This window comes from Phycodurus eques, chromosome 17 (assembly GCF_024500275.1).
Source record: "Phycodurus eques isolate BA_2022a chromosome 17, UOR_Pequ_1.1, whole genome shotgun sequence".
Lineage (NCBI taxonomy): Eukaryota > Metazoa > Chordata > Actinopteri > Syngnathiformes > Syngnathidae > Phycodurus > Phycodurus eques.
In genome coordinates, this window is record NC_084541.1 from 7,048,487 (window position 1) to 7,192,665 (window position 144,179).

General features: G+C 41.9%; 7 protein-coding genes across 20 annotated transcripts in view; 6 read left to right on the forward strand and 1 right to left on the reverse strand.

The window, feature by feature from the left end:
• The window catches only part of arhgap32b (Rho GTPase activating protein 32b), a 125,138-nt gene extending 96,170 nt beyond the window's left edge, over nt 1-28,968 (forward strand). For 9 of the 10 annotated variants that reach the window (XM_061701947.1, XM_061701949.1, XM_061701950.1 and 6 more), the window contains 12 exons: nt 9,985-10,134; nt 12,723-12,825; nt 17,464-17,608; nt 17,714-17,796; nt 18,213-18,320; nt 18,867-19,012; nt 19,107-19,308; nt 19,568-19,713; nt 19,824-19,898; nt 20,455-21,258; nt 21,450-22,132; nt 25,490-28,968. In XM_061701947.1, the coding sequence (XP_061557931.1) occupies nt 9,985-10,134; nt 12,723-12,825; nt 17,464-17,608; nt 17,714-17,796; nt 18,213-18,320; nt 18,867-19,012; nt 19,107-19,308; nt 19,568-19,713; nt 19,824-19,898; nt 20,455-21,258; nt 21,450-22,132; nt 25,490-27,640 (4,796 nt within the window). In that variant the 3' untranslated portion in view covers nt 27,641-28,968. Of the gene's footprint in view, nt 1-9,984; nt 10,135-12,722; nt 12,826-17,463; nt 17,609-17,713; nt 17,797-18,212; nt 18,321-18,866; nt 19,013-19,106; nt 19,309-19,567; nt 19,714-19,823; nt 19,899-20,454; nt 21,259-21,449; nt 22,133-24,725; nt 24,879-25,489 lie in introns of those variants that run through there. The other variant, XM_061701956.1, reaches the window with a different exon arrangement.
• Nucleotides 28,969-30,889: 1,921 nt separating this feature from the next.
• Nucleotides 30,890-35,133, forward strand: h3f3c (H3 histone, family 3C). The gene is made up of 4 exons (XM_061701957.1): nt 30,890-31,019; nt 32,209-32,352; nt 33,701-33,854; nt 33,940-35,133. Exons 2-4 carry the CDS (start codon nt 32,225-32,227, stop codon nt 34,066-34,068), a joined length of 411 nt encoding a protein of 136 aa, XP_061557941.1. The 5' UTR covers nt 30,890-31,019; nt 32,209-32,224; the 3' UTR covers nt 34,069-35,133.
• Nucleotides 35,134-40,710: 5,577 nt separating this feature from the next.
• crx (cone-rod homeobox) lies at nt 40,711-44,686 on the reverse strand. The gene is made up of 3 exons (XM_061703063.1): nt 44,309-44,686; nt 43,028-43,179; nt 40,711-41,993 (listed from the first exon to the last, which is right to left on the reverse strand). The coding sequence occupies exons 1-3, from the start codon at nt 44,403-44,405 to the stop codon at nt 41,355-41,357; spliced, it is 888 nt and encodes a 295-aa protein (XP_061559047.1). The 5' UTR covers nt 44,406-44,686; the 3' UTR covers nt 40,711-41,354.
• An 11,162-nt stretch (nt 44,687-55,848) lies between these two features.
• Nucleotides 55,849-72,516, forward strand: kptn (kaptin (actin binding protein)). Its single transcript, XM_061703005.1, is given in 13 exon segments — nt 55,849-56,219; nt 62,102-62,184; nt 62,254-62,338; nt 62,413-62,467; nt 62,673-62,751; nt 63,256-63,329; nt 65,439-65,480; nt 65,482-65,546; nt 67,076-67,180; nt 69,064-69,127; nt 69,299-69,434; nt 69,740-69,913; nt 70,884-72,516. Coding segments are annotated over 13 exon segments (1,326 nt in total). The 5' UTR covers nt 55,849-56,017; the 3' UTR covers nt 71,046-72,516.
• A 7,193-nt stretch (nt 72,517-79,709) lies between these two features.
• nova1 (NOVA alternative splicing regulator 1) lies at nt 79,710-110,359 on the forward strand. 5 transcript variants are annotated; one of them, XM_061703436.1, is made up of 6 exons: nt 79,710-79,933; nt 82,086-82,090; nt 87,349-87,378; nt 88,822-88,963; nt 108,442-108,608; nt 109,340-110,359. In XM_061703436.1, the coding sequence occupies exons 1-6, from the start codon at nt 79,732-79,734 to the stop codon at nt 110,357-110,359; spliced, it is 1,566 nt and encodes a 521-aa protein (XP_061559420.1). In that variant the 5' UTR covers nt 79,710-79,731. The 5 variants fall into 5 exon arrangements, with proteins under 5 accessions (XP_061559420.1, XP_061559419.1, XP_061559421.1 ...); XM_061703435.1 differs by lacking the exons at nt 82,086-82,090; nt 87,349-87,378 and having other exon boundaries at nt 79,710-79,903; nt 88,820-88,963; nt 109,268-110,359; XM_061703437.1 differs by lacking the exons at nt 82,086-82,090; nt 87,349-87,378 and having other exon boundaries at nt 79,710-79,903; nt 88,820-88,963.
• Nucleotides 110,360-124,525: 14,166 nt separating this feature from the next.
• On the forward strand, nt 124,526-139,502 carry capns1a (calpain, small subunit 1 a). The gene is made up of 11 exons (XM_061703441.1): nt 124,526-124,678; nt 127,540-127,596; nt 127,680-127,716; nt 127,806-127,898; nt 130,039-130,096; nt 130,301-130,365; nt 131,379-131,451; nt 132,274-132,348; nt 138,199-138,315; nt 138,410-138,468; nt 138,587-139,502. Exons 2-11 carry the CDS (start codon nt 127,550-127,552, stop codon nt 138,611-138,613), a joined length of 651 nt encoding a protein of 216 aa, XP_061559425.1. The 5' UTR covers nt 124,526-124,678; nt 127,540-127,549; the 3' UTR covers nt 138,614-139,502.
• A 102-nt stretch (nt 139,503-139,604) lies between these two features.
• zgc:153990 (uncharacterized protein LOC768125 homolog) overlaps nt 139,605-144,179 on the forward strand; it is a 17,412-nt gene continuing 12,837 nt past the window's right edge. The window contains exon 1 of the mRNA XM_061703440.1: nt 139,605-144,179. This exon is cut by the window's right edge and continues 2,056 nt beyond it. The gene's annotated coding sequence lies outside the window, so the exon portion shown is untranslated.

Sequence of the window (144,179 nt, forward strand, 5' to 3'; positions counted from 1 at the left end):
TGGCCGGGCCTGCACCCATGGTGCCCGGCCGGGCACAGCCCGAAAGGGTAACGTGGGTCCCCCTTCCCATGGGCTCACCACCTGTGGAAGGGGCCATAGGGGTCGGGTGCGGTGGCCGAAGGCGGGGACCTTGGCGATCCGATCCCCGGCTTCAGAAGCTGGCTCTAGGGACGTGGAATGTCACCTCTCTGGCAGGGAAGGAGCCGAGCTGGTGTGTGAGGTCGAGAAGTTCCGACTAGATATAGTCTGACTCGCCTCCACACACAGCTTGGGCTCTGGTACCAGTCCTCTCGAGAGGGGTTGGACTCTCTTTCACTCTGGAGTTGCCCACGGTGAGAGGCGCCGAGCAGGTGTGGGTATACTTATTGCCCCCCGGCTCGGCGCCTGTACGTTGGGGTTCACCCCGGTGGACGAGAGGGTAGCCTCCCTCCGCCTTCGGGTGGGGGGACGGGTCCTGACTGTTGTTTGTGCCTATGCACCAAACAACAGTTCAGAGTACCCACCCTTTTTGGAGTCCTTGGAGGGGGTGCTGGAGAGCGCTCCCGCTGGGGATTCCATTGTTCTGTTGGGGGACTTCAATGCTCACGTGGGCAATGACAGTGAGACCTGGCCCCCCCGATCAGAACCCGAGCGGTGTTCTGTTATTGGACTTCTGTGCTCGTCATGGATTGTCCATAACGAACACCATGTTCAAGCATTAGGGTGTCCACACGTGCACTTGGCACCAGGACACCCTAGGTTGCAGTTCGATGATCGACTTTGTGGTCGTGTCATCGGACTTGCGGCCACATGTCTTGGACACTCGGGTGAAGAGAGGGGCGGAGCTGTCAACTGATCACCACCTGGTGGTGAGTTGGCTTCGATGGTGGGGGAAGATGCCGGTCCGACGTGGCAGGCCCAAACGTATTGTGAGGGTCTGCTGGGAACGTCTGGCAGACTCCCCTGTCAGAAGGAGTTTCAACTCCCACCTCCGACAGAACTTTGCTCATGTTCCGGGGGAGGCGGGGGACATCGAGTCCGAGTGGACCATGTTCCGCGCCTCCATTGCTGAGGCGGCAGACCGGAGCTGTGGCCGTAAGGTGGTCGGTGCCTGTCGTGGCGGCAATCCCCGAACCCGTTGGTGGACACCAATGGTGAGGGATGCCGTCAAGCTGAAGAAGGAGTCCTATTGGGCCTGTGGGACTCCTGAGGCAGCTGATGGGTACCGGCTGGCCAAGTGGAATGCAGTTCTGGTGGTCGCTGAAGCAAAAACTCGGGTATGGGAGGAGTTCGATGAGGCCATGGAGAAAGACCTCCGGACGGCTTCGAGGAAATTCTGGTCCACCATCCGACGTCTCAGGAGAGGAAAGCAGTGCACCACCAACACTGTGTATAGTGGGGATGGGGCGCTGCTGACCTCGACTCGGGACGTTGTGAGTCGGTGGGGAGAATACTTCGAAGACCTCCTCAATTCCACCGACACGCCTTCCCATGAGGAAGCAGAGTGTGGGTTCTCTGAGGCGGGCTCTCCTATCTCTGGGTTTGAGGTCACCGAGGTAGTTAAAAAGCTCCTCGGTGGCAGGGCCCCGGGGGTGGATGAGATTCGCCCGGAGTTCCTAAAGGCTCTGGATGTTGTGGGGCTGTCCTGGTTGACACGCCTCTGCAACATCGCGTGGACATCGGGGATAGTGCCTCTGGATTGGCAGACTGGGGTGGTGGTCCCCCTTTTTAAGAAGGGGTACCGGAGGGTGTGTTCCAACTACAGGGGGATCACACTACTCAGCCTCCCTGGTAAGGTCTATTCAGGGGTGCTGGAGAGGAGGGTCCGTCGGGAAGTCGAATCTCAGATTCAGGAGGAGCAGTGTGGTTTTCGTCCTGGCCGTGGAACAGTGGACCAGCTCTACACCCTCGGCAGGGTCCTCGAGGGTGCATGGGAGTTCGCCCAACCAGTCTACATGTGTTTTGTGGACTTGGAGAAGGCGTTCGACCGTGTCCCTCGGGAAGTCCTGTGGAGGGTGCTTGAGTATGGGGTACCGAACCCACTGATACGGGCTGTTCGGTCCCTGTACGACCGGAGTCAGAGTTTGGTCCGCATATCCGGCAGTAAGTCGGACTCGTTCCCGGTGAGGGTTGGACTCCGCCAAGGCTGCCCTTTGTCGCCGATTCTGTTCATAACTTTTATGGACAGAATTTCTAGGCGCAGCCAAGGCGTAGAGGGGGTCCGGTTTGGTGGCCTCAGTATTGCATCTCTGCTTTTTGCTGATAATGTGGTTCTGTTGGCTTCATCAAACCGTGAGCTCCAACTCTCACTGGAACAGTTCGCAGCTGTGTGTGAAGCGACTGGGATGAGAATCAGCACCTCCAAATCTGAGACCATGGTCCTCAGTCGGAAAAGGGTGGCATGCCCTCTCCAGGTCGGGGATGAGATCCTGCCCCAAGTGGAGGAGTTCAAGTATCTTGGGGTCTTGTTCACGAGTGAGGGAAGAATGGAACGGGAGATCGACAGACGGATCGGTGCAGCGTCTGCAGTGATGCGGACTTTGTATCGGTCCGTTGTGGTAAAGAAGTAGCTAAGCCGAAAGGCGAAGCTCTCAATTTACCGGTCGATCTTCGTTCCTACCCTCACCGATGGTCATGAGCTGCGGGTCGTGACCGAAAGAACGAGATCCCGGATACAAGCGGCCGAAATGAGTTTCCTCCGCAGGGTGTCCGGGCTCTCCCTTAGAGATAGGGTGAGAAGCTCGGTCATCCGGGAGGATCTCAGAGTAGAGCCGCTGCTCCTCCGCATTGAGAGGAGCCAGATGAGGTGGCTGGGGCATCTGATTCGGATGCCTCCCGGACGCCTCCCTGGTGAGGTGTTCCGGGCACGTCCCACCGGGAGGAGGCCCCGGGGACGACCCAGGACACGCTGGAGAGACTACGTCCTTCGGCTGGCCTGGGAACGCCTCAGGATCCCTCCGGAAGAGCTGGATGAAGTGGCTGGGGAGAGGGAAGTCTGGGCGTCCCTGCTAAAGCTACTGCCCCCGCGACCCGACCCGGATAAGCGGTAGAAAATGGATGGATGGATGTGTTTGTGTGTAAGCGCTATTGTTTTTATGGTTTCTGTGGTTGTCATTTTCCATGGCCTTCATTGTGATTGTAATGAAATAAAGCTACTTTGTATATATACATTTGATCTAAAAGATGAACCTAGTATGGACTTCCTTAATTAACTGTGGCAGATTAATTCATTATTAAAATATTATATTTTCCTTTTTTGTTTATTGATACAGTTGCTCTCCTCCCTGACCCGTCACCTTATCATGGTAGAGGGGTTTGTGTTTCCCAATGATCCTAAGAGCCAAATCATCTGGGGCTTTACCCCCCTGGCAGCATCACCAATGACAAACAGATCCTAGGTGCAGGACCAGACAAAGCACGGCTCAAATGACCCACCATGATGAATAACATAAATGGACTTTAGAGGAGGACTGGAGAGGAGGGTTCATCAGGAAGTTGAATCTCAGTTTCAGGAGGAGCAGTGTGGTTTTCATCCTGGCTGTGTAACAGTCGACCAGCTCTACACCATTAGCAGGGTCCTCATGGGTGCATGGGAGTTTGCCCAACCAGTCTACATGCGTTCTATGGACTTGGAGAAGGCGTTCAACTGTGTCCCTCATGGAGTCCTGTGGGGGGTGATGCGGGTCTATGGGGTGCCGGACTCCCTGATATGGGCTGTTCGGTCCCTGTACGACTAGTGTCAGACTTTGGTCTGGATTTACAGCAGTAAATCAGATTCATTTCCAGTGAGGGTTGGACGCCACCAAGACTCCCCTTTGTAACAAATTATGTTCATTACCTTCGTGGACAGAATTTCTAGGTGTAGCGGGGGTGTTGAGTGGGTGTGGTTTAGTGACCGTTAGTGTCACATCGCTGCTTGTTGCAGATGTGGTTCTGACGGTGTCATCAAGCTGTGAGTGAGGAGATCCTGCTCCAATTGAAAGAGTTCAAGTATCTCGTGGTCTTGTTTACGAGAAGAATGTAGTGGGAGATCGACAGACAGATGCATCGTCCGCAGTAATCCGTACTCTGTATCAGAGTGTTGTGGTGAAGATTTACCGGTTGGTCTACGTTCCTCGTCTCACCTATCGTCACACTATGGATCGTGACCGAAAGAACAAAATCATGGATACAAGCGGCCAAAATGAGTTTCCTCTGTAGGGTATCCGGGCTCTCCCTATGAGATAGGGTGAGAAGCTCGATCATCTGGGAGGGGCTCAGAGTCGAGCCACTGCTCCTTCGCATTGAGAGGAGCCAGATGAGGTGGCTCGGACATCTGGTTAGGATGCCTCCCTGGTGAGCTGTTCCGGGCACATCCCACCGGGAGGAGGCCCCGGGGTTGACCCAAGACACGCTGGAGAGACTACGTCTCTCGCCTTGCCTGGGAACGCCTTGAGTTCCTCCCGGAAGAGCTGAACAAAGTGTTTGGGGAAAGGGAAGTCTGGGCTTCCCTGCTTAAACTGCTGACCCTGTGACCCCGACCTCGGCTAAGCGAAGGAAAATAGATGGATGGCTGCAGTTGCCAAGCAACAATAGTGAACATAATGAAGTTGAAGTCAAGAGATTTGTTACAAAAACTGTTGCAGGAGAGCCATTAAAATTTCCCGCTCAAGCACCTACAGTTACTGGGTGTCCAGAGGGGGTTTCGGCCAAAGTGAATAGACTTAGCTCATTTATGAAGATTATGTTGATATTTGTATTCAGGGCAAGGTGGCACACAGTAATTGTATCAGATGACTTAGACTCAAGCCTTTTCTTTGGCTCTATGGTGTCTCTGTCCTGCAATATCACTGCTACGTTGCTATGAAGTTGGAATTTTCCTGCCCAACTGCTTCCTTTGAAAATGTCTCTCTGATTACATTGACAGGGCTGTGGGTTTGGGTTTGAAGCAGGGAAAAGAATGAACATTTGCCATTACGTGGATAATTGTTTTCTGCTGTAATGCTTGGCCGCATATCCTAGTCCCCCCAACCCCCACTCGTCATATCCAAGCCTCAGTGGGGAAAAAGTTTGTCACACATAAAGCTGCAACTTAAACCTGCCAGTGGTCCTTAGGCTACAACTCGTGTTGAGCTGTATCCAGTCTGGATATTATCTGTTTTATATTCAAATGCCAGGGCAGGGCTGCAGGCTCAAATTTCCCCAGCTATCATCATCTGGATCCCCACCCTGCACCAGAATGCCACATGTCAATTTATGACTATGTTAAAAAAAAAAACATCTGATTAGAAACCACTTAACTGTGTTTAAAAATGAATATCAGTTTACTTTTGGGGAGCTTAAGTCTTTGCATGTGCTTGTATTGTTTTCTGTGGTTCTGGGAAAATTGTTTCCAGCTTGAGTACTAGCCATGATATTGTCACATCCCAACATTCTTGGAAATTGCTAATGAACACTGGAATGTCTGTTTTGCGTTTGTGTGTAAAGCTTGAAAGAGGATGACTGCCATCAGACAAGAAGCAGCTAAGAAAATATGCTGTAGCTTTGCACCTTGGAAAATGGAACAGTTTTTAAGTTAAGTCCATTTTGGGGACGGAAGGGTTGAACTGTTCCCATTCCAAAACCTTTTTTAACTGTCGAGGCATTGTAATAAATTAACATTCTTAACAGTCGGTGTAGTGGACAAATAAGTAAACCACTGCTATTTTTTAAATGTAAAAATGTCGAAGATAATGCTACTAACTTTCGTACTTGTTACAAGTCTTAAAAGTCCTTCCATCCATTTTCTACAATTCATTTGGGATCGTGTCATAAAGGCAACAGCTTAAACGTGGAAGCCCAGACTTTTCTCTCCACTAAATTGAGAGCTTCACCTTTCTGCTCACCTCCTCTTGGACTACGATAGACTGATTCAGAGTCTAGATCATTCCCAGGTCAGCATTGCAAATGAGAATCCGTTCTCAATTGCCTTACCCCAATGACATCAAACTCGAGGCCCGGGGGCCTGATCCGTCCTGCCATATCATTTTATGTGGTTCCGAAAGCAAATCATGTGTGTGAACTTCCACGATTCTTGCTCAAATCTGTTGTGTCTATGTAATAACATGAGGAGGCGATTAAACAATTGTATGGTTTTACAGTCAACACAGACCTCTGAGGGAAACTGGAATTACAATGTGGCCCGCAACAAAAAGCAGTTTGACACTCCTGCCCTACCTGGATAAATAAAGGTTGAATAAATGAAATTTAAAAAACTGCAGAAGCTGCATCAATCCAGCTGTCAATCTCTCGCTCCATTATTCCCTCACTTGCGAACAAGACCCCAAGACAGTGTGCTCTTCTGCTAAACCAGAAGAGCACACTTCACCCTTATCTGACTGAAGACCATGGGCCTGGCAGCTTTGGAGGTGCTGATCGTATTCCCAACCGCTTCACACTCAGCTGGGAACTGCTCCAGCAGGAGTTGATGATCAGGTCTTGATGAAGCCACAAGAACCATGCACATCATCTGCAAAAAATTAGGGACATATTACTGAGACCACCAGACTGGACACCCTCGACGGCATGGCTGCACCTAGAAATTCTGTCCATAAAAGTTATGAACATAATTGGTGACAAAAAGCAGCTTTGGCACAGTCCAACTCTCACTCAAAATTAATCCGACTTATTGCCAGCAATGCAGACCAAACTTGACACTGCTCATACAGGGAGCATACACTGAGAAACACAGAGAATGCCATCTCCAAGTCACAAATCACATGTAAACTTCAGTAGTTGGGCAATCTCCCATGCACCCTTCAGGGCCCTGCTGAGGGTGTAGAGCTGGTCCACTGTTCCAAAATCGCATTGCTCCTCTTAAATCTCCAGAACAGCTGAAAGACCTTACCAGTGACGCTGAGGAGTCTGATCCCCCTGTAGTTGGAACACACCCTCTAGTACCCCTTCGTAAAAATGGAGACCACCATTCCGGTCTGCCAGTCCACAGGCAAGGTCGCTGTCGATGGGCTCTAGCTCCCTGCGACCCGCCTTGTGGCCCTGAACAGGATAAGTGGTGCAGAAAATGGACAGATGGGTGTTCAAAAATCACACTGAAATCCTTTAACCAAGTTTTAGTTCAAAACCAAAAATACAATTTTCTTGATAGAAACAATGAAAATGGGTAAATGTTGACTTTTGTACATTAAAAACTCTTTTATAATTTCTAAGCCACTATACTTACGAGAGGTCTGAGCTATAAATGTAAAATGGACAAAATTAAAACATCGCTATCCTTAAATGAAATGTCTTTAACACATCTGGAAGATCAGAAGTGAAGCTACAGCCCCACACGCTGTCATCTATCCTGACATAAAGCAGATGGGGAGTCTCTGTCTGACCTCTGGGGAGACACACTTGCTATTACACTCCCCTTCCTTGAGCCTTCCAGCCAGTCTGGAAAAAATAAAAGCAATGTACCAAATGTGAACCTCCCTTGTGTAAACAAAGTTGCCTCAACAGACTTGTTTGGGTACAGTAAATCCAACATTTAATAATCAAATGTTGAGCAATGACCCACAGTATACCACACAAAGAAATTAGTTTAGCTACTTTTTTCTTGTCCGCGTATTACTTTTGCAGTCATTTTTGTTATCCTTCTAAATTTGCTCTGTGGACTATCAATTAGGTTTCTGCATATAGTATAGCACGAAAGTGTATACCTGTATTTAACATGCAAAACAGGTATTTTAACCTTTAATTAATGGGCTATGGGCAAGAGGGATAATTCACACTAGACACTTTGTTGTTGTATGTAATTATAGCAGCACATTTGTTGGAGGATTGGGATGTATTACTGTATTAAAGTAATCATTGTCACATCGTCGTTTTAGTAGTCACCGATAAGGTGATGATAGTCGATATTTTCAGTTGTCTACTCGCTGTGTGCTCTTTTACCTCCAAGACAAGATATTTAATGTTCAAACTGATCAACTTCATTGTTTTTAGCAAATAATCATTAACTTGGAATTTTATGGCTGAAAGGTGTTTCAAAAAAGCTGGGACAGGTGACCGTCGTCAGTGTGGGACTATTTGGGTGTCTCAGACAGACAACACATAAGTTATTTGCAGTCTGTGCACAACTGAAGTACGTCGTGGGGAACGTCATCTAAATGCTTCAACACAACAAATTTGATCGAGCACCTGAAGAATGTACACGAGGAGCATGCTGCGTTCAAGCAACGCAGCGTGAAAAAAAAAAAAAGGAAAAGATAACTCGGTTGTCGTATTTTACGCTTCATAATGCGCCACACATTTTCAACTGGAGACAGGTCTGGACTGCAAGCAGGCCAGTCTAGTACCCGCACTCTTTTACTACAAAGCCACGCTGTTGTAACACGTGCAGAATCTGGCTTGGCATTGTCTTGCTGAAATAAGCAGAAGCGTTCATGAAAAAGACATTGCTTGGATGGCAGCATATGTTTCTCCAAAACCTGTATGCACCTTTCAGCATTTATGGTACCATCACAGATGCTGGCATTTCAACTTTGCATCCATAACAGTCCGGATGGTTCTTTTCCTCTTTAACCAAGAGGACACGACGTCCACAATTTCCAAAAACAATTTGAGATGTGGACTCGTCGGACCACAGAACAGTTTTCCACTTTGCATTTTTTGCCACCTGTCCCGCTTTTTTGGAACGTGTTTCAGCCATAAAATTCTAAGTTCATGATTATTTGCTAAAAACAATCAAGTTTATCAGTTTGAACATTAAATATCTTGTCTTTGTAGTGTATTCAATTAAATATTGGTTGAACATGATTTGCAAATCAATGTATTCTGTTTTTATTTGTTTAACACAACGTCCCAACTTCATTGGAATTGGGGTTGTAGTTTATGAAATGATTTCATTCTTTGAGCTCTGCCACAGTTAGCTAGGCCGTTCGGACCAGAAACAGAAGCGTTCGAGCCGGCTGAGACCGAAAACGGAAGTGTTCTGTCCAGTCTCGATGTGTCAATTGAGACGCGCAGCTGTTGCGGCGGAGAAGATCCGGTCAATTTTCCAAATAAAACACATTGACACACGAATTGCAATACAACAGAAATTATATAAATTGATCGTTCTTTCTCTGCGGCCCAGTAACAAATGCCTCACGGCCCGGTACCGGTCCGTGGTTTGGGACCACTGGTAGACATATTTGAACAAGACTTACACAAAGTGTTTTTAACTGAAAATTGATTTAGTCAATGATAAGTGTGATTATGGGCATTAACTTCATTGTAAAAGTTAAACTGTGTGGAGCTAAAAATATGATGGCAAATAGTATTAAAAAGACAATTCTGGGTAAAGCCGAGTGAGGACAAGAAGTTGTAGCATATGGTGTTTCATTACACAGGGATATTGTCAGCATACTGTACTTACTAACAGCATTTTTTGTCAACATTTTCCGGTTTCCGTCTTAGAAGGTAAAATAGCATGCAGAAGTTGTGCACTAGACCATCTTCCATAAACTGTGTCTCTCTCAAAGATGAATCACACACACCCCAGTTAGTAAACATCGTGTGGATAACGAATCGTAGAGGCCATTGGTCCACACACGTATCTTGCTATCCACAGCAGCTATCGCACATGATTTGACTGTGATTCCTTATCTACAGTACACTTACATATGAGGACAGTTTGATTCATTTTCAAGCTGTTTTGCATCTCTGAAACTAAATATACAACTCGTATATTATTATCCCAGCTATAATTTTTTAACTGGTAGAGTTTGGATATTTTGTTTGTGTATTTTATGTGACTCTTTTTGGTTTCATATTTTGAGGCAGAGCAGACAATACTGGTTTTGGATTCAGAGTACAGAATTTCATAGAAACCGCCTGAGAGGTTATATTTAAAAACAAAGTTTTCACTTTACTGTGATGACACTTGCCCTAAAGGAAAAGGTTGCATTAGAATGAAGCCAAAATGCACAGAGACAAAACTGAGCTGCTTCTGTGTGCACTTTATGTAGGGTTCTCTTAACTTTACTTCCTACCTTCCATCTTCAGTGTCTAAGAAGCATGGCAAGCTGATCACCTTCTTGCGCTCCTTCATGAAGTCCAGGCCCACCAAGCAGAAGCTGAAGCAGAGAGGCATCCTCCGGGAGAGGGTGTTTGGCTGCGACCTGGGGGAGCACCTCCTCAACTCTGGACATGATGGTGAGAGAGAGTCACACTTAAAAATATATCATTGATTTTAATGTATTCCCCCTCGCTTCTGCAGAAGTATAATGAATCCTGCAATCCAACCAGTTCTACATACATTTTATTAGTAGCACAGCGTCGCACAAGACTCCTCAGCGAGACCACCATTCCGTCTCTCCGCTAGCGATGAGGCAATTTACGCTGAACCAATAAACCGTAATAGGATTTTCAATGGTTAGTATTACCGCTTCGAATTTTAAGCATCTTATTTAGCGTCTCTGACAGTAGTAGCTGTCTTTCAATTTCTCCCATCCAATGCGCGCCACAACAGCAAAGAAAGAAAGAACGAAGACAAACAATAGAAAAAGACGACATCAAGGAAGAACACACCAGATGTATGTTACGGGGCTACGAGATATTTACTTCTTGCATACAATAGTTTGGAGAGGACTATTGGTACTGTTGTGGTTCATAGCTAACATAGTATAATACAATAGTTGCTCTTTACAACAAAAATCCAATTAGTTTGTTTGATGGTTTTTATTCTTCACAAAACCTTTTGGTTTTCTGTGTGTTTGTTTACCTTTTCTTTTTAACAATATAATAGTGATATTATTGGTCACTACACTGTGTTCCCAATTATTAGGTACAACAAGCTCTTTAAGGTATAACAGTGATCGGTATCAGCCGATAATTAGCATTTTATGCTGATCGGCTTTAATGTCATCATTCGCCGTTCCGATCGATGACGTCATTGATCGGCTCCGCAAAAGACATTGACTCTGCGTCGCCATCGTGTACAGTATATTTGTATCCAAAAGCTAGTGTATTTTTAGCCTTGTCGCGTGTCTTTTAACGTGGTACTGTAAATATCTGAGCGCCAATAAAGTTATTTTTTTATTTAAGTTATGAAATACGTATTTAACACCTCACCACTTAATTTCTGAGCTTGTTTGTTGTACTTTCTTTGTATGGATGGATTATTTGGGTTGTTCCCAACATCTGGTGAAATTTTAATTTCAATAGCACCTTTGGAAATATAGTTGCGAAAAATGGTGACGTGTTAAATACTTAATTCAGCCGCTGTATATACGTACATATGTTACACATTATTAATAATTACCATTTAAATGGTAACTGTAACTGTAACTTGCAACACTGCATCCGACCAATCCACCTGTACACATGGGCAATGCATACCATGGCCACGTGCATTTATCCCGTTGGAGCTTTCTGAGGGAAGGCGGTTGTCTATCCATGACCGAAGCTAGCAAAAGCTGAGCCTTAAAAAAAAAAATAAAAAAATAGATGCTTCGCTGCTCTCAGAAATTGAAACTCTCTCAAAAAATTTAAAACAAAGGTAAAGGTAAAAAGTAAAAACGGGGAAAGCGATAGGAGTCCGTCAGACGTGCACTGCCTTCTAATATTTGTGATATTTTCTTGAGTTCCCCAGTTTGGGAATTGAGACACACGACAACTGTAACACATCTGCCTGCAGGCAGCTCGGTGAGGGTTCAATGGCAGGCTTTATGGAGTGTGAAAACATGACAAAAATAAAGACTGAGGGTTTATTGCATGCTCACTACATAAAATGGTCGGGTAAATATACTAAATTTCAGATCAAGACAAGTCAGCGACTCATCATGGTACCACAAGTTATGTGGACACAGATCTGAGTTTGGAGTTTAGTGTTGATACTTGACCCCTGTAAATCAAGTGATAAAACCATTTTGTTGCAATAAATGATTAAATGTGGACACGCTAAAGACAAATTAAAGTACTCGGAATTCCTTTAATATCAATCTGCCTGACTTTCCTCAAACATCTACACAACACAAATGAGCATGTTTTAAGAAATAAAAAAAATAAAAAAATCTTTTCGCATGAAGTTAAAGTAGATTTGTTTATCCTCACTCTCCTCTTTTCTGCTGGAGAATGCCAGCTGGTTTCCTTAAAATATGGCTTCCCCCACCCCTACCCATCCGTCTTGCTATGTGTGGAATTTGTCTGAGCAGCAAGTGCAGACTGTGTTGAGCTGTGGGAGGCCTGGGAACCGTTTTTATACATTATCTCCACTATTTACTGATTCATGGTTTGCAGTACAATTAATTACACTTTTTTTTTTGTCTTCTCCCTCACTCTTGAAGTGCCTTTCAGTTTAGGCTAGTTTTGCAGACTATGGTTTGCAGATGCAGTCAGCTGCCTGAGCCATCACCATTTCTCTCTTATTCATCAAAAAAAAAAAACTGGTTGATGGACCATAAAACTCCACCATAAGTATTTAGGATAGGACAACAACAGCAGAAAAAAAAATACAAGTTACCAATTTAAATGTTTTCATCATTGGCTGGTAAACCACTGTTCCTTCCTAAAAGTACAAGAAAGAAAGCAACAGGACAGGTTAAAAAAAAGAAAGCAATCCCACCATATAGCCTACAGTTTATTTTTTTTGTCAAAAAAGCTCCAAAATTAAGTTCGAACATACAGCCCACACCATCCTTGAACTTGCAGCGTTCAGCAAAAACTAGTCCGGTATTGGCAGAATGTGAGTGTGTGTAATAGCATGGTTTTTTTTTTTTTTTTTTTTTTCTCTCTGTGTGCAGTTCCCCAGGTCCTCAAAAGCTGCACCGAGTTCATCGAGAAGCACGGTGTGGTGGATGGCATCTACCGCCTCTCTGGAATCGCTTCCAATATTCAGAAATTGCGGTAGGAACATCATTGACCCTGCAGCTGACTTATATAAAGCAACACGCGTTTGGGAGTCATGTTTGCTGTGGCGTGTCTCCTCTGTTTACATGGAAATATATATAACATGAGTGGAATGCGCTTGTGTATGTTTGGGATGGATCACTAGCAGGGTGCAACGCGGAAGATATTATGGACTCATAGTCATCTGTCCCTCTTCGAGATGTTTTTGTGCCCAGAACATTGATGACAGTTTTATTTAGATCAGATGAATTTTTTGGGGGGATGGGGGGGAATCTCAGCATATTTCCTCAATTTTTGTGGCAATAAGATATTTTTATATATATTATTAAATGTATTGTCTGTGGTTCTTCCGCATGTATAGAATAATTATTATATACTATATTATATATATAAAATTATTATTAATAACAATCCAAAATGAGCCCAAACGTCAAATTTAAAAATAGCAGTCGCTTGCTGCTGCTGCTTGCTTTTGTCGCCATTTTGTTGTTATTTGGTCAGCATGGCTTCCTTCCATACGCAAATCACTTGTAAAGCACCCCCCTCAACCCCCCACTGACCGGGAAGTGAATCGATTCAGAGGATTGGTTGAGTCGGTATTGAATTGCACCCGCCCGTACTACTCGGTGCACGACAAAATGCAATTTTTGCTGACAAGCAAAATGAAGAGATACTTATGAGAGAGAAAAACATGTACCAAACCATGGGCAAAAACTGAGGTATGGACCGTACCGTGGGTTACCTATACGTCCCACCCTAAATATACACGTGCATATATATACTGTATGTATGTGTGTGCTCCTCCTTGAGCCGTCACCTTGTCGTGGTGGAGGGGTTTGTGTGTCCCAGTGATCCTAGGAGCTAAGTTGTCTGGAGCTTTATGCCCCTGGCAGGGTCAACCATGACAAACAGGTCCTAGGTGAGGGACCAGACAAAGCACGGCTCAAAGACCCCTAATGATGACGACAAACAATGGACTTCGTTTTCCCTAGCCCGGATGCGGGTCACCGGGGCCCCCCACTGGAGCCAGGCCTGGTGGTGGGGCTCGAAGGCGAGCGCCTGGTGGCCGGGCCTGCACCCATGGGGCCCGGCCAAGCACAGCCCGAAAGGGTAACGTGGGTCCCCCTTCCCATGGGCTCACCACCTGTGGGAGGGGCCATAGGGGACGGGTGCAGTGTGAGCTGGGCGGTGGCCGAAGGTGGGGACCTTGGCGATCCGAACCCCGGCTACAGAAGCTGGCTCTAGGGACGTGGAATGTCACCTCTCTGGCAGGGAAGGAGCCCGAGCTGGTGTGTGAGGTCGAGAAGTTCCGACTAGATATAGTCGGACTCGCCTCCACACACAGGTTGGGCTCTGGTACCAGTCCTCTCGAGAGGGGTTGGACTCTCTTCCACTCTGGAGTTGCCCACAGTGAAAGGCGGCAAGCAGGTGTGGGTATACTTATTGCCCCCCGGCTCGGCACCTGTACGTTGGGGTTCACCCCGGTGGACGAGAGGGTAGCCTCCCTCCGCCTTCGGGTGGGGTGACTGGTCCTGACTGTTGTTTGTGCCTGTGCACCAAACAGCAGTTCAGAGTACCCACCCTTATTGGAGTCCTTGGAGGGGGTGCTGGAGAGCGCTCCCGCTGGGTACTCCATTGTTCTGTTGGGGGACTTCAATGCTCACGTGGGCAATGACAGTGAGACCTGGAAGGGCGTGATTGGGAGGAACGGCGCCCCCAATCAGAACCCGAGCGGTGTTCTGTTATTGGACTTCTGTGCTCGTCATGGATTGTCCATAACGAACACCATGTTCAAGCATAAGGATGTCCACACGTGCACTTGGCACCAGGACACCCTAGGTCGCAGTTCGATGATCGACTTTGTGGTCGTGTCATCGGACTTGCGGCCACGTCTTGGACACTCGGGTGAAGAGAGGGGCGGAGCTGTCAACTGATCACCACCTGGTGGTGAGTTGGCTCCGATGGTGGGGGAAGATGCCGGTCCGACGTGGCAGGCCCAAACGTATTGTGAGGGTCTGCTGGGAATGTCTGGCAGAATCCCCTGTCAGAAGGAGTTTCAGCTCCCACCTCCGACAGAACTTTGCTCATGTTCCGGGGGAGGCTGGGGACATCGAGTCCGAGTGGACCATGTTCCACGCCTCCATTGCTGAGGGGGCCGACCGGAGCTGTGGCCATAAGGTGGTCGGTGCCTGTCGTGGCGGCAATCCCCAAACCTGTTGGTGGACACCAACGGTGAGGGATGCCGTCAAGCTGAAGAAAGAGTCCTATTGGGCCTTTTTAGCCTGTGGGACTCCTGAGGCAGCTGATGGGTACCGGCTGGCCAAGCGGAATGCAGCTCTGGTGGTCGCTGAAGCAAAAACTCTGGTATGGGAGGGGTTCGGTGAGGCCATGGAGAAAGACTTCCGGACGGCTTCGAGGAAATTCTGGTCCACCATCCGACGTCTCAGGAGAGGAAAGCAGTGCACCACCAACACTGTCTATAGCGCTGCTGACCTCGACTCGGGACGTTGTGAGTCGGTGGGGAGAATACTTCGAAGACTTCACATGAGGAAGCAGAGTGTGGGTTCTCTGAGGCGGGCTCTCCTATCTCTGGGTTTGAGGTCACCGAGGTAGTTAAAAAGCTCCTCGGTGGCAGGGCCCCAGGGGTGGATGAGATTCACCCGGAGTTCCTAAAGGCTCTGGATGTTGTGGGGCTGTCCTGGTTGACACGCCTCTGCAACATCGGGTGGACATCGGGGACAGTGCCTTTGGATTGGCAGACTGGGGTGGTGGTCCCCCTTTTTAAGAAGGGGGACCGGAGGGTGTGTTCCAACTACAGGGGGATTACCCTGCTCAGCCTCCATGGTAAGGTCTATTCAGGGGTGCTGGAGAGGAGGGTCTGTCGGGAAGTCGAATCTCAGATTCAGGAGGAGCAGTGTGGTTTTCGTCCTGGCCGTGGAACAGTGGACCAGCTCTACACCCTCGGCAGGGTCCTCGAGGGTGCATGGGAGTTCGCCCAACCAGTCTACATGTGTTTTGTGGACTTGGAGAAGGCGTTCGACCGTGTCCCTCGGGAGTCCTGTGGAGGGTGCTTCAGGAGTATGGGGTACCAAACCCCCTGATACGGGCTGTTCGGTCCCTGTACGACCGGAGTCAGAGTTTGGTCCGCATATCCGGCAGTAAGTCGGACTCGTTCCCGGTGAGGTTTGGACTCCGCCAAGGCTGCCCTTTGTCGCCGATTCTGTTCATAACTTTTATGGACAGAATTTCTAGGCGCAGCCAAGGCATAGAGGGGGTCCGGTTTGGTGGCCTCAGTATTGCATCTCTGCTTTTTGCTGATGATGTGGTTCTGTTGGCTTCATCAAGCCGTGAGCTCCAACTCTCACTGGAGCAGTTCGCAGCCGAGTGTGAAGCGGCTGGGATGAGAATCAGCACCTCCAAATCTGAGACCATGGTCCTCAGTCGGAAAAGGGTGGCATGCTCTCTCCAGGTCGGGGATGAGATCCTGCCCCAAGTGGAGGAGTTAAAGTATCTTGGGGTCTTGTTCACGAGTGAGGGAAGAATGGAACGGGAGATCGACAGACGGATCGGTGCAGCGTCTGCAGTGATGCGGACTTTGTATCGGTCCATTGTGGTAAAGAAGGAGCTAACCCGAAAGGCGAAGCTCTCAATTTACCGGTCGATCTTCGTTCCTACCCTCACCTATGGTCACGAGCGGTGGGTCGTGACCGAAAGAACGCGATCCCGGATACAAGCGGCCCGAAATGAGTTTCTTCCGCAGGGTGTCCGGGCTCTCCCCTAGAGATAGGGTGAGAAGCTCGGTCATCCGGGAGGATCTCAGAGTAGAGCCGCTGCTCCTCCGGATTGAGAGGAGCCAGGTGAGGTGGCTGGGGCATCTGATTCGGATGCCTCCCGGACGCCTCCCTGGTGAGGTGTTCCGGGCACGTCCCACCGGGAGGAGACCCCGGGGACGACCCAGGACACGCTGGAGAGACTACGTCCTTCGGCTGGCCTGGGAACGCCTCGGGATCCCCCCGGAAGAGCTGGATGAAGTGGCTGGGGAGAGGGAAGTCTGGGCGTACCTGCTATAGCTACTGCCCCCGCGACCCGACCCGGATAAGCGGTAGAAAATGGATGGATGGATGGATGTATGTATGTGTGTGGCCATGTGTGCATGTCAACATCACGGCATTTATCAAGGTGGAGGTCAGTCCTCTATTTAGCACAGTAGTTGGGATCGTTTTTGATTTCATTAAACCAACAACTTGACGGAAACTAGTTACAAGAAGTTTAAAAACAATCTCCGTTCCAGACCAGCTCTGGTAGGAAGCCGCCATGTTTTCAAGCGCGTAAACGATGACGTCACCACGTATTTGTGTCAAGACAGAGCATGCGTGGACAGAGCGCAGCCCCACATCATGCGAGTCACAGAGGAATTCCCAGCATGCCGAGCGTCATTATAAATTAAGAATGCTGTCTTATGTCAGTTAGCGTTAATAATCCCCTAAATATTGTTCATAGACCTAATGTGTGTTTGTACCCGCCTCTTCCTCGTGTTGTTGTGTGTGAACTGTTGTTTATTTTGTACCGTGAGTGAGTGTCGCATTTTTTTTTTTTTTTAAACCCTCTGTCTTTGTGATCTTTCTCTCTCATTAGGCATGAGTTTGACTCTGAGCAAATCCCCGACCTGACCAAAGATGTTTACGTACAGGACATCCACTGCGTTGGCTCGCTGTGCAAGCTCTACTTCAGAGAACTGCCCAACCCCCTGCTCACCTACCAGCTCTATGAAAAATTTTCTGTAAGTTATTTATGTTATTTATGTTATTATATTGGGGGTTTGATTTACTGATCTGTCACAAGTAACATTGGTCCATTCATCTGTGTCTGTGTGTTCACTCTGCAGGAGGCCGTATCGGCAGCAACCGACGAAGAACGACTTATTAAAATCCATGACGTCATCCAGCAACTTCCTCCTCCACATTACAGGTCAGAACAGAGGCATACTATCTCCCTGTGGCAGACGTAAGGAGTGCATTCAAACAATAGTTCACATTCTGACAAATAAGCATCCAAAAAACTGTCCGAGATGAGTAAGATCACAGTTACTCTTTCTCACAAGAGTACACTGCTCACATTTCAGAAACCAGCTAAACCAACATCTGGAGACAATGCTATAGAAATGAAACTTGTATATAACTTCAGAGTAGTCAATGTATAGCAATGTAAAGTATATCCAAGTTTCATTTCTATAATAGTGTCCCTTAATGAGCTGTATTTCATGGTTGCTGAAATGTGAGGAGAGATTTGATCCACACAGAGAAACTAGAATACATTGTGGCTCAGATTCACTTGGCATATCACTATCTGAACAGTGAAAGTAATTCATATATTTGCTCGTCTAGAACGCTAGAGTTCCTCATGAGACACCTTTCCCGCCTGGCGGCATTCAGCTACATCACCAACATGCACAGTAAGAACTTGGCCATTGTCTGGGCCCCCAACCTGCTGAGGTGAGATATCAGTTGCTGGAAGGATGTATTTTCTTTGTTCCCCATTTGTAAAGCAGTACTGTACTCTTGTGTCCTATGGTTGGTACTGGAAAGAGAAGAGTCACCCCAATGATAAAGATAGAAATACGAGGTGACCGTTTTTACTATCGCAATGCAAGAGGAATACTAACAAACACGGCAAAGCGGCCATGAATATTCTTGTGCATGAGGAAGTGCTCGATGGACAGGCCCACCTCTTACGATCATGCTGCTGCTGGGAACACGTTCCATGCTTGAACGTGGAACGTAGTCGAACATTAAACACTGACTTCAGGTGTCAAGTGTGTCCAAGCATTGCGTGACGGTGATTATTGTTATACTGTAATTTGGCCTATGCGATTGTGGGAATTCTACACAGTCCAATGCTGAAGGAAATGTAAGAATATGTGCAAATTAAATGATTTTAATTGAACAGCATACATAGAATTAGGTGGATTTATCACAAAGCCTATTCGATTGAATTTTGACACTTTAACTGTAGCCAACTGTCTTTGTCTGCTTTGTTAGATCAAAACAGATTGAATCTGCATGCTTCAGTGGCACAGCAGCCTTCATGGAAGTCAGAATCCAGTCGGTTGTCGTTGAGTTCATTCTCAACCATGTGGATGTTCTCTTCAGCACCAAACTTAGCTCACTAATTCGCGAGGGAGCAGGTATAACCAATCAGAATGCCTCCACGCGTCAACGTTCCATGGCTCACTGTTGGCTCTCCTTGCACTGTAATGGATGTACACATCACATCCACAGGTCATAACACATTGTCACGGCCAAAGTCCCTGCTGATTTCATCACCCTCTACCAAACTTCTAAGTTTGGAGGAGGCTCAGGCGAGAACTCAGGCTCAGATCAACTCCCCAGTCACTGAAGATAGCAAGTACATTGAGGTTGGTGAAGGTCCTGCTGCCCTGCAGGGCAAGTTCCACACTGTCATCGAGTTTCCCACTGAAAGGTTTGTCGTTTGGTTCTTTTTCATTAATTTACTATTTGCATTAAATGTGTTTTTGAAGGGCAACACACAAAATTGAAAGCCACAGAAGAATGGTGGTGCAAAGTAATAGGTTCTCAGTATATTGCATGCTGGATTCAGACGCCCCCACGGGCGGATCTTAGAAATTCTACTTTCTGTATATTACCCTGCACGGTTTTTGACAGATCTTCCTAACATTCTGTATCATACCCACTTTTACATTTTTATTTTTTAATCACAGGAAGAGGCCTCCAGTTAAATCAAAGAAGTCTCCTGTGGGTAGTTGGCGTTCTTTCTTCAACCTGGGCAAGTCTTCCTCAATGTCCAAGCGCAAGTTGCAACGCAACCCGAGTGAGCCCAATGAACTTAAGGCCATGGCTCTTGCTGGTGTGTCTTTCCCTTCCTCAGCTGGAATATTTTTGTCATTGTGGAAAGGGTAGCATTTCAGCAAAACGGGCTGAATACACAAATACCTTTTTATGAACTAATTGTTTCAGGAGGTCGGGGAGATACAGCTACATTAAGATCTGCTAAAAGTGAAGAGTCACTGAGTTCTCTTCATAATGTTGAAGGTAAATAATTTTTCAGATTACAACATACCTTATTATCCTGTAAACATCGCCTCTACCAAGGAGATTTTTCATTATGTCTAAGTTAGTTTATGCATTTATGTGCGTGTGTACGTGTGCGTGCATGAGCAGATTTCTGGGTAACGTGTTGGTTGGAATCCAAACATTGAAGTTGTAACAAATGTGTAACTTGTAAAATGTTGCACTGTAAATGAGTGAAATATTATTTTTTTTTAATTCTAAATGAATATTATGCATTATGTTTTTGATTTTAAAACTATTTGCATGACATTATACATTTACGGTAGATGTATGCAGTCAGAAGCTGTAGTATACATGTAGAACCAAAATAATGGAAATTGACTGATATGGTATCAGATTAGATTGGAATTTGTTGAGTTGAGATTTTATTACATTGGTTATTGGAACCTGAAGGAAATGCTTTCAGCTATTAATAGGTGAGATTGTAGCTCTTTTAGCGCATTTTGATTTTGTAGATCGCAGATGCCTTGGCGCAGGTCTGCACTTGTTGTAATTCTTGTCTTCTTTATTTCACCAGGAGAGTCCAAGGTGTACCGTCCACGGAGGCCACGATCAAGCAGCGATGCCCTTTCGGCCTCATTTAATGGTGAGTTGTTGGAGGGTCGACAGCAGCGCAACTGCTACGACAAGCTGGGTGCCACAGAGGACAGCGACGGAGATGACGGGCCCATCTGTGTACCCGCTCTCATCTCGCCTCCACGCTCAGCCGGTGAAGACGTGGACCTCAGCCCACCAGACATCGGCATGGCCTCCTTGGACTTTGACCCGATGTCTTTCCAGTGCAGCCTCCCTGATGCAGCCTACGCATTTCCCCTGGTTGATTCGCATGCTGGAGCGGAAGGCTTGACATTAAAGAGGAGCCCCGGCAGCCTCTGGGGAAAGAGCAATGGCTCTGACCTCATCTCTTCCTCCTTACTTGACAACTTGACATCATCCTTGTTGTCCTCGGACTTTAACCTGGCTGCAGGAGAGAAAGTGGAAAGCCAGAAACTTACCACTTCCTATTCTTACACTGATAAACCTACACAAGCTGTGTCACCCATTAGAAGTGTAAAAACTGCTACTTCTGCCTCTTCAGAGCTATTTTCTGTAGAGATGCATGATCGGACTATCAGTGAAGAGGTGGGTCCTCCTGACCCTTTATCTCCCCCCAGTGCACCAAAGGACTCTCCTCTTTCTGGAAAAGCTGAGCCATCGCTAAGTGAAGCTTTCCAAATGGAGCTGCACTCAAAGCTGGCGAGCCTTGACAGCGTGGATTGTGAGGAGCTAAAGCGAGAGGACAGTGTTCAACAGCTGTCACACGGAAGCCAGGAGCCTCAAAGTAAGAAGATTGGATCTTACGACAAATTTTTCATGCTTCTGTGTCAAGAAGGTTTACATGTACAGTATGTCACCTCTTGTTAAATACTATTGCAGCACCATACTTAACTGTTGTCCCGTTTTACCAATCGTTTTCCTTGCCCGTCTGCAGTCTATTCTACTGCTAATTGTTTTCTCAACCGTCCCTGCTAGGAGGAAGAGTTCCGGATTCAAAGGATCTCACCAAACATTCCCTCAGCGCTTCTGCAACCACTTCCACTGCTCCTCCCCATCCTCCTAAAGATGCTGCCTGCATGTTGGCCCTGGTTCTTGCTGAGTCAGCACAGCAAGTCTCCACGCAGTCCCAGCCTTGGTCCTGCGAGCCCCTGACACCATTGTCCCCTGTGCAGCCACATTTTTCTGACGGGCGGGCCTCATCGGGTGCACATTTCCAGACTTCCGATGAAGAGGGAGCTGTACGAGGAACTTCTGCGTCACAAAATAGCACTGTCTCTGTCGTTACCTCCATCCCGTGTTTTCCCTATTCTTCAAGCCCGTTGAAAGAACAGCAGGTGCTTGAGTTAACCAACATGAAAACCAGGCCGCCAGACAGTGCCAAGGCCACAACAACTCTGTCAGGAAAACCACCAGAAAATGACTCTATACCTTCAGATACGCTTCATAAAGAGGTCACCCCGCAGCCTAAAAGTACAGCCAACCTGAATTCTCTAACCAGGAGTCCAGAAAGGCAGTCCTTTGTTGTACATGACTCAGTCAGTACCAGCATTACCAGTACCAAACCAGTGGCCACTAGTGCACTGACCTTTGAGAGCAGTGGAGCCCTTTCCGGTGTCAGTGGCAAAGACACCACAAGCTCTCGACAACGTCCTGCTGAGGTGAGGGTCTTCGCTTCATCACAATATATCCACCTGTGTCTTGCCGTCTGTCTACCGAGCTCATGTGTGTGAAAGTGCCTGCATGTGGGCTACATCCAGCCTACGGAACCAATTGCTAATTAGTGTGAATGTTAGTGATGGCGTTTTCAATACTGAAGCTTCAACATGTGCTTCAACTCCAATTCCGTAGAACCACTACTTTGGAGCTTGCTTCAAATCACATTTGACGTAAGAAGCAGCAACTGCTTCATTGCCTGAATGGGATCACCTGACTGGTTCGTGGTCCTATCAAGTGATAATAAGGTGACTAGTAGGAGCGTAGAGGTAGTTTTGTAGGAGTAAAAGTTGTTAATTTTGTCCTAAGACAGATATATCCATAATACCCGGCTAGCTCAGTCAGTAAAACATCAGTCCTGTGTTGTTGAGTCTTAGGTTCCATACTCACAAGTCTTGACTTTTTTTGTTACTCATATTGATATCTACCAGGCTCAAAATGAGCTGATTCACAATGCAATTTGCGAGCCAAAATTAGCATTTTGCCCCTCGTAAAAAATTGAAACATTGAAAAGCAAAACAGCTCACCGCAGATGTTAGTTTTTCCGATTATTGAACCGCGGAGACGGTCCCAAAAAGCTTCGCTGGGCTGGACGCATGGGCGTGAATGTGGCACAACGTGTTTACGTCACCTATGCGCGTGAAGTAGGAGTTAGAAGCAGAGCTATTTGGTTGACGGAGCGGGAGGATGGTAAACAAATCAAGGCCCTTATTTTTATCAATGGTTGTACATGATTACAATCTTAAACTGACATAATTTACTCTCTTCTCGAAAATAATACAACGTATTAAATAAATTCTAGTAGGACTTTTTTTCAATGTAGTAGCAGTAACACCATCTATGGGCCTTTATGAGGCCCCAGGTCAGCCCTACCCGTCACTCTCATCTGTTCCACTGAGCAAAACATTGGAAACGCTGTGTCGGAGCTTGTATCAAAACACCACTGAATATGGTGGAAAGCATCTGCATATTTTATTGTCATGACGATATCATCATTATTTGGTATGAATGAACAAAACACTTGAATGACCATACAGACTTTTCAGAACTTTTATTGCTGTCAGTGCCAATGCTTCACTCGTGCTCTTTAGAAGTTGCTATGGCTTCAGTTGTCCACCAGATGTCACAGTCACTGAAGCCTTGAAGCTTTGAATCTTTTTCGGCACAATTGTTAGGAAAGCCTCAGTGCTTCATGAGGCTTCACTTGCCCACCACTAGAACGCCAGCATCATTTGTTCCTTCTGAGTGATTATTTTCCTCATGGGAAGAAGAAAGCAAAAACAGAAAGGGGCTCAAGTCAAAAAGTGTCTAAAAATAATAATAATGTGCCTCATTTGACTGTTCCCCATCCAACGTAACGGCCATAGTTACAGAAGCACCCCCAAACTATGACATTTCTTTCCTGAGAAACGCTCTCATCAATAACAATGCACACATTCGACAAAATCTTGTATTTGTAAATAGAACATGATATTGAGTCGTCGTGTGTGTTTGCATTAGTTTTTTTGTTTTTTTTTAAAGCAAAGATGCACAACCCGAGTGAGCATAAGCAGTTGGGGAAATGGATGGATTCATGGATGTTTTAAATCCACCGCAGCCTTGCTTTTCGTCAGGAGAAGTCACTGTAACTGAAGTTTCAAGAAATGAAGCCATTGGTTCAAGTGCTTCACAAAAGCTTAATTTGCTTATTACCAGTGAAGGTTACCTGCACAGGGAATGTAATAGGGCCGTATGGTGGGTTTGGCACACAGAGAGGAGAAAGTAGGGTGCATTATTTTGATTCTGGAAGGATGAATGAGATGCGTCATGTCTGGAGTTGCACTGATTTCAGCCTCCCTAGAAATTCTGCTCCACAAGTTCCCAGATCAATTTTGGAATGTTTTCACGTTATCACTCTTTAAAATTATATTTAACCATTTATTGCTTTGATAGAAATGCATGTCGGCTCAACATCCTCTGTCGGTGTCTTTGCTGGGTTGTTCACTCTGATTCCGTCTTTGTAATTGTAATTCTCAGTGACCACTGTGTTCTCTCACACCGTTCATACAGTGGGAACGGAAAGTATTCAGACCCCCTTAAAATGTTCACTCTTTTTTATATTACAGCCATTTGCTAAAATCATTGAACTTCATTTTTTTCCACATTAATGTACACACAGCACCCCATATTGACAGGAAAAAAAACAGAATTTTTTGCAGATTTATTACAAAGGAAAAACTGAAATATCACACAGCAATAAGTATTCAGACCCTTTGCTCAGTATTTTGTAGAAGCACCCTTTTGAGCTAATACAGACATGAGTCTTTTTGGGAGTGAAGCAACAAGTTTTTCACACCTGGATTTGGGGATCCTCTCCAGTTCTGTCAGGCTGGAATGGTGAACGTTGATGGGCAGCCATTTTCAGGTCTTTCCAGAGATGCTCAATTGGGTTTAAGTCAGGGCTCTGGCTGGGCCATTCAAAAACAGTCACAGAGGTGTTCTGAAGCCTTCGGTATTTTAGGCTGTGTGCTTAGGGTCATTGTCTTTTTTTTTTTTAAGGTGAACCTTTGGCCCAGTCTGAGGTTCTGAGCATTCTGGAGAACGTTTTCGACCAGGATATCCCTGTACTTGGCCGCCTTCATCTTTTCTTCAATTGCAACCAGTCTCCCTGTTCCTGGAGCTGAAAAACACACCCACACCATTATGCTGCCACCACCACCATGCTTCACTGTTGGGACTGTATTGGACAGGTGATGAGCAGTGCCTGGTTTCCTCCACACGCCACTTAGAATTAAGGCCAACAATTTCTACCTTGGTCTCATCAGACCAGAGAATCTTATTTCTGACCATCTTGGAGTCCTTCAGGTGTTTTGTTTTAGCAAAGTCCATGCGGGCTTTCATGTGTCTTGCACTGAGGAGAGGCTTCCGTCGGGCCACTCTGCCATAAAGCCCCGACTGGTGGAGGGCTGCAGTGACGGTTGACTTTCTAGAACTTTCTCCCATCTCCCGACTCTATATGAGTGTCACAGAAAAGGGTCTGAATACTTATGGCTGTGTGATATTTCAGTTTTTCTTTTTTTTAATAAATCTGAAAAAATTTCAACAATTCCGTTTTTCCTGTCAATATGAGGTGCTGTGTCTACATTGATAAGGAAAATTTAACTTAAATGATTTTAACAAATGGCTGCAATATAACAAAGAGTGATACATTTAAGGGGGTCTGAAAACTTTCCGTACCCACTGTACATTTACAAATGTATTTATTTTTGTTTTTATTATTCGACACTTGTACTCAAACTTTAACAGTCATGTCACTTTCTCAGGTGAGGCCAAAGGAAGACGCAAAGCCCATAAGTGTTCCAAAATCATCATCATCAGAGCAGCAGCCTCCAGCAGCTCCAAAGGCAAAAAAGCCAGTGTTGTCACAACCCCAACATCAAACACAAACTCAGCGGCAGTGCCAAGTTCAGATGCAGCACCGGTCCCACACACAAATTCAACCCCAAACTCAGCCGCTATCGAAGGCCAGTTCAATAGTGGCACCAACCTCCTCTGAGCATGTTGATAAGCCATGGGAGGCCATAAATCCAGCGCAGCCTAGCACAGAGTTTTCTAAGAATGACCCAAATGGATCCACACCGCCAACCCCTCCAGTCCGTACTATGGAGAGCAAACTGGCCACAGCTGCACTCAGTCAGGGGGAAGCTACTTACCATAGTTTAGGTGAGAATTCTGCAGCTGGCCATCTGGAAGATGCCCATCCTCACCATCCCCTTTCGCCTCGTAAATCTTGCACACATCTCTACCATGCTAAAGGGTCAGCAGTCCTCGTTGAGCCCTCAGGAGTTGGATACTACCACCAGAGGCCCGTTTCAATGGGTCCACAGCCCATGCCACACCACTACAGACCAAACACTGTCCCCTCACACCTCTCGTATGTGTCAAAGTCCGAACCTCAAATACCTTACAGTGCCCGGGTAGACAATAGGTACAGCACTTTAGGCCCTAGGTCCTACCACCACTCTATAAAGGCTAGAGAAAACACCCGGAGTGTTTACGGGGCTTCGGGACATCAAGGTTATAGCCATGACCGAAACCATGGTTATCCCACTATTCGCAGAGTACACTCGCTCCATGTTCCCCCCACTATCCACACAGTACCCATCCAAAGGACTGAAGTTCCTCCGGACGACATATTCTATCACCATCGACCTGTGTATCAGTGCAAACCCTACCAGCAGCCCCCGCAGCAATCTTCACAAGCCGACTATCACGTCACTCAACTGCAGCCTTACTTTGAGAATGGACGAGTCCAGTACCGCTACAGTCCATACTCTGGTTCTGTCCCTCTGGAGGCTCCTTGTTATGATATTGACCCTTATGGCACCATCCGTGTCCGCCATGTCCATTCAGCCAGTAGAGATTCAGGGACCATTGTTTGCAGACCCGGTGGAAAGGCTACAGGGTACCACTACCTCGCTCGCAATGTTCTCCCACCTGGAAAGGAGCACAGCTTTGTGAGTAGGGACATGCCACCGAGTCATGGCGCCAAGGAAATTCTTTCTTACCTCTCTTGGGATCCCGAGGAGTCAGAATGTCTGCGCATGCAGTCTATTCGTAGAGAGAGTAGGGCCAGACAGAAGATTAAAGGTCCAGTTCTCTCACAATATGACAATGTAGGCTCATTCACACCAGTTGATATAGCTGGGTATGACACCCTGCACTCGCGCAGTAAATCTGATCCAGGTAAGTCTCTGCCGGGTGCAACTGAGAACAAAGATAGTCTCTATCTCCCCAGACACATGGTCTCAGACCCCAATGTCCTCATATGTATGGAGACTGAGAAGAATGTCCAGGGTGGTTCAATGGGAGACAAGTTGGACGGGCTGGCGAAGCAAAGCAGCTCCAAGAAATGCCAATCATCTCATTCCATTCCTGCGAAGCTGAGCAGTCAACACGAAGCTCAGCATGAGACTTCAAGTGAAAAGCTTGGCGAAAGCACCAGCCAGTCCAAACACTGGCAGCCAGAGAACCTGAACAAGAGGAGCTTCCAGACACGGCATGAGTGCCCTGATGCTGACCACCACCACGGTAAAGGTAAAACACCAAGCACCTATCACGATCCAGAAGATCAGCCATCCGCTCCAAAGGAACAGCTCGCCCACTGCAAACCTGAACGATCACACAGCTTGCGTGAGCAGCATCTCTACAACCACAGCAAAGCTGAACTGGATGGAGACTACTCGTATAACAAATACGGAACCAAACCAGTGCAGTCCCACTACGACAACTTGGACGATTACCACCCAGTACCTCAGCCCCAGTACATTCAAAAACGCAGTGGCTGTAATTCCTATCCAGCCCCGGGATTTGCGCACAACAACGGAGCATATTCCACAGCATTAGGCCAGGGAGCCTTTCTCCAGACTGACCTCGGTATCCAGAGGGCAGAAACAGAGATATGTACGGAATGAAATCTCCGCACCGGGGGAATTGTGAAATTTCCTTTAGAAGAAAGACTATGAGCTATGGTTGATCAGCCTCTGCAGGACAGTGGACTGTTGTACCACCAATATTTTTGCTCTTCTGTATTTTTAAAGAATTGTCAAGGAAAATGTAAGACTTTTTACCGAAAGTCCTGAATGTACCCAAAGTTTTTGTTCAAGAGCTCATTTTTGCTGTGATTGAGTGGGACGCTAGTCGTAAATGATAAGAAAGATGTAAGGTACTTTAAATAGGAACCAGAAAATGTCTAATATGATACAGTATACATTGTCATATATATATATATATATATATATATATATATATATATATAGTAAAAGGGATGTATTTTTTTAGACGTGGCCATTGGGTTTGGGCATAAACGGGGATAAGGTTTGCATTTTAGAAATGCATGCACTCTCTTACAGAACAGTTCTGTATACTTCACTGTTCATTACGTTCTTTCTAAATATTGCGGCACAAGTAATGGGGGAAGATTGATGTTTGCATCATCATATCATCCCTCTACCAATATGCACACAGGTAGGCAGTACACTGTCCATGTTTGTCTTTTGAGAATCCAACCGTGTGAGTTTGACAATAATCTATTTAGGAGTTGCTGTCTGTTCAAATAGTGGATGTCATTGTCTTTTATGTTCTTTGTGACTGTGCCATTTTATATTCATTCGCTAAAACACATTTGAGTTACGTCTAATGGAATGTTTTGGTACTTCATTAAAAGGGGGACCAAGAATGTCGGCGTGGTGCTTGCATATACTGGAGTTAAAAGTTAAAATACAGACGCTAATTTTAGCTGCAGATATGAAAGACATTTTTATTTAGATTTTTATTTTCCCATTACGTTTCCATATTTGTGAGACCTGATCTGTCATGATTAATAAAAGCTGAAATTATTTTCTTCTAAAACAACAAACATGTTGATCCTGCTTTGTAGAAAAACAACTTTTCTTGGATCTAAAATTGTGTTTTACGGGTAATGTAAATCTTGCCCATATTATGCAAATGATTTGTGTAGTTAATAATTGAAATGTGTATTTCAGGCTGAAAACTGATGTGTGGTACACACATTTTGTACTGCATAGTGGAGTTTCAATGATATTAAAAACAATTGTATTGTATTCTATAACTGTTTGACCCAGTGTATCGCTTGCAGATGTTGCTCTTCCTGCCTTACCTAAAGCCTCTTCCTTTTCAGTTGAGGCAGAGATAAGGCACCGTGTACTTCAATGTTAAAATCTTATCTCTAACTAATGGGTGCTTAAAAGTTAGATATAAAATCAATAAAACTGTTCAGGACTAGCACTTAACAATGTGTCCATGATGCTGCATGTTTCCTGTTTCTTGGTTTAACATATCTTACTTTAGCTGACAGTCATTCAGGTAATTGAGACACTATATAGTAGCTCAATTCAAAAAGTGAAACTCATATTCTAGAGATGCACCACACACACTGAAATATTTCATGATTTTTTTTTTTTTTAATTCATGTATAATTTTGATTATAGCTTACAGCAAATGACAACTGCAAATTCACCATCTCTAGAAACATAATGTAACAAACTATTATGAAACAATGGCATTTATTTTCAATGTGGAATTTGTCCTCTGAAAAGTATTTGACTCTGTGTGAGGACTGAAATGAATTTAGTTTTCTACCATATTCAATTTTTTTTTTTTTTTTTTTTTTTAGATGTGCCTGTATATGACTACTATTATTTTGGAAACAGTTACGCACACAGAATACGTTCAAACATCATTTCGTCATTTAAAAAAACTCTATATTTTTGGGTCCTTCATAGTTATTTCGAGGTGCCACAACAACCATCATATTGCAAAGCATCACACATTATGGGGCCTAAGATACAGTTGCCTGTGATTATACACTTGGCCAAGCAGGTGGTTTCGTGTGCACATGAAGCATCAAGAAACGGACCATTACTCGAACCAATGCCCGAAGTGTTACGAAGCTTAATATCAATAGAAAGCTATTATATGCATAGAAATAAAAGCTAAAAAGTGGGGGTTTCCTCTCTACTTTTCCATATAATCTATATTCTCAACGACTGTCCATCGATGAACAACGGCATGTAATCCCAGCCTCGTAAAATTCAGTCGTTTTTTTTTTTTAAATACAGCTTTCTTAACTTCTTCATAATCGGAGAAGTGCTGACCCCAAACTCCTATTTTAAAAGTCCAAAAATGTGACAATCTGATGGTGACCTCCACTTTTTGGCTGTGCTGTAGCCGATTGCATCTTCCCAATAAACATTTTGAGTGGCGGTTCCCCTTCCAAAGCAAGAAATTAAAACCGCTCCCTGCTTCTGACAGGCATCCAAGAATGACCTCATTTCCAAAATGTTTGATAGGAAGAGGACAATTTAAAAAATAAATAAACTTCAAACATGTATTTAAACTACAAACTGAAACCTTTCTGAAGAAGAAGAAACAATTAAATTGGGCTCATTACTTTTTGACAGTCCCTTTAGTATAGATTTTTCAAATAATATGAGTAACAGTGGGAGGAACACACTGCTATTTGTTATTCTACATATTTAGGAATCACTTTTACTACAGCTACATTTTGTCTCAAGGCAACTATAATTTACATAAGTGCATGTTTATGTATTTTGTACATGGATTTTTTTTTTTTTTAATGTAACGTGAATGGCTCCAAATCTGGGCTATCACATATTTGTGTTGTATTCAATTGAATATAGAGCGAAGATTGTCAAATAAACGCAATGCATAATTTTAAAAACATACTTACGTGGAGAAACTCTTAAGGAAACAAGCCATTCACCTGCTTTGTATTTTGTGTCTATCGACAACCCCACTTAGCTTTCAGCTAAACTACATTAAAAACACCATTCTTCTTACAATTCATTTATACTCCGAGATAAAACTAGCAAAAATAAATTAAAAACTTCCCCAAGCATCAACAATAATGTTCTCTCCTGCCACTCCGCGTTTCTTCCAAAACAAATAAATGCTGACATTTTCTGTCATGTTGACATTTAGTACTCAAGTCTTTCGTATAAGCAGACGGAATGGACCACGAGCAAAGAACGTAGCTGCGTATACACAAACTATAATATATATACATTATTATAGTTTTACGTACAATATTCAGCAAGAATAATGGTGTCGTCCGTGTGTGCCTCTGTGAGGTAAATGAAGTCAAACTCCAATGTTGCTTTGCACTCGCCGGCAGTTGCAATGTGGGAGACATGATTGACGCGGCCGCCATTTTGCTGGCCGCGCTTCCATTGTGTGCGAGATCGTAAATATCTGACACTGCAACAACACGCTCGACACCCTGCGATAAAACGCCGCTTTAATTTACCCTGGGTGAGTCTTATCCGATGTTACTTTGTTTACAGCGAGGCGTGCTCAATACTATGTGCGAAATGTGTTGAGTGTGTGTGGAAATGTCGACTAATTTCGACGTTTAAACTGAAGAGGGGGGAAATAAATGTCGCCCCCCCCCCTCGTTAGAAGTGAGGAAAGTGCTCGGTGCTTCTAAACACCGACGCATGTGCTCGTTTCTGGACTATTTCCATCCTGCTGCTTTCCTTCAGCTGTCGCTCCACGTAATTTGACACACATACGTTTTCGACATTTTAATGCTAGTCTTTGTTACTGTGAATCGCTGTGGTAGTCGTGCGTCCGGCTCAGTGTGAATAGTCTTTAACGTTTCATATGCGGCCATAAATCCTGCGGTTAGAGGCCAGCGATAATTCAGTGTCCCCGCCCTCAACGACAGCAACATGACAGCTCATTGGTTCCCATGCACGTTAAAACCAACGCTGATTGGTGGGCGTCACACGTCACAGTATTTTGGGGCTGTTGGAGGAATAAACACTTTGTGGATTGGTTGGCCGCGAACAAACACAACATATCATCGAACGTCTAAATATCACAGTTTATGAAAAGCGACGAAGAAACATAATGAAAGCACACGGATGGGTAACGTCGCAGACAACTTTTGTAATCATACGTTACTTCCATGCGCGTTAACGTTCTTTGTTTTTTTTGCTCATCTCGTTGCCACATTAGGTATGCTTAAGGCATCTCCTACTCAGAATTTATAAAAGTGCATTTGAATGTTTAAAAACACAAGTTGGTGTAACGTTCAACGGTATTGTTTTTTTTTTTTTTTTTTTTTTTTGCCTTGTGATGTCATACAAACTAATGCTATAATTAATATTAAGCAACTTTGTTGTTTGGACTAGCTAGTGTAGTTTAAAGTTGGGGATTTATAACTTATTCACTGTTTGCAGAGTCAATAATTCAATTTCTGTGAGTTGTTGTTTTATTCCAGTTATTGGAGGGAGATGAACTTTGGCCATGCTGTGATCATACACCATCACAGTGCAAACGTGGAGCTTTTCATGAATAATTGATTGCAAATGATTTCAAGCATTGAGATTTAATAAAGTCCGAACAGTTACAGTTGTCAATGCGTTATTGAGCTATATGTGTTCCCCAGTATCTGTGAATCTTAACAAATTTAATCAATGTTTGATACTTCTTTTAGGTGATACTCGGTGGTCATGGCTCGTACCAAGCAAACTGCCCGTAAGTCCACAGGAGGAAAGGCTCCTCGTAAGCAGCTGGCCACCAAGGCCGCTCGCAAGAGCGCCCCCTCAACTGGTGGCGTCAAAAAGCCCCATCGTTACAGGTAACGTTTGCATGTAATGTGGACAACTCTTTGTAATACAGCAATCAAAATAAAGTAACAGTTCAACAATCTTAATTCAACTCAATTTTAACAAAGTGTTGTACATACAACATGAGACAATAATGCTGGGGAACAATTTCAAAAAAATCAATTCTGTTGAGTTCGCTTTTTATGCTGATTAAAACTAAAATTGGTATGCTGATTCCAAAATTGCAGTCAGGTTTTTTTTTCTAGCATGTCAAGTTTACCCCTCAGATGCCCTCCAGATAAGCAAAATTCCACTGATTAGCTGCGGTAAGACTTTCCAGTTGATTACGATTGGACTCATCTACAGCTACGTGGCAACTTGTTCGTCCAGTCACGATTGAGCCAGTGTGGTGAGAGGTGTGTGCGGCTCCCAATAGGTCAGTACTATCAATATCTGCATAGAGAAAGTGAGCATAGTAGGAATTAAGAGGACTTGTGCTGGCTTTTCTCTTAACCTTGTAACCGTGGGCATACTGTTGTAGGTTCTATTTCATTTTATGCTGGTTTTTTTGTTTGTTTTCAAAGCTTGTAACTATTCCGTCTTAGTGTTTTATTTTCATAGATATAAAAATATAGCATACCTCTCTTTACATTGGAATTTTGAATACCGAAGGTGCAAAGGTCTCCGCCCCTCTTGTTGGCACGTTGTTTAAAGCACAGCTGTAAAGTAGATGGGAGAGGAGCAAAAGATTGTCTCCATGGACCAGTATGAGGCTGCCGGGATCAAAGATGTCATGATCACAGCGTGCATGACGGCAACCACATCCACGACAAGCAGAGTTAGACTGTTGGTGAATAAAACATACAGATGGCTGTGTTCAATTCTCCTGTCCCATTTAGTTGTCTCTTTCGCTTGACTTTACTACATTTTAGTGACAGCTCTCCCTCTTTATATCTCCTTCTGAATGCGGTCAGCTCCACGTGGTGGCGGTTCCTCGCAGTCGTGGTGGCATCGTAGACAAGCGGAGCAAGTCTTATAAAGTCCGATATTATCCATTCAATAAAAACGGGACTGTTGTAAACAGGCTGCAAGGTGAGGGTGTGCCGATAGTCTTTGCCAAAGAATCTCACGGCAGAAAACAGTCCATAACGCGTTTACACGAACGCACAGTGAACCTTAAATGACAGTGTGAAAAAGAACAAATTGAGAAAATTAGCGGAGCTGTTTTAACAGTCTGCCGACTCAAAGGCGCCATCTTTGAACTCCTTAACTGATGTACATGTCTCAAAACATAAGTTAACCTTTCTAATAAGACATAATAAATTCCCCTGTACGACATTAAAAGTGGGTATGTACTGTGAGCTTGTCATTCATCTCCAGGCCTGGTACCGTGGCTCTGAGAGAGATTCGTCGGTATCAGAAGTCGACGGAGCTGCTGATCCGCAAGCTGCCCTTTCAGCGCCTGGTCAGGGAGATTGCTCAGGACTTCAAGACTGACTTGCGTTTTCAGAGCGCCGCTATTGGTGCTCTGCAGGTAGGTGTGTGCGTGTGTGTTCATCATGTGACATCGACATCAAATGTGTTACATGAGTATCTTTTGTTTTTGTTTGTGGCTGCAGGAGGCCAGTGAGGCATACCTGGTGGGCCTATTTGAGGACACCAACCTGTGCGCCATCCACGCCAAGCGGGTCACCATCATGCCCAAGGACATCCAGCTGGCCCGCCGAATCCGCGGAGAGCGTGCTTAGAAAGCATTTTTCACCTTTGTCCCTTTTATTTCTTTCTTTGCCTTGCCTCACCCCCTCCCATCTACCCAGCTTCTCTGTAGACTTTTAAGAGGTAGAATTACGTTGATGTTTGGTCTCTGCGGTTTCTTTGTCTTCACCAAATGTTTCAGGCAAACTTTTTTTGTGCACGTACAAGGTGTTGCAGATCAGGCAAACATAGGCACGCACGTTCAACCATGCTGGGTTTGAGAGGGGCGTATCCAGACACCAGTCACACCTTTGGGTCCATGTTGGACTCCTGGGCTGCGGATGGGGTGAGAAGAGGGGCTAGTCTGCTTAAGGGGAGCTGCAACTTCCACAGCAGGGTGCTATTAAAACTAGTCTGACACTTCTGCACCGTCTGACTTGACACACATCTCGTCTGTCGCAACCTCTCCTCTCATTGCGCGCCAGCAGCTAGACGACTCGCTCCACCTTCTCAAAGCACATCTCTGCCTCGGGAGTGTGTGCGGGCAGTCGGTTTGCGTGCATGTGTGAACTCTGATCTTCTCAACCAGCTGTAATCGACAAGCAAAAAAATCTTCATGGGATTATTGTGGAAATGGTGTCTATTTTTGTTTTACTTGTCAAAATCACAAATCAACCCATCCTTTTCCACTTATGGAATTGAAGCATGAAAAAAAATGTTGTTGAAGTCTTTTCTTTTTCTTTTTTTTTTGTAAACAGTAACATGAATTGAAAATCTGAAAGGGCTTCTGTCCAACATTGAGCCGTATTTTTAATTGCAGGCACAAAGGGGTGACATTTTACCAGCAGTCTTTGCCTGTTGGGGAACAAACCTTGTTTTCTTTGGTGTCATTTGGTTTTATTCCGCAACATAATTTAACAGGACATACAGCTGAGGTTGTCATTTCTCACGTCTCTAATTCTCTGTACTTTCTCCAAATTTGTAAGACATACTTTAACCTTATTGCTTTATTTTATATTTTTTTTGGTAAAGGCTCAAGATTTTCAAATGTATGAATAAGCTGATCTTTGTATTTTCCAAATTACGGTTGCATTAAATAGATGTTAAAAAGAAATCAATTAAGATCCAGAAACTTGTGTGTGCCATATGTTTATATACTATATATTTGCAGATATCACATAAGGAATGACTTAAGTGGTTGTACGGTAAAAAAAAAAAAAAAAACATGCCATAAATTTTACAAATCTTTGGTAAAAACAGGAAGTACGACCGTGACTGAGCGTGCACCACGGTAACCTTAGTCGTATACCGGGACCTTTGTAAACCGAGGACCACCTGTAATAGAATTGTGATAGAAACTGATTTCAGTGTACAGTAATGCATAAACCTCTTGCAGCTACCAGTACCCTTGCAATGATGCCCCCTAGCGGATGTCATCTGACTCGCTTTGAGGCAATGCAAAAATCGTAAATAATTTACGCTTATAATTGCCATGGGGGGGGGGGGCGTGAATAAGCGAGGGTTCAGGAAAAAGACGACATAAGCGGGTGGTTCCTAAAAGAATCCGCGAATAATGAACTGCAAATTTGCACTACTCATACGTGGGTGTTTATTTGATTACAGGCCTTTTTGTGTCCTTGATGTAAAATTGTAAGAAAAAAATAGATTGTTTTCAATCACCAGCAGTGGACGTGCCTAGTGTTGGCTAAAATTCCATGTTAATATTAGTATATTCTGACATTTTTTGAGCGGTTTTATGGTGGTATTTTACAGTTTTCACCCTGTCCCTAGCCCAGGGTTTGGTGATATGAAGCTCTATCTTTCTACTATAAAATGGTGTAACTTTTACCATAAATTCCTTAAAATATAATAGAATTAATGATTTTTCATCATATATACAAAACATTTCAAATTATGTCTTTTATTCTTACTAAAATATTCCTTAAAGATACCGCCACATTGACCATTTTCAGATCAATAAAGTTGATTCAAAATCTGATTCTTTAATTCCCTATGTCATTTTGTCTTGTCACTCAAGCACATGCTAGGGCAGAGAGAAGTCAGACATTTTTATAACTGGAAGAGTAAGTTTTTTCCCCTCATTTGTACCCTTAAGTCACATAATATTTTTATTGCATGTCATTACCAAACGACTTGTAGTGTTAATATGTTTGAAGATGTTCCTGTACAAACTTGATAATCATATAAAAATGTTGTACAGGACTAGCTAGCTAAAATAATTAAAAAAATTAAACTAACTCTACCAGTTAGCTAAAAAAAAACGTTGAAACTTTCATTACCATCACGTGTCATCATATAGTGCAGTGTGGTGTTGATGACAGAAACGAAAATCAAAAGTGCCCGAAATCAAATAAACACCCATATAGTGTGTATATAAACAATTTCCTCTTGAAGACGTCAAAATAATTGGTAACATTTTTTAAATTTTTTTTTGCGATGAGATAAGTGCTGCTTTTTGAAAAGCCGATTCAATATTGAGATCTCTGGGGTATGAATGAATGCCACACTTATATCATATTTAAAAAAAAAGCCTCAAATTAAAATGCGTAACTCCAGAAAATAGGTATACAATATCTTATTTAGCATAATTTTACAAATGTGTAGCACAATGTACATTTCTTTTGCGAGATTTAATACGCGTAACATATTGTTGATTGGCCGAGAGAAATCACATGGAGTTAGCAAAAGGGCCAATTGTGACGAACTTCAAAATGACGTGTTGCGGTTAGTTTGAATATTGTTCCACATGGGGAAATACCAGCAGGGGGCAGTGTAAACTCAATTTAGATATGCGAAAAGGAGCAGGGAGATGTTTGCCTTGTCTAGAAATCCCGCTCCCCCTGCATTTAATAGAATAGGAATACAAATAAACAAAATGCTTATGCAACTGAAATATCCTAACCTTTGTTTGAGGTTGATGAGACAGGATAGGTCCTAATTAATACGAAAAAAAAATTATATAAGATACTTTGCTTTATGTTTCTCATATGTTATAGCTTGTCTCCGATAGACTGCAATGCAGAGGTGGAAGTAAGTCACATATGTGCAAGTCACAAGCAAGTCTCAAGTCATAAACTTCAAGTCTCAAGCGAGTCCCAAATCACTGCGGGGGGGGGTTTACAAAAAAAAAATCAAGCAAGTCAAGTTGAGTCGCCACAAAATTTCAAGCAAGTCGCAAGTCAAGTCATACCATCTTGCTCCAGTCGCAACATATATTGGAGTGGTAATACAATATTTTTTCACATTTTCCCCACCATAAATTATAACACTAAAAATAATATTCCCACCCTATAAAAGTTAAAAGAACAACTGAGATTATGTCAATTTATTGCACTGAATAGTTTTAAAGTTGTGTTTCAAATTCCATTTGAACTTTATTTCTAAACAAACTGTGCCATGTACCTTTTGGTGACAGCCTTGTAACTCCAACAGTTGTTAAGAAAACACAATTAAGCAAAAAGCCAAGACTGTTTTCTGTTGGTCAAATATAATTACATTTGTACTGAAGGGGCTAAAGGAAAATGAAAGAGATTCATAGTTAACGGAATAATACATGACATAAAAATGTTGCCATCCTTCAAAAAAAAAAAGTAATGTGAACAAAGAATCTGCATTCCTCCTGTGTCCTCAACTTTAATTAAATCACTCAGTTGGGTTTGTCAATTTATTTAGAAGCAATGACTCGGGACAATTGACAATTGTCATTAGATTAAAGGTTACGTTTCATATGTTGTGGTCTCAATTTTAGTGCAGACAGCTTTATCACAGAGCCAACACAACAAATGACATTTTGATGGTGACACTTCAACAAACACATTCGTTCGTTTTCCGAACCGCTTATCCTCACGAGGGTCCTACCCCAGCTAACTTCGGGCGAGAGGCGGGGTACACCCTGAACTGGTCGCCAGCCAATTGCAGGAAGCAGCAGCAGAGCAGTGACCAGTCCAAACCTCGCCCTCCCAAGAAGAAAGTGCAGGAGCAGTGCAGGAGTCCAGCGCCCCCGATCCCGTTCCAGTCAGGCACCGGTCTGGTCCAGCGCTCCAGTAAAACAGGGAAACACCGCCGTGTCCAGATGAATTTGTGTCATGTTTGTGTGATAAGAAAAGTGCATCATTATTCAAATAAGCATAATCAAGCATATCAATCAGTAGGCCTGCGAGTTCCGACACCAGATATCGGTATCGGGCCGATAGCGACTTTATTTCAAAGTATCGGGTATTCGTGAAGGCTGCCAATACAAACCATCGATACTTAAAGCAAAAAAAAAAAAAAAAAAAAAAAAGATGACTTTGAGTAAATCATCCTCACCAGTAGGCGGGGTATGATTAAAGAAATGTACACTAAATTGACATGAATGGATAACTCCAAAGAGATGTTGGATTTAATCTTCACATGAATAATAAAATCTGATTCTATATGTTGCTTATTTTCATGATGATTTGCTGCTACTACTGTCAATAATCACCTGTAATTGTGTTAATTCAATTTTCAGGTATCAAACGTACTAGTGGCATCGTTGTTGTACATTACTCGTACTGGTCTCGGTCTGGGGGGAAAAAAGTGGTATCGAACATCTTAAACCGTTTATAAATTACTGTGGCGAAAGACGCTAGCCTCTTGTTTTTTTGCAACATATTTGTGCAAACACACACAAATGCATCGTCCTGCTCTGCACCGTGTCCCTCCCCCATTACATCTGCTCCTCCCCAGGATTACAGTACAAGTGTGTGTATATGTGTGTGTGTGTCTTTGGTGGGGGTGATACAGTACAAATGTAATATGCCCTCTCTAAGAGGTTAACCAATCAGGGTGCACAGATGCAGGGATTAACCAATCACACCAAACAGGGAGGGAGGGCGGAAGAGATTACAGTGTGCGCAGAGTGGGATTAGGTCAGTGTGGAGTGCAAAAAAAAAAAAAAAAAAAAAAAGTGCTTTGAAGTGCTGGCCGTCTTCTCATCTTGCAAATCATCGTGAAAATATCGTCACACCACATACAAAGCAACAAATAGAATCTGATTTTATTATACATATGACGATTACATCCAACATCTCTTTGGTGTTATCCATTCATGTCAATTTAGTGTACATTTCTTTAATCCTCTCGCCCGAAGATAGCTGGGATAGGCTCCAGCATACCCGTGACCCTATAATGAGGATAAGCGGTGCAGAAAATAGACGGATGGATGGATGCATTTCTTTAATCAACAATGAATTAATAACTCCTTCACACATCTATACAATAAAATGAAATACAAATCAATGAAGATTTTGAAACATGGCAAATTTAATGCATTAAAGGTCATGGAATATCTACAACTGTAGGATTGGATTGCTGGCATTTGCAACATAACGGCCCAGACATGTAAGAGATGTTGTTGGATATATTCGATGCTTGCGTGGCAGTAATCAGGTCATGTTGGGATTACGAAATTGTCAGAGGAGGAGTGTGGCATGGGATGAAAGAAGAGGGACCACTGAGATTCGTAGTGATATGTGGAAATGTTCGAGCCTCTTTGTAAAAAGGAATTTTGCTTTGTGGATGTGCGTGAATCAAACTGTTATAGAAGCAGTGGCGTGCAAAGTGTGTGTGTGTGTGTGTGTGTGTGTTTGTGTTGGGGGCATCCTAACAAGTCTTTTTGGGCAGCCCACACCCACCCCTCCTCCCATGCAAACAAAAAAGGACACACAAATAAGGAACAAAAAGAAAGATGAACAAGAAGGAGGAAGGGAAAAAGAAAGAGAGCTGTTAGAAAGAAAGAGAGGAGGTGACAAGAGATGGGTGAGAGACAGAAAGAGGAGGATAGGGCAATAATCCCAACTAATTCACTTAGGGCACAGCTGAAGGGAGGCTAAGAGGATTGGGACACTTCCAGAAGCAGATCAACTAAAATAACCAAGACGAACCAAGGAAATGACGAACATGACGCTTTGGGCCTGACCGGAACATGATCACTCAGTGATGTGTTCTTACTGACTTCTAGCTAACTGTGACAAACTATCTCAAAGACTCTGGGAAAAAAAAGATTATCAGTGCACAACAGTGGACAGAACAGACCACTTTAATATGACACGCGACTAAAAACAAGGTCCTAATTTTCATCCGTCAAACTGAATTGGACGATGACACTAAACGCAAACACTGTAGAACTGAACACAAATGCTCGAGAATATATAGATACGAACAAATTACATAGAATGAAAGAAAGAAATCAAAATAAATTGAAAGTCAAGACGTTTGCAGCTCTGCTTACCTAGCGAGTAGTCGTGTAGCGTACAATAGGCTGCCGAGTCGGTCATGTTAATAAAGAAGGGAGCTCTCAGTGTTTTTTTTTCCCCATGTGTAGGTCTTTTTCCTCAAAAGATTTTAAGGTTCGTTTGCATATAATTTGATCAATAATGGAAAATACATGGCCCACTGAATTTGCTTTTGAAAGTCAATTAATTTTACTGATACAAGTATTTGAATTATTGGCAGTTGTTATACACCAAAACTTTAAAAAAAAAAAAAAAGTGTTTTTAAGGGAGGGGGGGGGGGGGAGGAATATTTTTCAAAGCTTTAATGCTGAAACGGCTTTCCAAAATAAAGTTTCATGATTTCAACCTGTTTTCATTTTGGAAAACAAGCTGAAAAGTGGCTTTTCCATAAAAACTACCACAAATGCCTCTTAAGTGTTTTCAGTTCTTTTTTTTTTTTTTTTTTTTTTTTTTTTCCTTTTCCAAACAGTCTTTACCGTTAATGCCACCGGCCAGAGTCTTATTATGTTTTTCCAACACACCCGAGGGATCTGTGAGCTGAAGTGCAAGGATTACGTTGCCATTTTTCATTCATACAATAGCCGACAGCAAAATAAACGGTGTTGTTTCTGAAATATGAATAAATATTTATGAATTTGTAAGTGTCCGCACTGTTGCATGTCTACCGTTATTACGATTGTATAAAAACAAGCGTGAAATGGGTTTAATGAGTAGTTAGGATCATATTTGAAAATAAGTGGGTCTGTTTCAGCAAGAGAGACAATTACCCATATAAAACCAAGACGGCATGAAAACTGGCTAAACTAGATTTTTTTTTTTTTTTTTTACCTGTCTTTACCATTATTGATCAAATGATATGAAAATGAGCCTTAAAAGCTTTTTGATCTGTTGGTTATAATATGTTTGTAGTCTGGCAGTAACAAGAACATCACTGCTGTCCAAATATATTGCGGGGAAAAGCTTCTCGACAACGCTTGCCTGAAAGTGAAATTAAACTCATACAAAAGAACATCAGCAGCACGCTTCACACTAACAAACTGGACGCTGCCCTGTAACGCTTTCTAGAGGACCTGGAACTTCCAGGAGTTTTGGTCCTTATGGTCCAGGCAGTCCATTGTAGTGAATCCTAGTTTCCAGGCCTGCTGGTCCTTGTAGTCCAGGCAGTCCACTGAGGTGAAGCCCAGAGAGGAGGCGGTACTGTAGCCCTGTGAAGACAGCGAGGCGGGCGATTGGCTTAGGGAGCCCCCCATGGAGGGCACGGTGATGGGGCTGAGAGCGCCCCCGGTGCCCGATAGCTGCGAGTGCATGGGGGACAGGTATGCGCTGCAGTCCAAGCCTGTGAAGTAGGAGGTGGTGCTGGCGTAGCCTTGGGCGTAGGCTGACGGCTGGCCGTAGCTCATCGGGTACGGTGAGGGCCGCTGCATGCAGGGAGCTGTGGAGGAGGCCAGGGGGTCGGGGAGGGGGGAGATGGCCGGGCTCCAGATGGAGACGGCGGCGTTTCCGGTACCGGAGCTCTGGAGCAAACCGACGCCCGACTGGGCTGACGAGGGGCTGAACGAGCCGGAAGGGTTTGGGACGGGATCGGGGGCGCTGGGCTCCTGCACTGGGGAGGCCTTCTTCTTGGGGGGGCGTGGTTTGGACTGCCCACTGCTCTGCTGCTGCTGCTGACGGCACTTGGCACGTCGGTTCTTGAACCACACCTGGACACAGACAACAAGAAGTTTCATCAAAGAAAAACTCAGTTTGGCTTCCCATGGGCCCTGAGCGCTTCCGGGGTACGCAAGTCCACTATTGAGCCCTTTTTTACCCTTTAGGGCCACCGCTCTTCAAGAGTGTAATGCAAAAGTCAGCCAATACTAGTCACCAATTTTTCCTGCGCCGTTGCTCAAATGTCAAGCCACAGAGACCCCATACCCTCATGACCAGGCACATGCGCAGAGATTTCAGAAATTAAGGGTACCCACGGAAAAATCTTCTTTCAAAAAATATATATTTCGGCAGATGTGTTCATGGCGAAGTTTTATTGTTTTAGCCCCCCTAAAACAGAGCGTCAGCCCCCCCTCAACAAATATTGGTCGCCATCGACGATTACCTTTGTGGGCAAACAAATTTTCCATCAGCACCCTCTGTCGACAACCATTTCCTGGGGGGGCTGAGCCACCCCAAATGTCAAAACCTAGCGACAAGCCCGCGAGAGGGCGAAGGGAGAGCCGAAGAGCAACTCAAAACTCCATCCATCCATTTTGGATAGCACTTAGCCAGTTCACGGTTGCAAGGACTCGGGAGCCTATTCCAGCTGACTTCAGGGCAGAAGTTGGACTAATCCGCTTTGGTGATGTCCCTCGAAACCCAAACACATTTGGCTGCCAGCCCCGGGTGGGTGCCCGGGGCCACCGCCCCCTCCGCCCACCTCTTTGCGTGCCTCTGGTTGCCAACTAATCACAGTGCACACGGACAAGCATTCACACTCACATTTCCATCAACCGCCGTTTAGATGTACTTTTGTTTGGCGTTGTCTTATTTCCCCATTTCCCCCGTTCCCGTCTTATCTGCTCGCTCGGTTTTCGTCTCCACCTGTTCCCGTCAGCCCTGTTCTTTGTGTCTACCAATCAGCTCTCGTTCAGTTGTTTGTTTGTGTTTCTTTGTTACTTTGATTCCTATTTAGAGGGGACTTTTGTTAGTTTAGTATTTGGACTTTCCTATGAACCTTGTCTTTTGTTGTTATTGTTGTTACCTGCACACGTGACTCTGGAAGGTTGATTTTGAGGGCCACTTCCTCCCTCATGAAGATGTCCGGGTAGCGGGTTTTCGAGAAGAGGGCCTCTAGGATGTCCAGTTGCGTTCTCGTGAAGGTGGTCCGCTCCCTTCGCTGCTTCCTGGGTGTGGCTGCAGATAAGAAGGGAGGGGAGGGTCTCAGCACACAGATGCGCTTCTTGAAGGTTGTGTGACGTCATCGTCGTGCGTGTGTTTGTTTGTTTTAATTTTTTTTGTGTGCCCATTGTTTTCCTGAAGCAGATCGGCGTGACAACAAATAGACAGACAGTTGGGGATCTCCTCCAGTGATCTTGACTTTGCTGCGGGGGAGCGTGACGCGAGTATTTACTCATTATACTGAAATATTCCAGTCCGCGGTGTTTCAGTTTCAACCACCCCCCGCCCACCATCTACCCCCCCCCCCCCCCCCACCACCCCCCACCCCACGAGAGGGAGAAACAAAACTTTTTACTCGCTCGACTTGAGTTTGCGCAGTCAAACGCCTCGAGAGTATTTGTTTCAGAACGAGTTTCAGAACATTTAACGGAATGTCCGCTTCTGGGGGGGGACGGACTGCAGGGGAAACTTGTGCAAAAATAGAAATAGCTTGAATGTTGGTCTCTATCTCGAAATGACAAAAAAAAAACAAAAACATCTAAAATATCTGCACTGCCTCTCCTCACCATCCCAGCTGAATCTGAGCCAGAGGCAATATTGTCATTATTTATTATGATATATTTTTTAATACAATTTAATGGACTGGCTATATATTTGAACCGTAACAATCGCGTTTGATGATGAAACACGCATGCGGCGGGTAATATTATCCCGTGAGCCTACGTTAAGTGACGTCATTTTCGCCTAAAATAGTTTAACAGTTTTTAATCATGTGCAACCTTAAGTGAATTCAAATTACTTTATTATTATTATTATTTTCAAAAACAGAAGTAACGGGACGGATAAAATATAAATAAATAAAATAATGCAACTTGTCAGTCCGCTTGTTTCGCACAATAGCTGTTTTCTTAGTTCTAAATAATAATAATAATAATAAAACAGTAATTTGATACAACATGAAGTAAAAAATATATATATATATTAATACTTATCACGTTTCTTAGCAATGAAATATTTATATTTAGCTAATCAGTAAAGCGCGAGGCAAAAGTTACGTCCACGTACACGAGGGTGGAAATGAAGTACACAAGCACAATTCAAATGAAAGAAAAACATGTTTTTGGTTTTGTTCTGTTTTACTTACACGGATAAGCGACAGTCGTGTGCAGCACGTCCATCCCCGGGCCGGGCAAATTTAAGCCATTCATGGTGTAATGGGGTTGTTTTATGTAGGACATCATCTTGACTTGCAGCCTCTTCGATCGCTCGCTCGCAACGCAACAATTGTCACTAACTCCCCCCCGTGGCTCCAAATTTTAAAGGGTGGCGGTGGGGCGGGGTGGGGTGGGGGGGGGGGAACACTTTTCTTTTTAATGGTCAATCTGGAGTCAGATGGCGCTCACGCGAGTTGTTCTTGTTTTCTTCCCCCACCGCCCCCGCGTCGTCGCGCAGGTGTAGCGGCCCCACGTTCGCCTGCACGACTCGTCGACGGGACGCTCGAGTGTCGTTCTGCCCCGCGCACGCTGCTAATTAGACGCCGCAACTGGCCTCTCGCTAGCCCCGCCCACCGCACGCGCACGCGCAACAAGTGAGACGGGGGGGGGGGGGACCAACTTCCATTTATTGATGGGAATATTCCCACCAGTAATGTATGGCGCAGTAAAAAGAAGGAACGCTTGGAATATTTGGAGCACCGAACAATGAAAACTAAACTGATTCTACATACTCTGGACAAAGTTAAAACATTGAATGGGTATCTTTTGGCAGAGGTGCATAGCAAAAACTATATATATTGTACATCAGGTAGGTGCAAAGACATTTTTTTTGGGGGGGGGGCAGGTGTTCAAGCCCAAATAAAAATGGGCACCTCTCACCAAAAATTATTCATGCGATTAATTAAAAAAAAAGAACATGTCGTATGTTTTTAACGTAATCAACATAGTCAATAATACCACTAAATGACGTGAAGGTAGGCTATAGTGGATATGAAAAGTTAACAGACGTCCTTTATGTGATTTACAAAAATGAGACCAAGATACGATAAATAATTTCAAAACCTTTTTCCACTCTTAGTGGACCTATAAGTTGGAAGGTGTGTGTGTATATATATATATATATATATATATATATATATATATATATATATATATATGTGTATATATAGTGCCACGGAAAAAGTATCACACTCGTCTTAAATTCTTATATTTTTGGATGGGTTCCCCACTTTAATGTTTAAGATCATAAAATAAAATGTAAATATCAGACAAATATAACCCAAGTGAACTTACAATGATGTCTTTAAACGGTGAGTTCATTTATTAAGGGAAAAAAAAACCCTATTCAGGTACCTGTGTGTGTGTGTGAGGGTGTGTGTGTGTGTGTGTGTGTGTGTGTGTGTGTACAAACACACAGTGTAACCTTGGTAGAACAGACTCATAGGGGCGGGAGGTTTTTCCGATATGAAGATTGAAGATGATTGAAGTACTTTTTTTTTTTAGGCCATATGCACTCATATTACTGTATAGTACAAAATTATTGTTCTGTAGGTTATTTTGTAGCCTAAAATGTCCAGTACAGTACAAAGTTATTATAAATAAATAATAATATTTATAATAATAAAAGTTTTTTTTTTAAAAATAATTTTATCCAAATTTACCACACCGATCTGCTTGCTCATGGTCACTCAGCATAGGCAAGTTGCTTTCTTGTGCTTCGAGGAATTAGTGTGCGTCCTAGTTCAAAATCTGTTGCCAACGGTGAGCAGCTTGAAAAATAAAACTGTAACTGTACCAAAAATAGACTCCAAAGACTTGTGTTTTATATTCCTCAGAGCCAGAGCCATTCTCTCTCTGCCATCGTTCTATGCACAATAGACAATAGCTAGAACCATCATAACATGGCCGCCACGTAGGCACGGGAGGCACATCTTTTGGAATCGGATCTAGTCGTATTGTATATCTGTGACACGGAAATACGTCAGCCCCGTTCTCTGCCTGCATTGCGCCACAGCGCCAGTAAACAACAGCGGCCAATTCTGGAACTAACAACGACATTTTAAGTGACAAATGGAAACCTTTTTTGGACGCATTCTTCAGTCCCGACTATCTGTTTTATCAGATATCCGTTATATCGGGATCCGTTTTATCGAGGTTCCCCTGTGTTTGTGTCTGTCTGTCTATCTATCTATCTATCTATCTATCTATCTATCTATCTATCTATCTATCTATCTATCTATCTATCTAGATGCTTGAGCACCATGCAGTAGCTATGTGTGCACGTGCCCACTGTACATAGAAGTGCAGATGTGTAAACAAAAACAAAACAAAAGACACTGGTCAAATTAGAAGTAGTTATTCAACTAATTTACTTCGGAAAAAGTACAAATGTAAAGCCTGAGATGTAACAAAAGTAAAATGTTTTTTTTTTTTTAGTGTATATTATACACACTACCAGTTTTGATAACTTGGCACAAAGGGAGGGAAACCATCTTTGCACACAAAATAAAACACAACTTTGGCTAATTCCAGCAGACAGCGAGTGAACTTTGACGAGCTTCACTCTTCCATTGTTGTCTGAATGCCAAAGGTGGAAGTGCTCGCTGCGTCGAGGACCTTCAGCTTTTTCAAAATATATGTATTATATTTGTTTTAATTTCATGTTTTCGTGTCTTCATGGTGAGGGTGGGGCGGCGCCATAGCACACTCTATAGGCCAGCCGCTGCTGTTTTTCCCCCCCCTTCAAATTATAGCGACGTTCTCTGTAATGTTTTGTGTGTCTGTTCTCTTTTTCTCTCTCCGTCCCCTCTCCAACAAAACTCGTTCTGTCCGACTGAATTTCCAATAAATATCTATCACAACATAATTAACCACAGAGGGAGTTTAGCAAACTTCCTTGTTGCACAGAAAAAAATAATTGTTTCGGGATAAAAAGACATACAGATTCTCTATTCTGAATAATCACGCAGCCGAATCCTTTACGTTATAGTTACAGAACAAGTGATGTTATGATTTAATGCAACGTTCCTAAAATGTGTTTTAATTGTCAGAGCAAAACAAAAAAACCAAAAATAGCTACAATGTATTTAAATCATTGTCAAACATGCATACATTTTTGGGCTAAGAGATATTATTGTTCACGAATTTATATCCGTATATGTTGACTACAGCAAAGCATTTACATGTACGTTTTGAAGTGTCAGATGCCACAATACTTCACGAGCTGCAATAGCTTAATGCTTTTCCCCCCAGTAACATTTTATATTAAAACACCATTTTCAGCAAAGCCATGAAAAATGTATTTCTATACAGACTGTAATAAAACTGTAGACGTCAGATTATATTTCACACACAACAGCTGTGTTCATGTTCTCTCTCTCCATCACGCAGATCCACAAACACCCAGTTGCACAAAACCCACAAAGCTCATTTGATTTATCATAATATGCTTTATCTGAAAAGTCTCTTATCACCCGATAAAGGGAGGAAAGACAGAGCAATCCGTTCAGTTGTGAAGCCGGAATGGGTGCTGAAAGGAACTATTGCCATGCAAAGTGCACGAAGGAGTGAGTTTTGACTGAGACAAGAAAATGCTGGATGGAAGAAGAAGTAAAGGAGAGGACCATGCAGGGACGCTGCTGCACGAGACGGACACATGTTACTGGACAATTTGATCTCAACAAAGACATGGAGGAAGAAAATCATTGGATTGTCACAGTTTTGTAAGGTTTACTAAAAAAAAAAAAAAAAAAAAAAACCTGAAGGAAAACAGACTAAGGCATTTTTTGGGCGATACAGTATGTGTAAATGTATTGTTATGTACAAGGCGCAGTCAAAAAGTAATGAGCCCAATTTTCCTCTATGCACTAACTTTATTGATTGGAATAAAAAGGCAATAGATGCATCGGAATAATCATCGCAGCTTTTTTAAAAGAATCTTCCTTTTGCTCAACAATGACTGTCCCATCGATGAACAAGGGCATGTATGTGAGCCTCGTACAATTCAGTAGCCTGTACTTTTAAAATTTGCTCAACTTTGCTCAAATTGCTCAACTTGTTGGTCATCTTTTAAAGGTCCCAAAAAGGGGATAATCTGATGGCGCCAGATCGGGTGAGTTTGGGGGATGGGTTATGGTTGTCCAGCCAAAGGAACTGATGACTTCACGAGCTCCTTTTCTTGTCACGGAGGTCACTCGAAGCAGGCTGCTGTTCTTCGCCTTCGATCCTGGACACGCACTTTTGGACTGCGCTGCATCATAGTTCAGCTTCCCCAAACACATTTTGCAACCTTTTGAAAATGTTTAGCGGTGGTTCCCCTTCCGAAGCAAGAAATCTCTCAGCTTCAGCAACAATAACGTCATTTCCCAAATGGTTGACGGGAAGAAGGACAGTAATCCTAAATATTCTGAATACGTGTACATGTCTACTTTTATGTATGACCATCATGCACAAGTGGCACAGCCCATTTTGCAGCTACAGCTACAAACAGACAAGAAGACTGAGCTGCTTTAATCCTTGTTGGACTATACCCTCCCCGAAAGATGCACTAAAAGCAACACACGGGCAATGATGCAAGCAAGGGCTTTAATTTATGAACGCTCAAAATATGAAGGCCAACTGCTGCCTTAAATCTTTGGTAGGCACCGTATGAAAACCAGTCTAAGTGTGGAGGAAGAAAGAAGAAGAAACAGGTATCGATAAAAGGATGGGTCAGAATGGAAGGACAGAGAAAAAGCAGGTGAAGGGGCAGAAAGAAGATTGCTGCCGCTTCTTGTCCCCACTGACACACTGCTGCAGTTAATCCAGATTAGAGTGTCTAAAGCAGGTCGGCTAAATCTGCAGGCCAGCCAGCAATACAGAGGCCGCTGTCAGTCCCAATCACTCACTCGGCACAAACACACGCACACTCCGTTAATCTCTACTGTGCAAACCAGGTGCCACCAGCAGCTCAGCATAGTCAGATACCGGTCAGCCACCCAACCCCCTCTTTCCAGTCCAGTTTTAACAAATTAACAAACACGCAGTATCATCATCATTTTTTTTTTTTTTTTTTTTTTTACACCTTTCTGTGGTTTGTAAGTCGCCCACGGGGAGATGGAAACAAGTTGCCTGCAAACGGGAGTAAGTGGTTACCGTCAGCGAGCTTGACCCTTTGCCCTTTGTGCTTTGAAAATCGTCCGGATTCCTTGTAAACAACCAAAGACGGTAAAATAGCAACATGTCGTCACAATGTTCCCAACATTTCAGATCAGTTTCACAAATCACAAATTTGTTTACAATCAAAATGTAAAACTCGTGTACAACCTTTTTAACCCATTTATTTTACACAAACGAGCTTTAAAAATCTTTAAAGGTCACCATAGAGAGCCATTTCATAAATATGTCTTAAATATAAGGTCATATTTTAAAATATAACTATGTAGAAGGCTAATGAAAATATCTTACTGACATATTCAAAATAAAGTTTGAAAAAAGAGTGAGCAACTACAATTTGAAAGGCACAGAAGCCAGAAGATTTAGAGCCAAACGTTATGGAAACAAGTATAGTAGTAAAAGGTGTGAAGTTATGGAATAATTTAAATAATATTTTATTTTAAAAGCTCATAAAATCAAGGGTATTAAATAATTATGAAATGCTTTACTAAGACAGGTATCTGTAGAATAGAGACAAATCATTTAGAAGACTGCTGATTTAATTAAATAGAGAGTCTAAAGGGAAATTTGAAACGTAAGTGTTTTCTTTAAGAATGAGCAGAAAATATAACATTTATTATTCCCACGTTTCCTTTTAGTTTAGCTTTTGTGTTTCCATGTCAATATATGTCTGATTTATTTCTCTCTTATATGTAATTAAATAAAATAAAATTTGAAAACAGCAGACACAAGCAAAGCCTGTCTTCAGGTCCTTTTGCCTCAAAGCTCATATTTAAGCCCATGTTTTTTTTTGTGGTTAGGACATCTGCCTCACAGTTCTGAGGTACGAATCTCAGCTCTGCCCTCCCTGTATGGATTTCGTTCTGCCCGTGCTGAAGTGGGTTGTCTCCGGGTACCCAGGCTTGCTTCGACATTCCAAATTATGCATGTTTGGTTAACCTGATAGGCGCGAATATAAGCGTGAATGATTGTTTGTCTCTATGTGCATCGGGGTCTGACATTAACGGTGGCCTGATAGCCCTGGGCCAGTGTGGCACTGTGTTGGACTACCATCCATCTTCCAGACCAGGCCTGATCCAAATCTATTAAATAAATACACTGAAATCGGCACATTTTGCTTTTTACCCCAAATATTTTTCGGGTTTTTCCACTTAAATCAATCAAGCCATTTCACCGCATTGCACACATTTTTAGCACATCAGGTTAACAATCCTTGATCATCAGACAGAATAGTGATACAGAACGTGGCCCAGTTGGCTGCGTTTTTACTGCATGAAAAAATGTGAGGTGTACATAAGTGAAATTTCATGCAAGACAACACAACAAAATCTTCATCTGCATCGTTAGCACTGGTGTCACCAACATGGTGCCTTGCCATCAGGACAATCAATTTACCATCAGCACCACCCCTCCCCCCCTGTTGTCGATCGACCTTTTGGGGGGGTGGCATCTAGGCCTGTTGCAAAGGGCGTAATTCAAGCCAGCACCGCTACTCCAAATGCTGCATTTCTATATAATGTGCCTCACAGTTCTGAGGTCCCGGGTTCAACATCCGGCCTTCCTGTGTCGACTTTTCATGTTCTCCTCATGCCTGTGTGGGTTGGGTTTTCTCCGGGTACTCCAGTTTCATCCCACATTCCAATAACATGCATGGTAGGTTATTTAAAGTTGATGTCCGTATGTATGAATGTGAGTGCAAATAGTTCTTGTGCCAAGATGTGCCCTGCGATTGGCGGCAACCAGTGTACACCGCTGCTTGCCCAGAGTGAGCTAAGCTAGGGTGGCAGCACACCCGCGACCCTAGTGAAGATAGGCGGTTCGGAAAATGGATGGATGGGGTGAAGTGACCTGAAGTAGTGGGCGCATCGATGTAAGTATCGATAGAATCGATACCAAGTCATTATCAGTATCAGATCGATACCAACGTGATGTGATCGATAGAGTAGTTTCAGTTTTGCTCTTGTATGCACTGCTGAGGTTTTTCAAAGAGGCGACAGCCAGGAGTCTGTCTCAGTGCCAATCAGCCACAATTTGCTCCTCCTACCCCCTCACAGCGCAAAACAAGCAATCAAGCCGCTGGCTCGGGACCACCCGCCCACCAGCACACACACAACTAGGGCTGTAACGATTGAATCAGTTTAGAATCGATTATCCTACATATATTTAATCGAGTACTCGAGTAATCACTGCCACCCGCGCTCCCCCGCCCCCCTTTTTTTTTTAATTAAAATGCCCTTTTTCATTTATGAGGGCTTGACTTCTATGCTTAAACTGCATATAGTGGGCACAGAAATTATTCACAACCCCTTACATTTTTCACTCTCTGTTATATTGCAGGCATTAGCTAAAATCATTTGTTCACATTTTTTTTCCTCATTAATGTACCCGCCCCATATTGACAGAAAAAAAAACAAAAACGGAATTGATGGAATTTTTGCGGATTTATTAAAAAAGAAAAACTGAAATATCACACAGCCGTAAGTATTCAGACCCTTTGCTCAGTATTTAGTAGAAGCGCCCTTTTGACCTAATACAGACACGACTCTTTTTGGGAATGATGCAACAAGTTTTTAACACCTGGATTTGGGGATTCCTCTGCCATTCCTCCTTGCAGACTTGACACAGAGGTAATATTTTGTTTTTCAATTCCCCCAAAATCTGTGCCTTGCCACAATTGTGTCTCTGAGCTCTTCAGGCAGTTCCTTTGACCTCATGATTCTCATTTGCTCTGACATGCACTGTGAGCTGTAAGGTCTTACATAGACAAGGGGTGTGGCTTTCCTAATCAAGTCCAATCAGTACAATCAAACACAGCTGGACTCCAATGAAGGTGTCGAACGATCTTAAGGATGATCAGAAGAAATGGACAGTACCCGAGTTAAATATAAATAAATGTCACAGCAAAGGGTCTGAATACTTACGGCGGTGTGACATTTCAGTTTTTCTTTTTTAATAAATTGCAAAAATGTCAATAATTCTGTTTTGTTCCGTCAATATGGGGTGCTGTGTGTACATTAATGAGGGGGGGAAATGAACTTAAATGATTTTAGCAAATAGCTGCAATGTAACAAAGAGTGAAAAATGTATGGGGGTCTGAATACTTTCCGTACCCACTGTATGTTGGTACTGAGTGGTAAAAACTGTACTGAATTTGAGACAACAAAAATAGCCTTTGTGAAACGGTTAGCATTCAGTAATAACTCCACAAATCTATACAACCGCATGAAAAAATTATACAAAATACCTGCAAAAAAATCTATTTTGATTAGATCTGATTTGGATTTTTGATAGAACACCGCAATTTGTTTTCTTTTTTTAAATTTAAATTCATGCAGTTCAGTGTCTCATTGTACTACTCTGAAAGCACAGAACAAAGAAGCAGTTCAAGTAAGTTACAAAAGATATCATAGAGTCAGTAAATGTTATGATACAGGAAAGCATCTTAATGCCGTTTAAAACATTTTTTTAAAAATTTGATGCTTGGTACAAAACGTTGTTGACATTTTGCATTAAGTAAAAATACTGTATCTTCTGCTCGCTATATTTTATTGACTCTGTACAGTATGCGCATGTGTGTAAGTTTGAGCATAATGAGGCAGGAGTGGCACTGTGAGCTGAGGTGTGTCAGCGGGGAGGATGAGTGATTACAATGGACAGTAATCCTGCAGATGGATTAGCAGGTGGTATTAGGAGAAGTGGGGGTGTCGTCACCTCTGAACTATCACAGACACCCGACGAGAACGAATGAGTGGCATTTTGTTGAGGAGGAGGAACAGGATCCCGAAATGTGAGGACAGATGCACCAAAAGGCCATGAAAGCCACTGTTTTCCTTTCTTCCATTTAATTAGTCATACTTTTTCATTTTCATATCATTTCATCCTTAATGGTCAAGACATGGCCCACTAAATTTCCTTTTGAAAATCAATTACTTTTACTGCTATGCGTATTGAAATCATTGGCAGGTGTTATCCCATTAACAGGTCATCATTGTTCTGAAGGATTTTTCTTTCGTTTAACGATTGAAAACATGTTTTCTGAAGAACGCGATTTACATTTTTGAATATATAGGATTTTTCTCCTCAAATTAAACTAGCTAAACAAATGCACGGAAACTAACGCAAACAAATCTTAGTGTCTTCGGAGTTCTTCTTTGTCACTCAAGCTGTCTTTACCATAACGGACAGCCTAATAAATGGTGTTATTTCCGCGATATGCATAAATTTGTATTCATTTGTAAAAGTGTCGGAACTATTGCATCTTTACTGTTACTACAATTGTATAAAGACAAGTGTGTCAAGGGTTTAATGAGTAGTTAGAATGACACACACACACACACACACACATACATACAGTGCCTTGTAAACCCCTTCAACTTTTCCACATTAACATAACATTGTGACCACAAATATGAATGCACAGTAGATTACTGAGATTCAATTTTTCAAGTGTCACTTAATTGTGAAGTGGAAGGAAAAGTTGTTTTTTGTTGTTGTTTTTTTTTTTGTCGTTTTTTTTTTTTTTTTTTATTCTTCTCTGCCTTTCTCCACATTCCAAAAACATGCATGTATAGCTTAAGTCAAGACTTTATATTCTCCTGACTGTCGGTGTAAATGTGAGTATGAATGTTTTTCCAGGGTGCCCAAGCACTATAGACAATGGATGGCTGGTATTTACAATTTTATGTCATTTCGTTGAAACATTGTTGAGCTGTGCAAATGAAATTGGTCTTCATAAGATTGGTGTAATTTCTCTCGTAAATGTATATTTGATCAATACCCATTGTGATGGTGTATAAAGGCAAAATCATAAAAAGTGACTGTCCTTAACGGTAATGTCCCAAAATGTGGATGGCTGGCCAAGCAAGCAAACTTTAGTACAGATCCAAATTGCAGCCCATGTAAAAGCTGTATTGATAATTGTAAAAACTGCAAACCATGGATCAACAAGGACATGGCTAATTCTCTCTGTTGTTTTGCTACTTGCAAATGTTATTATTTAACTTTGATTTAATAATAAAGTAGATTGTTAAACTTTATTATTTCATGATTATTTCGGATGAAACAATCATTCGATGCACCATTGGATAGAGCGATTCGTCACTGCTTGGTCAACGCTTAAGGTTTTGCCTAAAACAGAACAATAGTGAACAACGCTCACATACATTGTTGTTTCAGAAAGGGACACTTACTGTTTAATCATATGCTAGGCCTTTGTTGTGGCGTAAACAAGTTGATGAGTGAATTGTCACTGACATCTGGTGGACAGATAAAGATGCAGTACAGTATACCTCCACTATATACTTATGGTGTACTATATACTTATACAACCGTATATATAGTATACTTAATTTCAATGGATGAGCGAGTCGTTAAGGTGATATCCAATTGAGGCAAATATGTGTTGGGGATGAAATTATCAATTGGTTTGAGCAATGGCCAAAAATATAACGGATTTTGTTTCCTTTGCACCCGATTTGTTTTTCCTGTGGAACACTGTATTTTGAGTAATTTAATATTGCAACAACAACAACAACAAAAAATATTTATACAGTTGTCATAATGGCAGTTTTGTAAAATCGCAAATGATGACCAAAAAAATTTGAATATACATAGATATATCTGCCTCGCAGTTCTGAGGACCGGGGTTCAAATCCCGGCCCCGCCTGTGTGGAGTTTGCATGTTCTCCCCGTGCCTGCGTGGGTTTTCTCCGGGCACTCCGGTTTCCTCCCACATCCCAAAAACATGCGTGGTAGGTTGATTGAAGACTCTAAATTGCCCTTAGGTGTGAACGTGTGTGCGAATGGTTGCTTGTGCCCTGCGATTGGCTGGCGACCAGTTCAGGGTGTACCCTGCCTCTTGCCCGAAGATAGCTGGGATAGGCTCCAGATAAAGCAGTCCAGAAAATGGATGGATGGATATATATTTATAGGCTGTGCACAAATCGGTGGTCGGGCCTGAAAAAGCAATCGACGACTCAGAATTTTCTGACTCGAATCAGAAGAAATCTCGGAACATCATACTACTTACTTTATTCTGACGAGCTGCAACTGCAATTTGACAAACTTCCTTTTCGGGGTATTTTATCTATCTATCATTTATTATTTTATCTATTTATTTATGTACTTAGTAAGTGGCACGGTGGGCGGAATTACAGAATTACAGCTATGCCATGAGGATTTAGCTGCCAGACAACAGAGGTTGAGGAAGACCAAAGAGAAGGTTGATGGATGTCGTGAGGGCTGTGGCGACCCCTAACAGGACACGCCGAAAGGAAAAGAAGATTGTGATGATGAATATTGAAATATACTTTACATGGGAATAAGCCTTTCATATTTAAAAATGGGCGTGAATGGGTGAATGAGAGGCATAATTATGCACTTTTTAGGTTGTCGCTTTATGAAGTTTAGTCTCTTGACCTGCATTAGATATAGGCAGAGAACACATTCAATATGGTGGACCCGTTGACGTATCTCAGCAAGGGGCTGAAGAAGAAGAAGAAGAAGAAGAAGAAGAAGAAGAAGCAGAAGAAGAAGAAGAAGAAGCAGAAGAAGAAGAAATGAAAATAAATTGTTATCAGAGATAAACATTACTAAAGAAATATATGCCGTGAGCAGCCAGTGAAAGGAAGTAGCTATGAAATAAAGCTATGCAAAGTGTGAAGACTTAACTTTGGTGATAACTTCTTGGACAGTTTGTTGACGTTATGTTTCGAGAGTTGTATCCCTTCGTGGAGGACAGTTTTAGCCGCTTTCCCTCGCAGAGTAACATTTATGGACTGTGTCAGGCCGGGGAACAGGAGTTGCTAGCGGCTACACTCAAAGGGAAGGTGGTCAGCTTCACGTACCAGGAGCTGCAGCAGAAAATAAGACCAGTGGCCAAAGAGGTTCAGTTCACCTACATACCAGGTAGACCCCGAACGACCAGAGCACAGTATGTGCAAAATATACAAAATCACTTTTATTTCAACGAGTTGTATTCATTTTTTTTGGCAACTAAACTGAATGGAATGTAGATCTGTGGCTTACCATCTGTTGATCTGCACTTAGTGAACAACCCACCCAGCATTCAATAAATACACCCCATTAACAATGCTGAGTTAAGTACACCCATTGATTTCTGTGTGTTGCTGATTATCTGTCTTATTTTTTAAAAAAATGTTTGCTGTATATAATGAAGTTATACAATTGTAAATAGTTCATAATAATAATAAAACACGTCAGTCAATTGTATACACTGCCAAAAATAATGGTGCAGTTTTCCCCCTTAAATTAATGTATTTATTTACAAAGGTGAAACAAAAAAGACAACGTCCATTTTTTTTTTTAATTGCCCCAAAAAGATCCGATTTGTATACGTCTTGAGCAGGGGTGACAACTTTTGGTGGGCTGAGCCCATGAACTAATTTTGAAAAGTACCTTCTGAAATTAGATCATACTTTTTAGCCCTTGAAAAAGACCATTTGGTGAATGACTAGCTAACCTTGCCATTATTGTTATTATTATTATATCTATTTATGTATTTATTAAATACATTATAAAAGTCTGGATTATTGTCAGAAAAGCACAGACTTTAGCACAGACAATATGAGTCATCTCAGATGAAAAGAATATAAAAAACATGTTGGCTAGTCTCTAGCTCTATAAAGAAGAAATAAGAAATCAATAAAATAAAATGTGAATGTGCAAATTCTGGTATTACTGTGTGTGTATGCAGTGTGAGTGAGTTTAGCACGTACCCCAAGAGATGCATATTTTACAGTTACTTGTGATAAAATACGGCTAACGTGGGCTAATATGCACAACTAAAACAACAACAAAACATCTGCAGTTTACCACGAGGTGTTTTCTCAAGTTAGAAGTGGGCTGAACTAGCCATGTTTGGGCAGACAGTAGACTACACCGATTTTATCAGCCTTATCAGTATCGGCCGATAATTAGCATTTTATGCTGATCGGCTTTAATGTCATAATTCGCCGATCTGATTGATGACGTCATTTACTCCGCGTCGCCATCGTGCACAGTATATTTGAATCCAAAAGCTAGTTTATTTTTACCCTTGTCGTGTGTCTTTTGGCATAGTCCTGTAAATATTTGACTTATTTAAAAAAATAAAAATAAAAACTTTTCGGCGGTGTGGAACAGACAACACATCTGAGACAGACAACAAACACATAATACCCGATCACACTACACGACAAATTTGCTCTTTCACAATGGCACTATGTCAGACTACTGCAATAAAATCTTGTATTCCGATACCACCGCATCCCGTTTTTTACGATCATTGGGCTTCGTGTCAACGCAAACGCGACCGGATACACTCGTTACCATGGCGACGACAACACTAATGGATCGCAGCGTGTGTTTGTAAGAACAAAATGGGGAAAAAAACATGTGTTGGTGGTCACCGGTGCTCAGCAGAGGACGTTCGTTTAAGGCTTGCTTGAGGTATGTTCATGTAATTTTAATACAATACGGCTCGCAAGCAGGCAACAAAAACCTTATGTAGCCTAGCAAGCTAGTGGTACCACGAACGGTTGGACGTAAACATGCCGCCGTTCTGTCGAATCATGCGCTAAGATTTTGGTGTGGGTGAAGTAATTTAATTAAAATAAAGTAAAAATATAATTACAGTAAGTTAGCACCCATTATTTCTGTCATGTTGAAATGTTGGTTTGACCTGACTGATTAGAATACATGACCTGACAAGAGCAGTGATTTCCCACCTTTCTGGAGCTAAGGAACATATTTTACTATTGAAAAATCTCACGCAACACCAACGAACAAAAATGTCACAAAAAGTGGATAGATTAATTACTGTATGTACTTCCTGCCATCTAATAGAAGACCATTTATCATTTGTTCTGTCTGTCACTATGCCTCACTGGCATAAATAGAGGAAAAAAGATACATTATTTATTGTAAATATTATTTTTTGACCAATTAAGTACACAAGTATATACAGTAAATGAACAGGTCTTTTAAATAGACACATTCCTCCATCATGCGATCGGATCGGTGATCGGTTATCGATTTTCTGAACTCGCTGATCGATGATCGGCCCCAAAAATCCTGATCATTTAAAGCCTAGCAGACAGTGCCAGACAATACATAAAAGCTTTTGTTTTTTCTTTGTCTAAATGTAAACACGAGTCACGCGCAATTGCCTTGAGTGACGAACTTCCCAACATAATCGCCACATAGGCACGACGATTAGCCAGGCTGGCTTATCTAGTGTTCAAATATGCTCGGGAAGCCCAATAGAAGACGTTGTGTGTGATCACGTGACTTTATTTTGTCGTTTGATTAGTGAAGTAGACTTAAATGTCACTAGCGCTTGACTTGGATTTGAGCAAACAGCACCAAATGCGGAAGTCGAAGTAGTAGTCTAAAAAGATAGGTCGCACACGAAATAGTTGATAAATAAGCAATACTTGATAAATAAATGTAGCGAGTGGCATGAAGATCATTGATAAATAAATACTTGAGGAAAAGTAAAAAGTATGCAGTTTTAAAACAACTTCGACAAGTACAATGCATCCAAAATGCTACTTGAGTAAATGTAACGGAGTAAATGGAGCGATTCCGCCCTCTGCAAAACATTGATTTTCAATGTAAATCATACATTGATATGCGTCAAATTTTAATTAGTTTTGTCTACAAATAAAATATTCCTGGTAAGCGTTTGAATGTTTGCAGTGCATGTCAACTTTTTCTGCCCCATACACTATGTATGAACAAAGCCTATCTTGGCATAAAATACTTCACGGAGACATTTCATATCGTATCAGATACACTACGCAAAAAGTCTTTGCTATTCAATTATCTAGCGATAGCGCCAAGTGCTTAATTGAGTTATTAGCTAATAGCTACGCACTACGCACCATTATTCCCCTGCCGAGTCAGTGCCGACACATAACATATAGCAATTCAAGAGGAGGCATTGAAGCATTGCCGTGTGGTCAACTGTCATTTCATAGATTGTGTCAGTTGTAAATCAAGCATTACCTGGTCATTAGCGTTAACACAGCTGGAAATGTGTGTAGCGGTTCTGATCATAGATATGAAGACGATACGCCAGTGCACTGTAGTGGAGGCAATGTGGGGAAGGTCGATGTTCCCTTCAAAGGTCATGGACATTGAAATTAATCAGAATCAAAATCATCTTTATTTGCTAAATATATCAAAAACACACAAGGAATTTGTCTCCGGGAGTTGGAGAGCCGCTCCAGTACAACAACAGACAACAGCCATTTGACAGAAAATACGTTTGAGACATTTTCCGACAATTGTGCAAATGATGCAGAGTCCTCTAGCAATTTAGAGTAGTTTGAAATGAATAATAGAACGATAATCTGGTCCAGTGATCATTGTGCAAATGGCACAGAGACGTCAAGAAATGTAAGCAGTTAAGCTTGAGTGGCCAGTGTTGATCAACAACAGATATGCAAATAGTGCAGAGTGACGAGAGTACAACAGTGAGTGCACGAATAATGTATAATTGGCCCGACAGAGATGTGACAACAATCTCAAGACAAAATGGTCAGCATGTGACTGTCACGATACAAAGGTATCTGTAGTGACTGGACCCAGAAGCAAACGGAGGCAGAGAAGATTGTGGTGAATGCTTTATTGAAGAGGAATAGGACATTCGAGGCGTACTGGCGGGTCGTCAAGACAGGGAGCATGCGGTGGCGTGAGCAGGTGGATGGCTTGGAAGAGGTCAGCAAGGCGGGGAACACGGAAAGAGCACTGAGGACGAGGAAGAACATGGAACTCAGAATAATGCGAATAAACCGTAGCTTAAATGCAAGTACTAGGCAGGTGTACCACGAGAGAACGTTAATACTCTGGCGAGGATTTACAGGATCTGGCAGGTTTTTATGCAGGCAGAGATGATGACGGCGGTGCGCGGCCTAGGTGGTGCTGATTACAGGAAAGGGAGGGAGTGAGAGGGGTGCAAAGCGCCACCCAAGCTCCAAAACAGGAACTACAAGCATAGCTCCTGACAGTAACAGTGGAATTGTAAGTTAACTGTTTAAGAAGTTAATGATGGCAAGAGGGCAAGAAGTTGTTGGAATGTCTGCTTGTTCGATAGCACCGACCTGAGGGAAGGAGCTGGAAGAGGTGGTGACCAGGATGTGGAGGGTCCAAGAGGATTTTGGACGCTCTTGTCTTAGTTCTGGCAGCGTGCAAGTCATCGTCGGTGGGTAAGTGGGTAATCTTTTCAGCAGTTTTGATCGTCCGTTGCAGTCGGGGTTTGTCCTTTTTTGTAGTAGCACCAAACCAGACTGTGATGGAAGAACACAGGACTGAGTCGATGACTGCTGTGTAGAACAGCATTAACAGGTCCTGTGGCAGGCCGTGCTTCCTCAGAAGCAGTACATTAATCCTCTGCTGGGCCTTTTTGAGGATGGAGTTCATGTTGATCTCCCACTTCAGGTCCTGAGAGACTGTAATTCCCAGGAAGGTCTCGAGGGTTGACACAGGGCAGCTGGACAGCAAGAGGGGCAGCTGTGGCGAAGGGTGCTTCCTGAAGTTCACGATCATCTCTACAGTCTTTAGCGTGTTCAGCTCCAGGTTGTGTCAGCCACACCACAGCTCCAGCCGCTCCACTTCCTGTCGATACGCAGACTCGTCACCGTCTTTGATGAGGCCAACGACTGTGGTATCGTCTGCAAACTTCAGGAGTTTGACAGCCGGGGTGCGTTGAGGTGCAGTCCTGTGTAGAGAGAAAAAAGCAGCGGAGAGAGGGCACATCCTTGTGGCGCCCTGGTGCTGGTGGTGCACGTGGTGGTGTCCCCCAGTCTCACCTACTGTGTCGTGTCCATCAGTAAGCTGTAAATCTACTGGCAGATGGCAGGCGAGACGCTGAGCTGGAGAAGCTTGGAGGAGAGGAGTTCAGGGATGATGGTGTTGAACACAGAAGCTGAAGTCCACGATCCTCGCGTAGGTCCCGGTGCCATCGAGGTGTTCTTGGAATAAGTGCAGTCCCATGTTGACTGCGTCATCCACAGACCTGTTTGCTCGGTAGAAAAACTGCAGGGGGTCCAGCAGGGGTCCTGTGACGCGCTTGAGGTGGTTCAGCACGAGGCGTTCAAAGGACTTCATGACCACAGATGTCAGGGCGACAGGACTGTAGCCATCCAGAGCCGAGATTGCAGGTTTCTTGAGGACTGGGATGATGGTGGAGCGTTTGAAACAGGATGGTACTTCACACAGTTCCAGAGATCTATTGAAAATCTGTGTGAAAACTGGAGCGAGCTGGTCCGCGCAGACTTTGAGCCAGGATGGGGACACGAGGTCTGGGCCCGCTACTTTGTTGATCTTTTGTAGTTTGAAGTTATGTCTCACATCCTGTTCGTGGATGGTCAACGCGGAAGGGGTGTCAGAGGTGTGATGGGGTCGGTGTGTGGTGTGAAAATGTCCTTTTCAAATCTGCAATAGAAAGTGTCAGCTAATCTTTTATTGTTCTCTGCTTGGGGGATGGTCGCTTGTGGATAAGTCATAACTTACTTTCATAACTTTCTCAACCGATTTTCATGAGGTTTACTTTTTGTCAAAGCGTGTGCTACCACCACAGAATCTTTTCTTCTTCTTCAAAAAAAAATAAAAAATTCCAAATTAATTTGAGGAATCATTCATAGGGTGGGCTAAGGCAAGTTTGAGATGGGTTTGAGCCTATCCCAGAAGATAAATTTTTGCTTAAAAGTTGGATTATGTTCACAGTGATGTCAGTGATTTTTAAAGCGATGTTGCCAAGCTTCCATCTCTTCTTCTCTTCCTAGTTGATGCAGAGATTGTGTCAATTGATGCATTCAACAAGTCTTTACCCAAGAGAGGCCTTGTGGTGGGCATCACATTCATAAAGGTAAGAATAGGAATGACAAAATATGTTTTACTTGAGTGGAATATTTTAATCAGTGTGATCTTCTAACAGGACTCTGGTGACAAAGCCACGCCCTTCCTGAATATCTACTGTGACTATGAGCCCGGTTCAGAGTTCAACCTAGAGTCTATTGCACGTGAGTGAACCTGTGCCCAATCTCCCTCTCAAATTATGCATCATAAACTGATGTTGATCTGGCTGTCTGGACAGAGAGTTGCCTAAATCTGGAGTTGCAGTTCACGCCCTTTCAACTGTACCACACAGAGTAAGTTACATTGTATAAAGACTTACATTTCCCAATATTGGTATCGGTGCCGATACTTGTACTCAGACATGGAAAAAAAAAATGCTCCGATACAACGGCACTGATGCCTAAGGTAAACACGGATGACTACAGTGCATATACACACAGGTATTTACGGTACATACATGAAATCTGAGCCAATTATTTCAACATTTCATTTTCATAGAGTGCAGAGTGATGATGGAGGCAGAGAAACTGTGTTTCTGCTTAGTGGTCACGACCAGAGGATCCACCTGTACAAGGAGGTCTGTGTGTGCATGCGTGGATATTTTTAGAATATGACAATGACCTAATTTTCAGGCAAGATGCTTGGTGAAAAGGGGGTTAGCTAAATGAATTTGCGCTTTATCTGTTGCTAATTACAACGTATTTCGTCATTGCTGATTAAGGGTGGACTTGTCATCTGTAACAGTCCACTCATTTTACTTTAATGTATAATTAAAAGTATTTTATGGCCCCATTAGAAAAAAAAACCATTTAATATACATATCATTTGCCTTTTTGTCTAAGATTTTCAAATTACGTAGAAAGAAATATAATTTTAATATATGACCAAAAACAATTACAGCAAGGTATTTATTTTTGTTGTTTGTGTGACATGATCTTGATAATATTTCTTGTCATTCTCAACTGGACAAGATATAGGCGGGAAGGTTTGTCAAATAAAGAAATTCTTTTGATCATACAACTACAATCGATTGTGATTCGATATCAAGTCGAGTCAATCACAGAACTATTGTTTTCAACAGAATGCCTCACTCCACCAGTTTGAAGAGCAGCCAGTGGAGAGACTGTTCCCAGAGCTACAGCAATTGCCTAGCAAGTTGGTCTACCTTTAATCCTGTGTTCTGTGTGTCCACACCTATGATTTAGGGTCAGATATAATTTATGTGAAAACTGAAGAGATGATGAAGACTGTATATTGTTCTATGTACATGTCATTCCCATGGAGGTCTTGAGTTTTGTTATTTTTGTAATTCTTTGTTTTAGTGTCAAAATCTGCATGAGAAATTCAATCTTTCAAATTTCACTCCTTTTACTACTTTTACTTACTTTTAATTTTACTCCTCTGTCGACATTGACGGTCTGTAATCGTGAAGATAAAATATTTGCAGCTTTGAGGACCGTGTTATGACAGGTAAGGTGCAAACCTTGCGCCATTTATATTTTACCGGTGGGATATTTGTACACATTTAAATTCATTGTATGCTATCAAGATGTAGTACTGTAAATATCTGAGCGGCAATATAGTTAGTTAAAAAAAAAAAAAAAAAAAAAAAAAAAAACGTAGTCTGTGTGGGATGGACAACATGTCTGAGACAGACAACACGTAATGCCTGGATCAGACCACACATTATTTTTTTCACGATTGCACTATTGTCAGTCACTACTGCAATAAAATCTTGTATTCCGATACCACCCCCTCCCATCTTTTACGATCACTGGGCTTTATCTTGTCAACTCAAACGCGACCAAATACACTCGTTACCATGGCGCCGACAACAACAATGGATCACGTCCTGTGTATCATAAGAGCAAAATGGGGGTAAAAAACGTGCTGGTGGTCACCGGTGCACAGGAGAAGACTTCAAGGTTTGCTTGAGGTATCGTCACGTACTTTTAATACGATACGGCTTGCAAGCAGGCAACAAAACGTTATGTAGCCTTGCAAGCTACGCTCGCACTGCTCGCACTGCTCGCACTAACGGTTGTACGTAAACATGTGTTATGTAGAATCATGCTCTAAAAGTTTTGGTGTGTGTGAAGTAATTTAATTACAATAATTTAATTACAGTAAGTTGGCACCCATTATTTCTCATGTTGTAATGTTGGTTTGACCTAACTGAATACATGACCTGACAAGAGAATACTTTTGAAGATACTCACTATACATTACACAAGTATTGGTCCATCTTGTGATCAGATTGCTGATCGGTTATCATTTTTTTAAATTCGCTGATCGGTGATCGGCCCCAAAAATCCTGATCATTTCAAGCCTAGCAGACAGTGCCAGACAAATAATACAATACATGATATACTCTAATGAACCACTTCACAGAAGAGGTATTTATACTGTGAGTAAATCCCATACAGGTGCCCTATCTTTACCAATTAGGTGACTTCTGTCGGCAATTGGTTGCATTGTATTATATTTATGGGGATCAGATTACAGGGGCTGAATACAAATACACATCACACTTTACAGATTTATATTTGCTTAAAATTTTGAAAACTGTATATTATTTTCATTCAACTTCACAATTATGTGCTACTTTATTGGTCCATCACATAAAAATTAAAACATTAGTGATTCATAGGACACAAAATATGAAACAGATCAAGGGCTATAAATAATTTTTCAAGGCACTGTACATAAAGTATGCCAAAATAAATAAATTAGTTATTCACTGAGAAAGTAAGAAAATGGTGGGGGGAAGACACAAATACACATTGTTAACAAAAGTTAAAATAAATCAATACTGAGCATGATCTATTATGTTTGTATAAACACAGAACAGATACAGAACTTTGACACAGGTCTTGTATTAGATCTTTATGAACGTGCAAGCAGCCAGTGGTATGTACACTAACGATATAGGCAAACGTTTCATGACAATAATTTAATCAGTCAGAGGTTGGACCTTATTTCCCCCTCAATCTTAAATTAACTTTGTGGTAACATCTTGTTGAAAGCCCTTTTCTGTTCCAGCATGACTGTTCCCTACTACATAGAAAATAAATAAAGGAATGGTTGGGTGAGTTTGGTGCAGAGCGATGCATAATGGCCACTAGCTAAATATATTGTGACAACAAGGAATGCATGTTGGTAAGAATACTGAAATAGAACTGAGCTGTTGGTTTTGTCCCCTCCTTGTAAATAAATCCAGGTACTGTCTGGTTTTTGACTGTTGTGTCTCCTCCCTCCCTACAGTGTGTTATGGATGGACATGATGTGTATATCTGGTGGCCAAAGACTTGTCTGCATTTGGCTGTCAGAACGGCTGTGTTGGACTGGCTGTGGTCAAACAGTTTGGACCAGGTAAGGCAAGACTGACAAATGAAATTCTCTCTCAAATTTGCTGTGCTTCAAGTGAAAATATTTGTGTTAAAACTGTTTAAAACAGTTTCCAGGTGATATGCTTTCATTAACCTACCCCAAGGATCAAGAATTGCAACCTATTTCATGCAGTCAAGCCTGCAAGTGGCTGTGGATCTTACTAGACATGTGGCTACCTTAACCTTGTTTAACAACTTTCTCCAAGCCTAGGTGATTTTGTCATGGGTGCAGAAACTTGGTGGGGGCGGTTATTATATAAATCACTGTTTTCTAACACTGCTGCAGAACAGCTTGCTTGCAGAAACATGTTGATAAATAGGCAGATGACAAAAGATTTACTTAGTTGTTTAGTTTTGCACTCGATGGGTGGGCAGTCACCCCAGAGACAAAACTTTGTATATAAGCAATTAAAACATACATTTTCCATAATACTGTATAGGGATGTCCCGATCCAACCTTTTCACTTCTGATCCAATACCAATATTGCGACCTTGAGTTTTGGACGATACCGATATTTGTCCAATTCGTTTCAGCAAAAATAATAAATGATTTACTTATTTTGTAGTATGGCGTGTTAGAAAAGGCTTGATGAAGTGATATTACTCAAACAGAGAACAATAATCAGCAACAGTAGGTGTGGGAAAAACTGACCCATTTATTATTAAACAATGGGCTACATAAAGTAACTGCTGTGCACGTCATGACGTCTGAGGGGCAGTGTGGTACACGCAAAGAGATACACACTTGCAGTAACAAAGAAAGTAGAAGTCACGATTGAATATTGTGAATATAACTCGTTTTTCACAGTTAGAAGAGTATTTGCCAGAGATATTGTTATATTGCCTGTTTGTGTGTGTTTATACATGGTTTTTGTACCAATACTCATTATTTTGAGAGAGATGTGCCGCAACTTCGATGCTAATTGTCGTTAACTTGTCAGTGGTGTTTTTCATACATTGTGTGTGCACTTTGATAAAGCAATTTTTGTAAACAAAAATCGAAGCAACAGAGTCTGTGATGTATTTGAACATTCAGTAGGTGTAATTATTTTATGTCATGTCTTTTTAATTTTACTTTGAACTGCAAATGGAGTGTCAATAAATGACTTTAAGCAAGCAAGATTCACTCTTAGCAACATGTTGGAATCTCGTGGGCTCTGCATGCCATCTGGGCGCTGCTGGATAGAAGTGCTGGAGCGAAGCTGGAAATGGACTGCTTATGTAAGAGTGTTTAAATAAATGGCTTGAGCATTTTTAATAGCCACTCATCACACACCACACCAAAAACATCTCATGTTGTGTTGGCATTAGCACTGGCATCAGACAACTTCCTTTTCTCCACCTGTCTAATCATGAAAGCCTGTGAATTTGTATTTACCACAGAGACTCAAAAAACAAATTGCACTCTGTCGTGGGACCCCTCGGGGTACAAAACAAACCAATGATCATTCTTTTTTTGTTACTTTAAAAGGTACATGTTTTTAGTAGATTGATGTACTTTGTTTTTAACAGAGGTTTTGCAGAGTTGGCGTGTTCAGTTCGACAGTCCAATCTCCATTGTGCTGCTATTTCCTCTCATCTGCCAAACACAGCCTGATATGCCCAGTGGAGAAAAAGGTATCTAATGTAATTTGTCCCAATCTGTGGATCATTCGTTCTTTCGATTTTCAATGGGCAATCAAAAAAATGAAAGTCACTTTTTTTAAATATAATAACGCAAAAAGCAGGACATTTTTGGGGGATTTATTTATTTATTTTTAATTCTTATTTTTGTTCCCCATATTAAAATTTTAGACTCATCAAAAGTATGAAATGGAAAAACTTGCCATAAGTGAATTAGATTTTGTTTAATTGGTGGGGTTTAGCGACCCCTAGGTTTGGTAATTAGCATCAGTAAAGATAATGTATTTGAGCTCTTTAGCCGCCACAATCAGTCTAGACCATGTCCATGATACATCAAATGACCCATATTATATCAAGGACAAATGTGTTATTATAATGTGTAATGTGTTATTATTCATTCATTACATCGGACACAGAAGGTCGGGTTTCATTGTCTGTCCGATCGCATTGTTTTTAACTCATTGATGTAATAGATGTAGGGCAAATTACTACAACACTATTATTTTCATTTTTCATTCAACCATTGTACAAAGATACGCAAGGAACTGTGTCCCGTAATTCCTCGTGTATAATGTATAATACGCACCCCCAAAGTTGACCTCAAAATTCTGGAAAACCCTTCTACCTATGTATAATGCATTTTTACAATGCATGATTTTGCTTCTACCCATATGATCAAAACAAGAAGTATCTGTATTTTGTTAGTTTTTTTTCCAAAGAATTATTCTGAAGTTTAGCACTTTATTTGAACACGTAATCCTTTTTGCTTGCTCTTATTTTGAAATTAACAGCCCTACTTTTTTTTAATAAATTAGAAAACACACCGTTGTGCTCATATGTTTGATTACCCAGGCATAATTTGTAAGATGAGTACAATTTTTTAAAGAAAACATGAAGGACCATGCGAAACACATTTAATTTTATTTTAATGGGATTCAAATTAAAGCATTTCAGAAAAGCATTGTCATTAAACAAAACATAACCATAAAGAAATTAATGATGGTTGTTGTTCAGTCAGTCATATTTAAAAAAAAATAAAATAAAAATTCACAAATTCTGCCGGGGCATGTAAACTTATAAGCTCAACTGTACATATATGCAGTCATACGTACCCCTCTCATATTGGAATGAAAGTGTAGGCTACACTTTTTTTTATAACCACGAGGTGGCGGTGGCATTTTAGAATGAAAGTGTACAGCTTTTTCATAACCACTAGATGGCGTCACACATTTATAAAATGTGAACGTTTTTTTTTTTTTTCTCCAATTTCCACCTATACCTATGTATAATGCGCACTATTGACCTTTGACAATTTTTTTTAGGGGGGCGGGGAATGCGCATTATACACGAGAAATTACGGTATATGTCTTGGATGGGGGAGATGGGCTGAAACAGTTATTATAGGGCAAATAGATGGCGCAGAATGAAAATGTTCACAAATTGGTTTGAACTGCGGCAAAAGCATGTCGTCTGTGTGAGACGTCATATGTGAAGCCAATAATGATAACTCTTCAAACATGTTTGTCCTTGGTATACAGATGGCTTGATGGATCGTGGTAGAGGTCCGAACTGATTGTGGCGTCAACAAGCTGATGTATCTTAACTAATGTTGCTTACCAAACTTAGAGGTCACGGAAACACAACCAAATAATTCATCAAATCAAATTCAGTCCTGTGTCTTATTTTTCAATTTTGTGTTTTTGTTATGAGATTATAATTGAGATGTGAAAAATCAGCTGTCTTTTGTTTTTTCATTTTTTTGGTATGGATTTTTCCATTGATGTCAATTGAAAATGGAAAGAATGATACACGGATTTGTCCAATACCACCAAAACCTAAATGAGCATTGAAGTGATACTAACTCCATTTCTTCTCAGGTTTTGGAGTTGAAGGCTACAATCTTCTAGTAACTAGCACAATAGAGATGGCAGTTGTCTACAGGTGATGATCTCATTCTCATCTCATTAATCATGTTTTAGTCATGAATTGGCTAGAAACCTAAATTTGTGCCAGTTTATTAGAAAGGATAAGCTACATTTTCTAAATTCCACTGACTTTTCATAACACAAAGGCCTTCCCTATGATAACGCAACATTGTTTTTTGTGTCTCAGAAATGTCCATGTGAAAGGCTTGTCCCACTCGCTATGCCTCGCTGAGAGTGACCAGTGGGATGCGGTGCTTTGTGCTCTGGTTATTGACCTGGATTTTGATGGGCAGAAGGAGGTGCTGCTGGGAACATATGGACAGGTGATAAAGTGATAAGGCCAAAAAAAACTCTACATTATTGGCAAAAATAGTTCCCTGTTTAATCAGTTTTGTTTTAAAGTGCTGTTTGTTTGGTATTCCTGAGTAAGGGGACAACACATAAAACATTAAGACAATGCACAAAACCATGTGTTTCCTGTAAATATCCAGAGCCACTGAATATGATTCATGATAGAAAGTACATGTTAATGTTTTTAGTTTCCTTTCGCTGGTAAATGTTTGAGAGATGGTTCGCCCGAATTAGGCCAAGTGAATAACTACAATCTGTTTTTCATCCACTTGTGTAGGAACTTCTGTGTTATAAATTCCAGCATGGGGCAGCAGGAGAAGAAGGACACTTTGAGTTGTTGTGGCGACGGAGCTTCAAGAGTCCTTTACTGTCAATCATCTACTTAGACCTGACAGGGGACGGTTTGAGAGAGCTGGCTGTCCTCACGTTGAAGGGACTGCATATCTTACAGGTATGTGGCACCAAAGCAGTCAGAGATTTACAATTACAATAAAAGCCACAGAGATGCTGATGTTCTGCACCGCCTTCAGTCTTACTCACCGACTCGGCACAAAAGTGGAAAAGTGTATTACTGACCTCAAATGATCACCTGGAGAATAATATCCAATACAATGGCACCTCTGGTTGAGCACAATCTGTTCCTGGATGCTGTGTCATCTCCAAATCGTGTCTTTCCAATAACAAATAATGTTACGTATTTTTAGGGCCAAACTGTCAGAATCATAACACCTTGAATCATTATACCTTGAAACAGTACAGGCAGTGGTCTCATTTTAGTCTTAACTGTCACACAAGTTGGCTAAGTTGCTTGCATTTCCTTAATTGTGAGGCACATGCATTTGCAAGGTGATTGGCAAGAATCTGGCGTATTGGTTTGGGGTCACAGGGAGCGATGTATATATTTTTTTGAAAAATGAGTGGTTGCCCTTTTGAAAATTCATTGTAGACCTATAGTGCCATATTGCACTGAGCAGCCAGGGCAGATACTGTATATATGTTGCAAATGGCAATAATCTACCCTGTCAGTCGCAGGGCACCTATATAGGGAGACAACCAGTCGCAATTTAGAGCCTTCAATTGACCAAACAGTTTTGAAATGTGGGAGGAAGCCACAGTACCTGGAGAAAACCCAAACAAGCACCGGGAGAGCATGCCACCTACACATGGAAGGGCCTGATTCAAACCCAGAACCTCTCTAGTGTTGCACTACCCCAACTGAGCTGACCCCAGCTATACCCTAAATTTGAAAAACAACCCAAACAGCTCCTATAGATCAGGTCCCAAGAAGTTCACTTTTTATTGAAAACAATTTCTTTCAAAATGTCAACCTTACACATGAATGCATTGCTTGGAGAACGGATGGTGGTCAGATAACTCGGTTGTTATTCTACTTTTTTTTTTTTTTCTCTGTGTCATTTTAGCATAGTCTCACTAGCACCGCTGATCTGGTCTTGGAGCGTCTTGCCAGGAGGGTGGCAGATCTGGCTGTTGACTCTAAGCCAGAGTCAACTGAAGGTCGACATACCCATGAAAAGGATGCGCCTAAGGAGGAGGACTTCACACATCATACATCTTCAAATTAACAAACAGTATTTTGATGCATCTTTGACTCAACATTAGCTACATAGTCACATTTTTACAAGAGCTTTATAATTATTAGTGGTGGAACCTTAACGTGTTAATCACGATTAATTAATTACAAAAAATTAGTGTGTGAAAAATATTGACGCATTTTAATCACAGTTTGCTTTCCAAACAAACGCAGAACCGTTGTCTGTCTGTGCACAATTTCCTGGTACACCGATTACACTGACGCACATGTCAGAGGTCTTGACTAACCATATCGCCAAAGATGAATGGGTACATACGCCAGCCCAATGAAGCAGCCCGGCTAACCGACATGGCCATATAGCGGCCATGTTGCGGAGGTCGACGGTCCCATAGAAGGCAATGCATGGACACTGAAATTAAGTCGTAACTTGCTTTTCCCTCACTCGATTTTCATGAGGGTTACTGTTTTGCCAACGCCAAAGCCTATGCTATCAATAAACAACATTTTTAAGAGAGCAAAAAATAACATTTCAATATTTATTTTCATGTGAAAGGGACTCACAGTTCCCTTGTAATTGTACGGCGATTTACGCAACAATATGCAACGCATTTTGGTTTTCTTGCCGTACACGCACGGTGAATCCATTGACAACTTTGACTTCCCTAGCTTAGTGTTGCAGTCGGCACGGCGCTCAAAATGGGCGTGTCGTATCTACCAATACATATCTGTGCATATCTTTGTGTTCTAAAGGCTAACACAATGGAGGAATCGGATGAAGGACTGTTGGGAGGCAAATTTAACGTCCAAAAAACTACTCAATGGAAGCCACAATAAAAGCGTGGTTTTGTGCAGACTATGCCTACCATCAGAGCACTTCAACCCTCCTGTACAATCTAAATGCAAAGCATGTCGGAGCTAGCACAGAAAAGTTAGCGCTAGCAGTCACGATACGAGTTTTAAGAGCAAGTGACTGGATTCAGGACCAAACCTAGAAAGTCAACACGTAGTGGTCTTTGCAGACAAATGATTCTAAAATGTGTGACAGATAGCGACATGCGACCCAAGTTTTCAGCTGCCATGCAGAAAGACTTTCAGGCAAAATTTAACAACTTTATGGCACCGAAAAGCAAGCAAAATTGGACGCTTGGGGATCATGCTAATAATAGAAATTACATAGGCGTCAGTGCACACATTGCTGATGTCACAGACGGGACATGACATCTACAGTCTTTTGCCCTGGCTGTGGAGAATACAGTCACCAGACACTATGCTGAAAACTGTGCAGAGCAATTTCTCTCTGTGGCAGACGGGGAATTCTACGAAAGGTAACCATAATTGGAACAGACAGTGCATGGACAATGACGGCTGCAGCAAGACACCTCCCATTCCAACACATGCCTTAGATTGCAAAGAGCCATCACTATTAGCCTTGCTGATAGTGGGTTTAGTGATGCAAACTTGAAGTTAAAAGAAATATAATTAAATGACACTTTTTAAGATTATGTGTATTGAACTTTGAATCTGTTTTTGTACCATTTTGTATTGAAATACAGTGCAATTAATTGCGTTTTTTTCCACAGTTAACAGTATTCACAGTATTCATATCGATGTCTATTCTTTGATTTAGTTGAGCACTAAAATCCATTTAAATGACAAAAAAATGCTTTGGGAGACAAATACTGTTATAGGATTAAAATGTGATTAACTGAGATTGATTAATTAATTAGATTTTTTTTTATCTCACCACTAATAATTATATTCATATAGTTAAAAAGGAGTCACTGATTGTGTAGTGGTACACTCGCCTGACTTCGGTGCAAGCAGCGTGGGTTCAGTTCCCACTCAGTGACGGTGGGAATGTGAGTGCAAGTGGTTGTCCGTGTCTATACGTGCCCTGGGACTGACTGGCGACCAGTTCAGGGTGTAGTCCGCCTTTCGACCGAAGTCAGCTGGGATAGGTTTCAGTGCCCCGTGACCCTGAACAGGATAAGCAGTGTTGAGAATGGATGGATGGAGAGTTACCAAGGTAAATAATTGACAATAACATTTTACATTCAATTAAGACTTTAATGTTCATGTGCCACAGAAAAAGGTTTTTTGTTAAAACACAAATTGGTCAGAAATTATTGTCTATCATAAATATGAAACACAATTAAGGCATGTGTCCAAAATATACAGCTGAGAATAAAAGAGCTTTGTCAAACTTACAATGGGAATAAATCAAAACATTTTCTGTTTTAATCGACTGTCAGAGAGGTGTCATATATGTATATTTGGAATGCAGTAATACAAACATAAAAACAAAGGCTGTGTGTGTGTGTGTGTATATATATATATATATATATATATATATATATACACACATTATTTTATACATGTATATATATATATATATATATATATATATATACATGTATAAAATAATGTAGATATACATACACACACACTATATTGGCAAAAGTATTTGCTCACCGGCCTTGACTCATGATTTTAAGTGACATCCCATTCCTAATCTATAGCGTTTAATATGACATCGGTCCACCCTGTGCAGTTATAACATCTTAAATTCTGGGAAGGTTTTCCACAAGGTTTAGAAGTGTGTTTATGGGAAATTAAGACAATTTTGTAGAAGCACATTTGAGAGGTTACACACTCTCAGTCTCCGCTCTAATTCATCCAAAGGTGTTCTATAGGGTTGCGGTCAGGATTGTGCAGGCCAGTCAAGTTTATCCACATCAAACTCTCTCATCCGTGTCTTTATGAACTTGCTTGTTTGAACAGGAAGGGGCCATCTCCAAACTGTTCCCACCAAGTTGGAAAGTTCCAAAATATTAGCCCCTGAGTTCCAGTGAAAGGAACTCTGAATGCTTCAGAATACCAAGAGATTTTGGACATTCAAAACAGTTTGGGGATTACCCCTTCCTGTCTAACAAGTAAGGTCCATAAAGACTTGACTGGCCTGCACAGAGTCCCCAATACTCTCCAACGCCAGTGGGTGGCGCCTTGAGTGCACGTTTCGCGCTCTCAGTTCAAACGAAGAAAAGGACTCTGATGATTGTAAACCAAGAGGGAACTGCTAATTACTTTAGGGTCCTCTTGAAGTACGCCAGTCGTCCTCTTAGCAACTGTCTCGAAGAATGGAGTATATATATTAAATACTGGGAGAATATAGTCTGGTCGGATGAGTGTGGATGTTGGATGCCATAATGCACACTATGATTGGAGGAGAAATCACGTCACCCTAAAACACAACACCAACAGTGAAGTTCTGAGGTGGGAACATGATGGTGTGGGGCTGCTTTTCACCAAAGGGTACTAGTAAACATTATTGAAGGAGGGATGAATGGTCAAATGTACCGAGACATTCTTGACAAAAATCTGCTGCCATCTACAAGGATGATAAAAATGAAATGATGGTGGACTTTTCACCAGGATAATGATCCAAAACATACTGCCAATGAAACTCTCAATTGGTTTCAAAGGAAAAAAATAAAGCTGCTAGAATGGCCCAGCCAATCACCCGACTTGAATCCAATTGAAAATTTATGGAAAGAACTGAAACTCAAGCTCCATAAAAGAAGCCCATGGAACCTTCAAGATTTGAAGACTGCTTGTATGATGGAATGGGCCAAAATCACACCAGAGCAATGTTTGTGACTAGTTTCTCCATACAGGAGGTGTCTTGAAGCTATCATTGCAAAAGGCTTTTGTACAAAGTATGAAATAAATACCTGTTGACTTGTTCAATACTTTTTCCCTGTGTCATTTCATATTATTACACACAATTTAATTTATTATCTTATTTGTTCTACGAGCTTTGTATGTATGGATTACTTGGGTTGTTCCCAACATCTGGTGAGATTTTCATGTCAATAGCACCTTTGGAAATCTATTTAATGGGAAAATGGTGAAGTGTTAAATATTTATTTCAGTTGTTCTGTATATATTATACAACCCCAATTCCAATGAAGTTGGGACGTTGTGTTAAACAAGAAAAACAGAATACAATGATTTACAAATCATGTTCAACCTATATTTAATTGAACACACTACAAAGACAAGATATTTAATGTTCAAACTGATAAAATTTATTGTTTTTAGCAAATAATCATTAACTTTGAATTTTATGGCTGCAATACGTTGCAAAAAAGCTGGGACAGGTGGTAAGAAAGACTGAGAAAGTTGAGGAATGCTCATCAAACACTTGTTTGGAACATCCCACAGGTGAACTGGCTAATTGGGAACAGGTGGGTGCCATGATTGGGTATAAAAGGAGCTTCCCTGAGTTGCTCAGTCATTCACAAGTAAAGATGAAGCGAGGTTCACCTCTTTGTGAAAAAGTGCGTGAGAAAATAGTCGAACAGTTTAAGGACAATGTTCCTCAACGTACAATTGCAAGGAATTTAGGGATTTCATCCTCTATGGTCCATAATATCATCAAAAGGTTCAGAGAATCGAGAAATCACTACATGTAAGCGGCAAGACCCACAACCAACATTGAATTCCTGCGACCTTCGGTCCCTCAGGTGGCACTGCATCAAACACCGACATCAATGTGTAAAGGATATCACCACATGGGCTCAGGAACACTTCAGAAAACCAATCTCAGTAAGTACAGTTCGGCGCTACATCCGTAAGTGCAACTTGAAACTCTACTATGCAAAGCAAAAGCCATTTATCAACAACACCCAAAAATGCCGGCGGCTTCTCTGGGCCCGAGGTCATCTAAGATGGACTGATGCAAAGTGGAAAAGTGTTCTGTGGTCCGACGAGTCCACATTTCAAATTGTTTTTGGAAGTTGTGGACGTCGTGTCCTCTGGGCCAAAGAGGAAAAGAACCATCCGGACTGTTATGGACGCAAAGTTCAAAAGCCAGCATCTGTGATGGTATGGGTCTGTGTTAGTGCCAATGGCATGGCTAATGTACAGATCTGTGAAGGCACCATTAATGCTGAAAGGTGCATGCAGGTTTTGGAGAAACATATGCTGCCATCCAAGCAATGTCTTTTTCATGGACGCCTCTGCTTATTTCAGCAAGACAATGCCAAACCACGTTCTGCATGTGTTACCACAGCGTGGCTTCGTAGTAAAAGAGTGTGAGTACTAGACTGGCCTGCCTGCAGTCCAGACCTGTCTCCCATTGAAAATGTGTGGCGCATTATGAAGCGTAAAATACGATAACGGAGACTCCAGACTGTTGAACAGCTGAAGCTGGACATCAAGCAAGAATGGGAAAGAATTCCACCTAAAAAGCTTCAACAATTCGTGTCCTCCGTTCCCAAACGTTTATTGAATGTTGTTAATAGAAAAGGTGATGTAACACAGTGGTAAACATGACACTGTCCCAGCTTTTTTGGAACGTGTTGCAGCCATAAAATTCTAAGTTAATGATTATTTGCTAAAGACAATAAAGTTTATCAGTTTGAACATTCAATATCTTGTCTTTGTAGTGTATTCAATTAAATATATATAGTTAGAACATGATTTGCAAATCATTGTATTATGTTTTTTTGTTTAACTATATATATATATATATATATATATATATATATATATATATATATACATATACATATATATACATATATATATATATACATATACACACACAGACACACAGAATTGCATTTGCCAGGTCACACACTAAGGTAATAAATTTTTAAGGACACTGAGACAAGATCATCATGATTTCAGTCTTCATACTTTTTCTTTTATTTGGTGCTGTGCTGAGAGATATTTATTATGTAAAATGGGTGCCGTGGCTCAGTGAAGGTTGGAAAACACTGCATAAGATTTTGCATGTGCATGTGATGATGTGGCTGGCAAATGGACTGACTCAAAGGTGCAATGTGCAGGCTGTATATTTCTTCAATTACATGTAAAAGTGTTGGGATGAACATCAGAACAAGTCACAATTTATTCCGAACATGTTAATATTTTTGATACTTCACAAGGCCAAAATGGTGCCAATTGAATTCCTGTCAGTTAATGAACGTGTAATCACAAAGTCTCCACGAGGTGGTGACATTACGCTCTAGTTGTGCTTCATCTTCAACATGGTAAGCAAAAGAACTATCATATGAGTGACCGCACACAAAAAGGAGCAGCACAATTTCCATTGAATTGACGCATGAAATCGTGATGCAAAACTTTATTTCTGGTCATTCTTTGAATGTTATTACTCTATGTTAAATAGTGTTAGTTTTATTTTTATTTTTGAGGGGCGGGTGGCTGGAACGGGCAGTACAGTTAGGTAGTGGCTAGCACGTTTGCCTCACAGTTGAGAGGTTATGGGTTCGAATCTTCCTGTGTGGAGTTTGCATGTGATCCCTGCTCATGCATAGGTTTTCTGCTTCCTTCGACATTCTTTATAAGCTGCTTCTTGGGGTAATTGAAGACCAAAATTGACCAGAAACAAATTGGTTCGTATCGGAGACAGAAAAATAATAATCCTGTAGCCCGTGTTGTTTTGCGTTCCCACAGCAACCAAAGTCCCTGGAACACCAAAATTCACAGCAAAATTACCAAGACCATTTAGTTTACTTCCTGAGAGAAAAAAAATAAGTAAATAAAACATTCTGTGGCCCATTGTTGTTTTGGATTTGAATTTGAGATAATAGATCATGAGCTCTCCTAAACCTATATGGATATTTTGTAGGGATGGGCGAGTACCGATACCGGACTTATTTCAAGGTATCGGGTACTCGTGAAGGCTGCTGATACCAGCCACTGATACATAAAACAAAGAAAAATCTGTTGAGTAAGTTCTCCTCGCCAGTAGTTGGCGCTGCACTGTGGAGGTTTGACACATCGGCACATCATCATGCACGTCAGGAAAAAAAAGGCCTTTGTTTATCGTTATATGTCACTGTATAAATTAAAATTGTATGTATCCTACGGACAAGTGGTGTGAGTACTCAAAGAGAGAATACTCGTAATGGTATCAGTTTGAAAAAAGTGATATTGAACAATATTTTGACATCATCTTTCTTACCTCTGACTGTGGCTGCAGTTTCCACCGCACTCCTCGGGCAAAATTATTCGACAAAGCCTACACCTCTTGACCATCCACAATTAGTAACTTTTTTCTCTGGGAGTCATCCATCTTGTAGCACGATAAAAAAAAATAAAAATCATTGTCATATCAAAACTGTAGTGAGCACAGTTGTACACCATGGAGACCACGGCTTGCGCTTCCACAGATTCAGCGGGATGTCAGTATTCGAAGATATATCGATGAATCCAAGGTTGCATTTTTTTGAAGAAAAAAAAAAGTCTGAAAAAGGCTACTACAACATCAGTACTTTATTTGAGGTTAATGAGGCACTTTGAATGGTGGCAGTTGTGTGCTGACTCCCATTCAATATGAGTTTGAATGTGATTGGCTAATTCTCAACAAAGTCACATCCCCTGTTATACAGTAAGAGGGTGTGCACACTTGTGCAACCACATGATCTCAGTTGTAATTCCCCTCTCCAAAGGTATTTCATTTTGCAGGTTATAGGTCAAATTGATGGTAGAAAAAGTTTTGAAATGATGATGATCTTAGTCTCATATATATGTGTGTGTGTGTGTATATATATATATATATATATACATATACATACAAATACAATCAAAAATATTAGAACGAAGCTTGTCGCTGTGCAAACAGCCGGTTATATCTTTTTTAATTTTTTTAAATTCAGTACAGTACTTTTTTTAACAACAGTATTTTTTTAAAAGACATTTCAGTTGTTTAACTTTTAAGTACAACACTTTTGCATTTATTTACAGTTTTAAGTTTTTTGGTTTTTTTTTGAATCATTTGAAGTAAAATTTTGATTGAACTTCTGTGCAATAAATTTTTTGTTGAATCGTTTAGCAATTCCCCCCCCCCCACACACCTATAAGGGGGAACCTTAAGGGCAGTTTCAATGTTCAAGCTGCGCATCATGTTGCAGTGGCTTACAATATACTTAAAGACTTAAATATACTTGTTAGGAATAGAACCTTTTTTTTTTCTCTGTGTTTCGATGAACACCTAGGCCTACTATGCAACTTTATTTTAATGATGTCTGTTGGGATCATTGGTGGAGTTTTCATTGTAATGTTGCCTTGAATGTTCCGGATTTCCAAAAGAAAGGCAGTGAACATCACTAAAAATACTGGAGATGCAAATGTGATGAACTTTAAATTACAAACTTGTCTCTTTTGTCCGGTCAGTGGCACTGTATGGCTGCCCCCCACTTGCGCCCCCCCCCCCCCCCCCCCCCCCCGAGCTCTCCAAAGACAACAATCAAGCTGCGCTCGTCACACGCTCGAGGAACCTGGCAGCGACCAATGGCGTCAAATTGAGGTAAAAATATCTTTGTTTTCCCCCAAGTTTCAAGAGCGGTCCTGTCGGTAAACTGCAGCCGATGTTCTTTCTTGTGTTTAGGGCGGGGGGCGCGTGGGGGTTCTGTTTTGTTTGGCGCCTCAACAATAGCGAGCGTGCGTTAAAAGAGCGCCTTTCAACGCAATGCGATTTCGATTTCGCTCCGTCCTGCTCGAACCATTCGAGCCCTGCAAAACTTGTTCATTTGCAGGTGCGCGTCATTGTGCTGCTGCTGCTGAGGACTCTCTCTGTGCGTGCGTGCGTGCGCGCGCGTGTGCATGTGTGTGTGTGTGTGTGTGGGACTAGCGCAAAAAAAAAAAAAAAAAAAAAAAAATCATCTCCAGCTCCGGGGGAAGGAAAGATGATGGCCGGTGGTGGCGAAGCTGCAATGGAGCACAACGGGATATACTCAGCAGCGAACCTCCCGAACCTGCAGCACAGCCACATGGAGGCGGACAACTCGGACTCCCGTAAGCGGCCGCTGGAAACTCCGGCGGAGGAGGCCGGCTGTACCAAGCGCACCAACACCGGAGGTAAGAGGAGCAGCTTCTTCCATCATAGCCGTCGAGGCCAAACCGCTTTTGCGATCACTTGTGGATCGCGAATTTGCAGATTCGAGCTGCGCGTTCGAACCCCCGACACGCTGCACCTGTGCACTTGACGCTTTTGAAGGGGGGCGGTTGCTTTGTGCGTGTGTGTGTGTCATGCGGTTGTTACTCCAACACGTCTTGACACACTGGCCTCTTTATAGCAGGATGCTTTTGCATATCAATGTCCCCCCCCCCCCCCCCCCCCCCCCACTTGCCTCATACGTATGGGTCCATTCACAGCAGACGCGACGAGTTCCATAGTGTCAAAGGAGGAAAAACATTCCCTCGACTGATCTGTTTCTCTGTTAAGTTGTGGTTTGCAGCATGAGACAACCCCCCCCCCCCTTACCCCCTTGACAAATATGAATGATGTAAAGTGCAAAAATCAAAACAGTAGAATAAGATTGACAGTGCAATAGCTTGTGAGGCATTTATGTCAGACATTGGTTGCAAGTTCTCTATGAGCTCCACTTTAACCTGAAGTTGGTGCAGACGGCATGCACTGCACATTAATGTTATTTAATAATAATAATACATAGACAATCTCCACAGAAATGTTGACAGTACTTACTAATACTTTGACACCGTGTCCCATTTATTTTCAATGGGACTAAAAGTTCGTCATTTTTGAGGAATGGCGTCACCATGGGAACACGGACTTCTTAAAAAAAAAAAAAAAATAGCTTCGATCTTCGTTCGACCGAGATGCATCTTGTGATACCTCTTTTGTGCATATATAAAATAAATCACGCAGGGAAAAAGGCAGAATAATAAATTACTGTATAAGAGTTAATAAATTCACATGATAGTCGTCTTTCCTTCGTAAGCACTACGACTGTTAGTGGTGTTAGCACTACCCACAGCAGGCTCATCATAATAATAAACTATATCAAATATTGCCCACAAAGCTTATTGTAGTTAACGAATTGTTTGTTTGACATTGACATAGAAAGTAGATTTCACTAAATTACATCCTCCACTTCCAAGACAATGATTCCATACGTGGTGTGGGGGCACGCCTCTAAGTTGGAGCATAAATAGTTGCGTTTTCCACACAAACAGTGGCTAGTGCGTCCTAAGTAAGCCTTGTCGCATGAACCGATGAAGCCTGCTCGGATGAGAAGCGAAACGTCTTCTAAGACAAACCGAACAGGCCAGTTGCGACCGATTCAATGCACTGAGAATAAATTGACATAATTGTTAACCGACTGATAAATCTGTTACTTTGCCCATCACTAATAAAAAGCACAGCAAAAACAACAAAGGTCCAAAGAGTGCAGGCCAGCCACCTCACTGTGAAGGAAAAAAAGCGACAGAATTACAGCAGCAAGCAAACTGATCCTCATTCATTCGACCTTCATCAGAAATAGTCATCCATCCATCCATTTTCTACCGCTTATCCGAGGTCGGGTCTTGGCCCAGCCACTTCATCCTGCTCTTCAGAGGAGATCCCGAGGCGTTTCCGTGCCAGCCGAAAGACGTAGTCTCTCCGGCGTGTCGTGGGTCGTCCCCGGGGTCTCCTTCCGGTGGGACGTGCCCGGAACACCTCACCGGGGAGGCGTCCGGGAAGCATCCGAATCAGATGCCCCAGCCACCTCATCTGGCTCCTCTCGATGTGGAGGAGCAGCTCACCCTCTCTCCCTGTGGAGGAAACTCATTTCGGCCGCTTGTATCCGGGATCTCGTTCTTTCGGTCACGTGACCATAGGCGAGGGTAGGAACGTAGATCGGCCGGTAAATCGAGAGCTTGGCTTTTCGGCTTAGCTCCTTCTTTACCACAACGGAACGATACAAAGTCCGCATCGCTGCAGACGCCGCACCGATCTGCTTGAAATAGTCTGTAATGTGAAATTGTATATGAACATGGAGTCCAACATACTGATTCTGTGTGCCAGTAAGTGTACTCGGTTCTGGTCTGCAGCTCATTGGACCCCTCTTTCTTTGAGCATATGTTACTTAAATGTAATGTGTCTGGCTGTATGTCCCAGGTACTCTGTCCATTTTATATCCTATTTTCTACAGCACGACGGCTGCACCTCAGCTCTCCTCAAAAATGTCATCTCTGCGGACCCTTATGTCACCAGTCAATGTTTCAATGGACCTAGTCCCCATCTGTCCTGCATTAGCACCCGTGGTACAGACAAGTCCCATGGTGTTCTTACTTTAGGAAGTACGGGAGTTAGCATTTAACTGTAGAATGAATTATTTATGACAATTTCAAGGTGCTAGAATTGGTAGATTAGAAAATCTCAATCTTATTACAGCTGGCACTCATCACGACAGGTATATAAATTATACCTGTCGTATATATACCTGAGTATAAAGATGAGTATAAAGTATATAGTATAAAAATACTATATAAATTTGCTAATGCATGATAGTCTTTAACTTGGACATTGCCTAGTTTACATGTGATAAGATGTGCATGCAATTCACTGAAATTGTGAGACTTCCCAATATAACGGTTTTGTGCTATATGAAGAGAATTATGACGACTGGTTAGCACATCTGCCTCACAGTTCTGAGGACCTGGGTTCAAATCCCGGCCCCGCCTGTGTGGAGTTTGCATGTTCTCCCCTTGCCTGTGTGGGTTTTCTCCGGGTACTCTGGTTTCTTGTATGGTACACTGATTGAAGACTAAATTGTCTGTAGGTGTAAATGTGAGTATGAATGGTTGTTTGTTTATATGTGCCGTGCGATTGGCTGGCGACCAGTTGGGGGCGTACCCCGCCTCTCGCCCAAAGAGAGCTGTGATAGGCTCCAGCACACCCGCGACCCTAGTGAGGAGAAGCGGTACGGAATATGGATGGTTGGATGGACAAAATGATCCGATAACATTTGGCTGCCTTAAATTCCTACCTAAGTCATGGCAGTAGATACAGTACAAAAAAAATAGGAGGGGCAGTCATAAAGTAATGAGCCCAATTTAATAGGAGTATTTGATTTTTTTCCCCCAGAAATTTTCACAGTTTGTCATTTAAATACTTGTTTGAGGTTTATTTAAAAAAAAAAAAAAAAAAAAAAAGTTTAAGCCTGACCTCTTCCTGTCAGCCATTTTGGAAATGACGTCATTGTTGGATGCCCGTCAGAAGCATTGAGCTGTGATTGAATTTCTTGCTTGGGAAGGGGAACCACCGCAAAATATTTTCACAAGGTTGCAAAATGTGTATGGGGTTCGGGTTATGTCATCAATGATGAAACATGACGGTGCCTATTCCCAGGATTAACCGCTGAATATGGTTGTTTTTAACGGAGGTCACTCAAAGCAGGCTCTTGTTCTTCACCTTTGATCCTGGACACCCACTTTTTACTGTGCCGTAGCCTATTGCAGCTTCCCCATACGCATTGTACAACCTTTTGAGTGGTGCTTCCCCTTCCAGAGGAAGAAATTCAATCACAGCTCTCTACTTCTGATAGACATCCAACAATGGCCACACTTAAAAAATGGCTGACAGGAAGAAGACAGGCTTAAACAAATATATTTTTTTTAAATACACCTTCAAATGTGTTTTAACTACAAACCGTGAACATTTAAATAACAAAATATTAGCCCATCATAGTAGCACACTAATTTCGATTTTTTTAAAATACTGCCTCACAGTTCTGAGGACCTGGGTTCAAATCCCGGCCCCGCCTGTGTGGAGTTTGCATGTTCTCCCCGTGCCTGCGTGGGTTTTCTCCAGGCACTCCGGTTTCCTCCCACATCCCCCAAAACATGCGTGGTTTGTTGATTTGAAGACTCTAAATTGCCCGTAGGTGTGAACGTGAGTGCGAATGGTTGTTTGTTTCGATGTGCCCTGCGATTGACTAGCAACCCCGCCTCCTGCCTGAGGATAGCTGGGATAAGCTCCAGCAGCCCGCGACCCTAGTGAGGAGAAGCGGTAAAGAAAATGGATTGGATGGATATATTTTGGGTTCTTACCAGATATGTTTTCCCAATGAAGGGTTAGCTGCTCGAGTACATTCATCGCTCTCCCATCCTTTCATTTTATTGCTTTGCTCATCCTGTTCAGGGTCTTGTGGTGCATGAAAGTTAGCTGTGAACCACAGCGTTACCAACGGTCCACTCTTTAATGCAATTCCCCCGATGATATACTGTGATGCCGCATATACTGCACATGCTTTGTAGAGTTAATATCAGCTCCCATTACAAATGGGATTTCAAAACACAATATGACAGACAGCATGGTGGCACTGAGCCGCCACTACAATCACCAACCTCTTGTCCGCATCTGATATTGATCATGTTCCTTGTAGGGAACTGATCATTAACGTGACTGTCAGTTGTAACAAAGAAAAGCAAGCGTGTGCTCTTCAAGCCGAGCCCCCCTCAGCATGCTTTAGAAGCTATGGACACACTGAATTAGGAAAATCCCTCTTTTTTATCAGCACTGCCCTGCTCTTCTCAAAATGAACATATTTTATTCATTTCTCGTGACCATTTCATCGAGCCTGTGTCGCTTGGCAAGTATGTACAAATATACAAAATCCTCGTGTGGCTTTGTTTTCCGATTACAAGTGATCATCTATTGTTTGCTAATGGAGGGGTTGGCACAGGAATGTGAGATGTCGTTCTTTTTTTTCTTTTAATTTTTGGGTGGGAAGGACACAGGTGCCCTTGCACAGCGATGTGACGTGAGTGGACTGTGAATTTGCCAGGTGGCGGTGAAAGAGAGAATGAGAGCGAGGGATCGGAAGACAGAGCAACGTGAGCGCTAGATGGAGTCTACGGGGAAGCTATGTCTATATAGAGTCTGTATGACACTGTTCGAATATTCTGGAAGGCTCCAAGACCAATATTAGGCCTTGATTCATGGACGAGGATGATGGAAAAGCACCTCCTTTTTTGCCGGTTCCCCTGAATGTTCCATTAAATGATGCTCGACCCACTGTGCCTACACGCAGACAGTTAAAAGACACGCACATTGCAGTCTTTATGTGCACTCTCTTAAGATACCACTCGGTGTGGGATTTATAGGCGTAATGATTGGCTTCATCACCCCCCTCCACCATTCTGCGGCATTGCCATTTGCAATGGTTGATGAGCCCCTCCGCCCTCTCAAACATGGCCGTCTAAGCGGCTGGGGGTGGGGGAAAGGCGAGTGGGTGGCGTATGGCACGCTGTCTCCGATCACTCCTCCTCCACATCTTTCATCATCTGCCTATATTATCAATACAGCGCTTCAGTCAGCGTTGAAGGTCACGCTACATGCTTCCCCGTTCGCGGCTCAAAGCGCTCCCCCTCAATGCTTCACCTTGTCAGTTTCCACGAAAAAAGTGAGTGAAGGGACTGCCATACTTTATAGTGCTGCGTCAAAAGAGGCGGAGTAGGGGAAGAAAATTCAATTTTTTTGGGACTGGCTTTGGGGGGTGGGGACATGACGTGCTCGCAGGAGAAGGCGAGCCATTGGTCGAGTGATGTGTCATTCCTGCGCGGTGGCACAGATGGACAGGCCATTCGATGAATATGGATGAGAGCAGTGAAAAGGGTGATGCGGCAGGGAAGACCCCCCCCCTCCTCCTTCACACCGATGCAGGCTCGAACAATGCGTGCCGTCTTTCACTGAAAACACTGAGAGTCGGCATTAGCATTTTCGCAGACAATTGAGGCTGTGGCCAGCTGCAGGCATGGCTCGGACGCTGCGGTGAAATCTCTTTTTCTGCACCCATCGATGAAACAAACCTCAGTGAAAAAGGTCCACTGGCCGCATTCCTCAACACTACGGTCGCACCTATGCCGAGACTAATGTTAAGACACCCTTTAGCGATTGTGCCCCGGCATTGATGGCGATCTGACACAGGACTTGAGAACCAGCAGATCTCAGAATGGGTAAGCTTCCAAACTCTTTTTCTCTGACTTGTTGAATTTATCCATTTTGTAGACATGCAGTTTTGTGCACTTCACCGCCTAATTATGTCCGTTATCGGTCATTTTGGTTTTGCCGTCCTTGCCTCTTTTCAGCGGCAGGTTAGTCTATTGAAATGCAGAGTGGGCACTGGTTGTGGGAAGGAGCGTGGACAGTCATAAGGCATCTCCGCCTGACCCACCCCCCTTGGATGACTTAACTAAATACATTCGGTTCAGCATTTCTTCCAAGCCACCGTCCCAGTATTGTAAGAATGGGTTTGAACTAGGACCCCACTGGCTCAGCATCCCAATGTGCCCCACTGTTCGACTTCCCTGGCGGATTGCAGCAACAGATTGCCGTGTTTACTCTACCACATGATGCCATTAAAACCTGTTACTGTGATCTGAGACACTAGGTTGGAATTAATTATTGACTAATGACTGCAAACATGACTGCAAGGGTGATGGAGAGAACCAGAGTGCTTTTCTCTCTTCCCGTGGGTTTACTTGATTCTCAGCCGAAAGTTACGCAGTGGGTTTGGGCACGTCTGTCAACAACAGGTCTTTCGACGTTTGGATTCTGCAACCGGTACCTTTCAATTCAAATTCTCAGTATGCTGACATGAGTTACATATTCTGCGATAGTCGTCGCGGGTCCAAATACTTTCCAGCAACCATGTTGATCATGCGTGATCTTTCTTTTTTTTCACCAAGGTCATTTTATTGTTATTCGATGTGAGGATTGCGACAGAAGAACAGATTGCCTGTACACATTGTGAAAACCCAAAGATAGGGCAATGGCCTTTGCGGAAAAATGGACATAGTTTTTCCTGCCATTTCCTCTTTGACAAAGATCTTAGCATTAACAAATCGAGAGTTTGTTGCATTTCGTCTAGCATAATGTACAGGAAAGTCGCAATGTTGCCATAATTCTATTTACGCTCACGTATTTGTCCCTGATTGCTAGAACCTTTCATGATGGGCGGTGCTCTCAAAACAAATCTGTGTCTGAATGGAACATGAGGGGCATATTAATGCAAAGAGGAGAGGGGCTAACATTAAGGCTGTGCACTTCCTTTACGTACTAATGCCATATTCCCCACATGACACTGAAATGTGTTCAATAATGAGGCAACAGATTGGTTTCCACCTCTATGCGTTTGTCTTTCTCCTGCCACAATTGCCTCTTATGTCCGATTCTGTGGATGGAAAGAAAACTGCATATTCAACTAAAAAATATAGCGTTCAAGAGAAAATCATGTCCAGTGTTTCTTTTCTGCCCACTCGAGTGGCGTCACCCTTTGAGGAAGCTCAACAAGATTGAACATGACGTCACTGCATCGGAATCGGGATGCAGGGGAATCATTTGTAACAGAGCTCCGTAAAAGGAGGACCAAACCACTATCCAATATTTTGTATGACATCATAAATATATATATATTTTTAAGTCAATACAAACTCACTCAAAATTGTCGTCATATTGTTGCCACACTCTTGTTTTTTATTTACAATCAAGGTCAATACAAATTTAGCATACTCAGTACAGTCAGGATGTTATTGGCAGCAGATACGTTGTAGGTCAATTATTTATTTTTAAGGGAAAACTTTACCATCTAAAAGGGGGTAATCACATTTGACAGTCTTCAAACGAAGCCCCTTTCAAAATTGAAGTAATCTAAACTAATTTGTGGGCTTGGCTGCGATACATTCCTCTCCTATCTGCTTATTGTGATAGATCAGCGTGTTGCTGCATTCATGAATTGCATTGGAAATGAATGCAATAAGTAAACCGCACTCCTGGTCACTTTAAACTGCTTAAAATTTCTTGAAGACTGCACCATTTACACAATTATCACTCCACCAGATGATCACTTTATTAGTCATTTTCAACTGCTCTAAATTGCTGGAGGACTCATCATTTGCACAATTGTCATTGTATCAGGTTACCGGTCATGTGGTAATGCTTTCATTGCTTAACGACTCTCTGAAGTAGTGTGTTTTCATGTTTTTATGTCTCAAATGTCACAATGGCTTTCTGTTGTCGTACTAAAGCGGCTCCAACTACCGGAGGCAAATTCCTTATATGTTTTTGACAAACTTTGCAAATAACGATAATTCTGATTCTGAGTAAGCAGCGGAGAGTGACACTGCTATGGCTTTGCATTTGGACAGAGGCTGCTTAAAACCCATTGAAAAGAGCTTAAATTAGGCCCTCGCAATCCAGAAAGAAGGTCATCATTTCTTCTCAAAAATATCTGGGACAGGGCACAGAACACATCACAAGACTGATACAAATGTGATTATGTGCGGTACTGAAGCTACAGTATGTCTTCCAATTGATAATATTTGACTGTGAAGGTGCAGGTAATGAGACAAGTATGGTATCTACCAGGGATGTCAAACATACGGCAGGCGGGCCAAACAACTGGCCTCCTTATTCAGTCAGACCCGCAGGATGAATTTGAAAGGGTATGATAAATAATAATAATTAAAAAAATACTGTCGTGACCCTGCAGTTATGTGTTGTGTTAAGAGTTCTGTAATTTTTGATTGTCTGGGTGGAGTAACAGAAGGTTGAGCACACAGCTAAGTTATACTTTGGTATTTTGGCGTGGCTCTAGCCGAAAGTGACCCATCCTTTGCGCATTAAAGAGACTGTTGATCGACCACCTCCTCGTCATCCTTCATAAAGTGAAACAAATTGCACATTTTCTTCTTGAGAAATCAGAGGTTGTTCTTAATCTTTTGTAAAAGGATAGTTCGTTAAATATATACATTTTCCTAATGTGCTTATTGGGGAAAAACACCAACTTATTGGTAATTATATCAATCATCCTATGATTTTACTGGTCTGGACCACTTGACGTCAAAGTAAGCTTGTATGTGGTCCCTGAAGTAAAATGAGTTTGACACCCCTGGTGTGTATGATAAGCTTGCAGGGCAACTTTATGAGATGTGACTTTTTTTTTAATTATTATTATTTTTTTTATACATTTTGTGTCTCTCTCACAGAGGAGGGTGAATACTTCCTGAAGGTGCTGATTCCCAGCTATGCAGCCGGCTCTATAATTGGCAAGGGCGGCCAGACCATTGTACAACTTCAGAAAGAGACGGGTGCCACTATTAAGCTGTCGAAATCCAAAGATTTCTACCCAGGTAAGAGGGTCATTCATAATTTTTTTAAAAATTGAAATCGATTGCAGTCACGGACCAATCACAAAAATGTCAAACAAGACATGAGGGAATACATACAATGGTTATAAAAAGTCTACAGACCCCTTTTCAAATGCCAGATTTTTGTGATGTAAAGAGACTAAAGATCCTTTCAAAACTTTTCCCATCAATAATGTGACATATAACCTGGTCAACTTAATTATGTTTTGCTATCTTTTATAGAGGGGAGGTAAACATACATGACTGAGAAAATGTATTTTCACAAGCGTGCACATCCCCTCATAACTGGGGATGTGTCTGTGTTCAGAATTCACCAATCACATTCAAACTCATGTTAAATGGGAGCCAGCACACAACTGACACGATTTTAAGTGCCTCTGATTGACCCTAAATAGAGTTCAGATGTTCTAGTAGGCTTTTCCTGACATTTTTGTAGTCACATCTTTCAGCACAAGCCATGGTTCACAGAGCGCTTCCACAGCACCAGAGAGATCTCATTAGTCAGTCAGGAGATGGGTACAAAAGAATTTCTGATATATTAAATGTACCGTGGCATGCAGTGACACAGTCATCACCAAGTGGAGGAAATGTGGCACAACAGTGACATTACCAAGAACTAGACGTCCCTCCAAGAGGCCGACAGCAACATTGAAGGAACTGCAGGAATTTCTGGCAAGTACTGGCTGTTTAGTACATGTTACAACCCACAATACAAAGAAAATCCCCACTTGGAATCTCCCAAATGCAGGTGGGAAAATGTGATATGGTCCAATGAAACCAACCTTGCACTTTTAATTCCAAAAGGTATGTTTGGCGCAAACACAACACTGCCTCGTCACCAAAAGAACACCAGTGAAGCATTTTGGTGGTAGCGTCATGCTTTGGGTCTGATGGATGGAATAATGAACACTTCCATCGAACATCTCTGGGGTTATCTGAACAGGGCTGTGGACACGAGATGCCCTCACATTCTGTCAGATTTGGAGCGTTTTTGCAAAAAAGTGAGGAAAATATTGCCGCATCAACATGTGCCACACTACACTAGCCAAAAAGACTGAGTGCTGTAATATAAGCCAAAGGTGCTGCAAGTATTAATGTGAGGGTGCGGATAGTTACGCAACTATGTTGTTGTAAAAAAATTTTCAGTCGTAAAGGTTATAGGTCACATCGATGGTGGAAAAAGTTTAGAAAGGATTTATCTTGGTCTCCTTTTATCACAAAAACCTGGCATTGAACAGGGGTGTGTAGACTTGTTATATTCACTGTATGTGTATATTGTATATACTATGTTATAGCTGCCCATTTGAGTTTCACTTAAAATGCTTGGCTAGTGTGCTATTATATTCGGTGCTATGTATTCAGTTTTCTGGGCTCCTTTAAATGCAAATTTCAAGTTGAAAAATGTGGAGCATTCAATAAATCACAGACATTGCAACAGGTGAACAGTGCTCTATTTTTTTTCCCCCATACACAAATGCCCGAGCCGTAGAGGAGTGTGTGTTTGTCCTTCATGCCTCAGGGGATGCTTCAAACACCTTTTTTTTTTATTTTTTATTTTTTTAAAAGGATAACAGGTGCTGTGCTGTGCATCTCGCTGCTTATTAGGTTTATTAAATGGTTGGCATTCAAAAGTATATGTGTTGCAGTGTACCCCACAGTGTCTATATGTAGAACACAATTACTGCTTTAAATTGTAAATATGTAGTAGTGGGTCCCAGTCAATAAAAAAAACAGAGTTGAACAGCCATAGGAACGGAACTCGAGGACACCCTGTACCAGCTTTGGTTAGAGTCTTAGGGACCGCTCACACTAAGCAAGTAGTACTAGGACTGCACTTGGCACGCGTGACAAAAGTCATGCTTCCTATACGCTTCTTTGCCAATTTATAATCATAACAGCCACCTGATATCATAGAAATAACCAGAACAAATAATCAGCCCACACTGTGCTCTCTCATGCACATGGTTGTGAACAGTGTGCAATGTAGACAAGTCAGATAAACACGATCGTTCCTCCGAGCAGAGACTAATATCTGCTACCGTGAAGAATATAGATAACTCGACCCACTTGTGATCCACCCATACATTTTCCATACTGTTTATCCTGTTCAGAGTTGTGGGGAACTGGCGCCTATCCCAGCTGACTTTGAGCGAAAGGCAGTCTCCACCCTGGACTGATTGGCAGTCAATCATGGAGAACATATAAAGACATACAACCATTCACTCCATCACTTAGTGGGAACTGAACCCTTGCCTCTTGCATGGAAGTCAGGCGAGCGAATCACTACATCATCAGTGACTCAAGACTGGAAATAAGCTGCAAAATAAATGAGGTTGTTGTAATGCACTGACGTCATACATAAATGTTCCGAAGCATGAAAGATTGCATCACAGTGTGAGTGCTGGCCAGCGGGGGGGCATGGCAAGGAGGGATAATTGTAACAAAACAGTATGGTACAAATAGTCCCGCGTGAGTTTGCTCTTGCAGGGGTCTCAAACTAATTTTTGTCACCGGCCACGTTGTAGTTACCGTTTCCCTCAGAGAGCTGTCATGTCCGTGAAACCATATAAATGTTTAATTGCCTCATCACATGAACATACATCACTGAACAGACATGGTAATTCGGCAACACGTTGAGGTAGTTGTTTGCAGTGGTTTGCTTCGGGTACTCCGGGTTCTGTTCACGTCCCTAAAATATGCTTCTTAGGTTAACTGAAGACTCTAAATTACCCATAGGTGTGAATGTGAGTGGTTGTGTGTTGTTTTTCTATATGTGCCCTGCGATTGTCTGGCAACCAGTCCAGGTGTACCCTGCCTCTTGCCTGAATTTATCTGGGATAGGCTCCAGCTCACCCGCGACCCGAACGAGGACTAACGCAGTAGAAAATGGACGGCTGGAGGAAACATTGCAGGAAAAGAGGAATTTTTCTTGGTCCAAAAGCATTTGGGACTGGATGGCCAAAGGTTTGAATCTTGCTGTGGACATTGACTGTTGGAGAGATGCTTGTCTGCTTCTCGAAGACCGTCAAGGTGCCCTTGAGCAAGGCACGGATCCCCTCCCCTACATTCCAACTCAGATTAGGGACGTAACAAATTTGGTGATAACCCCCTTGCCTACATGTGTGTAAATTAGTTATTTGTCTGGTGTAATGCAGGCAATACATTCGCCATCACCCCCAGCAATGAAAATTTATATTTAAAAAAGTTTATAGCTTGGCTCAATGTTGTACTGTATTTTTTTTAATGTCAATTAGGGATGGGTGAGTACTGATACCGGCCAGTCGTACTTCAAGGTATTGGGTACTCACGAAGGCTGCTGATAACAGCCACCAATACTTCCATCCATCCATTTACTGTACCACTTTTCCTCACTCGGGTAGCGGGCGTACTGGAGCCTATCCCAGCTATCTTCGGGCAACAGGCGGGGTACACCGTTAACTGGTCGCCAGCCAATCGCAGGGCACATAGGAACAAACAACCATTCGCACTTACATTCACACCTACGGACAATTCAGAGTCTTCAATTAACCTTCCGCGCATGTTTTCGGGATGTGGGAGGAAGCCGGAGTACCCGGAGAAAACCCACGCAGGCACGTGGGGAACATGCAAACTCCACACAGGCGAGGCCGGGATTCGAACCCCGGTCCGCAGAACTGTGAGACAGATGTGCTAACCAGTCGTTCACCGTGCCGCCGCCGCCGCCAATACTTAAGGTATAAAAAAAAATCTGACATTGAGTAAGTCCTCCTCGCCAGTGGGTTGGCGCTACACTGCGGCGGTTTGACACATTGGTGAATCAACATGTGCGTCGGTGAGAAAGGTCTTTGTTCACAATTTTCTGTCATTGTATTTATTGAAATGTTATCAATAGTATTAGCGGTATCGGCATCAGTGAGTAAGAGTGAATACTCATACTTGTATCAGTCTGAAAAAAGTGGTATCGAATATCCCTAACATAAATGAATGAAAATTATTGTATGATGCAATGTGGGGTCCTACTATAGTATCCTTTGGGGGTTATTGTCCTTATTTTTGGGTTATTAAGAATGAAGACCCATTTGTTTGCATAGGTCCAAGTGAAGATATTGGTGTATATTCTTACTTCTCTCTTTGTATTGTACACATGGTCGTAGTCCACCACCTGCTCTGCCCATTGCTCTGCCCATCTCATAATTGTGATGAGTGACAAGATGAGTTCATGGAGAGGGTGCTGGCAGGGATTTGATCGGGTGGTTGTCCTGGCCCACACAAGTAATATGAAACAGCCGCTTCTGTGATACAATAGGACAAGAGTCCGTCCAGACTGGCAACACTAAAGTGCCTTAATTTTAAATATGCGAGATGTTTGTTTGTGCTACCTGGTTTACCTTTGGTGACAAATGACTCGCCATTTTGGCTGATGTAGCATGCTAATACCACTACACACAGTTCACACCCGCATCTGTCATCCTGCGGCAGTCTGAGCACACTCCAACAGCAGCACAATCACTCACGGGAGAAATCAGGGGACAACAACCGGTGCAGCCATTTTCTCCTGCACGCCTCTCTGCGATGAGAACTAAAACTCCCACCAACCTCACCTCACGCCTTGCATCTGTGTCCACGACAAACATGAACGTGAGCATTCAAAGAAGTCCTGAAGGGAACTGTAAAATTAGGCCTCGGTGTGGATGGCAGAGATGAGTGAGTAAAGATAGTGAAGAGTGGGGATGATGCATGATCGTATGTGAGAGGGGACAGGCGGGCCATCCCAGAAATAGCCCGTTTCAATCTCTCTCAGTAGACATGACCCCTCTCCCAGCTGTACTCAAGCTACTCGAACACAAGCCAAGTTTCCTTTTCCCTTCTCCCCATCCTGCCTTTCTTTAAGATTTGGTTCCTAGTAGTTGGGAAAGCTTGGGCCAGATACGATGACCTCATACTGAAATTTGACTTGCACGCCTGCCCTGGAATGCAGCCCCTTTTACAAGGCGTTTTCACATTTGGCTTGAAAACAAAACTTTGCCAGACTGAATTTCTTGAGCCCCCGTTTGTGCAGCGCACTGTACTTTACATGCACCCACTCGCACAGTGCAAGCGGCACATACACACACCCACTCACACCCAGTGAGTGATTCACATCACCATGTTTAAGCAGCTGCAAAATAGGGGAGCGATGTGGGCATTCAGGATTTGAATACAAACCAAATAATAAATAAACCTTATTTTCAATCCTATTTTGCTGGAGCCAATAATATGTTAGTGTTAGAGTTTGTTGGTTTTTGTTGTGATGTTATGGACAACAAAATGTACTTCATTATTTTACCGTTACAATATCAACTGAGTATGTAACAGCTCCCTGGCATAATTTACCGCTAAAGCGGTGTACAGTACACATACTGATCATTGGGACAAATTTGAACATTTCACCAAATGCCCATTTCTGATCAAAGTCAGCAAAGGCTTGATTATTGGGTGTGTCTAAAAAAATATTCAGAGTGATTATTCGTGATTATTATTCGTGGGGTGTGTTAAGAGTGATTTTTTTTTTCCTGAGACTTGAGAATGTCATTGAAATAGATGCAAAAGATAAAGCAAACTCTAAATTGAAAAATGCCTTATGTAGGGGATGCAGTGTGTAGTCAGCCAGTCGGGGTGTGCAAACTGCTCCAGCTATACTTAGACTTTGACGGAGAGCATGTTGTTCTTTTCTTTATTTTGTATGAAATAAATCCAATAAAAGTAATTGAATCGGAATACTGTGATTATGACTGAATGCATACTTGGAGGTTCATGTATAAAAAGGGTCTGGCCTACTATGCTCTACATCAGTGATTCTCAACCAGTGTGCCGGGGCACGTTAGTGTGCCGTGAGCGCTTACAGGTGTGCCGTGGGAAATTATAAAAGTTTGCTTAATTGCGCAAAAAACAATTTATTTACAAGAAATAAGGTATCTTTGTTCATCTATTTATGCCAGTGAGGCATAGTGACAGACAAAACAAATAAATGCTCTTCTATTAGATGGCAGGAAGTACATACAGTAATTGATTTATCCACTTTTTGTGACATTTTTGTTTGTTGGTGTGCCGTGAGATTTTTCAATTGTAAAATATATGCATTGGCTCCATAAAGGTTAGAAATCGCTGCTCTACATCTGCAGTCCCCAACCTTGTCTATGCCACGGACTGGTTCCTCGTTGACATATTATGTGGACCGCCATAAAAACAATTAAAAACAACTCACCATTCCGATAAATGTAGTTGTTGTAATTAGTGGGCTCTGTGCTCGTTTCTCTTTAACGAGTCATCTTTGGATAATCTTTGTTCCTTTCCACAAAAAAAGAAAGAAATACTCGAGGCTTGTCGTTCAATGTCGCCAGCAACAAGTTTGAAGCAGAGTCGCACCTCACAGTTGTTGGTGATCATCATGAGAAAATGTCAAAAAAACGTATGCTAGTCCCAATATTCTCCGTCTATAGTAGACTCACAGTGCTTCTTTCATCAACTATGTAAAATATTTTTGTTCAGTCTCTATGTGCAGTCACTAGTAGCTTGTTACTTTGCTAAGCACTGGAAAGACATGGTGTGACAAATTGGTGTGGCTGGACAGCTGAGCCTTTAAGTCAATGTATATCTGTATGCCAACATTGGCATACTGTATGAGACTGTGGTAAAAAAGAAACAAGGAAAAAAAAAAAGCAAGAAACATGGTGGTAGTGGCAGTTTAAATATATTTGATGTTTCACCTAGCGGCACGGTGGACGACTGGTTAGAGCGTCAGCCTCACAGTTCTGAGGACCCGGGTTCAATCCCCGGCCCCGACTGTGTGGAGTTTGCATGTTCTCCCCGTGCCTGCGTGGGTTTTCTCCGGGTACTCCGGTTTCCTCCCACATCCATCCCAAAAACATGCATAAATTGGAGACTCTAAATTGCCCATAGGTGTGACTGTGAGTGTGAATGGTTGTCTGTTTGTATGTGCCCTGCGATTGGCTGGCAACCAGTTCAGGGTGTACCCCAGCTGGGATAGGCCCCAGCACTCCTGCGACCCGAGTGAGGATAAGCGGCTCAGAAAAAATGGATGGATGGATGATGTTTCACCTTCCCAGGGCGCTTGACTTACTACAGCATCTGAAGCGCGTAAGAGGAAAAGTGCTTAAGTCAATGGGAGAATACATGCAAGGCCAAATTTGACAGGGATCACCCACATTTTAGACTTGGTTCGCCCAGAGCACGTATCTGGCATGAAGGTGTGTAAATTACTTAGGTGGATGAGAAAATCTATGCACCCAGAAAAGCGTGCAGCTGCACGCCAGTTCCCTCTTATGCATATGGCCATCTTTGAACAGTAAGCACACACGTTTATTTTTTCCTTGTCATGTGTGGAGTCTGTCACATTTAAAAAATCGGTTGAGATATTAAAAATCAATATGTGTGTGTACATATAAGCACATACCCCCCAAAAAGTAAATAGCAGTAGTCAAATAAAAAATATAAGAAGCTAGGCTAATTATTAGCTTACGTAGTATCTACATTGCGGTTAGAAACTCTTGTCCTTGTCATTTATATTGTGGTGAATGACTTAGGAGACATATACTGTACAAACACTCAACACGTCACTTGCTCCCCTATTTGTGTCCCCATCAGCACAAGGTACAGGTCACTTCCTAATTGGCACGGAGTTCCTCGCTCTGCCAAACTCGACGTTGACCACATACATAAATATTTGCGATCGTAAATTTCGAACAGGATAATCGGTCAGGATAATCTGTAAGAGACATTCCACAATCGGCCTTTGCTGACTTCGAATGGTAGGGGAAGGGGAAAAAAAACAACTTTGAATTTGCCACTGCAAACTGTAGGCCCGTCCCAAGCCCGGATAAATGCAGAGGGTTACGTCAGAAAGGGCATCAGGCTTAAAACCTTGCCAAACAAATATGAGCGTTCATTCAAAGAATTCCATACCGGATCGGTTGTGGCCCGGGTTAACAACGTCCGCTGTCAACCTGCAGGGCGTGTTGGAAATTCAGCTACTGTGGGTCAAAGTCGAAGAAGAAGAGGAGGTGTAAAGCGGGTTCTTCAGCAGAAAGGGAAGAGGAAAGCACAGATCCTAGAACTGAATGTGGGGACTTTGAATGTTGGGACTATGACAGGAAGATCTCGGGAGTTGGTTGACATGATGATTAGGAGAAAGGTTGATATATTGTGTGTCAAGGAGACCAGGTGGAAAGGCAGTAAGGCTAGCAGTTTAGAGGCAGGGTTTAAATTATTTTACCATGGCGTAGATAGGAAGAGAAATGGAGTAGAGGTTATTTTATAAGAAGAGTTGGCTAAGAATGTCTTTGAGGTGAAAAGCGTATCAGATCGAGTGATGAGGCTGAAACTTGAAATTGAGGGTGTTATGTATAATGTGATTAGTAGCTATGCCCCCCAGGTAGGATGTGACCTAGAGGTGAAAGAGAAATTCTGGAAGGAGCTAGACGAAGTAGCTCTGAGCATCCCAGACAGAGAGAGAGTCGTAATGGGTGAAGATTGTAATGGACATATTTGTGAAGGAAATAGGGGTGATGAAGAAGTGATGGGGAACTACGGCATCAAGGAAAGGAACTTGGATGGACAGATGGTGGTAGACTTTGCAAAAAGGATGCAAATGGCTGTAGTGAACAGTTTTTTCCAGAAGAGGCAGGAACATAGGGTGACCTACAAAAGCGGAGGTAGAAACACATAGGTGGATTACATCTTGTGCAGACTACGTAATCTGAAGGAGGTTACAAACTGTAAGGTAGTGGTAGGGGAGGGTGTGGCTAGACAGCATAGGATGGTGGTGTGTAACTTGACTCTGGTGGTGGGGAGGAAGATTAGGAAGACAAAGGCAGAGCAGAGAACCCTGTGGTGGAAGCTGAGACAGGACGAGTGTTGTGCAGCTTTTCGGGAAGAGGTGAGACAGGCTCTCGGTGGACAGGAGGAGCTTCCATAAGACTGGACCACTGCAGCCAAGGTGATCAGAGAGGCAGGCAGGAGAGTACTTGGTGTATCTTCTGGCAGGAAACGAGAGGAGACTTGGTGGTGGAACCTCACAGTACAGGAAACCATACAAGGAAAAAGGTTACCTAAGAAGAAGTGGGACACTGAGAGGACCGAGGAGAGCCGATAGGAATACATTGAGATGCAACACGGGGCAAAAGTAGAGGTGGCAAAGGCCAAACAAGAGGCATATGATGCCATGTATGGCAGGTTGGACACTAAAGAAGGAGAAAAGGATCTATTCAGGCTGGCCAGACAGAGGGATAGAGATGGGAAGGATGTGCAGCAGGTTAGGGTGATTAAGGATAGAGATGGAAATATGTTGACTGATGCCAGTAGTGTGCTAGATAGATGGAAAGAATACTTCGAGGAGTTGATGAATGAGGAAAATGAGAGAGAAGGGAGAGTAGAAGAGGCAAGTGTAGTGGACCAGGAAGTGGCAATGATTAGTAAGGGGGAAGTTAGAAAGGCATTAAAGAGGATGAAAAATGGAAAGGCAGTTGGTCCTGATGACATTCCTGTGGAGGTATGGAAGCATCTAGGAGAGGTGGCTGTGGAGTTTTTGACCAGCTTGTTCAATAGAATTCTAGTGCGTGAGAAGATGCCTGTGGAATGGAGCAAAAGTGTGCTGGTGCCCATTTTTAAGAACAAGGGTGATGTGCAGAGCTGTGGGACCAACAGAGGAATAAAGTTGATGAGCCACACAATGAAGTTATGGGAAAGAGTAGTGGAGGCTAGACTCAGGACAGAAGTGAGTATTTGCGAGCAACAGTAAGGTTTCATGCCTAGAAAGAGTACCACAGATGCATTATTTGCCTTGAGGATGTTGATGGGAAAGTACAGAGAAGGTCAGAAGGAGCTACATTGTGTCTTTGTAGATCTAGAGAAAGCCTATGACAGAGTACCCAGAGAAGAACTGTGGTACAGCATGCGGAGGTCTGGAGTGGCAGAGAAGTATGTTAGAATAATACAGGACATGTACGAGGGCAGTGGTGACAGCACACCTCACAGTGGTGAGGTGTGCTGTAGGTGTGACAGACAAATTTAAGGTGGAGGTGGGACTGCATCAGGGATCAGCCCCTTCCTATTTGCAGTGGTGATGGATAGGCTGACAGATGAGGTTAGACTGGAATCCCCGTGGACCATGATGTTTGCAGATGACATTGTGATCTCCAGTGAAAGCAGGGAGCAGGTGGAGGAACAGTTCGAAAGATGGAGGCATGCACTAGAAAGCAGAGGAATGAAAACTTTTTGGGATTGTCTTTTTTTCCAGTAGGATTTTGTCATGATCAAAACAAACAGACTACAATTTTGCTACAACCTTCAGAGGTAATAAATGTTTTGGCAAATATACACGTGTAGTGCCCATTTTATCTAAATCTCCTGCTGTGATTTATAATGCTAAGCTCGCCTACTGCATACGGAACACGTGGATTGTGAAAACAATGTACTTTTCACGTATGAGGAGATATACAGTGGTATTCCTTGGTGGCAACCAGTGCAGCTGGTTGACCTCCAATTTGCGTATGGTTAGAAACTTAATTTTCCCATTTGAAATAATAGAAATAGACACTAATGTGTATATTATAATATTACATTTTAACTTTTCATGGGACAACACGAAAGAAATGGCACTTTGCCGCAATGTAAAGCAGTCAGTCTACATTAGAGTCTAAACATTCTAGCGTGTCTGGCAACAAAAGTGAAAATGTCAAAATTGGGCCAAATTAGTCATTTTCCTTTCCCTGGTGTCCTGTGATCCATTAGTCTTACAAGATCTCAGGTGTGAATGGGGAGCAGGTGTGTTAAATCTGGTGTCATTACTATCAAAATCTTTCATAATGGTCAATGACATTTCAACATGACACCTCATGGCCAAGAGGATATGAAAAAAGAGAATTGTTGCTCTGTATAGAAACGGCCTAGGCTATAAGAATATTGCCGACATCCTGAAACTGAGCTGCAGTATGGTGGCCAAGACCATGAAGCAGTTTAACAGGACGGGTTCTTCAGAACAGGTCTCGCCATGTTCGAGCAGAGAAGTTGAGTGCACACACTCAGCATCATATCCAGCGGTTGTCTTTGGAAAATAGACATATATCTGTCAGCATTGTTGCAGAGGTTGAAGAGGTCGGGTGTCAGCCTGTCAGGACTCAGACCATATAGCGCACACACCATCAAATTGGTCTATATGGCTGTTATATTCCAGTCGTGACTAGTGCTGTGGTGAACTTCATGACCAAGAGGGTGCTGGAAAATAATGGTAGCCCAACAAGATATTGACACCTTGGGCACACACCTTAGGCACATACCTGGATAGTTTCACTTAGAGGTGTACTCACTTTTGTTGCTCGCAGTTTAGACAGGCTTTGTGCTTATTTTGAAAGGACAGTAAATTTACTTTTATACAAGCTGTATACTTCAGAATTTTACATTGTAGCAAAATGTCATTTCTTCAATGTAGCAAAGTGTCATTTCTTCATTGTTTTCCTATGAAAAGATACAGTATATTAAACCATTTACAAAAAATGTGAGGGGTGTACTCACTGTTGTGAGATACTGTAATTCATCTGTTCCAGGTTCTGCCACCAAAACGTTTGCTAAGCGGACAGGCAATAATTTAAGTAACAAACCGTATGCTCAAATTCTTAGTGTAAAATAAAATAAATTGAAACAAATTGAAATAAAAGACAAAATGACACACATATTAGTAAGTGATTGATACATGGAATGGAGAGAGGGGATTGCTCAAGGCAAGTCAAATTCATGAATCACACCTTTTAACATTCTTAGCTGTCTATGGTCATCATCTTTGCTGTCTCTCGTCTGCGGTGGCATATTAAAAAAAAATAAGATAATCCTCTAGATGCTCACTGAACTGAAATCTGGCGAGATATGATGAGGTCTCATATAACAAAATAAGTGTATATATATATGTCATACAAATTAACAGCCCTTAATCAATACCATTAACCATTGTACCTTACTACCTTGTACTTTACTTGATAAATTTACCATCTATCCATCCATCCATACTTCCATATATTTTCAGTCGTACCGTAATTTCTCATGTATAATGCGCATTTTCCCCCCCCAAAGAAATTGTCAAAAGTCAATAGTGCACATTATACATAGGTATAGGGGCAAATGGAAAAAACTTTCACATTTTATAACTGTATGTTGCCATCTAGTGGTTATGAAAAAGCTGTACACTTTCATTCCAAAATGCCACCGTCACCTAGTGGCTATAAAAACCTTGTAGCCGACACTTTCATTCCAATATGACAGGGGTATGTATGACTGGATATATGTACAGTTATGATCATAAGTTTACATACCCTGGCAGAATTTGTGAATTATTGTTTTTTTTAAATATGACTGACTGAACAACAACCATCATTAATTTTACCATCATTAATCATTTTTGATGATAAGGCTTTTCTGAAATGCTTGACAGTTTAATTTGAATCCCATTAAAATAAAACTAAATGTGTTTCGACTGGCCCTTCATGTTTTCTTTAAAGAATTGTACCCATCTTACAAATTCTGCCTGGGTAATTAAACATATGAGCACAACTGTGTGTTTTCAAATTTACTAAATAAAAGTAGGGCTGTTAAATTAAAAATAAGAGCAAGTAAATTAAAAAAAGGATTACGTGTTCAAATAAAGTGCTTAGCTTCAGAATAATTATTAGAAAAAAAACTAACAAAATAAAGATAATACTTGATGTTTTGATCATATGGGTAGAAGCAAAATCATGCATTGTAAAAATGCAATATACATAGGTAGAAGGGTTTTCCAGAATTTAGAGGTCAACTTTGGGGGTGCGCATTATACACGAGAAATTACGGTACTTGTCCTCCAACCACATTCACATTTACCACTAAACCCAACAAGCGTGTTTTTGGAATATGGGAGGAAGCCGGAGTGCCAGCACGGGGAGCAAATGTAAATGCCACACAGGAAGGCCGGAGCTGAGATTCAAACCCAAAACTTAGAACTGTGAGGCAGACGTGATAACAACTAGACTGACGTGATAACCATTAGACGACCATGCTGCTTTGCACATTTTGAAACTTAGTGTACTTAACAATGGAGGCTGGATCATTTTTGAGTGCAACATCGTGCTGCCCCCACTCCACTATGTAGGCATAAATAAAAGCCACCGTGGATTGTAAAGTTTACAACTATTGTAAAATACAACTATTGAGGAAGATGCTTCCCTGAATTTGATCCCTTTTGTAATTTTTATTTATTGGCAGTTGTATATTGACTTGTTAACACACACACACACACGTTTGTGTGACTGCAAAAGTAACTTGAAACATAAGCCATCCTAAAATAACAAAATGCAATGTGTCGTGTGTGTCAGTTGAGCCAACCAGTTACATATCTTTTTGTTTGTTTTATAACACCTCCTTAGAGCGTTCAATCAACTCTGGCACAGGCGACTTTTATGGCATTTAGGGACCATTAACACCACAGTCTTAAAATCTTGGACTTTCACCCTGCAAATATTGTTACTTGTCACAATTTATGTTAGTTTTAAAGAGCTAAACCTGCTGGAATTACAGCCTTGTACAATGCATGCCAAGATATTCCGCAGACTTGATTTAAACAGTTTCTCGAAACACATCATGCGTGTTTGAAATATAATGACATTCATAAGTAAATCCTCACTATACTATTTTATTATTATTATTAATATTGTTTTAAAGCCAAATATTTTCATACCATAAGACTATATTGTTGTTAACATTGAATGTAAAACAATATTGATTTCTGGCCACGTCCGGTTATCCCAGATTTGAAAATCATCTGGGATGTCACTATCTTGTAAATATATATTTTTTATTATTATTTGTAATAGCATTATTTAAAAACAAATCAAAGTTGGTAGCTATTCGTCTGTGGCACTGTGAATCTCTTTGTTTAGTCTCGTGCAGTTCATTCTCTTTTGAGAGTTGACTGCAGTTACACCGCGACAGTATTTTGGCCTGTAACTCGTCAGATGTGTCTCTGCTACTATGCTGTGGCTAACAAAGCACGCCAGGAAGAAATGTTACCTTTGTAATTTAATTTGTGGCGATAATAAAAAGAAATAAATAGTTAAAAGTAGGTAGAAACTTGAGTTGCGCGATTACAAAACTGTATTCTTGCAAACCCAGCGGCATTTCACAAGCACATTAAAATCACACATTGTTTAATTGGTTGCCATAGGTTTCCCTTCTCATCCCTTGAGCTGGCGGCACGGTGAACGACTGGTTAGCACATCTGCCTCACAGTTCTGAGGACCGGGGTTCAAATCCCGGCCCCGCCTGTGTGAAGTTTGCATGTTTTCCCCTTGCCTCTGTGGGTTTCCTCCCACATCCCCAAACATCCGTGGTAGGTTGATTGAGGACTCTGAATTCCCCGCCGGTTTGAATGTGTGCGCGATTGGTTGTTTGTTTATATGTGCCCTGCGATTGGCTGGTGACCAGTTCAGGGTGTACACCGCCTCTCGCCCCAAAGTTAGCTGGGATAGGCTGCAGCACGCCCGCAACCCTTGTGCGGATAACGCGGTACAGACAATGGATGGATGGATCCCTTGAGCTTATTTTTCACATATATTGCAGCAAATATTCACTTATGCACAAATGTGTCTATTCCCTGTTGACAGCATGATTTTCAATGAATGAGTGAACTGTTTGTAAAATGTTTGATTACCACTCCATCACTTGATATTCCTTAATTTACTGTGTGACTGTCTTTGACATTCGGAGTGTTATGAATAAGTCGGAGTGATATGTGGCATGTAGTGAAGACATCAAACAGTAGACTTAACGTTTAGGCAGCATTACGTTCTTTGTAGTGAAGAGCTTAAGCAACTTAGCAGAAGAATTACAATTTTGTTCATCCAAAATCAAGATTAAAGACCTTGAAAGTCACTGGTATCTTTGACAAAGCTGAGGGAAAGAGAGGTCTACTCCCGAGAGCATTTCTGTATCCCTGCCAACAAAAGGATACTTACATTATAGCCTGAAGTAGTTATAGTGAAATCGGTCAACGATAGAGAAAGAGGCTGGTATTGAAATCTGTGTAACTTACTGTAGGTTGTGAAATCTAAATGTAGCAGTTGGAGAGTAGATGGTTGTATGTCCTGAAGGCATCTTATCTAAGATAACATTTGAATCGGGTCTCTGCATGCTTCAGATGATCACAGAGGCTTGGCAGCTGCAGTATTGCTCAGCGACAAGCTTACGCACACTGCATCTTCACTACAAGCTACTGCAGCAATTGCTTGATTACGTTTTGGTTTTTTTCCGTGTCAGCAGGCAAAAAGGTGATTTTCTCTTAAGGACACGAATGTTGTTTTAATATTCATACACAGTGAGGTGAACCTTGTCTTGTTTAACAATTAGTGTTTCATTTACCGTTATGTGTGCGGCATATCTTTTCCCGACTAATGGAAATAAAATGAAAACCAATGAAGAGGATTAACAGGAAATTACACCCGTTGTTTATTTAACAACACAACCTGGATTTTTCATTCCTTTGAACATGGCTATAAAGCAACATTAGTTTAAATAAAACAATGAATTGTGCATGTTACCATTTGGAAATATTACAAATAATGAAAAATTTATGAGTTGACATAAAAGCACACATTAGGTTAAAAGCCTGCTTTGGCATGCTTCCCTCTGTCACATTATCACTTCAAAAATGGCCAGCAGGTGCAACAGCACCAACTGTGTGTCTCTGTGGCCCCAAACTCTTTAGACATTTCATTTGCTGCCTGCTTATTTGCTTCTCGACATGCCTTGTGTTTGGATAAATGCATAAATTGGCTTCTTAGTAAAGGGGGTTTATATAGACCATGATGCATATTAAATACAGCCAATACTCAAATCATGTAAAAATATGCAACTCATCCCTGTTAGAGACTGAGATTAAAATGACATGACATATAAATAAAATGAAATATGTGCGGTTTACAAGTTGTTGTCCCTTGACCTAGTTCATGTTTACATGATGATAGATCATCATGTAAACATGAACAAGGTCAAGGGACAAGTGACAGTAAATGAAAACAAAAGTTGAAGTATTACTGAGATACCGACTTGTTAACATGGCTAATCTAACTTCCTTCACTGTTTAGCGTTGAGCTGGGAGAAGCGCTCTCTGAATGTTAAAGTTTAAGGGCGCTATTTTCTTGAACGGTGTAAATCTGGCACGACAAGCGCCACAACTGGGTGGCTAGGGGTGGGTAAGACTAATTAACTTTGTCGACAAGCGCAGCCCGGCGGATCTGAGAGTGGGCAGACTGCTCCGCTGTGGGAGTGTTTACCGCCGACTTCATTCGCTGCCAATCAGAGCGGCTCCTCCCGTTCCCTTTAAATGTGCCGCAGTAACCGTCTCGACGGAGACATATCTGTGCGGAAGAGGACAATACGTAATCGCAGCGATCTGTGCGTGAGTGGAGCATTGTCATTGCTCTTGACTGGTGCGGCAACAGACAATGTGAGTGGGTCCCCTTATTAAATACAGAATGACTGACTGTAAAGTTGCCACTACAGAGACTCTCTATAATGGCAACTTTACAGTCATAATGTATCTTTGCCATCAAGAAACCACCTATTTACTGTTTATACATACATAAGGACATACAACATACAGTAAATGATGTCAGTGTGAAAAAATATACCAAACTGAAGTACTGCACGGTGCTTTATTGTAATCCACAGGGTTTTCTTTGCTGAAAGAATCCATTTTCTTGCTGCTGTCAGTGATGTGGCCGACAAACCTGTGCCAAGAAGTAAATAAACGGGAACAGCACACTGAACCTAGAGCAGGTCCTACCACTTTCAAATCATTACAGTACTTTAGAAGTAGGATACATGAGCCTATAACCTCGTCATTTGGGCAGCGACTGTCATTATTTCGACTTGGGAGTCTGTGGGTTTGAACCCAACTCGCGTACAGTCATGCACTTCTTGCTTTCTAGCAACACACCAGATTTGCTTCATATTGCTGTGTTGTCTTTTAAAATCGTTCTCAAGATTTAAAGTAAGAGTTGGTGGTGTGCGCAGTGTTGCCTTTTGCTGTCAGCTACAGTGATTGACTTCACAAGGCAGGCGAGGTCGCTTTACATTTGGAGCATCTTCATCATCCATCCATACATCCATTTTCTTTACCCGATTCTCCTCACTAGGGTCGCGGGCTGCTGGAGCCTATCCCAGCTATCATCGAGCGGGAGGCGGGGTACGCCCTGAACCGGTCGTCAGCCAATCGAAGAGCACATAGAAACAAACAACCATTCGCACCCACATTCACACCTGCGGGCAATTTAGAGTCTTCAATCAACCTACCACGCATGTTTTTGGGATGTGGGAGGAAACCGGAGTGCCCGGAGAAAACCCACGCAGGCACGGGGAGAACATGCAAACTCCACACAGGCGGGGCCGGGTTTTGAACCCCGGTCCCCAGAACTGTGAGGCAGATGCGATAACCAGTCGGTCGCCCTGCCGGCCATCTTCATCATGTACCTAATAATCATTTTGCAGCCACTGCAATGCGAAAGAAAAGTGACTTACATAGTTGTGTTTGGCCTCCAAAAAAACATTTATAATTCTGATATCATCATAGAAGAAAAACCTGACTTTTTTTTTTACCTTAAAGTAACATCTTTGTTTAATTTATTGTCACGAAAGCGCAAAAAGAAGTGACGGAAACTGTTGTCAGACTAAGATTATTTCCTTTTTTATTTGTATTGTTGGAATGACAAATCACTGTCTTTTGCGCATCATTTCACCACATGACAGCACAAAGTAATTGGAAAAAAAGTATAGTGGTTGTAAATTAATTCAAATGTGTCAAAAAATAAATAAGTCAGATACTGCTATTATCATCTGCTGGGCAATTAGGGAGAATGGAGAATGCAGGTGTAAGGTATTTTCACTCTGGTTTTACTTTTTAGACCCAAGTTGGCTCGATTCCTGTGACAGTAATGCAGCCCCAGAGATGTTCTAAAAGGAGAGATAGCAAACTGGCACTTTTCCCAAGTGTAAAGGCTGCCTAACATATACCTAAGACCCAGTGGTATTTGTTCTTCAGCAACACAGAACATTCTCCAGACAAGTCCTAGACACTGTTGGCGTGATTTTACTTCTATGTAATGCGCATGTTGTTTTCATTATGCCATGTTTGTACTGTGGAAAAAGGCCGCACTTAGATCTTGCTACTTTATCATGTTGTCTCACTGGCACTCACATCCCAAGATGGGCTTGGCGAAGTGGTGGGGCTTTGCTCATTATTGGAACTCATATACACTCACACTGTGATGACGAAGAGCAATTAGGGGTGTAGAATCACGCTCGATGACCTTTAGGCTTCAGAGGAGCTGGGGCTTGCACCAGTAATTTTCTTCTACACTACCACCTGAGCCATTACAGGACAAAAAGTTTTCCTTTGAGGCTGAGACATGAACTTCAGAGCCAGTTATCCATGAAAGATCATGCAAAGTTTATTGATTTGAAAACTTTTCTATTTGCGTCAAAAGTTATTCGATGGAATATTTTAATTGTTCAGAAGCCAATTGATTACACAAAAGCCAAAACTGTTCATTTTGATTCCAATTCTCCCAGCTGATTGCATTCTGAAGCTGAAGCCCCCCCTAAAAATGTCTTAAGGCGCCCCCAAAATGTTTTGGTTGGTTCTGGTGAGTCCAAAATGTATGTGTATTAGCCCCCCTGAAACGGATCTTAAGCCCCCAGACAGAGGGAATTTTTTTGTCAGATATCTCCTCCCTCGCCGATTGTGATGTAAGGTTGGAAAACTTCGATTAACCTGAGCCGCACCTCCCGGTCGCCGATCGCCCCTCCACCCCCCACCCAACCATGTACATTACGACCAGCCCTGGGACTAGAGTGGAAAGGCATCGCCCAACCCCTCAGGATTTTTCAAACATATTTGTCACGTGGCCATATTTAGGATTGTTCAGCTTCGGCGTAGGTCTCTGCAATCTGACTACTATTGTAATTTCTGAGTGACAATAAAATTTAAAAGAGCGCAAGACAGCAAAGTCCATACAAAAGGGAGGAGTGTTTTTTGAAATTGAGCGTAACAATGTGGTTGTAAAAAGAACCCCAGAGGTTGTTGAGCCTCTTAGCACTGCATGGCAAGTAAGACTGAGTGTTAGTGTGGTGAAAGAGTTACATCACTGAAGAGGAATCCTTCTCCCCCCTGTGGCTCACTAGCCATGCATGCTTCTTTCTTTCAGCTGTTTCTCCGTTGATTGTATAAATGGGGGAAGGAAGGAATAGCTCAGTAATTGGGTCGCTTTTGTCAAATGTCAAGGAAGATTTTTCATTGCCAACAAGTCTTCATATAAATGTAGATTCAGGCAAATCCCACAAATCCGTTCGGAGCGTATTGACGTAACTGATCACTTGTTTGTTTTCTTCTTACTCTGTCATTGCAGGAACAACAGAGCGCGTCTGTCTGATACAGGGTACAGTCGAAGCCCTCAATGGTGTCCACAATTTCATTGCTGAGAAAGTCCGTGAGATGCCCCAGAGTGCTCAGAAGCCAGAACCAGTTAGCATACTGCAGCCACAGACCACAGTCAACCCTGACCGTATCAAACAGGTGTGTTCCTGTACAGTAAAGATTGTTTGTGTCTAATAAAGATGGTGAAGACGATCTCCTGTTTAAAACCAAAAGCAAAAGATGTCAGATAAAGTTGCTGCCACCTTGTGCTGATGACATAGATGAAACCACAATATGGAAGTATTGATTGGTGGATGGGTCATTCGGACCCAATCAAAAGTAATTTATAGACAGCAGAATAACATGATTTGAGTTTGAAATAAATAAAAATAAATCAGTAATTTATCCTCACTTTGCACCCATAAATCAGATTTAATAAGAATACACTCAAACAAAAACCTGGATTACAAACTGTACTGCAACCAGCCACAAGGGACCAATTGAGATATTTTTGTTTGGCCTTCGCGGGAGTTGTCATGTCATCCATCACTGAATACACTCTAGTTGTGTTGTGTGTGGTCTCTATGTGCAAGGCAAAGTTCACTTCTAGGACACTGCGTTTATTTGTTACCACTGTTAGTCATTCTCTGGGCCGTAACCCACCGGCTGGCAAGGTCAGGAAAAAGTGAGGGGATGTGGTTATTTTTACCTACAGTTTTTCATAGCAAGACAGAGCCATGTGACAGCTGTAGCTTAAACCCCGAGGATTAACAAATCGCTGAGTAAAGCGGACGCTGGCATAGCCCCGACTCAGTCAGAGTGTTTATGCTGTTAAAAGGTCCTCTTGTTCATTTGCTGCTATTATATATATAATTTATATTTTTCTGCAGGCCAAACTGATTGTGCCCAACAGCACAGCTGGGCTGATTATTGGCAAGGGAGGAGCCACAGTCAAAGCAGTGATGGAGCAGTCAGGGGCTTGGGTGCAGCTCTCCCAGAAGCCGGAGGGCATCAACCTGCAGGAGCGAGTGGTAACAATCAGTGGTGAGCCTGAACAGAACCGTAAGGCAGTGGAAATCATAGTACAGAAAATCCAGGAGGACCCTCAGAGCAGCAGCTGCCTCAACATCAGTTATTCCAACGTCTCCGGCCCAGTTGCTAACTCCAACCCCACCGGATCCCCCTATGCCAACACGGCCGAGGTGCTGCCTAACGCAGCCGCGGCAGCTGCCACTGCATCCAGCCTTCTGGGCCAGGTCGGCTTGACAGGAATGGGTGCCTTCCCTGCTACCATGTCTAGCTTCTCCGGCAATGACCTCCTGGCCATCACGTCAGCCCTCAACACACTGGCCAGCTATGGCTACAATACCAACACCTTGGGCCTGGGCCTTAACCCTGCAGCAGCCTCTGGTGTCCTCGCTGCAGTAGCAGCGAGTGCTAACCCGGCGGCCGCTGCTGCAGCTAACCTCCTAGCCTCCTACGCTAGCGATGCCTCCGGCAGTGCTGGCCACCCTGCGACTGGGCTTGGTGGTTTCTCCCTGGGTTCTCTTGCAGCTGCTACAGGTGCTTCCAATGGTTACTTAAACGCTTCATCCCCACTGATGGCCTCCTCCCTATTAGCCACAGAGAAGCTTGCAGATGGAGCCAAGGACGTGGTTGAAATTGCTGTACCTGAAAATCTGGTTGGTGCAATTTTGGGAAAAGGAGGAAAAACGCTGGTAGAGTACCAGGAGCTAACAGGAGCCCGCATCCAGATCTCCAAAAAGGGAGAATTCATTCCTGGTACTCGGAACCGTAAAGTCACCATAACAGGGTCGCCAGCAGCTACGCAAGCGGCGCAGTATCTGATCAGCCAGCGGATCACTTATGAGCAGGGCGTGCGTGCTACCAACCCGCAGAAAGTGGGCTAAAAGGAAAGAGCGAAGGAAGGAAGGAAGGAAGGGAGGGAGGGAGGGAGGGAGGGAGGGAGGAAGGAAGGAAGGAAGGAAGGAAGGAAGGAAGGAAGGAAGGAAGGAAGGAAGGAAGGAAGGAAGGAAGGAAGGAAGGAAAGGATGAGGACAGAGCTATGGGGGAATTCTAGAGGGTCACAATGAGGAAGAAAGAGAAATGTCCAAATATTTGTTTAATATTTCAGAATCAAATGAGAGGATCAAAAAGGAGGAGGAGGGGGAGACACCGAAGACAAGTGTGTGTGATATTTGAATGTGTTTTAGGACTGATGTGTCCTGATGTTTTTTAAAAGTTTGTGTTGAGTCCTTTCTGACGATGGTGATCAGAGTAAGCTGAACTGGTCCACTGCCAAGCTGCAGATTCAAGGGTGAGGCAAATGGTTTCACCTTCCTCGAAAACCTCATTGCTGATTTACTTTCTTTCATTTTGTTTTTCATTTTGGTTCAATGGTTTTGATGTCAGTTGAAGACCTCACTCAGCTCCCGGTGAGTTGAGCATGTCCAGTGAGGTCCCAGCCAACAAATGGGGTTGTTTCACAAATCTTTCTTTTTGTATATAATGCAGAAGGCACTGTTATGGGGGGAGCCATTTTACAACAAGCACCTGAGGTCACCTCAGTTTACCGGAAGCAAATCATTTACTTAATACCTATGTTGGCATTTGTTGAAATCTTACATTGTCATTGAAATTTCAAAATTTGGGTATTTTATATTTTTAACCATTATTTATTCAACTGATCAGATTCAATTAAAAATTGGTTATTTAAACCTGTGAATGCAGGTTGATCTGAATGTAAAAAAAAAACAAAAAAAAAAAAAAAAATATTTGCCTATTGATACTTTTTATTTACAGGGATCAAATGTTTTGCAGTGAAAGAAATGTAAAAGTCAAGCCCAGTCTGAACTTCACAGTTGCAGTCTGCGATTATAGTTCAGGGGCTCAATAATCCATGTGAGAGGATAGAGAAGACACACAGGAATGTATAAATATATTTAACACGAAAACACACATACAGTAGCTAACACTCCCACAAATGCACAAACATTGAATTATATCCAGTCATGGCAACAAACACCCTGAAATAGGTTCTTTTTTTTATTATTTTTTTCTTTTTTTTTTTAACCCTTTATTGGTGCTACAGGATTAGATGTATATACTTTACCCATTATCACATCAAAATCTCCCGCTCCCACTTGGCTGACTTATTGCCGAGTCATGAAGTAGCCCAGAAGATGTGACCCATGCTGTAACATGATGGAAAGGGTTTTCAGCATTTCAATCCAGTATTTAGGTCTCAAGCCTATCCTTACCCACTTCAAATTTGCTATAGCCAAAACATTTGCCTTACTGTCATATGCGCATATCCCTATAATGAATTCAAATATCGGACTTGCGCTCAAGTTGTAAGTAGTATGTACCCTCTTCGGAGCAAAGGGAACAACAACGCTGTGGGAATCAATATCTGTGAACAAACGAACGATTGCCTTTACATACAAGGGTACCAAATATTCTTCAGAGGCATCCTCTAATGAAAGGGAAATAGAGTGACACTTGAAAAGAAGGCTTGGTCACAGTTTCCGTGTGAGCCATCCTTCTCGATTTGCATCAAGACAAAAAAAAAAAAAAAAATGATTCTTTCAGTTTGTCCAGGCAGCCTTTTATCAATCCCAAAACACGTGACTCGTCACTAACTTTGGGCGGACAATGTAATAAAACATCACATCAATATTTTTGAATCACTGTCTTTCATGGATAATAGTTAATCTAAAGCACGGAGGCCAACTATTTAGAGCATTTCTAAGCACTCGAAGAGTACCTTGGCCTCCCGCCGCGCTGCTATCCATTGTGTTCATCTTGAGTACTCTTGGTCTATGAAGACTGCACTGTGAGACATTAAGAACACAATGTGAGGCTTGTCTGTCACTTCTGGGATGTGTGGATATATTTCATGTGCACATCTGTGTCACGCACAGACAAGACCTGACAATACTGACGAGAGGGACATCTCCATAAGCGCATTTATCTTCCAATGTCTCATGACGTTCGTCAGCGCAGGCACACTGCTCTTAGATTAGAGGATGTGTTCTGATCAGCAAACGTGTTTCTTCTCCCTAGTTATATCATACCTATCTCCTCAGTCCCTGTCAACCAAAGCTCTATTATCAGCTTGCTGTGAGGGTTATACGCACAGCCAAGCAATATCCAAGACAATTTGATCCGTTGACATTTTTGGGGAACATTTTAACCCCCAGTCTTTTGTCCCTCCACCTTTCTTGATAATTCATAGCATTTCTGAAAGCAAACGGGTTGTCTGTGTGAACATGTTGTGTGGCTATTGCCACAGTAGGCCTCTCTTCCTGGATGACTGCAAAGTCCTCCATTACCAATCTGGCTACTTGTGAAACAATTGTCTAATAGAACATTGTACTGCCCAGTGTTTTAGCATATAACAAAACACAAGCACAAAACAAGGGGGTTTATCAATGCAACTGGACTGCTTGATTGCAGGGAGCTATTTTTTTCAAACCTCTGATCAAAACAGTGCCAAATACTATATCTCTCTGCACCTCATTAACTTTCCTCTTTCTCTCGACATCTTATTCCCCCTTTGCATGTTGCCGTTTGTCATCATTCTTGGTTTCCACTGGTGACCTAATAGCTCTCTGTGCTTTTTCCTCCTGTACAGTACACTGTGCTCTCTCCCCCACTTTCTCCTTTCTCTCCCGTCTTGTCTTCTCATGAGCGGTGTTGGGTGTGCTGCTGGTGGGAGTTATGCACTAGGTCGTAAGGGTACGAAACTATTTTGCCAGGCTGCAGAGTTCACAAGGCTAAAATGCACAGAAAACACCTGCCTCCAAAACTGTGACACCCACTACTAGACCAACCAGCAATTTTAACTCAAAAGTGTCCAATTCAGTCTATAACGAGAATAAATAGGACTTAGGGGGGGGGGGGAATAAAAATGGAAAATGACTTTTTTTTTTTTTCCCCCAGATGAAAGCAGATATTGGTTGAGCATTCATGAATATTCATATGTCAGCTGAATAATTAGAGCTCATGTCACAGCCTCTTAACAAAGCAAACAGAACGCATAGGTTAAATGAAAGTACGTTGGAAACTTGTTTGTGACCTCAAGCTGAAACAATGACATCCTTTATGCATATCCTCTTATCTGAAAATGACTAGAATTCATTTCTGTGGAATACAATGTCATGTCATATGATCTATATGTACTTTATTGTAGCTATTCTAGTTTGTAGTCTAAATGCAGTCCAGCGTTGTCAATACAATGTAAACTATGTTATACTTGTGTGGATGATGAGAGTGCCAACTAAGCCTGATTAAGATTAGCTTTGCAATTTGTTTGTGCATTATGATGACTCATCAACCGGTGGTGTCCATATTTCTGTCACTGATTATTTAGTTTGACAGTAAGAAAATGTAAAGAATACTGGAAGCAATATAGTAGCATGTTGTCCTGTTTTTGTGTTTCATGTCTGTTGTATGAACATTTGAAGTTACTAAAATTTTGAATGAATAGGTTTACATGTACTTTTTGTAAGTTATGAAGATGCTGCTATTTGATAAGTAAACTATACAAAATATTTTAGTTGAAAAGATGTCTGGTCAGTTGATTAGAAATATGCTCCTCGAGATGGGGGCATACAACGAGGTGTATAGAATACTATACAGTATTGATAAGATCATAAAAGTAATAATAGACTCCATAGTACAACCTGTGCCAAACTAGACCTCTGCAGCTTCTGAAATTGTAGATGTGCGATCAATTGTTAGATATCAATAACTTGTTTAGAAGTGCTGATCAAGTGCCAACCAAACACTGTCTTTTAAGTTAAGAAAAGATAATCAAATACATTATGTAAGAAAACAAAGGACATGAAACTGTCTGTGCATTGTTTTATCCCATAGGTACATAGAATAAGAGTAAAAGATTGTGATTTTTATGGATCCATGTTGTTTTACACTCCATGCATCCTTTGCGTGTTTGTTTGACCTGTGGCTTAAGTACTGCTGTTTTTTTTTTTTTTCACAATGTCTCTATTGGCCAGCATGCACTAAGCATTACATGTTATAAGCATTCATAACATAGCCATTAACAATCAAAAGTGTGTTTGTGGAGTTAGGTGTTATCTTTTTGCACGTCTTCTAATGCATGGTATCAAAGAAAAATATTTCGCCGAAAAAAAGTTACAGAAATTGCGAGGTGACTCGTATGTAACATTCAGAACACTGCATGCAGTCAAATGTAGTGCACTTCAGTTTACTCACCTCATGTTTATGAAGTTGTGTTTTAATGTTGTGAGTTGGAAGGGAGTTTATTATTGTCATGTTGGCCCAGAAAAAGAGCACTGACACAGCACCCATATCTCAGATTAAAGACATCGTCAGAGAAGATGTTTTGATTCATCGGTTCAGGAAGACGTTTAAAAGAAAAGATAAAAGGGGAAACAAGCAAATGTGAAAATGTAATTGGCTCGTTTTTTTTTTTTTTTTTTTTTTTTTTTTTTTTGGGGGGGGGGGGATTTCACACACTTATTTTATTTTACAAACAGGTTCATCCTCATCTGTCCCATTTTTATTTATTTATTTGTTTTGGTCACAGCTTGAAAGACTACTTCTAATCTATGAATGTACCCATTAGTTTTGATTTGATTTTCTCAGTCTTTTAATGTAAAAATCAGGGCAGGAATGTCACAAACATGTAGAGTTAATATCTATATCAGATTTCAGCTATAGTCAGGTAGGCCTTTCATGGCCATTGTCATGAACCAGATGTGTTTAACCCAATTTCCAATTCACTGTTAACATTACCTTGTTTGTTTGGTGTTGCATAATTGCACTTTACTGATAATTGGGTCATAGTAGGTGTGAAATGAAGCAAACCATGTTGACTTACTCTCTTTGTTTTTGTTCTGATGTAATTTGTATTTATTAATCCTGTTGGGCGAATGATAGAAAGGGCTGGAGTCTCAAGACAAAATAGAGAATTAGCACACGTTTCTCCTCTCAAAAGCGTTGTCCTTCACATTCCCTTCAGCAGAAGTTTGTGTCAATCACTTGAGTGCTTTGTTTTTAACTAAAACGTGAGCGACCACAAGGAATCTATAGTTTGTCTTTTTTTTTTTCTTTTTTTTTTATAGCTATCCTCGTTGACCGTGTCTTGAAATTAAGAAAACACACGTAATTTATCGAACCAATTCCCTGGGGGGCCGAAGGCGCTAAGGGATCCATTTTGAATATAACAGTCAAGTCTAAGAGGCATAATCAGCACCAGCAAAAGGATGATTCTCTTTGCCACCTCGACATAACAAAAATAACGGAGGAAAACAATTAGATGTAGAACGCTGAAGGCCTAGTTACATGAGTGATATTTACGTCTCATTCTCTTAGGCTTCCAGCCCTCACCACTCTATTGCATTCGCTGCTCCATATCTGAATGCCAAATGGATTACTGTACCATTCTCAAAGTATATTCACTCCACATGTGTTCTGGACATTCGTCGGCCTCCATTGAGCCCTTTCACAAGAAGGCTAGGACTGGTAAACTCTACAGACTGGCTAAGGCTGCTTGCCCCCCACCCTTAAAACCTCATCTACCTGCGCCTCACTGTTGAACAGCCCCACTCTTTGCGTTTCAGTTCAATGACCACCCGGTACTGTGTTCACCCTTTAACTGGCTTCAAATATTTCGGACAACTTTCATCTGAGAAAAGAAGATTCTTGCCAATCAACCGTGGCCATAATTCTGTCTTTGACCCTCGTAACCTCCCATGAACTTGGTTGACTTTTTCATCCCCAAGAACTCATGTATATGTTAGATATGTTTCACCATGTTGACTGTCAAACAGCTATAATTGTGTTTCTTTTACTGTGCAGGGTTGAACACTTGCTTAATAAGTGTACACTGAAGGAAGCACGCCAGTACATTTATGACATTGTAAATGTTCTTTTATTTCCTTTTTTTTTTTTTTTTTTTCAAACTTCAGTTGACCTCTGTTTGTTACATCTCAGAGGAGAAAAAAAAAATGGACTGACAGCATACATGCTAGTAATTCAATTTAAGAAAAGTGATGTATTTTGATTGGGAACACTTCTGTCTTTCATTTGTCACAAGGAGGATGTGAGAAAGTCCAAAACGTTAGTTAACAACCTGAAGGGCTTTCAAGGCCAGAATTAACATATCTTTGAAAATGAAAAGTGATTATATTCACAAATGTTCGGCCAATGCCTTATAGTGCCATTGTGGAAAATGTGTGAAAGATTTTTACAGCAATTTTTTTGTCAGGATGAGTGCCAAATAATTCTATACTGAGCCAAAAGGCAGCAAGCCTACATAACATAATGCTAGCTCACTGGAATGGTTGATGTAGGATCCATTCCTCTTGACAAACATCACCCTAATTTTAAGACATTAGAGCTCAGGCACCATTGTTATGCTGCCAGTCTGTTTTCGGCTTTTGTCAAAGAAACATCTCAGAAGCAGTATGTTTTCGAGATGATCAACTGTTGAAGACAAAGACAGCTACTGAGGCGGGAGAGGGGGAAGATTTTAAAATTCATTGTTTTATTGGTTTATTTGAACATTATTCATAAATAGATTTAACGGTAATGACTATTTAATGTAACTGTAGTACTGTGTTTGTAAAAGAAATTCAGTGAGTTGTGTTTTATGACTCGTGGACTACCAGTGAAGTCAGCATTTCAGTGTTAATAATGAATTGTTTTTTAAAGATTATTTTTGCGACGGCAACAGAGTCATTATAAATGTTCATTTTAACATCACTTGTCTTCCGTTTCTTCGTTTCCTCCACCTTGTCCACACGAGTCTGTCTGGCATAGAACTGCAAACAATACATCTCATGAAAGGGAAACGTTGTCGATTTCTGGAGTATTGAATCCGAATCCGTTGTAAACGAGCCAAACGATTAAATAAACCCGTGCAGACTAACCAAACTTGGTTATAACAATTACGCGTCAATTAAATGTCAGTCTCCCATGACTTTGACAGCACACTGTCATTGCCTCCAGAAGGTTCGATCTTGTGTGATGCCCAGCAAATGCAGTGTATGTATAAATGTGTAGACGCACGCACACACAGCCAAACTGTGTGTGTGTGTGTGTGTGTGTGTGTGTGTATATATATATATATATATATATATATATATATATATATATATATATATATATATATATATATATATACACACACACACACACACACGCGCAGTGAATACGGAAAGTCTTCAGACCCCCTTAAAGTTTTCACTCTTTGTTATATTGCAGCCATTTGCTAAAATCATTTAAGTTCATTTTTTTCCTCATTAATGTACACACAGCACTCCATATTGGCAGAAAAAAAAATGGAATTGTTGAAATTTTTGCAGTTTTATTAAAAAGGAAAAACTGAAATATCCCACAGTCATAAGTATCCAGACCCTTTGTTCAGTATTTCGTAGAAGCACCCTTTTGAGCCAATACAGCCATGAGTCTTTTTGGGAATGAAGTTTTTCAAACCTGGATTTGGAGATCCTCTGCCATTCTTCCTTGCAGATCCTCTCCAGTTCTGTCAGGTTGGATGGTGAACGTTGGTGGGCAGCCATTTTCAGGTCTCTTCAGAGATGCTCAATTGGGTTTTAAGTCAGGGCTTTGGCTGAGCCGTTCAAGAACAGTCACGGAGTTGTTCTGAAGCCACTCCTTCGTTATTTTAGCTGTGTGCTCAGGGTCATTGTCTTGCTGGAAGGTGAACCTTCGGCCCAGTCTGAGGTTCTGAGCACTCTGGAGAAGGTTTTCGTCCAGGAGCCTTCGTCCTGGAGCTTAGGCACAGTGATCTTTGGGTTCTTCTTTACCCCTCTCACCAAGGCTCATTTCCCCCGATTGCTCAGTTTGGCCGGACGGCCAGCTCTAGGAAAGGTTCTGGTCATCTTCCATTTCAGGATTATGGAGGCTATTGTGCTTTTAGGAACCTTAAGTGCAGCAGACATTTTTTTTTGTAACATTGGCCAGATCTGTGCCTTGCCACAATTCTGTCTCTGAGCTCTTCAGGCAGTTCCTTTGACCTCATGATTCTCATTTGTCTGACATGCACAGTGAGCATGTCACTTCCTCATCAAGTCCAATCGGTATACTCAAATACAGCTGGACTCCAATGAAGATGTAGAAACATCTCAAGGATGATCAGAAGAAATGGACAGCACCCGAGTTCAATATATGAGTGTCACAGCAAAGGGTCTGAATACTTATGGCTGTGTGATATTTCAGTTTTTCTGTTTTAATCTGCAAAAATGTCAACAATTCTTTTTTTCCCTGTCAATATGGGGTGCTGTGTGTACATCAAAGAGGAAGAAAATGAACTTATATGATTTTTGCAAATGGCTACAATACAACAAAGAGTGAAAAGGGGTCTGAATACTTTCCGTACCCATTGTATATACTGTATATGGAAAGACTCCACACTGATTCCACAACCTTTAAAATTCACATTAGTATTTCATTGCGGGACCATTTGCCTATCTGCCTGAATAATAAACAATATCGAACTAAATTTAATTGAAATTTGGTCTGTTTGCACAAGCACAAAAAACGACATAGCGAGTAGCAACACTATTGAACACAAGATGGTACAACAATACAATTGTTTACAAAATTAGGTAATATGAGAGTGACAGAGACATTTGATGACGAGCTAGTAAACCATAAAAATGGAAATGTCCATCCGTCTTTTTTCCTCACACTTTCACTGGTCAGGGTGACTGGCAAGGTGGAGCCGATGCCAGCTGGCCTGAGGTGAGAGGAGGGTAAACCTCAGAACGATCGCCTGTCCGTTGCAGCGCATGTACAAGCCACTTACACTCAGCTTCATATTATTTTGAAACTGTTATTTTGAGGTGAATCTACGACATATTGTTTCTATAATCGCCCCCAGCTTGACCCATACAATGTACAATTGTAATCTTTGCCACAGATATATATCAGATGCTTCGTTCACATACTGTATATTTAAATGTATTTATTAAACAACATACATTTAAGTGTTCATAATACAGTTCTGCTTTCATTTCATGCCCAATATTTATTTTTATACATATGAAAGCTAAATCACTTGTTGAATATGCATTGCAACTTCCAATTATCTTTCCCAGCTGCAGAGAAAATATGATTCCCGTTTTTCTCTACATCTGTATATATCCACCGTGTTCACTGTGTTGTGAATCCCCGCAGCAACATAAATCCAAGCTACATTTGATTCCTGCTTTGAGACAAGGTAGCAATGGGCTTGAATGATAAAACTGCGTTGTCAAGGAAACAGGTTGTTCTGAAGACTGCAAATATGTCGCACTGGGATGCTACTATACAATATTTCAACCTGCAGCCTCGATACCACTGAAATATTGAAGCTCTCCATTTCAATCCTTCAAAGTCATCCAGGTAATTGCCGGAGTAATATTTGCATTTATAATTCAGAGATGTTTAATAAGCAGTCTATTATCATCAAAATTATTGAAACCATACACTGCAAATCCCATTTGCAAACGCAAAGCATAGCTTTAGACAACCTTGAGGTGACAAGAGTGATGTATTCGAATGATGAATGGGGGAGAGAGGAACGACTGCTTTAGAAAAGACACTGACTCAGGCACCCCTTAACATGGCTCCTGATGTAACCATGGATACCTCTATTTCATGGATGGAGTAATTTTAGCTGGAGTGGGATCTGAAGGATAGATATCATTTTCTGCACTGCACATGATACACTAGCAAGTCTTAGTCTTAAACTACAGTATACTGAGATGCATATATTCTAATATTTTATGAACAATATTGCAGTATACTGTATTCGCTATGATGTTCACGAGACAAGGCAGCATGATGAGTTTTTACTCGCCGTGTCTACGTGGGTTTTCTTCAGGTAGTCTGGTTTCCTCCCACATTTTAAAAACATGCATTATGGTTAATTCAAGTGTCTAAATCGCCCAAAGGTGTGGATGTCGCTGAATGGTTAGTTTCCCCAATTCAGTTGCGACTGGCTCCAGTTACCACAACCCCGATGAGGACATGCAATATACAAAACGGATAAACGGATGTTCACAAGACATTGCCAAGTATGGTGCAATGCACAGTGAAACACTGACTTTTAAAAATAGTCAGTAAGTTTAATCATGGGGGCAGCAACCCTACGCGGGTGTTCCGTCTCGCCACGCGCTTTGTCCAGCTCTTCCGGGGGATCCCGAGTTGTGCCAGGCCAGCCGGGAAAACAGTCTCTCCAATGTGTCCTGGGTCTTTCCAAAAGCCTCCTCTCTGTTGGACATGCCCATAACACCTCACCTGAGAGGCGTCCATCCTAACCAGATACCCGAGCCACCTTATCAAGCTTTTTTTTTTTCAGCGCGCAGCGGCGGTGGCGCTATTCTGAACCCTGGATGACAGAGCTTCATACGTTATCTCTCAGGGAGAGCCCGTGCACACTATGGAGGAAACTCATTTCTGCCGCTTGTATCCATGATTTCGTTCTTTCGGTCCCAACCTACAGCTCGTGACCGTAAGTCAGAGTGGGAACATGGAGCGACCAATAAATCAAGAGCTTTGCCTTTCAGCTCTGCTCCTTCATCGTGAAAAGACCAATGCAGAGTCTGCATCGGTGCAGTCGGTGAACCGATCTGTCTTGACGATCTCCTGCTCCATTTTGCCCCGAACGGGAACAAGACCCCAAAATATTGTATCTACTAAACTTGGGGCAAGAACTTTACTGTCCCGGAGAGGACACGGTACCCTTTTCTGAATGAGCACCACGCTCTCAAGATTTGGAGGTGTTGATTCTAATCCCAACCACTTCACTCTGTTGCGAACTGCTCCGGCAAGAGTTGTTGAAAGAGTTATTTGGAATTGTTTGCTAGTGCCATTCTATTAGCACTGAAGTATCCATGCATCCATTTTCTTTACCGCTTATCCTCACTAGGGTCCCGGGCTGCTGGAGCCGAGCCCAGCTATCTTCGGGCGGGAAGCGGGGTACACCCTGAACTGGTCGCCAGCCAATCGCAGGGCAGCACTGAAGTGAACTACATACTACTACTACTTTGATTAATATTGTGTTAGTGGAATACAAATTAAAATGAATAATTTATCAAAGTACGAGCGGCGCCATTTTGGGAGTAAACGTCATCAGCCGGAGACTGAAAGTGACGTTACACGTACTCATCACACGCACTCATCGCCTTGTTTACGGCACATTTGAGTAAGTGTGTGTTTTCTTTTCTTTTTTTAATGGATCGGTTGGAACTGAAATTGTAAGGCTGTCAGCATAAAACCTAAGTGTGCAGACTGATTTTCCCCTGAAAATCTGATAAACTGCCTTTAAAATGTAGTCCACTATGCACATTTAAAATATCACAGAAATTTTTGACATCTTGGCTTTATATAAAACTTTAAAATCATTTAAAATCACCAACGTCAAATATGGAATTCATAATCCATCCATCCATCCATTTTCTGAGCCGCTTCTCCTCACTAGGGTCGCGGGCGTGCTGGAGCCTATCCCAGCTCTCATCGGGCAGGAGGCGGGGTACACCCTGAACTGGTTGCCAGCCAATCGCAGGGCACATAGAAACAAACAACCATTCGCACTCACAGTCACACCTACGGGCAATTTTAGAGTCTCCAATTAATGCATGTTTGTGGGATGTGGGAGGAAACCGGAGTGCCCGGAGAAAACCCACGCAGGCACGGGGAGAACATGCAAACTCCACACAGGCGGGGCCGGGGATTGAACCCAGGTCCTCAGAACTGTGAGGCTGACGCTCTAACCAGTCGTCCACCGTGCCGTCGTAATATAACCAATTACATTTTATTATACAATTGTATTTTGATTACTTTTCCTAATTTTGAATGAATGCATCAACATGACCCTTGGCTGTTTCCTCTAAAAAAGTGGAATATAAACCATTGGAAAAACGGTTTAAAACACTATATCACACCATGTTGACCTAATGACAAATGTGGACAAGTTAGGCAACATTGCCTCATATTGAGCTCAACCAATCAGCTGTGGTGTGTACTGAGGGTCTTCAGTGCCTTCTCTGCTGGCCGAAACACTTTCAAAAGCACTGACCTACAATTACAACTTAATTAAAATTATTAATTAATTATTTGTAATATATGTTATAATATATAATATAATGAACTATATATAATAATAGTATTAAATTTAATTCATTTCCAACAGCGTTTTATCTTAATTTCATATCATGCAGTCTTGGCTGCCCGGCTCCCAGTCATGTACAGTACTGCATTTGTTTTTTTTTGTCCAATCAGATTTCAGCTTCTATGTGTTGCCATGGAAATGTAATCTGCCCAAGTCCTTCAGAATCCCGAGTGCTGGTATCAAACAAGTAATACAAATTTTTTTTTAAAAAAAACACGCACACAATGCTGAAATGGTCCACCATTTTGTAAGTCGAGATCTGCAGGACAAATTGAAGCTCGGCTTCTAAACTGAAAGACGAGGAAATCGATGTGTCCCTTTTCACCGTATAGCCATAATCAGTTAATAGCAGCTATTTTATGAATGTTACAATCTAGCGACTGCAGATGTGCTAAAATGAGTGCTAAAAAGTGGACAGAGAATAGATAAACTGGATTCAGTGACAAAGACGTGATGCAATGAGTAGGTATGTTACTAATATTTTCAAAATACCTGCATATCAAAATAGATCTTTGGATAGAGGACTGATACTCGAATAAAATGAGCCCGAGTTTGTAAGAATCGGATAAGGATTAACGATTTTAGGCCACTTTTTATGTCACAAATCCACCCAAATTTTCTTGCCCCATAAATCAATGTACAGTAAATCATTAGGAAATGTGTGAATAGAAAAATGCCCAAATGTTTCTTATTGATTGAGACAGAAAGGTGATGTTTAAACAGGCCATTTTCCGATTTTTCGATGGCGGCGTCCTAATCGGGCCATCTCATTTTGCGGCTCAAACTGGAGAGCAAGCGGATCGTCAGATGAAGAATAGTGAATCACCACCATATAGTTTTCGATCGTCACCAAATCCCATGAACGTGTGATTTGCAGAACCAGAGGAAATCTCAAACGAATTGAAAATGTCAAAAAACGAGGTTTGTCCCGACAACGTAATCTAAAAAGAAAAGTATTACCCTGTGCGAAACAATGAGGAAAATATAATTTTGGTGGACCTCCGCTAAATTCCCGTGCCCAAAATACGGCACAGAAAAATGGAAAGAAAATGGTGGCCCTTTTTTTTCTTTTTTTTTTCCTGAATCTTTTGGTGGAGAAATAAGCCTCCGAGGAAAGCGGAGTAGCCGGAGAAAACACACATGCAAAGTCCGCACAGGCCAGGCCAGATTTGAACTGTGAGGCAGATGTGCTAACCATGCCGCCCTCATTTTTACCAATCTGAAATAATACATTTACGACTAATTGGATACAACTGAATTTTGGAACTTTATACCCAATTGAATTTGGTCTCAAATTGGAGGTCTTTATTGTGTACTTTTATGTGACTATATATAAAAAAAGGGAAAAACAAAACACAAAAAAACTTATCATTAAAGTAAGTAAAAAAAGAAAGTAATTGAAATAGTTACTAAAAACACCACCTTGACATTTTCAATTAGAATAATTTGTAATTGTAACCAACATGTACATTTGCAAGGTATATATTTCCAACACAATTAATGACTATGTTGTCTGTTTTTTTTGTGTGTGTTTGTTTATAACTTAATTAGTTCGATTAAGAGTTGAAAAAATAAAACTAAAATATTGCGTTGACCTCCAACATGGCGACGAGAGGTGCATGACGTCAGTGGAAAACTATCACACAGAGTATTATGAACATTATCAGAAAACTGCAATAAAAATGTTCCAAATAAAATACAATGCAATCCAAATATAGCTGTTATGCATCCGGCATGTAAACAAAATTATGTTTTATAGCCACTGTTCCTGAAAATAACTGGAGCAAAATATCATTTGAATTATTGACAGCATTTTTTTGGGGGGCACGCTTGTAGTTTGGTTCTCTGTCCAGTAGATGGCAGCAATGTAACAGTAAGCACGCAAATGAGAGGAGCGCTTCGGGGGTTCTGGCAGAAGCATTTCTGCAACTTGTACGTACTCTTGTGCTGCTAGCAGCGTTCAGGGTGTGTTTGTGTTGACGGACTACAACTACTTCGAGACTTACCAAACCTCGGCCGACTGCCCAGCTAAACTGGTTCCGTGACGCTGTCGCCTATTACGGTAAATCCTTGTTTTGTTTTGTTTTATACCTGACGACCAATGTAGGGTTAGATAACTATTGTCTCAAATAAAAGGTTGGTCCAATTCGACAGACAAGGTTGCGACCCTCGTCGTTAGTTAGTTAGTTAGCTAGCTAGCTTCGTGTTAGCCGATACTGTATTAGCAAGCTCAACGTTGCTGTTGCAGGCCTCCAAAATCAACACTGCTTTAAGTTTATGTTTTAAAATTAATTTCAGCCACGAAAATAACTTTTGTCTCCACCACCCCCTGGATTGATTCCAATAACAAAACGTTACACTTAAGTTTTCAAGCGTGAGTCACGGAACAAATGATACCGAATCATCTATGAAGACTGACAGTATTTCTTCCCAATTACCGGCCTGTGACAATTTGCTCACTGTTACAAGGCTTAAACTAAAAGCCTATTGGAGATCACAAACGAAGATACAGCAAAACAAACTTTGTATTTGTTGGTGAGTTTTTTGTTTTTTTTTGCACTTGGGGTGCGGCTGCTAGGAAACATTTGGGGGGCGTGTCACTCAAGTCTAAACGTAAACCGTGATGTTACATTGCGTTATAGATGGTGGGGAGATTACTTTGGAAATGTGGTTGGTTGCACTTAATTTACCCTGTTGAAAAGTTTATTATCTAGTTTATTTTAGCCTTGTCGCGTGTCTTTTGACGTAGTACTGTAAATATCTGAGGGCCAATGAAGTTATTTAAAAAAAAAAAAAAAAAAAAAAAAAGGATGTCGGTGGTGTGGGACTGACAACACGTCAGAGACAGACTACACGTAATGCCCAGATCAGCCTACAAGACAAATTTGCTCTTTCACGATTGCAGTGTCAAGACTATTGCAACAAAGTCTTGTATTCCGATACCACAGCACCCCATTTTTTTGCAATCATTGGGCTTTATCTTGTCAACTCAAATGCGAGCAAAAAACATGCATTAATTGGAGACTCTAAATTGCCCGTTGGTGTGACTGTGAGTGTGAATGGTTGGTTGTTTGTATGTGCCCTGCGATTGGCTGGCAACCAGTTCAGGGTATACCCCGCCTCCTGCCCGATGATAGCTGGGATAGACTCCAGCACGCCTGCGACTCTAGTGAGGAGAAGCGGTTCAGAAAATGGATGGATGGAAATTAGCACCTATTATTTCAGTCATGTAATGTTGGTTTGACCTGACTGATTAGAATACACGATCTGACTAGAGCAGTGATTTCCAACCACGTTGCCATCGTGCACAATATATTTGAATCCATAACCTATTATTTTTTAGACTTGTCGCGTGTCTTTTGGCGTAGTACTGTAAACATTTGATGGGCAATAAAGTTATTTAAAGAAAAAAATAAACTTTTCGGCAGTGTAGAACAGACAACACGTAATGCCCGGATCAGACAACAAGACAAATTTGCTCTTTCACGATGGCACTATGTCAGACTACTGCAATAAAATCTTGTATTCCGATACCACCGCATCCTACAATCATTGGGCTTCGTGTCAATGCAAACGCGACCGGATACACTCGTTACCATGGCGACGACAACTATAATGGATCGCGCCGTGTGTTTGTAAGAACAAAATGGGGAAAAAACGTGTGTTGGTGGTCACCGGTGCTCAGCAGAGGACGTTCGTTTAAGGCTTGCTTGAGGTATGTTCACATACTTTTAATACGATACGGCTAGCAAGCAGGCAACAAAAACGTTATGTAGCCTAGCAAGCTAGTGGTACCGCGAACGGTTGGACATAAACATGCCGCCGTTCTGTCAAATCATGCTCTGAAGTTTCGGTGTGGGCGAAGTAATTTAATTAAAATAAAGTAGTTTAATTACAGTAAGTTAGCACCCATTATTTCTGTCATGTTGAAATGTTGGTTTGACCTGGCTGATTACAATACACGACTTGACTAGAGCAGTGATTTCCCACATTCATGGAGCCAAGGAACATATTTTACAATTGAAAAATCTCACGGCACACCAATAAACAAAAATGTCACAAAAAGTGCATACAATAACTACTATATTTTCTTCCTGCCATTTAATAGAAGACGATTCATTTGTTCTGTCTGTCACTATGCCTCACTGGCATAAATAGAGGAACAAAGATACATTATTTATTATAAATATAATTTTTGGAGCAATTATGTAGACAAGTATATCCATCTTGTGATCGGATCGGTTATCGTTTTTTTAAACTCGCTGATCGGCCCCAAAAATCCTGATCGTGTTAAGCCTAATATATATATATATATATACACATACATACATACACACAGATACACACGATTGCCTCGCTTCTGCTTCCTCCTTTGCCGTTCGTGGCGCGATGGAGGAGTGGGAGTCGGAGTTGTTCTCGGCAGCCAAACCAGACTGCTTTCCGTAGCTCCTCAATGAGAGTAGACTTTTACCTCTGTAAAAGTAGTTCTGCCTGTGTCGAGCAGCAACCTACGACTGTATCTGTATCAGAGCGAACTTGGTGCGTGAGAGTTAACTGTTGCGATAAACCCGTATTTTAAGTAGGACTCCTAATAGTGTTGTTTCGTTCGCGAACGTTTCGTTCAAAAGAACAAACCTTTTCAGTAAATGTAATGAACTGAATTAGTTTATGAAATTATTTTGTTCTTTGAGCTCTGCCGCCTTTGGCCAGCCCGCTCGGACCGGAAACAGAAGCGTTCTGTGCAGTCTCGACGTGCTCACCGTGCCGTCCGTGTGTGTGTGTGTGTGTGTGTGTGCGTGTGTATCCATCCATCCATTCATCCATCCATCCATCCATCCATCCATCCATCTATGTGTATCTCTCTCTCTCGTCTCTTGCGCCAGTGTTTATTTTCGAATAATTTGTTTCATTTCATATTCACAGCTGACTAAAGATGTCGTTTGCCAGAAAGTTTATTGGTGGCCTAATTAATGTCATCGGGTGAGAAACTGCACAAACAATCATCCAAATGCAAAACATGCAGTTTGTTGTCTAAACTTCTCAATTTAATTGTGCTTTTGCAGTAATATTGACCCAGCCCAATTCATTCCCTCTGAACCCGTGAGTGACATGCATTCCTATTTAACCCAATGTGTGCATTACTGCACCATTAACTCCGACCATTGACAATGTTTTTAATGTTCTCGCAGCCTGAGCCTCGCAGACCTCTTGCATATGCAGAACAGCATGAGAGTGATGAAGAGAAACAGTTCCGCAGAGTCTTCCAGCAACTTGCTGGAGATGTGAGTATACCACCCAACCAATCTATCTATATAATTGCCTATATTAATTGTTTCAACTGTTAATCACATCAAAACACTTTGTCATGTTATAACAATACCCTTAAAAATAAATAGCTTACAGAGGATTTGATTTTCTTATTAAATTTGTTTTTTTTTTAATGCAGCGAGGACCCTCCTTAGTTTCTACTAACAACGAAGGCTAACCGTAGCTCCTCCCTGACATACAAAGATCTTAGGCTCTCATTAGAGATCTATGACTTCAACAATATTCCCTTGACACCAATTACTGCTTTCCGATTAGCCAGGGCTTTGGTGCTATCTTGAGGCATATTGGGGTGTTACAGAAAGAGCAAACATTATGCGGAAACGGTGGTATCTTTATGATTTGTAGCCCCAACTGGTTTTGTGTTTAGCACATATGTGGCTTCTCTATCTTCTGACCCTGTGGGTCGTTCTCATTCCATTATTTGCAAGCGCCTCTTTTCTTGATTCACGGTTTACTCCCACCAAAGACTTGATCTGTAGCAGTGCCCGCAACCTAGTTAGCCAGCCACCAGGGGGCGAACGCATGCTCAAGGCTTCATTAAGCTCCGGCACTGCGCTCCGGTGCCAACTTCAAAATTAAAGCCTAAAATGGCATTGATGTCCAATTATATATGAAGCTTTTACTTCGAAGTGGGACCTCTCAGCACGTTGGCGGAGAGGTAGCATGTCACGGTGAGACACTATTTGCAATCGTTGTAGCGGCTGCCTTTCCCTCACTTTTCGGCTGGCCTGACTGCAATGAAAAATCCCGGTAGTAAATAGAGAGGGAAATCACAACTGTCGAGTTCTTTGTGGAGTTTGTGACCGTGCAAGGCTGACCAATGGTCAAGCAGAAGAACGGAGACGTACCGTCCTTGACAATTCACTATATTGTTGACGGGGATTTTCAAATGAAAAGTTAGTGCTTGCAGCCTGTTATTGCCTTATTTGCATAAACTGTATTTGCTTCCATTAAGTTGCAATTCGTGAATGCACTTTGTAATAACATATTTATTCAGTTAGCCCTAGCTAAAGTGGATTTTTTTTGGGTACATTAATTTTTAAAAAATTATGATCCATCATTTATTCTTATTTAAAGATGAATTTTGAAGTGAAAACTGTTACATATTGTCAAAAAGTAGTGCAATAAAAAAAAAAAACCCTAACCTGAGGAATAATCGTGAATAATAATTGTGATTACAATATTGATCAAATTTTTATTGAAAATAACGTAAACATTCACAGGGCAGGGGGTGTGGTGTCAAACGTATGGCTAGCTGGCCAGAACCAGCCTGTCAGCAGTCCAATCTGGGCCGCGGCATTGTTCTGCCCGCCAGGCATGTTTTTGTACATTTATACATATAGACTATTATTTTGAAATTCATGCTTTTGTTTTGACCCAAGCACCGTACAACCGGAAGTACTGTGAGTTGTTTGACGTGAAAAAAAAATCGCACAGCGGAGACCGCCTCCAATCCATGTGCAGTAAGAGAGTGAGACTTTTTGTGAAGCAATGCCTATTTATGTATCATATCATGTATTGTTTGTTCAGTAATTTAAAAGGCAAATATGCACGTGTAGTTAAAAATGAACTTGTGACTTTAATTGGGACAAGGGTTTATTAAAGCCTGGGATAAAAATGGTTGTGTTACGTCAGACAAACAAGTCATGCGATTGACTTGCTGTGGTGGAGACACCTGGCAAGGAAAAGCTGAAAGTCGCTTTATTTAGTTTTTATTTTTGTCCTATTTATGCTCAATAGTGCAGGACTTAACAAATCTGTTTTAATTTTAAATGCTATTTATTACACTCATTATAATCCCTCTACGGTAGGGCTTTGCGATTAAACCCAAAATAATCGTGATTATTTTGATCCATATTGTAATCATGATTATTAGTGCTGCAAATTCAGCACTTTTCATATGCAGGAGTGTCCCCATTTTAAATGTAAAAAGTCTCCAACGATCAGGCTCATTTAATTGTGGAAGCCAAAATCGCCAAAATCTTTGTGACTGTGCACTCCAATCCCAATTCCGTTCATTGTTTTTAACCGCTTAACATCAAACATTACATTGCATAGCTGCACTTTTAAGGAGCCACTCTTTAATTTTTACAGGACATGGAAGTGAGCCCCAGTGAACTCATGAACATCCTAAACAAAATCATTGCAAAACGTAAGTAATTTTGTCATACAGTATTCTTTTACACGTATTACATATGTCTGCTGCCGTTTGTGGTCTCTTTGGAGTCTGATCTGAGTCAGACCTTAATATCTTTGTATAACATAGCACTGGTACTGTACTGCATTGCATTGGACTGTACTGCATTGCATTGGACTGTATTGCAGAAGAAAATACCTTTGTGTTTGTCTGTTTCAGATGGAGATCTGAAGACAGATGGTTTCACGATTGAGTCTTGCAGAAGCATGGTGGCAGTCATGGATGTATCCTTTCTGTCTTTAGAGGGCTTTATCTTGATATGTTGCACAGTTGGCAAAATGAGAAACATGTTACTGAAGCTTGTAATTCCAAACAAGCACAATTAGCAAGTTTGGCAGGGATAAACAAACTTGTACTGATCACTAAACAAACAATATTTTTGCTTGTGCTCGTGTATTATGGCTACAAACTGTGATGGGTTGTGCTAACGTTTTCTGGCTGCCCCAGTGGCAAGCACACCGAGCACACGAAGATATTTTCTCGGGCTGGAAATACCATCATGCAACAGCCCACGTAGATGCTCATGTGTTCTAACATGTACATTCTGCGTATATTAGGTGTAGGACCTGTCCATTGTCGGCGATATACAGTAGATTATTGAAAAGAAATTATAGTATTCCATCCATCCATTTTCTGTACCGCTTAACCTCACAAGGGTCCAATTCTGTCCATGCTGGAGCCCATCCCAGCTGACTCTGGGCGAGAGGCGGGGTACACCCTGAACCGGTCGCCAGCCAATCGCAGGGGACATAGAAACAAACAACCATTCGCACTCACATTCACACCTACGGACAGCCAATCGCAGGGCACCTATAAACAATATTCACACCTAATGGCAATTTATAGTCTTCAGTTAACTGATCATGCATGTTTTTGGGATATGGGAGGAAACCGGAGTACCCGAAGAAAACCCACGCAAGGACGGGGAGAACATGCAAACTCCACACAGGCGAGGCCCAATTTGAACCTGGGTCCTCAGAACTGTGAGGCTGACAATTATACAGTATTTTACTGAAAAACTATCAGTGACAAGTCGACTTCATGTTCATCACATTAGTGTCGACTTAAAGAAATGAAATCGTGCAGTGTGTCCAGTCAGACTTTCACATTAGCTTTTGAAAGGTAAACATGTAAAATTAAGTGTGATGTGAATGGGTGTGTATGGTGAGGAAGGTGGACTGATACACACCTTAGGTAAATATGACAGGGAACATGTTCATCCTTAATGCTTTTCCAGAGTGACAGCACTGGAAAACTTGGCTTCCATGAATTCAAATACCTCTGGAATAATGTAAAGAAATGGCAGGCAAGTATTGGGGACTTGATGCATTTGTTCTACATGGGTGTTTCCTTTCTGTGGTCTTGCATTCCTGTGGTCAGTGTTAACCGTCACCAGTGAGTCAGAGAAAATAACCCTGTTGTTAGTACTGTGCAACAATGGCAAAACAGTACAAGTATTTTCGGAATTTCAATGGGGTGAAGTAAGATATTTAAAGCTATAATCTACAACTTTTTTTGTTAAAAAAGAAAGTCATTTTCACCCAAGCCACTACTTGAGGTGATGACACAATGCTGATAAAGCCATTCACCTCCTCTAACATCTTGCTGTATTTGTAAGTATCTTATTTTTTTATATTTAGTGAATGCCCTATTTATTTCCCGCGCTGGACCAGTTGGTGGCGCACTGCAAATGATGGCACGGAAAAGACGCATGTCCTTCAAAACATAATAACAATGTTGGAGAATCACATTATCAGGAGCATAACATCTATTGCCTATGCCATATTGAAGCAACCACTGTTCTCTTGTTGTAACTTACTTGTATCAGGGAAATAAAGGTTTTCTTTGGGAGGGGGGGGGGGGGGGGTGCTGTGGAGGGTGGCTGTCTGTTGTACAAAATTGCATACAATGAAGAAAAGGGATTCACTTTCCTAAAAAGCAGCAACCACTTTATTCTCTCTGAGGATTTTGGGTGTTGACAAACATTCACATATTTCAGCGCATTATGACTACAAGACTTCTCAGATTTAAGCTTGAAAAGATAGGATTCCATACCTGAATAGGCTCAAATTCCACTTCCTTCTAAACTTGAATGCATTTTTGAAATGCTTACATTGTTGTTGTTTAGGGAGTGTACAAGTCCTACGATTCAGATGGTTCTGGTGTTATTGGGGCAGATGAGCTGCCCAATGCTTTCAGAGCTGCTGGTGAGTTTTGGTGTTGTTGTCTGCCATGTTGTTGTTTAAATGTCATTGAAAATAATCTTGATGCCACTTTAATCAATGTATCTTAAACCAGTTCACATATTTTCTACTTTTTGTCTTTTCTCTGTCATTATTTACTACTTTTAAAACAGTATTTATATTTGTATGGACCCATAATGTTTTATCTAAGGAAATTACAGCTACAGCTACATTTACGTCTATCATCTTTCATTAAAAAACGTGGAAGTAATGTATAAATTAGAACTTAGAAATTAGAATGTGTTTCTCATCATAGCAAAAAGCCATCAGTGGTGTTTCAATTGTGTATATTGAAATTATTGGCAACGTTAAATCAATTTGCAATCAATTTTATCATGATAAATATTTGAAGTCAATACAAGTCAATTCACATATCACTTACGTACATCAGTAACAATGAGATCACAGTCAGTCTCAAGCATCTACGTTCATTTCGTAGGCCCCAAGGCCCCTCGTGCAGTGATGTCATGTCACTGACTTGTGAGGTGGTCACATTTCTCACAGCCACTGCAACAGAAAGACCAAAATTTAGATAAATAGCATCATTTATAAAGACAGTCCCCTCCGAAAGTACTAGACCAGCAAGGTCAATTCCTTTGTTTTTGTTGTATACTGAAGACATTTGGGGTTCAGATCAAAAGATGAATATGAGACAAACGTTCAGAATTCTAGCTTTTCACCTGTGAAAACTGCATTTGCTGTTAAGCAAACATGAAGACCAGAGAGGTGTCTATTGGAGAAAAGCAAACCATTTTGAAGCTGAGAGAAGACGGAAAATCGATCAGAGCTATTGCACAAACGTTGGGCATGGCCAATACAACAATTTAGAATGTCCTGGGAAAAAAAAAAAAACTACTTGTGTCCTGAGCCACAGACATTGTACAGGTCGGTCAAGGGTATCAACAGAAGTTGATGACAGAAACATTGTGAAGAGCTGTGAAAAAACACCCAAAGACAACAGTCAGTGACATCACTGCCAACCTCCACAGGGCAGGGGTGAAGGTATCACAATCCAATGTTTGAAGAAGACTTTGAGAGAAAAAATATGTCATACCACAAGATACAAACCATTCGTCAGGAAAAAGAATCCGAAAGGCCAGATTTAGATTTTGCAAAGTACAGAGATGAGCCACAAAAGTTTTGGACTGAAGTTTTATAGACTGATGACACCAAGATTAACCTCTACCAAAGTGATGGAAAGGCCAAAGTATGGAGAAAGAAAGGATCTGCTTATGATCCAAAACACACAAGCTCATCTGTGAAGCATGGTGGCGGTAATGTCATGGCTTGGGCTTGCCTGGCTGCTTCTGGAACGGGCTCACTAGTCTGTATTGATGATGTAACTCATGATGGTAGCAGCAGAATGAATTCTGATGTGTACAAAAAACATTTTGTCTTGTCAGTTTACAGAAAAATGTATCCAAAGTAATTGGGAGAAGCTTCATCATGCAATAATGACCCAAAACACACTGCCAACACAACAAAGGAGTTCATTAGGGTTAAGAAGTGGAAGGTCTTAGACTGGCCAAATCAATCAACGGACCTTAACCCAATAGAGCTTGCATTTTACCTCCTGAAGAGCAGACTGGAGGGAGAAACCACAGAAACAAACAAACAGAACTGAAAGAGGTTGCAGTAAAGGCCTGGAAAAGCATTACAAGTGAATAATCCAACAGTCTGTTAAAAGTCAATGGGTCGTAGGCTTGATCAGAATCAGAATCATCTTTATTTGCCAAGTATGTGCAAAAAACAAGGAATTTGTCTCCGGTAATTGGAGCCGCTCTAGTACGACAACAGACAATTGACTTGAGACATAAAGACATTGACAAAAACAGTCACTGAGCAATAAAGGGTTGCTACTTATCTGGTAATGTCAGTACATTTTTTTATTTTTTGACAATTGTGCAAAAAGATGCAGAGTCCTCTAGCACTTAGAGCAGTTCGAATGACTAATATACCAATAGTCCGGTGCAATGACCATTGTGCAAAGGGCGCTGAGACGTCAAGTGAGTAGTGCGATAATCTGGGACAATGTTGCAAATGTTGCAGATACTCCTCAATCAGTGTGCAAATGGAGCAGATGCTACTCTGGCATGACTGGCCAGTATTGGTCAACAACAGATATGCAAATAGTGCAGCATGGCGAGACTACTACAGTGAGTGCACGAGTAATATATAATTGGCCCGACAGAAATGTGACAGCAAACTCGGACAAAAAAAAATTGGCAGCATGTTGCAATGGAATTGTAGGTTAGCTGTTTAAGAAGTTGATTGAAAGAGGGAAGAACCTGTTGGAATATCTACTAGTTCTAGTTTGCATTGATCGATAGCGCCGGCTCCTTCCCTCAGGTATTGCAAGTAAGGGATATGACATTAAATGTTATTCACATTAATTTAATAATGTCTGTTCCAATACTTTTGCTCACTTGAAAAGTAGGTGGCTTCAAACAAAAGGTGCTCTGTCCTGAGTTGTTTAACACATCCAGATGTAAATACCATGAAATAAAAGCTGGAATTTTGAAATTTTGCCTCATATTCATGTTTTGATGTAAAGCACAAATGTCTTTATACACCAAAAACAAAGAAATTGACCTGGCCGGTCCAATACTTTACACATACATAGTAGGTACGGAAAGTATTCAGACCCCCTTAAATTATTCACTCTTTGTTATATTACACCCATTTGCTAAAATCATTTAAGTATTTTTTTCCCTTCAATGTACACACAGCACCCTACATTGACAGATAAAAACAAAACTTGAAATTTTTGCTGATTTATTAAATAAGAAACACTGAAATATCACACAGTCATAAGTATTCAGACCCTTTGCTGTGACACTACTATATTTAACTCAATTTCTGTCCATTTCTTCTGATCATCCTTGAGATGGTTCTACACCTTTATTGGACTCCAGCTGTGTTTGATTATACTGATTGGACTTGATTAGGAAAGCCACACATATAAGACCTCACAGCTCACAGTGCATGTCAGTGCAAATGAGAATCATGAGGTCAAAGAAACTGCCTGAATTGATCTGGCCAAGGTTACAAAAAAAAATCTGCTGCACGTAAGGTTCCTAAGAGCACAGTGGCTTCCATAATCCTTAAATGGAAGACGTTTGGGACGAGCAGAACCCTTCCTAGAGCTGGCCGTATGGCCAAACTGAGCAATCGCGGGAGAAGAGCCTTGGTGAGAGAGGTAAATAAGAACCCAAAGATCACTGTGGCTGAGCTCCAGAGATGCAGGAGATGGGAGAAAGTTCTAGAAAGTCAACCATCACTGCAGCCCTCCACCAGTTGTGGCTTTATGACAGAGTGACCCAACAGAAGCCTCTCCTCAGTGCAAGACACATGAAAGCCTGCATGGAGTTTGTTAAAAAACACCTGAAGGACTCCAAGATGGTGAGAAATAAGATTCTCTGGTCTGATGAGACCAAAATGTTTTGGCCTTAATTCTATCTAAGCGGTATGTGTGGAGAAAACACTTCTCATCACCTGTACAATACAGTCCCACCAGTGAAGCTTGGTGGTGACAGCATCATGCTGTGGGGGTATTTTTCAGCTGCAGGCACTAGACGACTGGTTGCAATCGAAGGAAAGATGAATGCGGCCAAGTACAGGGATATCCTAGACGAAAATCTTATCCAGTGTGCTCAGGACCTCAGACTGGGCTGAAGCTTCACCATCCAACAAGACAATGACCCTAAGCACACAGCTAAAATAACAAAGGAGTGGCTTCAGAACAACTCTGTGACTGTTCTTGAATGGCCCAGCCAGAGCCCTGACTTAAACCCAATTAAGCATCTCTGGAAAGACCTGAAAATGGCTGTCCACCAACGTTCACCATCCAACCTGACAGAAGTGGAGAGGATCCCCAAATCCTGGTGTGAAAAACCTGTTGCATCATTCCCAAAAAGACTCATGGCTATATTGGCTCAAAAGGGTGCTTCTACTAAATACTGAGCAAAGGGTCTGAATACTGAAAGGCTACAATCTTAAAACAGGAACTCAAGTTAAACTTGCACATATAAACCATTTGACATGATAAAACAGTCCAAAATAACGATTTTAACAATGCTATATTTACCTTTCAGCTGAAACATTAATTTATAAATATTAAGTCAATTGGGTTAGTTCCACACACATTGCCTTTTAGTTCATAGGTTTGATATTGATACTGGTTATAAAGAACCCTGAGTCAAATATTCATTTTAGTCTATGCTGCGGGCTGCTAGGAAAATAGATGTTAATAATTTGGACCCCCTTTATTTAAAACCATGCAAACGTTTTTGACCCAGCCCCCTAAAAGAATTGGAATTGAAAATCGTTTGGAACCGGAATTGAAATAAGGAATCGGGATCAGAATCGCTCAAATTCAAACGATGCCCAACCCCAATTGCCGTACATGTGGAGAAAGCAAATGATGTTATCACCACATACTAACATCGTGCCTGAATCATGTCACATTTTTTATAGCCAAAATTAATTTTTTTGCGAATTTATCACCAAAAAATAAGAAATCACGTACATAAGTATTCACAGCCTTTGCAGTGAATAAAATCGAGATCAGATGCATCTTGTTTTTGTTGATCATCCTTGAGGTATTTCTACAGCATAATTGGAGTGCACCTGTGGTAAATTAAGTTGATTGGACACGATTTGGAAAGTCACACACCTTTCTATATAAGGTCCCATAGTTGTCAGAGCACAGACTAAGCATGATGTCAAAGGAATTGTCTATCGACCTCTGCGAAAGCTTGTCTTGTGGGACAGAAAAGATTCCACTGCTTTGCACTGAGCACAATGGCCTCCATCATCAGTGAATGGAAGAAGTACAGAACCACCAGGACTCTTTCTCAAACTGGCCACCCATTTAAACTGAGCGATCGAGGGAGAAGGACCTTCGTCAGGGAGGTCACGAAAAATCCAATGGTCACTCTCAAGAGCTCAGGCATTGGAAAGAGGAGAACCTTCCAGAAGGACAACCATCTCTGCAGCAATCTACCAATCAGGCCTTTATGATAGAGTGGCCCAGACAGAAGCCACCCCTTATAAAAGGCACATGGCAGGCTGCTGGGAGTTTACCCAAAGGAACCTGAAGGACTCCCAGACAATGAGAGACAAAATTATTTGGTCTGATGACAAAAAAGGTTGAAGTTTTTGACAGAAATTCCAGATGTTATGTTTGGAGGGAAACAGGGACTGCTCATTACATGGCCAATGCCATCCCTACAATGAAGTCTGGTGGTGGAAGCATCATGCTTTGGCGATCTTTTCCAGGAGCAGGAACTGGGAGTATCGTCATATTATAATTTTGCGGGAAAAAATGTATATATTCCATTTTGGAATATGGCTGTAACATAACAAAATGCGGAAAAAGTGAAGCACTTTGAATACTTTCAAGATTCACTGTATATGTTCATTTCCAAAACAAGGTGAAAGACTAATTTAAAAAAAAAAAAGTCATATCTTTCCATGCTATTTACTGAGTACAGTACATTATCTTTTGTTGAACATGTTCAGCCTGCGTCAATGAGCTGAGATTAAATGAATGTTTGTAAAATTAGCAAATCTGGGTAAATGTAATCCAAATGGCTGTGTAGTACTTTGGAAGCGAGCAAGAGATTAACTACATTTTCGATCTTGTGAAATTAATGCTACTGCATAGTATTTTTTTTGTTTTGTTTTAAGATTGGAAAATCAAGCATGTCTTTTGATTCAATTCCATGGAATAATGTTTCATTCTACCTGCATTACTCTTGTATCTCTGGTACAATGACAATTTAATAAGGGCTGTTGAATGGTCTTCTGCAGGCTTTCCTCTCAGTGAGCAGCTGTTCCAGATGATAATTCGCAGATATAGCGATGAGAGTGGTAACATGGATTTTGACAACTACATTGGCTGTCTCGTAAGGCTGGATGCCATGTGCCGTAAGTAATAAAAGGGCCTACTCAACTGTGTGTGTTACATTATGGATGTTAAGGCACTCTGACACTGAAATTGACATGACTGCTCTTGTTCCAGGTGCCTTTAAAACGCTGGATAAGGACAACAATGGGACTATTAAAGTCAATGTTCAGGAGGTAATTAGATCTCACTTTTTGTTTGACGTTAGAACAGTGTAGCCCAAACTCAGATTTATTTGAAATAATTTTTTTTAACCTGTTTTCACTGTTATCTTCTGTGTGCTTGTCTTTTCAGTGGCTTCAGTTGACCATGTATTCTTGAGCCCAGAAGGATATTACTACTTAGACTCACTTTGTTTTGATATTCTAAACATATTTTTCTCCACCTTCAAACAACTTCCGATTTTATTCAACCCATTCAGTCTGCAAATGTTATTTTCAAAGCAATGCCTAATCAGGAGCCCGTTATAGGATTGTTGACCGTGCCATATTTGTTGTAAGGCAGAAATTATGCTTTATAAACCCAGGGAAGCACAAATATTCACTGACAATGTTCTGAAGAGAAAACCGTTAGCCAGTCTGACTGAATGGATGCTGAGTTTAAGTCATCAGGTTTGCTGTTTGACATTTGCTTTTCACCTGCACTCAAATCCAAATGCAATGTGACGAGGTGGTTCCAAATCATACACATAAAACGTTTATATAAATTGTGAAATAGGTTGAATCACATACATTTCACTCAACAAAAACTTTTTTCAGTTAAAATTGTAAAAGTCACTTATATCCGAGGCTCAACTTCAGAAGTTAAACCTCTTACACTAAATAACAGGTGTTTGATTGCTATAAAAGTGTAATTTTTTAAATCACATTTTAGTTTTGCATTACATCAAATAGTGTTGTCAGGATAGCTTGCAAATGCTGGCTGAAATAAAAATAAGTAATCAAATATCAATCACATATTAAACAAAGGAAATCTAAGTGTGTCCAGTGATTATAGCATGTTTTATATAACAGAAAAAGACTGTCACATTTGGACAGGCTGATTTTGTCATTTTGTTTGGTTTTTGTTTGCGCCATGTGCCTACCTTGCTGTCTTTTTACATTTACTATTTGTTCGCACTTTGCTTTCTGTGGATACGCCTGCACCAGCATAATGTGACTTAATAAACAGTATAGCAAATGTGTATGCTACTAATGCATGCAGCCAATAATTGGAGGTGCCTTTTTCAAAGTTTTTGTCATTGTCGTTACAACCACTTTAACTGCTCAATGAAATAGTATGCATCCATCCATTTTCTAAGCCGCTTATCCTCGCAAAGGTCGCGGGAGTGCTGGAGCCTATCCCAGCTATCATCAGCTTATTCCATTTGTGTGCAGCATAATAGCTAAATGCTGCTCCACTATTTGACCTGAGTCTGTCGATCTCAGAGCCCTACTGGGTTTATATGCCATTACCATTTCATTCATGTATTCAGGACCTAAACAGTTTAGTGATTTATAGACCAGTAGCAGAACTTTAAAATATATTCTAAAGCCGACTGGAAGCCAGTGTAAAGACTTTAGAATTGGAGTAATATGCTCTGACATCTTTGTTCTGGTCAGAATCCGCACTGCAGCATTCTGAATGAGCTGCAGCTTTTTAATGCTCTTTTTAGGGAGTCCAGTCAGAAGACCATTACAATAGTCAGGTCTACTTGAGATAAAAGCATGGATGAGCCTCTCCTGGTCTGCTTGACACATGCAAGCCTTCACTCTGGATATGTTCTCCAGATGGTAGAAGGCAGTTTTAGTAATTGATTTGCTATAACTGTTGAAAGTCAGGTCGGAATTAGGCTTTACACGATCAGGACTTTTGGGGCCGATAACCGATCAGCAAGTTTAAAAAAAACGATAACCCATCACCGATCCGATCACAAGATGGAGCAATGTGTCCATTTAGATGACTTGTTCATTTATTGTATATACTTGTGTACTGTATACTGAGTACTGTATCCATCCATTTTCTGTACCGCTTATCCTCACTAGGGTCACGGGCGTGCTGGAGCCCATCTCAGCTCAAAATTATTCTCTAGTATTTTAGACAAAAGCTAAAATATCAATGACCTCTAGGGGGCATTCAAGGATTGGCGAGTGACATAAGTTTAGGTCAGATCAACATTACAACGTGACAGAAATAATGGGTGCTAACTTGCTGTAATTAAATTACTTTATTGCTTTAATAAATACTGTTTATTACTTTAATAAATGCTGTTAATGACATGCTTACTCTAACTTTCTCACAGTCCCGGCTATATGGACGGGTATTGTCCAGAGTTTGCGTCCGTTTGGCTTTTCCTCACACACCCCCCACGCTGCGCAGCTTGAACGCGGCATGCTCCTCCTCATGTACATTCTTCAGGTCCCCGATCAAATTTGTTGTTTAAGCATTTAGATGACGTTCCCCATGACGTACTTCAGTTGTGCACAGACTGCAAATGACTTGTTGTTTGTCTGAGACACCGCAAAATAGTCCCACACCGACGTTTTTTTTTCACCGACAAGATTGAAAAAAGCTTTCCTGGCCGTCAGATAGTTACAATACTACGCCACAAGACACGTGACAAGGCTGAAAATAAACTAGCTTTTGGATTTATACGCAACGGCGACGCGGAGTTAAATGTCTTGTGCGGAGCCGATCGATGACGTCATTGATCGGATCGGCTAATTATGCCATGAAAGCCGATCAGCATAAAATGCTAATTATCGGCCGATACGAATCACACCGATCAGATCGGCGTAAAGTCTAGTCGGAATCTATCAGAACACCAAGGTTTCTGACTTCGTCTTTGGTTTTTAAAGAGAGTGACTCCAGGTATTTACTAACAGCAATCCTCTTTTCTTTATTGTCAAAAACAATGATCTGTTTTGTTGTGGTTTAATTGAAGAAAATTTTAGCTCATCCAGATATTTGTTTTAGACGGTGACACAACACCTCAATCGAACTGTAGTCATCTGGAGACACTGCTAGATATAACTGTGTCATCTGCATAGCTATGATAGTCAAAATTAAAGTTTTGAAGAATATGACCAAAGGGTAGCATATACAGGGTGAACAGGAGTGGTCCTAGAACTGGCCCTTGAGGGACCTCATAGGTCATTGCCATTCGATGAGATTGAACACTTCCAATGGTTACAAGGTATGTCCAACACTTCCAATGGTTACAAGGTATGTCCAGGTAGAACATGAACCATTTAAGGACTGTTCCATTTAGCCCTACCCACGTTTCCAACATGTTCAGTAGTATATTATGATCTACTGTATCAAAAGCCGCACTGAGGTCCAACAAGACCAGAATTGGCACCTTTCCTGAGTCAGTATTCAACCTTGTATCATTTAGCACTTTGATAAGAGCAGATTCTGTACTGTGATAAGTTCCGAACCCTGATTGACATTTGTCAATTTAAGTTCAAGAAATTGCTGAGTTGATGAAAAATAACTTTCTCAACAATCTTGGCTATGAAGGGAGATTTGAGATGGGTCTATAGCTTGCTAACATGGAAGTGTCGACGTTCTATTTTTTAGTAGAGGCTTAATGGCAGCTACTTTAAGAGCTTTAGGAAACTCGCCTGACTGAAGTGAGCAATTGATTATTTGCTCCAAATCAGGTAGCACAGACTTCGCAATAGCTTTGAAAAAGTCAGATAATATTGAGTCAAGACAGCTCGTTGACGGTTTCAAGCTGCTGAACCGTTTTCTCTCCAGTTTTTGGTCAACTGTATCAAATTCTGACATGGTAATCGAGTTTTTCCTGGGTGGCTTCAGATGTAGTATCATTTTATAATTTTGTGGGGGGGGGGGTGAGCTTGTCAACCACAGCAAACAGTGCGAGTATTATTGAAATTCTTACTGATGAGTTCAGAAACGTTTTGCTGTCTAGCACTGACTAACTCTTGGTTAAAATTACAAATACTTTGTCTTTAGAGGTCATAGTCAATTTTGAGTTCAGCTTTTCGCCACTTACGTTCTGCTTTCCGACACTTTGATTTAGAGGTCTTTACCATCATTGTGCTCCTCCATGGTGTTCTTGGTCGCCTCAAGTTTGTCTTAGTTTTAATAGGAGCGACAGCATTCATGACGTTTGAGATTTTCCAGGTGAAATTATCCAAACGTTCAACAACTGTCTCAGCATTCCCAGTTTGTGACAAGCAATCTTCTTCTTTTCCTTTTGGCTTGTGCCTTTAGGGGTCGCCACAGCGCGTCATCCTTTTCCTTGTAAGCCTATCTCCTGCATTCTCCTCTCGAACACCACCTGCCCTCATGTCTTCCATCAACCTTCCCTTTGGTCTTCCTCTAGCTCTCTTGCCTGGCAGCTCTATCATCATCATCCTTCTACCAATATACTCACTATTGCTCCTCTGGACGTGTCCAAACCATTGAAGTCTGCTCTCTCTAACTATGTCTCCAAAACATCGAACCTTGGCTCTCCCTCTGATGAGCTCATTTCTAATTTTATCCAACCTGGTCACTCCGAGAGCGAACCTCAACATCTTCATTTCCGCGACCTCCAGCTCTGCTTCCTGTTGTCTCTTCAGTGCCACTGTCTCTAATCCGTACATCATGGCTGGCCTCACCACTGTTTTATTAACTTTGCCCTTCATCCAAGCAGAGGCTCTTCTGTCACATAACACAGCTGACACCTTCCTCCACCTGTTGCAACCTGCTTGGACCCGTTTCTTCACTTGTAGCCTCACTCTTCCCCCACCACCCCTCTCATTCATGCACATATATTGTTTTACTTCAGCTAATCTTCATTCCTATGCTTTCCAGTGCATGCCTCCACATTTCTAACTGTTCCTCCACCTGCTCCCTGCTTTCACTGCAGATCACAATGTCATCTGCAAACATCATGCTCCACGGGGATTCCAGTCTAACCTCATCTGTTAGCCTGTCCATCACCACTGCAAACAGGAAGAGGCTCAGGGCTGATCCCCGATGCAGTCCCACCTCCACCTTAAATTTGTCTGTCACACCTACAGCACACCTCACCACTGTTCTGCTGCCCTCGTACATGTCCTGTGTTATTCCAACATATTTCTCTGCTACTCCAGACCTCCGCATGCAGTACCACAGTTCCTCTCTGGGTACTCTGTCATAGGCTTTCTTTAGATCTACATAGACACAATGTAGCTCATTCTGACCTTTTCTGTAGTTTTCCATCAACATCCTCAAGGCAAATAATGCATCTGTGGTACTCTTTCTAGGCATGAAACCATACTGTTGCTCGCAAATACTCCTGTCCCGAGTCTAGCCTCCAGTACTCTTTCCCATAACTTCATTGTGTGGCTGATCAACTTTATTCCTCTATAGTTCCCACAGCTCTGCACATCACACTTGTTCTTAAAAATGGGCACCAGCACACTTTTCCTCCATTCCTCAGGCATCTTCTCACATGCTGGAATTCTATTGAACAAGCTGGTCAAAAACTCCACAGCCACCTCTCCTAGATGCTTCCATACCGCCACAGGACCAACTGCCTTTCCATTTTTCATCCTCTTGAATGCATTTCTAACTTCCCCCTTACTAATCATTGCCACTTCCTGGTCCACCACACTTGCCTCTTCTATCTCATTTTCCTCATTCATCAACTAAGTATTCTTTCCATCTCGCGAGCACACTACTGGCACCAGTCAACATATTTCCATCTCTATCCTTAATCACCCTAACCTGCTGCACATCCTTCCCATCTCTATCCCTCTGTCTGGGTAACATGTAGCGATCCTTTTCTCCTTATTTAGTGTCCAACCTGGCATACATGTCATCATATGCCTCTTGTTTGACCTTTGCCACCGCTACCTTTGCCCTATGTCGCATCTCAATGTATTCCTTCCGCTTCTCCTCGGTCCTCTCA

Bases quoted from the DNA above. Each gene is read 5' to 3' on its own strand.
- nova1 (XM_061703435.1), top strand. From the start codon at position 79,732: ATGATGGCCGGTGGTGGCGAAGCTGCAATGGAGCACAACGGGATATAC. The intron at 79,904-88,819 runs GTAAGAGGAGCA...TCTCTCTCACAG, and splicing joins CAAGCGCACCAACACCGGAG to AGGAGGGTGAATACTTCCTG. The intron at 108,609-109,267 runs GTGTGTTCCTGT...CGACTCAGTCAG, and splicing joins ACCCTGACCGTATCAAACAG to AGTGTTTATGCTGTTAAAAG.
- crx (XM_061703063.1), bottom strand. From the start codon at position 44,405: ATGATGTCCTACATAAAACAACCCCATTACACCATGAATGGCTTAAAT. The intron at 43,180-44,308 runs GTAAGTAAAACA...TCTTATCTGCAG, and splicing joins CACGACTGTCGCTTATCCGT to CCACACCCAGGAAGCAGCGA. The intron at 41,994-43,027 runs GTAACAACAATA...GTCTGTGTCCAG, and splicing joins TTCCAGAGTCACGTGTGCAG to GTGTGGTTCAAGAACCGACG.
- h3f3c (XM_061701957.1), top strand. From the start codon at position 32,225: ATGGCTCGTACCAAGCAAACTGCCCGTAAGTCCACAGGAGGAAAGGCT. The intron at 32,353-33,700 runs GTAACGTTTGCA...ATTCATCTCCAG, and splicing joins AAAAAGCCCCATCGTTACAG to GCCTGGTACCGTGGCTCTGA. The intron at 33,855-33,939 runs GTAGGTGTGTGC...TTGTGGCTGCAG, and splicing joins CCGCTATTGGTGCTCTGCAG to GAGGCCAGTGAGGCATACCT.
- capns1a (XM_061703441.1), top strand. From the start codon at position 127,550: ATGTCGTTTGCCAGAAAGTTTATTGGTGGCCTAATTAATGTCATCGG. The intron at 127,717-127,805 runs GTGAGTGACATG...ATGTTCTCGCAG, and splicing joins AATTCATTCCCTCTGAACCC to CCTGAGCCTCGCAGACCTCT. The intron at 132,349-138,198 runs GTGAGTTTTGGT...GGTCTTCTGCAG, and splicing joins CAATGCTTTCAGAGCTGCTG to GCTTTCCTCTCAGTGAGCAG.